The following is a 144179-nucleotide window of genomic DNA, read 5'->3' on the forward strand; positions in this document are numbered from 1 at the left end:
GTAATTTGCCAAATGTTCCCTAGTGATCTGAGAAAAAAATTGCTGAGTTTTTCATGGTATTTAATTTGCTTCCAGGAATTTAGGGAAAAGGAGAATCTGAGCTAATATGAACAAATGGGTAATCTTAGGTGTTACCTGTCCTAAAATCAATACTGTTGCCTAATTGAGTGAGCATGTATAGGAAATGTGCTCAAAGATACAGGCCCAGCTCTCTGAACACTGAAATGCTTACGTTCCTTTCTCAGGAAAATAACTATAGGAGAAATTCTGTTTCTCCCTCATGACTTCTCTCAAAGTTAATTTTTTACCTTATGCACCAAATAATGGTAAAAACATGCATGTATTTTTAAATCTCAGGTTACCAAATATCAGGAATTTCTTGGTTACATTCACCGTTTTAAACTTAGAAAGTGAATATTTAAGAAAATTAAAAAGTGGTCCTTTAATGACTTTATAAATTACCCTTTCCACTCCATTATAATCACCACTAAGTCCCCTAATAGTCTACATCCTCAAGGGAATGCCTGACAATAAATTCCTTTGAAATAATCTGAACAGACTGGAATATTCCACAAATATCTGTGGAGTGTTTACTATGCTCCAGGCACTGGGCCAAACAATGGAGACAAAACAGTGACTAAAAGAGACATCATCTGTACTTTCATGAAATTTACAAACTAGCCGGGGAGATTGCTATAACAAGTCTTCATGTCTAATCAGAACTCTGAGGATTTTGATCCCAATAATATATTGAATTCATCTGGTCAAGATCGCCACTGATCTTCATATGGTGATCTAAATCCAATTGTCCATTCTCAGTCAAACTTACTCAGCTTCTCAAAACATTTGATGCAGTTGATCACACCCTCCGTTCTAAACATTTCTTTAATGGATGTCCAATTTCTTTTTTTTCTTAAAATATTTATTTATTTATTTATTTGGCTGTGCTGGTCACACGGGATCTTCATTGCCACATGTGGGATCTTCGTTGTGGCATGCGGGATCTTTAGTTGCAACATGCGGGATCTTTTAGTTGCGGCATGCAAGCTCTTGTTCACTGACCAGGGATCAAAACAGGGCTCCCTGCATTGGAAGGCAAAGTCTTAATCACTGGACAGCCAGGGAAGACCTGAAGATTTTTTTGATGGACCATTTTTAAAGTTTTTGTTGAATTTGTTACAATATTGCTTCTGTTTTATGTTTTGGTTTTTTGGCCAGGAGGCATCTTAGCTCCCCGACCAGGAATCGAACCCACACCTCCTGCATTGGAAGGCAAAGTCTTAACCACTGTACAGCCAAGGAAGTCCCCAATTTCTTGATATGACTGCTACATTCATATTTTCTAAATTTGACACTTTTATATGTCTATTTGCCTACTCAATGTCCCCTCTCAGAGATCTAATAGCATCTTAAATTAAATCCGTCCTGAACGGAACTCTTAGAGGAAACTTTGTTCCCTTCTCCACTCCACAAAAATCTATTTCTCCCCTCCTGTTCACTATTTTATTAAATGGAAACTGTATTCATTCAGTTCATCAGGTTAAAGATCTTGGAACTGGCCATAATTTTTCTTTCTTTCATACTCCTTATTTAACTGACCAGAAAACACTATTGGATTTATTTTCAATTTATATCACAATATTACTGTCTCCAACCACCTTCATCAGTATTATCTTAGTTCAAGACAACATTTTCGATCATCTGGATTACTCCAGTAGATTCCCTACTCATCTTTTTGATTCCACTCTTTTGTTCTATTCTCAACACAGTGAGAGTGAGACTTTTGAAAGTTTCATCATGTCATTTCCTTGTTTATATCCTTTCCATGGCTCCCCATGACACTTAGAGTAAAATCCTTACCATGACATACAAGACTCTACGATCTGGTCTTTTCCTGCCTCTTCGCTCACCTTCCTTCCTACTCTTCTTGCTATTCCTGGAGTTTGCTCTTTACCTTCCCACTTTGAGGCCTTGGCATTTGTGCCCCTCTGCCTAGAATATCGTTCACCTAGATATTACAAGGCTCTCTTCTTCAGTTCATATGTGTCTCTATTCAAATGTTAACTTTTCAGAGAGGACTTCCCTTACTACTAAACTAAACTACTAAAACAGCACAACCTCTCCATCTCCTTCTCTTGATCCTCTTGACCTGCTTTATTTTCTTTCTAGTTCTTATCACTCCCTGACATTGTGTGTGTGTGTGTGTGTGTGTGTGTGTGTATTTTGTGTCTCTCTAAGAGATTCAAGATTCAAGAGCACAGTAAACTTTGCCTCATTCACTCTTGTATTCCAATGCCTAGAACAATGAGTGTCTGACACATTCTAAGTACTCTACAAATGTAGGTTAAATAAGTGAATGTGATGATAGTAAAAAGGAAAATTACAGGGGATGTCAAGATATCATACATAGTTATGCAACTTAGAGTGAGGTATCAGGGAAGCCAGTAAATGAAGCAATCATGCGTTCTGGTTAACATCTATAAATAGAAAAGGCAGCTCACAAATGTGCATAACAGAGTTCTCTAATACTCTCAAGACAGTTGCACATCCCTCCTTCTGAGCTGACCCATTAGTGGTAGGCATAAAAGCTCTATTGAAGAAAAATGTTTTTCATGTATAGTTTGCTTTTGCTTTTTCCCAGAGAAATGTGACCAGCAATATCTCATTTATCTGTGTAACAGATCTGTTACGTAGTCAGACAAGAGAGATGAAAGGAAAAGGGGAAAGAAAGGAATAATACCAGTTTTGTCTTAATAAAAAGGCAATGAAACAGAGAGAAGTCTTGTGACATACCCAGCATGATAGCGGTAGAGCTAGACATGTAATGAATCCTTCTAGCTTATTATTGATCTCTGCTTCTAGGACCTGAGATGCAGGGTGTGGAGGAGGTGGGGGAGATGGGGGAGTGAAATTTCTACATATCAATCCAGAGTGGATATGTTTTCTGTTATATCTTCTCAACCCAAACCACCACCTGTAATTCCCATTATGACTCCCTTTAGGTTTGCAGTGCAAGAAGTAGAAAAGGTGTAGAAGGAAAGAGTGGGTGTTCTAAAAATAACTGTTGAATTGATAAATTAGCTGGTAAGAGAAAAGGGAACAAGAAAGAAGATTTTGTTGTAAGTGAATACATGTGAATTCACATGTGCATGCACACAGGTATGATTCCTAATGGTTTGAGCCTATGTGAAGAAAAGGAATTTAATTAATAGCATAAAAAGAATTGTAATTTATGGAATTGGAATATGGAATTGAATGGAGAATTTATCTTCATTTCTCTGACTTCTGTATTTATAGTCTCATTGACCTCTCAACCACCAGATAGTTCTTATTTATGACAAAGTATCTTCTTTTCAAAATGACAAAAGAACTATATTTGTCAAGTACAACTTTATTGATATATCAAATTTAATTGTGTAATACGTTTCCTCACTCCAATCCAGGTATATGGTAAGATCAAAACGAGAGTAACAAACAGTATCAACTTGACTTGGCCCTCAGAATCCCTTAATCCCTTCCAACAAGGTATATGCTCTTCAGTGTGCACTCAAGTGTGATGCCTGGTCTGCAGCATCTACATTTCTTCCCTTTCTGCTCGTGACCTGGGCCTTGTGGGTGCTGGGCCTCAGGCTGTCATTTTCTGTGTGCTTCTCTATATCAACGTCTCTGTGCTTCTTTCCCATTTCACTCTTAACTCTTCCAACACTTGGCTGTCCTCTGGCCACTTTTCCCTCATTTCTGATGCACAATATGCTCTGCTCCTCCTTTTCTGTGACCTACTGGAGTACAGTGGCTCTTATCTGCAGTGTCTGGGCATCACATTTATGTAATAAACTGCTATGGTACAAGTGCTAGCATATTGTATTTGAGAAATTGACTGCCTTGTTTCCTACTCAGCAGGAAAGAATGAGGGGTTGTGGAAGATAATGTTAAATGGCTCCTACCAAGCCATTCCCAAACCTCTCACCCATCCATTTATGCCTCCTACTATACAGCCTGAAAAGCAAGATACATTCTTTTCCATCTTTCTTTGCATTTAGACATGGCCCTAGGACCCAGTGCTGGTCCATGGGATGCCCCTGGAGCCTACTGGTCAAGGGAGAGGGGATTCTGAGAAAGATTCTACTTTCCTGCAAAAAGAAAACTGATGAGACCAGTGTTGTTGCCTCTTTCCCTTTACCCTATTCTTCCTCTTTCTCATGCAGAATTGATGGCTGGATCTGCAGTGCCATCTTGTAACCTTGAAAGAAAAAGTCAGGAAAATCATAGGTGTGTCCACTGTGACATCACTGACTTAGAGAACCAAGACCAGCATTTAACTTCTTGATAAGTGAGAAAAATGAATCTCTATCTTTTAAGCAACTGTAGGTGGTTTTCCTGTTATTTGTGGGTGAATGCAAGTTTAAGTGATACACAGAAACTTCCTCACCACCACACCATAGTCCCCTCTAAAGAAAGAACCCAGGCCTTTGTAAATTGAGAATAGGGCTTTTTGGTCACCATGGAAGAGCTCATGGAAGATGTTTTTATTTTTTAATGTGGGCTAATTGGAGGACAGAATTGACTTATTTAAGAGAAGAGGGGGATCTAGTCTGGGGGAAGAGAGAGCGTTGCAAGACTGGGAAGGATGGGAAACAGATTCTACAAATGTCCTTGAATGGCTACTACCCAGTGCCTTAGAAGGGTAGGACCTCAGGTGGGTGTTACCCGTGTCACCAACTACTACAGTTCTGAGAGCAGAGGTAAGATCCTCTGTAGCTGAGTCTGTGGTCAGTAGAGAAGATCATTGTAAAGTGTATCTCTTTACTTTCCCAGTGAAGCAATACTGAGGAGCAATTGAAAATGGCATCATGTGGTACTGAAAGATCAAGTGTAGCCTCCAGCAACTATGTAGATTAAGGACCAGGCCTCCTGTTTACTTACAGGCTCTTATATTTTTGTGCAATATAACTATGAATGGGGAAGGGATGTGCAAAACCTTCTTAGTTTGATGTAGCCCTATTTACTTATTTTTGCTTTTATTTCCCTTGCCTGAGGAGATATATCAAAAAAATATTGCTAAGATTGATGTCAAAAAGTGTACTGCCTATATTTTCTCCTAGAAGTATTATGGTTTCAGGTCTTCAAATTAAGTCTTTAATTCATTTTGAGCTTATTTGTATATAGCATGAGAGAATAGTCCAGGTAGATTGTTTCACATATAGCTGTCCAGTTTTCCCAACACCACTTATTCAAGAGGCTGTCTTTTCCCCATTGTATATTCTTGCCTCCTTTGTCATAAATTAATTGTCCATGTAAGTGTGGGTTCATTTCTAGGCTCTCTATTAGGTTCTATCTATGTGTCTGTTTTTGTGCCAGTAACATACTGTTTTAATTACTTTAGCTTTGTAGTATAGTTTGAAATCAGGGGGCATGATATCTCCTGTTTTGTTCTTCTTAAGATTGTTTTGTCTAATTGGGGTCTTTTGTGTTTCCATACAGAATTATTCGTTACAATTACTTGTTATAGTCCTGTGGGAAATGCCATTGATATTTTAATTTAATGCCATTGGTATTTTAATACCCAGATTGCTTAGGTTATTATGGTCATTTTAACAATATTAATTTTTTCCAATCCATGAGCACAGTATATCTTTCCCTTTTTGCCATTTTCAATTTCTTTCATCAGTGTCTTATAGTTTTCTTAGTACAGGTTTTTTACCTTCTTAGTTAGATTTATTTCTAGGTATTTTATTCTTTTTGATGAGATTGTGAATGGCATTGTTTTCTTAATTTCTCTTTCTGATAGTTTGTTGTTAATGTATGGAAATGCAATAGATTTCTGTATATCAGTTTTGTATCTTGCATATCAATTTTGTATCCTGCAACCTTACCAAATTCATTGATGAGTTCTAGTAGCTTTTGATGGTGTCTAGGATTTTTTATGTATAGTATCATGTCATCTGCAAACAGTGACAGGTTTACTTCTTTTTTTCCAGTTTGGATTCCTTTTATTTCATTTTCTTGTCTGCTGTGGCTAGAACTTCCAACACTATGTTGAAGAAAAGTGACAAGAGTAGGCATCCTGATCTTGTTCCTCATCTTAGAGGAAATGCTTTCAGGTTTTCACCATTGAGTATGATGTTAGCTGTGGGCTTGTCATATACAGCCTCTTTTATTTTGAGATATGTTCCTCTATATCCACTTAGTGAAGAGTTTTTATCATAGTGGATGTTGAATTTTGCCAAAACGTTTTTCTGCATCTATTGAAATGGATCTTTTATTCTTCAATTTGTTGATGTAGTGTATCACACTGATTGACTTGTGGATATGGAGCCATCCTTGCATCCCTGCATAAATCCCACTTGATTATGGTGTATGGTCCTTTTAATGTATTATTGAACTCAGTTTGCTAATATTTTATTGAGAATTTTTGCATCTATGTTTATCAGTGATATTGGCCTATAATTTATTTGTGTGTGTGTGTGTGTGTGAATCCTTGTCTGGTTTTTGTTGCAGGGTGATGTTGGCCTCATAGAATGAGTTTGGGAGTGTTCCTTCCTCTTTGGCCTATATAACATCATTAGTACTACTAATGAATATAAAAATGATTCAAAACATGTATTTTGACTTTATTGTTTAGCTCTTCATTTGAAGCTTATTTACATGTTGGTACCAAATTTTGTAAAAATGGCCTATGTATTAAACTAAACTTCAGTCAAACAGAGCAGAAGCATTTTAAGAGTCCTGAAAGCCTAAGATCTACTATTAGACACTTAACAACTTATATATTCCAACATTATTTCCAAATTTATGGCACTTATTTTTTGAACTGACACTGAAAAGTACAATATGAGGAGAATGCAGCCATGCTTCCAACAGAGTCCCAAAGGTATATCGTAATCAATGTATGTGTTCCTCAATTCTCAGGCAGATGACAGATTCGTTTTTTTGGAATATATTTGAGATAGAAAGTGAATAGGTCTTCACAGACCTTGTTCGAAACGGTACAGTGTTTGCAAATATATAATTCACACATCTTTGCTTGTATTTATTTGTTTGTTTTTTAGTTGCTTTTGTATGTCTCCACATAGGTCATCAGTCATACTTCAAAGGTAATACATATCAAAAAAAGTATTTATATATTTTTAAATATCTGTGTCCTTAATTTATGGCTCTATAAGCCTCCAAGATTTAAGTAAATTTTTGTTTGTTTGTTTATGTCTATTATAGGATTATGTGTCAATGAGACCAAAGTCATAATTCTCATAAGGTAGGTGTTCCAAGTTTTAACTCCTGAGCCCAGTCACCAGGCTTATATAATCACTACTTCTAAAAATGTCTTAGTTAGTTCCGGTTGATATAACAGTACACCATAGACTGTGTGGCTTATAAACAACAAACATTTATTTCTCACGGTTCTGGAGACTTAGAAGACTGAGATCAGGGTACCAGCATGGTTTTGGAGATAGCCCTCTTCTGGGTTGTAGGTGGCTGCCTTCTCACTGTGCCCTCACATGGGAGAGTCAAGAGAGAAAGCAAGCTCTCTTGTGACTCTTATAAGGACACCAATCCCATTCATGAGGGCTGCACAGTCTTGACCTCATCTAATTCTAATTACCTCCCAAAGGACCATCACATCAGGGGGTAGGGTTTCAACATATGAATTTGGGGGCAGGGAGACACAAACATTCAGTCCATAACAAATAAAAACAACTGAAAACCTACAGATAGGAGCTCAAGAAACAATTAACTTGTTTCTGTGTAAAAGATTAGCAGCACCATAACACTGTCCAAAACACAGTTATGACCTACACAAATAACAGGACCCAATATCCACTCTAGCCCAGTGCATAAGGAAATTTCCAATTGGTTCTTTCCATCCTACCTTGGGAAGGAGATACACCACCTCTACCACTATCACAAGGTGTCCAGAGGAGGAGGCTCACTAGTGTATAAGAACGCTACAGGGTAGGCTGAACACAGGCAAGGAGGACTGGGTGGGAGGTTGCAGCACTGGCTGGCGGGGCCACGGGCAGGTTGTTGGTGGCAAGCTTCTCTGTATCCAGTCTGTTTTCACAGGCTGAAAGTGTCCTTTCCTCATCTTTCTACAAAGAGTGTAGTTTCTACACTCTTTCCCCTGCCTTCCCCAACCAGAGTCTCATGTAAGCCCTAGAAAATAAAGCTTCCACAGCTTCCTTCTTTGACCTTTTGTTTCGCCTCACTAAGTGGGTAACTCATAGCTATCATAGTGCTCTGGGGAAGAAAAATAAAGTGTCCTCCAATACCAATGAGAGTATGGAAAGCAAGGGAGGAAAACCAGAAAGCAACAGATTAATTCCTGGAGTTATAATCTTGCCATGTTCAAATATGATCCTCAGGACTATATTTTTTTGACATGTGCTATGATGTATTTATATAACCTCTTGCCTGGATTTTCATTTTCTCTCCCTGTTGTCTCCTCTACCTGCCTCTTTAATGTATTTAAGAATGTTGGTTAAAAAAACAAACAAATAAAATGAACTCTCTTGACTTTGCATCCCTCTAGAGTTACTATTTTAGTTTTTCCCTTTAGAGCCAGTGTCTTGAAATAATCTCTACATCAGGGACTTCAAACTGGGGGACAGGTACCACTGGAAGTGTGCCAAGACTTAGAAGGGACTATAGTTTAATGGTAGGTGTGCTGGTCACACATAATAAATCCACTCCAACCTTCCTATCTCCTTAAACCTTTGGGTTCCCTTCTGTACATCATGCAGGGAAGCTCTGGCATCTCAATCTCATTGTCACCAATCAGTCCAGGTTTCAGTAAATCCATCAGGTAAGTTACTAGAGGCAACTACAGCTGCATGAATTAACATATTAAATCTGAAATCTCCAGTAAGTGCATCCACATTAATTTAATTAGCCTATTTTTATATCTTCCCTCTTTAGTCTAACACCTTTAGAATCCATTTCCACACACATTCCCCAGTTTCTGCTGAAACATATTCATAAAATCTTGCAATTGGTTTGGTGTGCAATCTGTTATCTCCCATAAATGTTTTGGCCCTTCGAAATATGATGAAATTTGACCATAGTTACAGGTATAATGAAAACAGAAAGTGATTGTGGTGGGTATTGAGAAGAAAGAATATCCCCTTGTAAAGCATATGTCTGAAGTAAGACTATCACAGGAAGACTAGTAATCTCAGACATAAGATAGAAAGCTATGACTGGGGTTAAGGGAGGCTTAGATTCTCAGTTTCATATGAGTTTAACTAGATGTTCTCATATCAAGTTTCAGGGTGCCATAATGTCCCAATCAATGCCCTAATTTTCACATGAGTTACTTAGTGAGGCTGTAAATTTAACCAATGTTATAATTCTGCAACCCACATTATTAAGTTTTATGTTTGATTTTCAACATCAGCTCTGTAGCGACAAGAACTGAGCTTCTTTTAAAGATGTCATAGTTCTGTTGTTCTAAGATCATGATTTTAACTAAGTGTTATAGAACCTGAGATTTTCATTTTCATTCTGTAAGCACTACAATGCACTCAGAAGAGTCTATAATAGACAAATACAGCTGCGTGGACTCCCACGACACTTATTTCACTGACACTTAATTAACCATAGGTGATAAGTTAATTGTAATGTTGCTGCATTCCATGGGTTACTAGCATCTTGTTTCCCATTGGCAAGAAGCCCAACACATTACCCAATCCCCAAATTCATCTTTTCGGGTCTGTCTCCTGGGACCACCCCAGATATGAATTCTATAGCAGTCAGAGTTCAGTTAGGAGACAGAAACCATGCCAGTAATTAGAGCAAGGGAAACTTAAAATAAAGAATTGTTAACTAATAAAAGGTAGTTAACTATTAAAAAGGGTAAAGATGACTCAAATATCCATAAGTAGCAAGTACAAAAAAGAAGCTGTAGTCTAAGAAAGAGTGAACAATGTAGAAACAAGAGATTGAGCAGAGACATGAGACCTCTTCAAAGAGAGCATGGCTACCACAGAAAGACACAGCCTGTCCATGGTGTGTAAGCTTGCCAGAGGGTCTGGACCAGAGCTCGTCTGAAGAAGTGGTTCACCATTTCCAGAATAGATAGGTGAATAGCTGGTCTATAGACAGAGGACTAATTATTATTAAGACTTTAATTTGACACCTCCAAAACCTGCCCTTTTCAATATGTTGGTGGCTCACCCCCACTTTCATCTATGCCTCATTTTCCAGAGTTCAAAGCCTCTCTGGTTCAGTTTCTCCAGAGAATGAATTTTGCTCCAGTTTTCTGCACAAGCGAGGGAGGGGTCATAGAATAGAGGAGGAGAACTGGGTGTACTAACTGCTCCTTTCAACCAATCCTTCTGTTTTCAGGCCAACCCTGTACCCTGTCTTCAAAGGTTGCTGAAGACTAGATGCTTGAATCTTTCTGGAACTCAAAGGCTCAAAGGCTGAGACTATTTCACTTACCTTCTTACCTAAGTAGGAACTTAGGTGATTTTAGTGAGTTTTGAAGAGAAAAGTCAGAAGTCCTTTCTTTTGTTCAGTCTATCATATTTAACAAAAATCCCCCTTATCTTTTTTTATATTTCACTTAAAAAATGTCTATCAGATATTTATTTTGGTGTATGAAAGGAGATGAGGATATAAGTTGAATCTTACTCTGTACCAGAGCAAGCCAAAACCCCATCATTTATTGAACATTCTTTCCTTCCCTCTTGTTTGTAACACACAGGGAAGAGTATACTTGGCTTTCAGAAATCAGAAATGGTATCAAAAATTTATAATATTTTCTCTGGGTCTTAAATGATGAGACAAACAGAGACATATGAAGTAATTGAGGCATATGAAATGATGTGTGGGACTACATGGAGAAGTGAAAATGATGGGACATGAAAAATGAGGCTGATAAGAAGACATTGGGCCAGATCTTGAAGGACATTTTATACCACATAAAAAATTAAACTCTATGTATAGGACCCACTAGGTCATAATATGCTAAGCTAAGCCTAACACTTTAAGAGATACACACAAACCATCTCCTTACCAGTTGATTAAGTGACTTCATGGTGGTCCCTTTTCAGTTATATTAACTAGCAATGTTTTCATCTTTTACTCTCCCAAGCATGCTTCTTTATGAGTCCATCAATGCCTTATGCCTTTATGATTTTTACTTCTTTCTGCATCTGCATGTGACACCACTGAAGAATTACTCATCTCATATCTGCTAAATAAATTCTTCACACATCTCTGGATGACTGTGAAACTCTACATACACACAAAGGAGACACAAGAGAGCTCAGTAGAAAGCAAAAGCCAAGGGACACTTGACAATTGGCTAAGCTTTGAATGCCCTACCCAATCACCACACAAATGGATCAGCAGAGTGTGGAAGCCTTATAGGCTTGGGGTATCTGGAAACAACTTTGTCCAAATCACTGGCTGACTACTAAGTCATGAAAATACAAAAGTAAACCTTAGGAGGTTAGGCTGAAAGAAATAAAAATTGCAATGAAAATGTCAGCAGACATATCAACAGCTGCATACTGCGGGGAAGAAGAAATCTGCAGTTCAAGTCCAGGAGAGATACCCACCCCCCAACAAATCTCAAAATCCATAGTTGCTACAACATATTAGCTAAAATGTCTAGTTTTACAAAAAAAAAAAAAAAAAGGGAAATGAGATATGCAAAGAAGGAGGAAAGTAAAAAAGTAATGAGCAGGGCTTCCCTGGTGGTGCAGTGGTTGAGGGTCCGCCTGCCGATGCAGGGGACACGGGTTCGTGACCCGGTCTGGGAAGATCCCACATGCCACGGAGCGGCTAGGCCTGTGAGCCATGGCCGCTGAGCCTGCGCATCCAGAGCCTGTGCTCCGCAACAGGAGAGGCCACAACAGTGAGAGGCCCACGTACCGAAAAAAAAAAACAAAAAAAAAACCCCAGTAATCAGCAGAAACTGACTTTTAGTGAGCTCAGATGTTGGATTTATCATAAAAAGACTTCAAAGATATTATTATAAATAAGTTCAAATAATTTTTTAAAATATTGTGACAATATTATATGTATATATATAAAATATATATCCTCAACAAATTGAGGATACCAATGGAGAAATATAGATTATTTTTAAAAATGAGATTCTAGAGTTGAAAAATGCCACACTAAAATTTTTTTAATTGCTAAATTGGCTCAACAGCAGATCTGAGATGTCAGAAGGAGGCATCAGTGAACTCAAAATAGAGCAATAGAAATTGTTCAGTCTGGGGACTTCCCTGGTAGCACAGTGGTTAAGAATCTGCCTGCCAATGCAGGGGACACAGGTTCAAGCCCTGGTCCAGGAAGACCCCACATACTGCAGAGCAACTAAGCCCGTGTGTCACAACTACTGAGCCTGCGCTCTGGGGCCCTCAAGCCACAACTACCGAAGCCTATGTTCCTAGAGCCCATGCTCCACAACAAGAGAAGCCACTGTAATGAGAAGCCCGCGCACCACAATGAAGAGTAGTCCTTGCTCGCTGCAACAAGAGAAAGCCTACACACACAGCAACGAAGACCCAATGCAGCCAAAAATTAATTAATTAATTTTAAAAAAAGAAATTGTTCAATCTAAACAACAGAGTAAAAAAAAAAAAAAGATGGGAAGAATGAACACAGTCTCAAAGACTTGTGGGATAACATCAAACATATAATAGGAATCCCCCCCCAAAAAGAAAGATCAAATGGTACAGAAAAACATATTTGTAAAAATAATGACCAAAAACTCTAATTTGATGAAAAACGAATATTTATAGATCCAAGAAACACAAATAATCCTAAGTAAGATAAACACAAAGATATCTATATCCGAACAAAGAGAAAAAATGGATAAGATTTTCTCTTTCTTTGTCTAGGTGTGACACACTTTAGATTCAAAGACTCAATGGTAAAATAAAATGTAAAGTATGGAAAAGGGTGATAATGCAAACAGAAACTATATGGTAGCTGGACTGGATATGTCAGTCAAAATATACTTTAGAAAAGTATTTCTCGAGACCAAGAGGGACATTTCATAATGGTAAAGGTTCAATACACCAGGAGTAGTTAACAATTGTAAATAGATAACACCTACAAACAGCCACAAAATACATAAAGCAAAAACTGACAGAATGGAAAGGAGAAATAGACAATTCAACAATTGTAGTTTGAGATTTCAATATTCCTCTCAAAGTAATTGATAGAGCAAATAGACAGAAAATTAGTAAAGATATAGAAGATATGAACAGAACCACCAACCAACTTGGTCTTACTGATATATAGAGGACTCTCTACTCAAACAGCAGAATACATGTTTTTTTCAAAGACATGGAACATTCTCTAGTAGAGATCATATGCTAGGATATAAGACAAATTTCAATCGATTAAAAATTATTGAAATCATACAAACTATGTTCTCTGACCTCAATGGAATCAAATTATAAATCAACAACAGAAAGAAATTTGGAGACTCTCCAATATTTGGAAATTAAGCAACACACTTTTAAGTAATCATGAGTTAAAGAAGAAATCACAAAGGAAATTAGAAAACATATCGAACTGAATAAACATGAAAACACAACATGTCAAAATTTATGGAGTACAACTAAGGCAATACTTAGAGGGAAATTTGTAGCTTTATATGCTGCTATTAGAAAGGAAGAAAGATCTAAAATGTATAATGTAAGTTTTCACCTTAAGAAGCTGGAAAAAGAGCAAATCAAATCTATAGTAAATAGATGGAATTAAAAAAATAAAGAGTCAGAGAAGAAATAAATGAAATAGGGACTTCCCTGGTGGCTCAGTGGCTAAGAATCCGCCTGCCAGTGCAGGGGACACAGGTTCTATCCCTGGTCCGGGAAGATCCCACATGCCACGGAGCAACTAAGCCCATGCACTACAACTACTGAGCCTGTGCTCTAGAGCCTGCAAGCCACAACTACTGAGCCCACACGCCACAACTACAGAAGCCTGCGCACCTAGAGCCCACACTCCATAACAAGAGAAGCCACCGTGGTGAGAATCCCGCACACCGCACTGAAGAGTATGCCCCACTCACCACAACTAGAGAAAGCCTGCATGCAGTAACGAAGACCCAACACAGTAAAAAAAAAAAAAAAGGAAGAAATGAAATAGAAAATAAGGATACAATAGAAAAATAATCAATAAAACCAAAAGTAGACTTTTTAACACAATCAACGAAATTGATAAACTTTCAGTTAGATTGACAAAGTAAAAAAAGAGAAGACACAAATTACCTAAATCAAAAATGAGAAAGACCCAACAGAAATTAAAAAGAATACTACAAACTACTTCATGCCAGCTGAACTGTCTCAAGAAGAAATAGAAAATTTGAAGATCTATATCATGTAAATAAATGGAATTTTAATTAAGAACCTTTCCACAAAGAATATCACAGACCCAGAAGGCTTCCCTGTTGGATTCTATCAAACATTACAGTAGAAATAATATCAGTCTTATAGGAACTCTATCATAAAGTAGAGGAAGAGGGAACATTTCCCCAAACCATATTATGAAGCAGCATTTTCCTGATACTAAAGATACATCACAAGAAAAGAAAACTACAGACTAATATCTCTCATGAACATAGACATAAAAATTCTTAATAGAATATTAGTAAACAGAACTCAGCAAAGTATAGAAAAGATTATGCATCACAACCAAGTAGAGTTTACCTCAAGCAAGTAAAATTGCTTTAACATTCAAAAGTCAATTAATGAAATACATTATATTAGTAGAATAAAGGACAAAATCTATGTAATCATTTCACTAGACACTGAAAAAGCAATTGACAAAATCCAACACCCTTTCATGATAGAAATGCCAACAAACTATGAGTAAAAGGGAACTTCCTTAATTTGATGAACAACATTTATAAAATACCTATGGCTAACATGATACTTAATGGTGAAGGTCTGAATGTTTTCACCTAAAATCCATAGGTTTATTAAAAGGAAGGAAAAAAGAAAAACAGAAAGGTAAAAAAAGAAGTCCTTTTAGACTAATCTAATGACCTTCCTTGAAATAGTGGTGGATAAGGGGGTTTGGGAGGGAAAAAATCTATAATCTTTGTAACCAAAAGTTCTGTGCTGATGCTCCGGGAAAGAGCATCATAGATCTGAAGGGGAAAAGTGAGGAAGGAAGTGATGGGTAAATGATTCAAAGAAATTCTCATATGCATATTCATTCTTTCCCATGTGGAAGAGCGACTCCATATTTGGTTGCATATGTACAGTCGCTGTTTTTTTGTTTTATATATTTTTATATATACATATATTTATTTTTGGTTACATTGGGTCTTCGTTGCTGCACATGGGCTTTCTCTAGTTGCAGGGAGAGGGGCTACTTTTCATTGCGGCGCGCAGGCTCCTCATTGAGGTGGCTTCTCTTGTTGCGGAGCACGGGCTCTAGGCATGTAGGCCTCAGTAGTTGTGGCAGGTGGGCTCTAGAGTTCAGATTCGGTAGTTGTGGTGTGCGTGCTATGCGGCATGTGGGATCTTCCCAGACCAGGGCTCGAACCCGTGTCCCCTGCATTGGCAGGTGGATTCTTAATCACTGCGCCACCAGGGAAGTCGCCAGTCACTGTTATAATGAGAAATTATACCAATCCTGTGCTGATAAGTGTCTGTTTTTCACATTTTGGTTGGTATATTTGTATTGGAACATGCTCAGCCCTGTTATTGATGCTATTACATTAGAATCTATTCATACTAAGGAAGTGAACCTTCTCATCTGAGTTTTGGCTTTGATGAAAGATGTATTTGGATTTGTTTTGGAAGAGGGTAAGACCACTTGATCTATCCCATAAGAAGGATTGTTAGATCTTTTGTAACAGGTTTTCTTGGAATCCCTTGGATATGCATGCCTGTTGACACTAAGCATGGGACTAGGCCAGCCCCATGTTAGATGGAATCTGAGTTTGTAGTGAGCTAGTTGAACTGCAGAACCAGTCATAAACAGAAATAACTTTGGTGGGTACTTTCCTGGACAGGAGAATACTAGCACAAATACAAAATGTGGCAGAAATGTTGGGTGGTTCCTGTACCTACAACTGAAACACAGTTATTCAACATTTCAAGTAAGGATCCTCTCTCACAGTCCATTTTCGTTCATTGGAGTTACCCTTAACTAATCTCTAAATTTTAGTTACAGTCCTACTGCTAAAACCACTATACCAGCCATTACTTTAAAAAAATTTTATCTATTCAAGAGACCTGTACAGTGGTAATAATGGGGGTTAACATTTACCAAGTACTTACGATGTACCAGGCCCTGTTCTATATGCTTTACAGGTATTAAGTAATGGTCGCAATAACCATAGTAGTAGTTGCTATTGTTTCTTTCCATATTCCAGATGGAAAACTAAGGCACAAAGTGGATAAGTAATTTGCCAATAGTTAACTAGCTAGTAAGTAACAAAGCTAATATTCAAATCCAATGGCCTGCTTCCAGAGCCTATGTGCTTGACCCCCATGTAAGCCTCTAGAAGCTCAGTTGTTTGGTGTAAAAACTATAGCCAGGGCTCCCAAACTGTTTGTTCAGGGATTTTAAACCTTTGCAGAAAAAAATCTTGGAGGTGGGAAAACTCCTCTTTCCTCACTGGTGATCAGGACTGTGTGTGTGTGTGTGTGTGTGTGTGTGTGTGTGTGTGTGCTCCCACAAAGTGGTGAGGTCCATGAGTGATGTGTATATTTTCAAACAGAAATAGAGAAGATATCTGCTTCTCATCATTTGAGGAAGACAAAGCTCTAGGGGACTGTGGCCACCTAAGCTACATGAGAGAAGCTCAGATATTGACTTAGTATAAAATGAAGAAATTGTACTATATCACACCCAAAGGTAAACCCAGCCCTAACTACTCACTTGAGACAAGCCAAGCAGAAAGGAAGGGATTAGAGCAAAAGTAGAATTTCCAAGGGCCAGAGCCGTAAACATGAACAGGAATGCTGGAGCTGATTCCAAATGCCTGAAGATTAGGGGCGGAATCCTTGCAAATCAGGGAGGAAGATGTTTTTTCTACTTAGAAAGACAGAGAAACAAAGCTGAGCCAAATATTCTGGGATTTGTGTGAAGGAAAATCAGTTGAGCCCCAAGCTGGAACTGAGAGCCAGAGAGCTGATCCTAGAGAACAGACACAGAGGCAAGCTCCGGAGGAACCAAAAATCCTTCCTGAGATTCCACCAGAGATCGTTTTTTCCAAAGTGACGTTGGGCCAGAAATCCAAGGAGCTCAATCTAGCCTCCACCCTATCTGGCCAGACAGCGTGGAGGCCAGGAAAAAGAATTGAAGCTGGGTAAGCTCCTCAAACAGTGCCAATCTAACCAGGCTATAGCTGAACCTTGGTGAGATTAGGATAAAAAATCTGGGATTTGTAAACCTATCCATTTCTCTGCTCTCATATTTGCTTTCTTTTCCTTCAGTTCTTCCCGCCACCTCCCCCCCCCCAACCAATTCCAACTAAGTCCCAGCTGAACCCAGAGAAAAACTGATCTCCCATATCTAAATCAGGATAAATAATGGAAATGCTCCAGAGGCAGATACAGTGGCGGCAGAGCCAGGGAATCTGAGGCAGAGCAAAAAGTAAGGAAGAAGGATGTGGAAAAGTTCTGAACAGTAGGTTATACTACTACCTCCTTCCTAGGGATTTTTACCTTATCTTTATCCTTTTCCTTGAAGTTTGTGCTTGCATGACGACCTTGGGTAAGAGGTGAATGAGGCTTTGTGACTTCCCATTGTCAGGGCAGGAGGAACAAATAAAGCATTGCCTCTATGGAATTGTGGAATGTTTATTATCCTAAAGAAAAGCATTTATCTTCTCTCACAGGGAAATCCTGTCATCTTATCTCAGAACTTCCTCTGAAATAAGTAGTCTTCAGTGCCCTTACTTATCTTTTTCCGGCTTTATTGAGATATAATTGACATTGTGTCAGCTTAAGGTGTACCACAGGACGATTTGATATAAGTGTGTGTTGTGACCACAATAAAGTTAGTGCCTTTAATATAAGAGAAAACCAAAACAGGAAGGTTTGGTGACCTGTCTGACCTATCTGTGGGCACCCATCTATGGACAGTGGCTAAGTTCAAAAGCAACCCCCCACATCTGCTCAGGTCAAAAATTATCATGAAACTAAACCCTCTCACCTGATCCCAGCACGTTTCTGCCCTGTCCTTTCTTCCTTCTCCCTTCCCAGGGAACAGAATCTGGGAGGCTATGGTCTTGAGCAGAGCATCAGGGCTCAACCCTAGAAATGAGAAATGTAACTCATTGACAAAAATTGCTGTGAAATCTTAGTATGTTTAAGAACTTGAAGGAAGCCAGGAAAAGTGCAGGCAACCCCAGCTTGCCTTCCAGCTCACCCTGTCTTGCTGACAGAGAGTGCCTGATACCCTGTAAGGGACACACAGCTGCTTTCACGATTCCAAAATTGCCCAGAGAGTGAGAGACTTTTAAAAAATCTATTCCTAGTTTAAAAACAAAAACCTTTTCCTCCTTTGTGTTAGAATTTTATACATTTTTTTTCTTAATCTCTTCTGCAGGATCTAAGCAAATAAAATGTGACATTAACAAAAACCCATTAACATTTTCTGTAACTAATACATAAATATCTTACAATCCTACTTCCTTTTTTACTTTTTTTTTTTTTTTTTTTGGCCATGCCATGCAACATGCAGGACCTTAGTTCCCTGACTAGGGATCAAACCCATGCCCCCTGCAGTGGAAGTGCAGAGTGCTAACCACTGGACTGCCAGGGAATTCCCTACTTCTTCTTTTTCACTTTCTATTTCTGATGTTCACTTTTCAAAAATAGCTTTCCAAAGTGAATTTAGGAACTGAATGCAAGACTTATGTCTTTGTCTTCCTATTTTCATTGTCCTCCTTTGCAGTCTAGTCTACAATATACTCACACAACCAAACCAAAAGAAAACACACTTATAAGTTTACATAGGATAATTACTGAGCTGATGTTATCACTGATTTATAAACGCACATTTAGAGATTTGTAAAAATGCAGTTTAGCTCAGAGTCTAATTGACTAAACAGTTCTTATTTCTAAAAAGGGCAGAACTGGAGGATTTTGTGCTTAAAATAGAAAAAAAAATTCAGCAAAATAACTTTATGATCCTGGTAGTATAGAAGTTAAATGGCAGAAAGAAGACCAAAGGACACAGTGAAATCTTCATCTCTAGAAGAACAAAGCTAACATGGAAATTTATTGCTAAATGAAATTAGGTCCCTTTTTGCTTTAAGGTTATATAATTTTGTAACACTGTCACTAACTGTGTGTGCTGGAGTTCGTTACCTTATGTTTTACCAAATAAGACTGCCTTTAAACAATAGAAAGTTCTTACTTTAGTGAAATCTAAAATGATTCATTGTCAAATCAAAGAAAGGAGAAAATGTCTCTACCAAAGATAAATTTGGCCAATTCTATAAGTTTTCCTAAAGCAATATGGTTTTACACATTTTCTCTGTTTACAGTTTACCAGTCACATGTGAACCTTGCAAATTTCATCAAATGCATGTTTGTTAAACAAATGAATTGTTGTTTCAGACAAGTAGAGAAAGACTTCTAAGCCTCAGACTTTTGATAAATGGCAGAAGCCCATGTAACTGCTGAGGACCAGTCTGACAGGAACTGGCAGCGATAACACAGAGAACAATGAAGGTCCATTATCTCAGTGTTCACAGAAGAATGGCTTGGCACCTAGCCAGGTGTATAATAAGTCTATTTTAATGTTTATCATATAAACCAATGGATTTTTCCAAAGAATAGTAAATTAGGTGTGGCTCTTTTCTTTCTTTTTTTAAAAAGAGGATTTCCTGACAATCTGTCTCGAACTTATGATAATATCTTTGCATATTTTCATAAAATGGTACATCATGCACCTATGATAAACAATGGGACTTTGGTATCAGCTTTTTGAGTCTGGGTGTTTGGGGAATTTTATTTTCAATGGTTCTCTTTTGACTGTCGTAGTCTACATCAAGGCTGACTTTACCTGAGTCTAAATCCCTTAAAATATGTGACTTGTGATGCCCCATTGCAATAAATAAGGAGAGTCGCTTTGCCTATACTGCAGCCTGGTCTCCACACAATCAAGAGGAGAGCGAAGCAAAGACAGCACTGCTACCCAGGCATCACCTGTAACGTATAATTCTAGGGTCACACATGTGTTTTTGAAACCAAATATCTGTATTTATTAGCACATTGGAGTAACTGCTGAGTAATTAACTTTCCTCATTGTCACAACATATGGAACTAAAATTTAAATTGTTGACTGTGAAAAGAAAACCTCAACCTCAAATCACTTAATGTTCTATTTATTACTAAAGCTGCCATAAAGAAGTCAAAAATTTGATTTTTAATATTAATGAGAAAATTCTTCATTTTTTAAAATTAGAGATACTATAAATCCATTGCAAATTTTATAAATAATATTAAACATGACTCTTGTGTGTATTTGATGCAAATTTTAAAATTAATATTAAAGTAATTGCTCAAACTTCAAATAATGCTCAAAATGTTTAAAAATTCAATATCATTAACAAAACTCTCAGCAAAATATGAATAGGAAGGAACTTCCTTGGTCTTATAAAGGGCAACTATGAAAAACCGACAGCTAACATCATATTTAATAGTAAATATTGAATGCTTTTCCCCTAATATTGGAAGTGAGGCAAGGATATCTGTTCTTACTACTTCTAGTCAAGATTGTACTGAAGGTCTTTGGCTGTGCAATAAAGCCAAAACAAGAAATAAAAGGCACAGTGATTGGAAAGGAAGAAGTAAAACTGTTTTTATTTGCAGGAAACACGATCACCTATAGGAAATCTACAGAATTACAAAAAAGCCACTAGAACTAATTATTGGATGTAGTAATATTGTAGGATACAAGACCAATATAAAAATCAATTATATTTCTACATTCTAGTGAAGAACAATCTCATCTTGAAATTTATAAAAGTAGGCTTCCCTGGTGGTGCAGTGGTTAAGAATCCGCCTGCCAATGCAGGGGACACAGGTTCGAGCCCTGGTCCGGGAAGATCCCACATGCCTCGGAGCAACTAAGCTTATGCACCACAACTACTGAGCCTGTGCTCTAGAGCCTGTGAGCCACAACTACTGAGTCAGCGTGCCACAACTACTGAAGCCTGTGCACCTAGAGCCCATGCTCTGCAACAAGAGAAGCCACCGCAATGAGAAGCCCACGCACTGCAACGAAGAGTAGCCCCAGCTCACCGCAACTAGAGGAAGCCTGCATGCAGCAACAAAGACCCACTGCAGCAAAAAATAAATAAATTTATTTTGAAAAAAAAAGAAATGTATAAAATCAATACCGTTTATAATAGCACCAAAAAATATTTAGGAATAAATTTGACCAAACATGTTAAGACCTATACATTGAAAACTATAAAACACTTCTGAGACTCAAATTAATGGAGACATGCAGTGTGTTCCTAAATTGGAAGACTCAGTATTGTTAAAATATCAATTCTTCCCAAATTGATCTGTAGATTCAGTGAAATTCCAGTCAAAATATTAGCATTATTTTTTCTATAGTAATTCATAAACTGATTCTAAAATCTGTATGAAAATGCAACATACCTGGAATAGTCAAAACAATTTTAAAAACAAAGAATAAAGTTAATAGATATACACTACCTGGTTTCAAAATTACTATAAATCTACAGCAATCAAAATTGTGAGGAATTGTCATAAAACAGACATTTAGATCAATGTAATGAAAGAGAGAGTCCAGAAATAGATTCAATTTGTTTTCCACAAAGGTACCAAGGCAATTTAATGAGGAAGGGAAAATCTTTTCAATAAATAGTACTAAAAAAATAACCCCTAAAATGAACCTCAAAACCTACTTCACATCATGTGCAAAAATTAACTTGAAATGTGTTACAGACCTAAATATAAATGTTAAAACTATAATAGTTCTAGAAGAAAACATAGGAGAAAAATTTTAATGACATTTAGTTTGTTAAAGAGCTCTTAAATATGACACAAAAAGCATGAACCAGAAAAGAAAAAAATTAGTAAATGGACTTCTTTAAAATAAAAAGCTTTTGCTCTTTAGACACTGGTATGAAAATGAAACAGCAGGTCACAGACTGGGAGAAAATCGTTGCAAAACTTTTACCATTCATGGGACTTCAGAATTTTAAAATACCTCATAAACCAATCAAATGGAAACTTTTGTTAAAAATGGGCAAAATAATTGAACACTTTAGCATAGAAAATATATGAGTGAAAAGAACATGAAAATCTCATCATGAGTCATTAGAGAAATACAAATTAAAATCACAATGCAGTATCACTACACATCCACTAAAATGGCTAAAATTAAAAAGACTGACAATATCAAATGTTGGTGAAAATATAAAGCAACTGGAATTCTCATACACTGCTGGTGGAAATGTGAAGTGGTGCCACCACTTTGAAACCAGTTTGGCAGTTTCTTAAAAAGTTATACATATACCTACAATTTGACCCAATCATCCCACTCCTGGGTATTTACTCAAGAGAAATGAAAATATATTCCATATAAAATTTATATACAAATGTTTATGGCAGCTTTATCTGTAACAGCTCCAAACTGGAAACAACTCAAACGTTCATCAACAATTGAATGGAAAAACAAATTACAATACATCCACACAATGAAATACTATTCAATAATGAAAAGCAACAAACCATTGATACATGCAATGGCATCAATAAATCTCAAAATAATTATTCTAAGGTGAAAGAAACACAACCAAAAAAAATACACACTGAATGATTCCATTTATATAAACTTCTAGGAAATGCAAACTATAGCAACAAAGATCTGATTCAGTGGTTGCCTGGGTCTGGGTTGGGAAAAGAGAGGAATGGATGGAAAAAAGGGCACATGAAACTTTTGGGGATGGTATGTATTCATTATCTGGACTGTGGTGATGGTGATGGATTGTGAGGCTCAATATGTCAAAACTCATCAAATTTTATACATTAAATGTGTGCAATTTATTGTACAGAAAGTATAGCTCAATAAAGCTGGGGGGGAAATGCTTTGTAAACATTGCTCTTTTTACCCCTTTGTTTGTGAATTTTGTAATGTTAGCAACCCAAGCGCATGTGCTTGACCCAACATTTCAAAATTCATACTTAAAGTCTTTATTTATGTAGTTAAGCTAAAGTTATATTTAAGAGTCTAAACATGGTTTAATAACATTTTATTACTAAAAGTTACTTTAGAAAATGTGGAAAATAGAAAAAAATATTAAATATATTTCTGACCACTCAGGAATAACAGCTGTTATTTTGTTTTCAGACTTCTTCATGCATATATGAAAACAATAATTTTTTTAAAATTGGGATTATGTTATACGTAATGTTTTGTATATTGAATTTAATTTAACATTACATTAAAAGCATTTTACATGTAATTATATAATTTCCAAAAATGCAATTTTTCTATTGTATAATAAATGTTACTTTGTATGGATATACCATGATTTATTTAACTTTTCTTGCATAGGGACACTTAGGTTGTTCTCAAATTTGCACTAATTTATATAATGCTGTGTTGAACATCTTTGTATGTGTGTGTGTGTTAAACCGTGTCCTAATTTTTAAGTATAGATTCTTAGAAATGGATTAATGATCAAAGTGCATGAATATTTTTAGGACTCCTGACCCATGGTGCCAAACTGTTTTTCAGGAATATTGTACCAACTCACATCCCACTGGAAGTATGTAAAAGTATGTGAAAGAGCTGATCTTACAATATTCTCCAAAGTATTGAATCTTACAGAGCTTTTAAATTTTTTTTTTTTTTTTTTTTTTTCCGTACGCGGGCCCCTCACTGCCGTGGCCTCTCCCGTCGCGGAGCACAGGCTCCGGATGCGCAGGCCCAGCGGCCATGGCTCACGGGCGCAGCCGCTCCACGGCATGTGGGATCTTCCTGGACCGGGGCACGAACCGGCGTCCCCAGCATCGGCAGGCGGACTCTCAACAACTGCGCCACCAGGGAAGTCTAGAGCTTTTAAATTTTAACAGTATTCGCCCCGTACCCATTGTCTAAGGAAACAAGGAAATTCCTTCAAGGAAATTATTATTTTGATATGACATCCTACTTAAAAGACATGAGTCAGTTTTGCAGAAAAGTAAAAACCAAAGCATTACATTTATGAGACAAGTAGTGTCAAATTCATCAACACTGCATTGCATTGTAACTCATATATCTATAGTTTCTGATTCTGATACAAAAATAAGTAAAAATTTAAGGCATAAGTTGTGAAATGATAAATTTATTTTTCTTTTTCTTAATGTTTTATTATTTTCCAGCAGAGAATTGTCACTTGGCGAAAAGTAACAATTACTTAGCTATAAATATCAAGTATAAATTTTATGGACTATGAATATGAATATAGACTATGAATAGGTAAAGCCATGATGAGTCATTCTAGGATCTGCAATCCAGAAATATTTCCTGTTTTTTTCTTAAACTGTGTTATATCAGGAAGAAAACTGAGACAAAGATCAAGTGCTAGGGCGTTTTCATTTTTGTGCATTCTATAGAATGCTGAGTCTTTGGGGTCTTTAACAGCTCTGACCTTCACCCAAATGATTGTCCTTGCTGGTCCAGCACTCAGCAAATGGTGTAGGCTCAGTCTGTGGTGCTGGTGGGTAAGCACTACAGAGAGAATCCAGGCTGGGCCAAGGTCCATGGGTCCAGTGTCAGTTTTTGGTGGGGTATTCGGAAAGAAAAATGGTAAGGAAGCAGACAAAAAGTTATACTATTTGAGGCCAAAGAATGAATAAATATACTATGAATGAGGTCTACAGAAACATGCTTAGAGAAATTATCTAAAATGTGATTTAAAAGTAAATAATGTGTATATTCATTAGAAATTGCAGTATGTTATAAAAGTGTGTTGAAATGATGAAGGGTAGTATTGAAATGATAGGTGCAAGTAACTTACCCCTGCTGCCTTTCATGGTGCTTGGTGCTTTGCAGGTTCTTTACAAAAGTTTGCTGGATGATTGTTATCTCAGAGTCAAGAAAAATGATTGTTATCTCAGAGTCAAGAAAAAAGGTGGAGAATAAAACAACAATAAAGGAGATTGACACCTTGGGTTTGGATGTTATGCTCAGAATAGCCCTTCTTTCTGTGTGAAGAAAGAAGAGATGAATGTGAAGATGAGCAGTCTGAATTTTCTTTGAAGTTTGAATAAATCACACTTGAGCCTTTGTCAACCTCATCCCTTCCTCAGTATTTCTGTTCTTTTCCATACAGATTTATAGAGGAGATTTGGTTGAGTGGAAAGAATGATGTCTTCCTTAGCCAAGGAAGGAGGCCTCAGAGGCTCCAGTGCTGAGGGTAGATAAGAGATCAAGGAACTGGATTGTCTAGATCCAATTTTTACCAAAATGTTGGGCCAGAAAAGAGAAGAAACCTTAGACAGTCTGACCTAGTTAGGTTTACATTCTAAGGAAAAATGAGTGCTTATAAGTTTGAAATTTCTCTGTGATGCTATTTTAACCACCTCCCCCCCAGATTCTTTTCTTCTTTTGAAAGCTGTAAAACTCCTTAGAAACACTTTTCTGAGTCACTTGCTGGCATATAGACAAGGAAGGGAGGAAATAAACAATTATATTGTTTTCAGAGTCAAAGAGGGAAGAAAATTCAGGCTGGGGAATGAGGGGTGATGCCAGAAGAAAGCTATGGTCAGACTTGGATCATCTGGGAGAAAAGGATGAATAAAGGGCCAGGCCTGGAGAGGAGACATGTCCTCAGGAATTATCACTAGCAGGGAACTTTGCTACCAAAGGCACTGCTAGTTTCTGGGTAGGAATAGATGGATGTACTCTACAGCACAGAAGAAAAAATCATTAGTTTTTTTTTCTATCAGATACTGACATGTGTTTTAAGATCATAAAGTTTCCTTTCCTGAAAATATGTTCTTTTAATCCCTCACTGATTTTGCAACTTTCTCATTATTAATGCTCTGCCTCAGAGAAGCCCTGCCTCAGGAGATCACCCAAATAAGCCTTGGGTGATTACTAGCTATGTTAGTAGCTATGTTACTAGCTACTGGCTATGTAATTATTACTAGCTATGTTAATTACTAGCTATGTTAGTAATTACTAGCTATGTTACTAGCTATGTTAATATGCTATTACTAGCTATGTTAATATGTCCATTCATTTCCTCATATAGAAAATTAAGAGCAAAAAAAAGTAGTAAAAGAAAAAGAATAATACTTTCCATCTGGGTTTGTTGTGAGGATTCAATGAAATAGTACATACGAACCTCTTAGCAGACTACCTGGTCTAGAGCAGGTGGTTGCTAAATGTTATTGTTGTTACAAATTCAGTTGTATAAGTATCTCATTTTGGGGCATGTGTACCAGGGACTTACTGGCTTTGTCAGTGAGAGGTTAACCCCAATTTAAAGTAGTGGGGCAGAGAGACTGTTGGATGTTTGTTGCATCAGATGCCCCTTGAGATCTGTCAGTCTCATTTGTCTCCAGGGTTTCGACTTCTTGTTTGGCCCCAGCTCTTGCTGCAGTACCAGCTCTGCATGCACTCTGACTTTATGCAGATGCCGTGTGATGATGATTCCCCTCATGCCCATGCACACGCCTACTAACTCTCTTGCTGAAGCTCCACTATTGATGCTGAAGCATGAGATGTCTTGGGACCCATACAGCATGCAGGCAAACAGCTGGAATTGCAAGGAGGTTAATACCTGATGGGATGAATCTCAGATGACAGGAGATAGGAACCGGAGGTTGAATTTCTCCTTCTTTCTCACCTCGACACACTGTTCTGAGATGTGGTCATTCACACTCCTCTCTGAGGGCTACCACATAAGATCAAGTGGTTAGTTATGCTTGATACAAAGTGATGGCCAATTCAATAAGGACTCTGACATTGGCTCTCCCTCCTTCCCTGCCTCACTCACCCTCTTTTCACTCCTTATCTCCTGGCTTTGTCCTCCGCGGTAAATGGGAGCCCATTCACTTTGTCTCAGCCTCTGCTTTCTGGGGAACCCATGTTAAGACACTTATCATATCCATTGTTACTTCCTTTATATAAGATAGTATTTTTAATTTGTAGCTAAATACATGGTTGCCCAGAGTAAACCCTGTAGTATGCAACTTCTCTTGCAGCTATACTTGGTCATATGACTAAGTTCTGACCAATGAATATTATTATTTATATATAAATATAATAATAATAACATATATTACATTATAATAATATGTAATGTATATAATAAAATCTAATAAGATGCACACACACATACACTTTGGAAAATCCCTTTAAAAGAATGGGAATGGCTTTCTCCTTTCCTCCTGGCTTTAATGTAAATATGATGGCTGGAGCTGGGGCAGCCATCTTTTGCCATGAGTTGGAAGCCACATGTTGAAGATGGTGGAGCATGAAGATAACAAGGCTGCGGTTGGAGCTCCTGGTGATTGGGAAGACACCACATCAGCTTTAGAATGCCTACCTGGATATCATTTTAAGAGAGAAGTTTCTATCTTTTCAAAACCACTGTTATTTGGGGCTTTTAGTCAGTTTCTGCTGAGCTTAATCCTAACTGGTCCAGTAGAAAATTGACTTTCTTTGGAATAAAAAAAAGAAAAAGGAAGAAAAAATAACATCAAGTGTCATTTTATATTCCTTACATGGCAGCACTGGATTCAAAGGCCAAAATTTTTACCGTTACATTATACTACCTCTCGCAAATTTAGATTATATAAGCCAGATATCCAGTGACCCGATCACCTTTGAGTTACCAGAATGTTGACATTCCAGACTAACATAAAACAAATAGAATGCTACCCATTCAGAAACCTGGCCTGTCAATGCTTCTCATCTGCATGAATACATGACATTAATTAAAATAGAACTTACTGTGGGTCAGGCCCTGTGCTAAGCTCTCTAGTTAGAAAACGTTAAGAAATAGCACTCTATGAAGGATATGTTTGAGAAAGAACCCTAGTCTGGGATTTTAGTTAGGAGGCTTGCCAGTATCCTGGATTCAGACAGTGGTAGGTAGCAGAGTTAGAGAGGAAGAGTGGGCTAGAAGACTCTTTAAGAGATAATGTTAGTAAGACTTGATGACTGATGGAATGTGGGGGTTGAATGAATTCAGGATTATTCTCAGGCTTCTATGATGGATGTCTCATCGGAAGATGGTTTCACAAATTGAGATGAACATATACAGAAGGAGGAAGAGGAAAAGAGGGAGGAGGAGGGGGAAGGGAAAGAGGAAAAGGAAGTTTAATGAAGAAGATGATGGGTTCAGCTCTGGGCATGTTGAGTTTGAGAGATTCCTGAGTACCAAGTAGCGATGTTAAGCGGGAAATGAATATATAAGCCTGGGAAGAGGGCTTAGCTAGAGTAATTTTCAAATTATTTTGTAATTTTCTGCTTTGACATTACCCCTTCCAGTAGACTGACTTTCTTGGGGGCAAAGTAGTCTTGTTAATCTTGGGTTCCCAGCACCTAGAACAGAGCCTGCATCATAGCCAATGCTAAATAAATGTTCAGTGATTGAGTGACAGATTAAATAAATGAATGAATGAATTTCAATCTGTCAAAAAAGGGATATGTTTTTTTCATCTCAAGTTGAAACTCCAATATACATTCCAATGGAAACATGATTACAAACCTCAGTTGGTTGCACATTACTGTGGGTCCAGTTACATTACATTTTAATAAGCTTCTGCAGACTAGCTTCAGAACTGAACCACCCTTCAAAATCATTTCCACGGGGGTGGGGTGGGGGACATTTTTCAAATTCCAAATTAGTTACACCACAATTTTGAACCAAAGGTCCTTCACTAGTTGGGAATGTCATTCTGTTATGTTTCCCATGAAAAACTTACATAATGCCCTGTACCTGCACCCTGGAAGCCATCATGTTTACCCTACAACTGAGAGTCGGTCAGAGTGTCGAGTGGTCACTACCTCAATGCTTCAGTGCCACACTAGGTACCCTTTTTTGGAATCAGGTCACTACAATGCCTATAGAAGGAGTCTTGAGGAAGGGAACAGAGGCACAACCCAGTGACTTGAAAAGCACTCCAGAGACTAATAATTGGACTAGATCAAGGACTTAAGTGGATTTGCAGAGGGCCTAGAGTTTGTCCCTTTTCTTCACACATAGTTATCATAACAGCTAGATATTTATCAGCAATAGCCAACTCTGATTCAGACAGTCTCTCCAACTTTTCTGTAATCATTAAACTTATATTGTATGTTAGCTTCTTGTGTAAAAAAAGTATTCATACATTCAATTACTAACTTAATAAATTTCATATTGTGTAAAGCAATTTATAGTACAAGTTGTGTTTTAGTTATTTTAAGTAATGGTTGTTGTATTGCTCACTCAACGTTCTCAGAGAAACAGAACCAATAGGATATATAGAGATATGTATAAGAGGAGTTTTTTTTTTTTTTTTAATAGGAATTGGCTCACATGTGATTATGGAGATGAAGAATTCCCACGATCTGCCACCTGGAGAGCCAGGAAACCCAGTGTTGTAATATGGTCTGAGTCTGAAAGCCTGGGGACCAGGGGACTGCTGGCAAAAGTCCCAGAATCTAAAAGCCTGAGAACCAGGAGCTCCGACATCCAAGAGCAGAAGATGCACCTCCAGCTAAAAAAAAAAAAGAGAGAGAGAGGTTTCACCCTTCACTCACCTTTTTGTTCTATTTGGACCCCCAATGGATTGGATGATTCACCCACATTGGTGAGGGCAGATCTCTTCACTCAGTCTATCCAATCAAATGTTAACCTCTTCCAGAAACATGCTCAGAGACACACCTAGAAACAATTATTTTACCAGCTATCTAGACTTCAAGTTAACACATAAAATTAACCATCACAGTTGTATTTCAGGAAATAAGTGGCAAAGTCACAAAGTAAATAAGTCTACATGACAGCTTTGTCATTATAATACAGTAACTATGCCTAGATATTGTATATCACTAGTGTTGCCAAAAACAATATTTGAAGAAGGTCAATGATTTTCTTTGCACTTAATAAATGTATTGTATTGGTACTTAGAGTTGAATACATCAAATTGAGAGCAGCAGGTGTTGTAAATAACATTAAACCTTGGAGTCAGGAAACCTGGATTTTAGTCCCACACTAACTTCTTGGGTGATTTCATTCATTCATTCAACAAATATTTCTTGGCCACCTTATAATGTTCTGCACATCATGCTAAGTGCTAGGATACAAGAGTAAAAAGAAATTGACATTGTATCTACATTTTTAGACTGGTAGTTTAAGAGGACAGATGTCAAGTTTGAAAAAAATCTATGTGTTAACAATGTACCTGCTATTAAACACTGTGAAGAAAAGTTACGTGGAGATTGGACCAGGGTAGTAGGGTGGTCAGTACAGGCTTGATTGTGATGGACATCTACAAGATGGTTAGGTGTCAACTAGGTGAATGGGGCAGAAGGAACTGTGTATGCAAAGTCTCGGTACCCTGGGTGGGACATCAGGCATATTCTAGGAATTATAGGCCAGAGTGGCTTGAGCTCAGAGAACAAGTGCAAACCAATGACCGGCAATAGGAATCAACAAATGAGTGTGGGGTCGGGAGGGGCAGGGAGATGGGAAGGAGATAATCATAATTTTTTCAACAAATTAACTCTGGATTCAGTACCGAGAACTAATTGTAGGAGGCACAAGTAGACGTGAGAAGACCAGTTAGGGGGCTACTGCTGGAGTCCAGAAGAGATAACTGTTGTGTGACCCGATTGGGAGTGGGATAGATATAAAAAGGTGGACAGACACAAGAGGAGGTAAAAGCGACAGGATTAAATAGTAACAGGCTGGGTATGAAGGAGGTGAAGGAAAGTGTTAGGATGGCTCCTGCATTTCTAGCTGAGATAGGGAATAATGGAAGCACACCAGACTTGAGCGAGACAAACTCTGCAGATCTTAATTTCTGTTTCTGCAAAATAAGAGGCAAACTTTAAAGTCCTGTCCAGTTCTACTGTAAAATTGTGTGATTGTGTTATGTAATTCAATCATTTTTTGAAAACAAGGAGTGGCCTAATTAGAGTAGAAATTCCTTATAGGTAAATACATTAGTTATCTGTTGTTGATCAAAAAAATTATCCCAAACTTCAGTGACTTAAAACAACAGACATTATCTCACCATTGCTGGGGTCAGAGATTCAGGAGCAGCTTAGCTGGTTGTTCTTGCTCAGGGTCTCTCAGGTGGTGGCATTCAGAATGTCAGTAGTAGCTACAGTCATCTGAAGGCCTGACTGGGGCTCGAAGATTCATCTGCTCCCACAGTGGCTCACTCACAGGGCTGTAAGCAGAAGCCCTTACTTCCTCATGGGATCCTGGCAGGAGGCTCCATTTCTCACCACATGGGCCTCTCCACAAGGCTGCTTGAGTGTCCTCATCACATGGTGTCTGGTTTGCCCCAAAGCAAGTGATCCCACACAGAACCAGCCAGAATGAAGCTGCAGTGCCTTTTATAATGTAGTCTTGGAAGTCACATGCCATCAATTCCACTTTATTCTTTTGTTAGAAGCAAGTCACTAAGTTCAGCCCACATTCCTGGGAAGGGAAATTAGGCCCCATCTCTTGATGGGTATCAAATAATTTGTGGTTATATTTGAAAACTACCACAGAAAAGTTTAAATCTTGACACTTTGCAAAGTGCTGGGTACCTTTCCTTGACAGTAAATAACACTGTTGTATAGGTTTAAATTAAAATAAAACTACTGTGTTATAAACTAGAAAACAGCTACCTAGAATACTCAATGCTAAGTTCAGGGCGAATATTTATCATTTATTTATTTATAGCTCTGTAATGAGGCAAGGAAAGTCTAACAATGTACAAAGCTTAATGGGTCATAAACTAATGGATATTTGAGTCAAAAATTGTGAAATATCATGGTAAGTGATCCTCCATGTAAATGCTTTATGTTGTAAAATACATAATGAATTCTAGAAATTACTCATTGTTATGTATGAGAATCAAATATTTTATATGTGAATCACAGTCAGAAATGAAGGATTTTAGAGCTTGAAGAAAGCTTACAGATTGTCTGTCTAATCCAGCTCCCTTATTTAGTAGATGAGAAAACTGAGTCCATTAAAAAAAAGAAAAAGAAAAAGATGTTCCTAGAATCTCACATAGTCAGTGGCAGGAAACCACTGCTGATGGGATGGATTGGCCATTTCACAGTAATACTGGGGAGGGGATTTAGTGCTTTTTGAGCTCCTTGTCTAGTTCTGAAAATCTACAATGCCTTAAAACAATCTCTGGGACAGGCCCAAAAGGTGTATATAACATTCTCCCTCTTTTAACATTGTTTGCAAGTAAAGTACAGACTAGTCCATTGGCTCTTTCAAGGTCACTTAGCAACTTGTTGGTAGGAATTGGGAATAAAGCCAAGGTTATAGATTTCCTCACTTGGACACTTTCCACTCCATTTATTACTTACCTCTGAAATGTTATTGCTGTTTATCATGAACTAAATTGGCTTTATTACCTAAGCAGAGAGGATTAAGCAATAACTTTTACCTTGTCTTTGTTGAAGACTACATGCTCATATCTGTGATCACATTATGAATTATGTACCTATGTAATTTAATCTTAGATAGGGAGAGAGTAAAGGTAGGAATCCACCTGTGGTTTCTTGACTCTTAGTTTGGGTACATTGGACATGAAACCTCTATTGACTGTACTGAAATTTTATAGCTTATATCAGCAGTTAAATTTGTATGGCTTACTAGGTATACAAAGCAGGTGATAAGATAGTTTTATTTACTTTGCCTGTTTTTACTGAGGTCTGTTATATTGGTGAACACATTGTGAATATGTACTTAAATATGCAAGATAGTGTGAATAGTATGAAATACCACAGTTTACAACAGAAGATTCACATTTGTATTTTTTCTATGTATAGGTTTTAAAAATAGTGATTTTACATTGCTGTAGCTTTTAAAAAATAGTGAATACATTTTTAAATTAATTAATTAATTAATTTGGCTGTGTTGGGTCTTTGTTGCTGCACGTGGGCTTTCTCCAGTTGTGGTGAGCGGGGGCTACTCTTCCTTGCGGTGTGTAGGCTTCTCATTGAGGTGGCTTCTCTTGTTGTGGAGCACGGGCACAGATGCTTCAGTAGTTGTGGCACGTGGGCTCAGTAGTTGTGGCTCGCAGGCTCTACAGAGCAGGCTCAGTAGTTGTGGCACACGGGCTTAGTTGCTCTGCGGCATGTGGGATCTTCCTGGACCAGGGAAACTCATGTCCCCTGCCTTGGCAAGAGGATTCTTAACCACTATACCATCAGGGAATTCCTGTGAATAAAACTTTTTGATGGAAAAATATTTTAGTATGTTATGGTGCTCCAGATTAATTTAATTCTAAACTGTAGTAAAATCCTTGGTTTGAACGAAACTATATTTTCCAAAGAAATAGTTGGAAATGAAAGGCCTATTTTAGCATGTTATCTATGTTCATTTCTTTAACAAGTATTTATTGGATATCTCATTTGCTGTACTTATAGTTCATATATTTCCAGTTACTGAGTCCTAGAGTGCCCGTAGACACTTAAAAGTCAGCATCTTCCTAACCTGCCTAATTATCTTCATCTCTCAGTTCTACTTTTTTTACAATCCGCATTTATCTTAATGGTACCCATCAGAAACCCTGAAAACATTTTCACTTCTCCTTTTCTCTTACTTCTCAAATCTTTTGAAAGATTCTATTTCCTCTTTTTCATCCTCACAAACCTCCCAAGTTCAGACCCTCATCCTCCTGTGCTAGAGGCAAAACTGTCTACATAAGGCATCCCTCAGAATCTCAACATCCACTTTCACTGTCATTGAACCTCTCTCCCAAGCAATCCACACGGCTGCCAGTTACTTTGCTAACATAAATCAGATCACATTATTCCTCTTCTTAATACCTATTATGGAAATTCCCTGGTGGTCTAGTGGTTAGGACTCTGTGTTTTCACTGCCGAGGGCCCAGGTTCGATCCCTAGTCTGGGAACCAAGATCCCACAAGCTGCATGGCATGGCCAACAAACCAACAAACAAACTAAAAACAAACAAACAAAAAAAGAATACCTGTTACGGACTCCTATTTCTTCAAGGAGGAAGGACAAATTCTGAACTCGAACGGACCTCAACTTACCTTTCTGAAGTCTCTGTTTGTAAATATTCTCATGTCTAAACATCAATGCCATCTTTCCACTGTGTCTCCCAAGCTAATTGCCTTTCCCCTCACTTCTTTTAGGGAACTTCTACTCATTCCTTTACTCTCCCCTTCTCTGCTTATCTTTCTCTTCTCTAGGCAGAGTTAATTACCCTCTCTTCTGTCTCCTTGACAATAATGTGTTTATCTTTATTATGGTGCATATTACACAGCATTTTTTGTTTGCCTTTCCCATTACTGAATCTAGAGGGAGACGAACAAGTGTTATTCAAACTAGTAAAGGCCTGGAACTCAATGTTAGTTCTAGATAAAAAAAAAACAAAAAAACTTCCATTTATAAACCGTACTTGCAAAACTGAATTTTCTTCATTTTTAAGAAAGACTTATACGTGCTAGTGAGACAAATGCTTTATAACTAATCATCGGAATCCCAGAATTCAGAATTAGCCAATATATTGTGGTGGAGTAGAGCAGGATTCTAGCATGGAAGACTTAGTAATAGATTGTTCATCAGATTTTTTCTAAAAAAAAGTAGTTTTAGCAAATGTGATTTTACCCCTTAAAATCTGAAGTGTTGGAATTAAACTGAGAAATAAAAATTTCAATTAAGCCTTATATATATATATTTTCCACTGCAAAAGTAATACAGAAAATACTGAAGAATAGAATAAGGGGTGGGGGGGGAGGGGTGCCCATAGAAACATCATCCTGAGACAACTCTGGGTTTCAATTTTTCCTTTTTTCTAACACTTCATAGTTTTGTTTTGTTGTTTTTAAACATAGATGTAATCATACTACATGGTTAGTTTCATAACTTGTGGGGTTTTTCTTCACTTAATACTATACTTTTTAAATTGTTACCTAAAATGCTACAAAGTACTTATGGTTACTTTTAAGACATTTAGTTTCCATAATCTTTATTTTTGCATCTTATAAATAATATTGTGACATACAGCTTATGAACAAAACTTTTGCTCTATTTCAGATTATTTCATTCAGATAAAATCTCAGATACAGAGTATGAATTTTTTTTAGGTTGAATCACAGCACCAAACTGTTTCTAAATAGGTTGTTTCAGTTTACACTCCCACTCACAATGTCTGGAAGCACCCTTTTAATCTCACCAGCACTGAATATTATCCTTTACTTAAATGTTTACTAATATGATAGCTGACTGAAGTATTACAATTTTTGGTCTGCTTGCTGTTGAAGAGTATAGGATAAAATCAAGGCTTTGGAGTCAAATAATACTGGGTTTGGTCACAGCTCTGCAACTTCCTAGCTGTGTTATAATACATCAAGCAGATTACTTAACTCCTTTTTTTAAAATAAATTTATTTATTTATTTATTTTGGCTGTGTTGGGTCTTTGTTGCTGCCCGTGGTCTTTCTCTAGTTGCGGCAAGCAGGGGCTACTCTTTGTTGCGGTTCCCGGGCTTCTCATCGCGGTGGCTTCACCTGTTGCGGAGCATGGGCTCTAGGCACGTGGGCTTCAGTAGTTGTGGCTCGCGGGCTCTAGAGCTCAGGCTCAGTAGTCGTGGCACACTTCCCAGACCAGGGCTCAAACCTGTGTCCCCTGCACTGGCAGGCAGATTCTTAACCAGTGTGCCAACAGGGATGTCCCTACTTAACTCCTTTGAGGCTCTCTTTATTCATCGGTTTTTTAAAAAGGTCAATAATAATATTTACCCCAAACTCAGGGTTGTTGTAATTATTAAAAGAAATAGTCACGTAAAGCATTTCACACCAGTGCCTGGCATGTGACAAACGATAATGAATGCTTCATTTTCTGTTGCAAAAGTATATTTGATTAGTGTACTATCTAGGAATTCACACAATACTGTGACTATCTTTATCCACGCAGCTTGTTGTGGAAGGCTGGACAATCACCTGGATAATTCTTGCACCCCAGGGAGAAGGTCAGGGAGTAATCTTATAGTTAAAAAAAAAGTACACACCTGGTTCCCATTCTTGAGGAATCTAAAGGCCTTTGAGTTAACTCTTGGGGCTTTTAATTGTTCAGAGAGGTCTCAAAGGGCAATGGTGGAAACTCACTAAAGAGTAAATTTAGTGAAAGTAATCAGGGGAGAGAGTTCCTGGAAAAGCTATTGTCTCAGGGAAGGCAAATGCTAAGGCAGGAAGTATATGAATTATTTGTTCTATAGAAGTTAAACACACTCGTGAGGTTTTATTTGAATCTAAAGTTTATTAATAAAAAGTATATAAAGCACTGCAAACAGAGCAAGCTCGGCGAATCTGATTTTGTGCACTTTCTGTTTCTATACTCAGAGCAAGTTTTGCTCTTTGAATCCCAGCAGAAAATAACAGGGGCTTGGAAGTAGATGACAGAACCAGAAGTCTATCTAGTCCCGACCACTAAAGTCAGTGGGCTAGAGTCACACCATGATCAAATGCCTAACTTTCACAAAGTCTAGGATAATTTAGGTTTGGCTGCTCTTTGGGGTCCCACTTCCAACATTTTCCTTTTAACCGACTTCTTCCAACTGCAGAAGAATGCCAGAGATAATAAAAATTTATCAAATATCCTTGCCTGGATAAAAATGTGCACTCTTGATTGGGGCCATATCCATTGAGGTTTCGGTGGCGGTTTAAAAATTGCCCCTGAAAAAGCAAGTTTTTCTAGTTGGGTAAATTCTGCAAAAATAATGTAAAGTTCTTTATTGCATGCATAAATTCCTCTAAGGCAGGTCTTTTTCTCTCTCCAGGTCCAGGATTTTCAAGCTGAACAGCCAAGTAACACGCTCGACTCGGTTCTGGATTCCCTCGGGGAAGAACTCCTCCTTGGGGGCGATAGAAACGCCCTCGGTGAGTTTTCTCGCACCAGCGGGAGTTTCAAGTTTCCGCCCATCGAGGGGAGGCGGCGGGCCCACTCCTAGCTCCGGGTTGGGCGGCTCTTCTTCCCTGAGCATCGGGCTTAGCTCAAGCCCAGTCCTCCCCGGAAGGAGTCCCCCACCCCCGCGCTCTCCCTCTTTCCCTCGGGGCTCTGGAGCCGCAGCCCCGCCCTCGCGCGTCCCCGCCCGGGACGGGGACCCCAGGCGACGCTCTGCGCGGCTGGCGGCCGCGAGCCCGCGGGGCTGGGAGGGGCGGGGGCGGGGCGTGGGAGGGCTGGCGGCGGCGGCGGCGGCGGCGGCGACTGCGGTGTTGCTGCTCGGGACGCGGCGCGAGGCTGGCCGGCCGGCAGGGGGAGGCGGGGGGCGTGGGGCAGCCCCGCCTTTCCCCCGAGGAGCCGCCAGGCAGCCATATTGCGGAGCTGTCTGCGGTGGCGGCGGCGCCTCTCGTCTCTCGCGGCCCATCGCTCCCTCCACCGCCTCTACCTTCTTGCCGCAGCCGCGACACCCGGCGCCGCCGCGCAGCGCCCCGGCCACACGCAGGGCGGGAAGGAGCCGCCCACTCTCGGGGTAAGCCGCCGGCGCCCTACCTTCCCCCACTCCCGTTCCCGGGCTTCGCCGGAGACGCTGAGGTGGCGGCGAGAAGTTTCGGGGCCCAGTGCTGTCCGGCGGCCGCGCCGCGAGGGCCGCGGTGTCGCTGCCCTAACAGCCCGGCTGGCCAGGCCGCATCCGGGGCCGCGGGAGCCGCGAGGCTCTGCCCGAGTCGTGGCTGCGGCCTGAACACGCCGGTGCGCGCTTCTCCTCCCTTCGGGCGTGGGTCCGCCTTCAGCGTCCGCCCCGGACCCCCTCCGCCTCGAGCTCGGTCGGGTTCCCGCCGATCTGGTGCGGCCCCGGGCTCGGCCTGGCTCGTCCCTTCTAGGCAGTTTGAGAATACAGATTTAAGCCTAGGAAAAATTACGTTTTGCCATGTAGGGAAGGAATTTTTTACAACTTCTTCTCCCCGGCCTCCAGTTTGAAAGTAAGGGTGTTGAATTACTAGAGAACGTGTGTTCCGCCCTGGTGGCAAAGGGATGTTGCATTACGGGGTTTGGGGCGCGAACCGCCCTCAGCCACCCGCACCCGCGCGGCGAGGGCCGCAGTTCTGGCCCCGGCTCTACCTGCTGCTTCTACTGCTGAAGGCGGCCTCCGAGCCCCATAACTTTCTTCGGCCTTTGAGGCAGCCCAGTTTAGTATCTTAGACCCCAGTAGACTAGTTGAAGACATTACAGTCCCCCCTTCCTTTAAAGGGTTGTAAACTTAATTCCTGGGCTAACTTTGAAAGCGGGGGTGAGGGGCACTGCATTATTGCAGTTTAAATAGAGCACTTCACTTTTTGTACAGATGTGGCATGGTTCTTTAACCATTCACAACATGTATTTAGCGTTCTTTACCATTAAGGAGTGGTTATTAATGAGGCTGGAAATAGGTTAAAAGTCAACTTCATCAAAGATACATTTTAAAATACAGTTGAGCTTTGTGTAGAAGACATTTTAATGAGTTCTGTGGCACTAAGACGGGCATGATGTAAATGTAAAAACCCAAGATAATAAGAATTTATTTGATAAACGAGCACTTGGACTTAGACATTGCAGTCTATTGTTTATGGAGCATACATTTTTTAGAACACTAAATACTCTTTTATATTTCGGACGGAGCTCTGAATGAACAATTGCCCTGTTCATTTTGCTGGATAAATAATGGCTTAATCCATTTGCCATAACAGCATTATTATCGATGGATTTAAGAAGAGAGACTAATATTCAGGATTGCATTTAAAAAAAAAAAATTTCAGTATTACATTACTTTAACCAGTGGGCTTTATCTTCCAGAGACTAATTACCTCAAATGTGGTAAAATGTATTGAATAAAACATTTTGAAGTTAATGGTATCCTGTAAAGTTGATTGCACTGACTTTGTTTATTTTGCTAAACCACTTTTTTAAATATATGATGGGATTTAATAAACAGTACATTATTAGTGAGGAATGAATAGACATACATTGGAATTCTTTACAGTTTTATTTAAATGAGACAAAATTTGTGGCATTTAGGAATGTTAAATTCTTGCCCTAGTGGATTATACATTGTTTTGTTCACTCCTGTATTCCCAAGCATGGCAGAGCATGTAGGAGAGGCTCAGAAGTTAAATGTAATTAATTTCAGCGTGGGGAAAGTATGTTTAGTCTGTCCTTTGTTTTGGACATTTGTATTAACTGGAAATTAAACTGATACCCTTTTTTCTGTGGCGGTGAGAAATGACAGATTCTGCTGTTCTTTCTCTCTTTTGTTAAAACTCAGTCTCAGGGAGAGAACAAGGCTTATTTCTTCTTTTTTTGCTTCACTATTCCCAAGAGCAGAATTGGATTTTATTATTCATTTTTATCTTTGGCAGGCAGTTGAAATGAAAGTCTTTATGTACTTTTATCTTAATTTCAGTTCTCAATCTTCTAATGTAATCTGTGTACAGTCTAATACAATGGAGCCTAAAATCTTGAATGATGATGGGAGTCTTGTTTTTTCTTCCATTTTTAACTTGATTCAGTTCAACTTGTACAATTTAAAAATGGCAAATTTTAACCAATATTTCCCAAAGACCAAAGCCTAAAAAAATGTGTTCTATTAAGATTGTGAAGGTAGCCATGTTGGTGAACATACTTGATAGGGTAGAGTTAATATCATATCGTGCTATTGCTGTGAATCTGGGAAGTTGAGGAAGTCGCCCTTTCTTGGATGGCTTGGACCTCCTGCAGACCAGGAGCTAGTGGGCACTTCTCACGACCCTGATATTATCCTTGGGGTACTGGATTTAGTGGAACTGGATTGGGTTGCTATAGACTCCAGCTTTACAAGGTTATTTTAAACCTCATGGTGTTAAAAGGCCTTCAGGGAACTTCCCTAACTTATGCAGCAAGTATATCCTCACCTGTTGCGTGATAGAAATGGTCAGTCTGACCCCAGAGAGTTCCAGAACTTCTAGCCTCTTTCAGAAGAATCCTGCCTTTACTGTTCATATTAGTTCTTGGTATATTTTTCAATATTAATTTATAATGAACATATTTTAAACCATTTTTAAAGACTATAAAACTAATAAATTTTATGACAAAGTTAAAAAAACCCAGAAAGATGTTAAGGAAAAAGTAAAAGTTCTCCCCAGCTTCCCAGAACCCTCCCCCCACCACCTCTCCCAGTCTGGGTCTCTGTTTTTCAGAGGTAATTGCTATTAGCTATTCCTTGTAGTATATAGAAAATGCCAATATTTATGCAAGGGTAAACATATACTTTATATATATCCCTTATTTGCAATTTTAAAGTCTTTAAAAATAAGATTATTTTGTAACAAACATTGAAAGGGTGTTTATTACTGTGTTGAGCATTAAGTAATTAGTATTTCTCGGATTTTCATCATTTGAATGAAATAAAAATGGAATTTCTGGTAATCTCAAGTGTTCATGTACATGTGCAAATTTTCTTGATTAATGATTGAAGATGATTCACTTTTTTTTTTTTTCTTCTAGGGTATGGTATATAACTGACACTGAAAAGTGGTGTCCTTTAAAAAAGGGTTTATGATTTTGGGTAGTGAAATGTCCCTATTATATATGTAGCTTTTTACCTGGGAACTGTTTGGAAAGGAAATATGGTCCATATGATTCAGTTCTTTGTTTCTTTGTTCCATTTAATGGTGAATCCTAGCTTTAACTTCCTGGAAGAGAGGGGTTCTTTCAGGTTAGTAGTTGTATAGGTTTTTTTTTTTTTTCTTTGAATAACCAGTATGTATAGAAACTCTTGCAAATTCACAAAGTTATTTTTTTCCTATTTCAGTATCAGTTACCTTTTAGAAGAATTCTAAAGTACATTTTATAGAGGCTAGTTATATATGTAAATACGCTATGCATATGAATAGGATGCTCTAGTAACACTGGTTCCTTTTCTGCTTTTCTACATAATTTACATACATTTGAAATAAGAAACTTTTGGGTTCTAGTAAAGTTGATTTATTTGAAAATGATATTCTCTTTACTGTTAACCATTTGGAGAAGAGTTCAGCAAACTGGTTTGAAGGCCACATTCAGCCTACTACCTTTTTTGTAAACAAAGTTTTATGTGAACACATGATGGCTCATTGGTTTACATATTATCTATGATTGCTGTTGTGCTACAACAACAGAGTAGTTGAAACAGAGGCTGTATGGGCCACAAAACCTAAAACGTTTACTTAACCTGGCCCTTTACAGAAAATATTTGCTGACCCCTGCTTTAAGGTATTATTCAGACATTCAGACATTTATAATCATATGCCAGATATTCTTTGCATTTGTTCAGTAAGATAATGAGAACGTCACACTCTAATGGGAATATACTTGTGCCATTTTGTATACCATAAACTGTTTTTGCTTAAGTGCTCTTTGTGTGTATAAACTGGAGTTCATATTCAGTGTAACAGTGTTGTAAGCATAGTCTTCTGTGATGTGAATTCTGGGTGTTTCTTGTTTTGTACTTCAAAAAAAACCCAAAACTTCTTGTTGTTTCTGTAAATTAACTAATAACCTTTTGATAAATTAAATTGTAACTGAAAATCCTGTTAGTACTCAGAATGATGTGGGTACGAGTATAATAGAGGGACCATTAATAAAAGGGAGAATGGGGACATAGGAAATCTCAGCCATGGTTAATTGAATCTAATCACCCTTTGACTTTTATTGAGTGTGTGGGATGGACTAAACTTTGTTAGACATCATGAGCGCTCTTGATATTTAAGCTGTCTCTAGAATCTAGACTTAAGGAAACTATAAAAACCTAGTTTGGTTATTAAGCAAAGTTGGTATATACAGTTGACACGCCACATCTGTGGGTTCTGCCAACCTTGGATTGAAAATATTTGGAAAAAAATTCCAGAAAGTTCTGAAAAGTAAAACTTGAATTTGCCACATGCTGGCAAGTATTTACATAGCATTTACATTGTATTTACGATTGTTTACATAGCATTTATATTGTATTAGGTATTGTAAGTACCCTAGAGATAATTTAAAGTATATGAGAGGATGTGTGTAGGTTATATGCAAATATATTTTATATTTATATATATGTATGTATGTATATAAATGTACATATATTTTGTGTAAGGGATTTGAGCATCCCTAGATTTTGGTATCTGCAGAGGGGTCCTGGAACCAATCCCCTGTGGATACCAAGGGATGACTGTATACCTAAAGTGCTTACTATTTACATCTAATCATCAAGCAGCATGATAATTATAGATATTATTAAATGTGTCAAATTAGGTGGCCTTTAAATTTAATTTGATTGTCAAATTATTATTTTTAATTTTTTAATTTTTTACGGTACGCGGGCCTCTCACTGCTGTGGCCTCTCCCGTTGCGGAGCACAGGCTCCGGACGCGCAGGCTCAGCGGCCATGGCCCACGGGCCCAGCCGCTCCGCGGCATGTGAGATCCTCCAGGACGGACGGGGCCCCGAACCCGTGTCCGCTGCATTGGCAGGCGGACTCTCAACCACCGCGCCACCAGGGGAGCCCTGCTTGTCAAATTAAATGAGATTATTGAAAGAGACTTAGGTAGAGGCGATAAAGGCCTGTATTTGGGAGACCTCATTGGGAGTTTTTTTTTTTTTTTTTCCCTACCACGTTCACGGTTGCTGTCTCTTATAGCCTATTGCTTTCTAGTTTGCTCACTTTACAATGTAAAAGATGAGAGGAAAGTATTACCCTTGATAATAATCAAGTGAGTATTATATATGAACTTAATTTACCAAAAAAATCAACAAACATCTGAGGCCTTACTGTGAGCCAGACACCATTCCAATTTCTCAAAAGGGGGATTGAATATCTCGAAAGTTAGAAACTTAATGATAGAACTGCCATATAGCCTTATTGACTGCATGAGCGAATACTGTCTAATTTTAAAGATATCTAGTTTTAAAGATATTTAAGAAATATCTTTAAATATCTAATTTTAAAGATATTTAAGAAACATATCTAATTTTAAAGATATTTAAGAAATATCGTTAAATATCTAATTTTAAAGATATTTAAGAAACATATTAACTTTATTCTGTTTTGAAAATAAGCTACTGTAGTATCTAGTGTTTCAAAACATATATAGAATTGTGAGAATTCCTCAGGTCAGTTTGAGACTTTTCTTCTTTCCTTCTACCTAGGTGACTTACATGAACCTATCTTTGTTTTTCCATTTTTAATCATTTCTTATATGAATTTTTGATGTTTCCTTAACTGTAAGATGAAGAAATTGGACTGGATTTAGTTTTCTTACCTTTTAGCATTTAAACTTAATTTTTGCAAATGGTAATGTATTGTTTTTATATCCTCCTAGGAAGCAATACAGGTATGGTGTTTCTTTTAAATTTACAAAATTCATTTAGAAAAGAATTTAAATTCAGTGTAAAACTTTGCTTTGTGCCTTATATTTGTTTTAAGTGCTGGAAATTTGCTTTGCATTTCCAGTAACGTGTGTATTGCTTTTAAATGTTGAATATGGGCTTCCCTGGTGGCGCAGTGGTTGAGAGTCCCCCTGCGGATGCAGGGGACACAGGTTCGTGCCCCGGTCCGGGAAGATCCCACATGCTGCGGAGAGGCTGGACCCGTGAGCCATGGCCGCTGAGCCTGTGCGTCCAGAGCCTGTGCTCCGCAACGGGAGAGGCCACAACAGTGAGAGGCCCGTGTGCTGCAAAAAAAAAAAAAAAAAAAGTTGAATATTTTATTTCCTTGAACAAAAGTCAGTTCTTACAAAAGCAAGCACTTAATACCTTATTTAGAACTGCATGTCACCCTTACAGGATATTAATTTACAGAGGTGACTATACCAGTATTAATGTGCACTTACAACAAGTCTTTAGAGGTAGCCTTTTTGACCTGAAAACAACAGAGGATAGAGCTTTAACTTCTTGAAAAGCTCTGGTAATTGGAATGAGCTTGTCTGAAATGATGTCAGAGGAAGGCAGAGTAGGATAGCCAAAAGAGCACAGGACTTGAATTTAGAAGGACCTCTGACTTTGTTGACTAGCCTTATTTGGGCAAGTGACTTATCTGAATCTTAATTTCCTTAATTAGAAGAACAAGGGATTGTGATACTTATCTTGGGCAGAGGGAGGAATGGCAGTTATTAGGAAGATTAGATAATGTAGGTAGAGTGGCTGAAGAGTGAGCATTCTACAAATAATTCCATTTACTACCCTTATCCTTGCTTTTGGCCTTATTTCTTTTTTGCAAAATGGAACTAAAAATTCTTGTCCTCTGCTTCACTTGTGGAGTCACATGGCATTATATAGGTAAAAGTACATTATTATTGCTATTAAATTCAGTACTTAACAGAGCTAAAAAATTTAATAAGCATAGTTCTTTGTATATTCGAGGTTTTAAAACTGTGGGTCTGTGAACTTGAATAGTGAAAAAATTGCATCTTTATTTACACGTTTTCTTCCATTACGAATGTGGGCAGCAGTAGCAGATACTGTTTCTAATAGAAATTGCAGGTATTTTCATGATGAATAACTGTTATTGCAGATCTCAAATTGACATTTAATACTCATTATTACTTAAAGTTTAATTATTAGATACACTGGTAGATATTGTGGTTTAAAGGTTAACAAAGAAGCATATATATTACTGTATTATAAATTTGTGCTTTTTATATTTTTGATATTATAATTCAGTATGATTGATTTTTTTTTTAATGTAATATTGTGTATTTTATTTTGTGCATTTAAAAATACTTTTCTAGGAGGGGGTTCATAGGCTTTACCAGAGGGGCCCATGTTGGGGAAAATAATGATTAAGAACTTTTTTTTGTAGATGCCATTATTTTGTTAATTTGACCGCCAGAATTACCTTATTAATTCAGTTTATACTTCTCTTTGTTACCCTGCTTCCCAAACCCACAGGAAGTTGGCAGAGGACTGCAGAGAGACCACAATTATGTTCAGAGAAGGTGTCTCAAAAGACAGAAAAATAAGTACAGTTAGGCTTGGGGAAAAGAAATTCTTAAGAGTAAAATTAGGCAGCCTGGTATAAATTATTGAAGCATCACTGTAGGCCCAGTATGGACAGACTTAACACCTGTTTTACCACCTGACAGGTGGGGAGAGTCTGTTGTTGTGTCACTGACTAATAGAGCTCAAGGTGTTAAGCGTGAGGCTGTTTTTTCCATTGTACTGCAGAAAAGAGGCTGTTTTAAGGGTCACCCTCAGAGTTAAAGGACAAAGAGAATGTTTTATGTGAATATTTCGTCTGAGAAATGTGGCACTGTGTTTAAGTACGTATTCATACGTTTTCTGGAAATGGGATATATATATGCTGGTGGCATCTCTTAATACTGCTTGCCGTGACTGTGCTTCATTGGTTCTGTGGGAGTCAGTGTGGAAAAGAGGTAGGGTAAGACCACTTTAAGAAAATTAGGAAGAGTGGGGAGGAAGGAGTAAATTGTGTTTCAATAATTATTTATTATGAGGGTAGAGGGGAGAAGAGTTGATATTTATTATACATCTTTGATATACAGCGATTTAGGTGATTATATGGTGTCATTTCTCTAGAGAAGAAAAGAAGGCACCGAAACACAGTTTTCAAGATGAACCAGTTAGAGGTACAAACTCAGGACATATATCTAGGTACCTTGGCTTTTCATGTGACATTTTATTAAATTGTCCATTCTACTACTAACAGATGCCATTTTTAAGGAAAAAAATATGCTAATACAATCAAAGGAGGACTAGAAATGTACTATTGAGGTTAAATAATATTATCGTGATATAAATATTTTTTAATGATCACTAAATTGGCTAAAAACTTAGGTTTTAACTACATTTATACACAGCTTCATCCTAAAAAATTTAAGGTAGAATTCTTATGTATGTCATGAGATCTTATGCATAAACTGATATATAGACAATTTAGTGAAATATATTTTTAAAATTCTTACCTGATTTTTAAAATTAGTAACTTAACAAAAATAAGACCCTGATTAGTATTAAGTGCTCAGTTCTGTATATCCAAATATCCTTTGTAAGGGTACCTGTTTTTTTACTTTTCACTTATCCTTATGTAAATGTTGACACAGTTTGTCCCCCTTGTTATCACATAATTTCAGCATTAATTGTGATTTTGATTTTAATCATTGGCTGTTATAATATCTTTGTACTGCTGAGAACATCTTGGTACAGATTACTTTGTTTTATATTTATTTATTTGTGGTATATTTAGGAGAGAACACTGGTCTGAAAATACACATTTTTAGAAGCTTCTTTTAGAAGTCAACCGTATCCTTATTTGCAAAGGCTTTTTGTTAGGCCCCTCACTTCCCCACAGTTCATATAGATCATTTAGTCTTGTTGGAGATTTTAAAAGCTTAATGTGTATAAACTTGGTTTTGTATATGTTGGCCTGGGATATATTTGTACTTTTCACCAGAGCACTCATATTAAACCTAAAACTTTAATGTGGATTATTTTGCTTGAAAGGTCCTTTTCTATAGAGTATAACTTGAAGTAACTCTAATATAGAAAACTAGGATAAATATTTCTTAAAGGAAAAGGAAAAAACTCTACCTTTATTTAGTTCCAGTATTTGAGTAATACAAAACTTAAGAAATTCTGCAAAACCTGACGTACATGATGCTTATTTACCTGCCTAGCTGGTCCTATGTTTGATGAGTACTCTTTCTGTAATTTGAGTGCTGTAACTTAGTTTATAGTCTGGCATCCAGTTAGTGTTCACTTTTTCCCTTTGTTCTTCCTTACCAGTGAGAGATGGCACAGGAAGGGCAGAGCAGCCAAATGGTTTAGCAAACAAGAATGATCAGTACATGAGCAAGCTCTCTTGAGTATCTGCTAACTTCTCTAGGGTGTGGCCATGGGGCCTGATATGGTAATGGAATGCTAAATCAAGAAGGTAATGTAAAAATTGATCTAGGACAATTAAAATTCCTGGTACTGTACGCTTATAGGAGCAAACCTGAAATACCTCTATAGGGAGACATAGACAGCTCAGGGCTTGCAGGAATCCCACACTGGGGAGTGAGTGGGTTAGAGACATGAGATTTCTGTCCAAAATTACCAACTCCATAAAGAAATAAGTCATAATGAACTGGAAATAGAAAATTTTATAGTGACATAAACATTATAGGGGTAAAAGGAGGATTCAATACAAATTATAAAATAGGAGTAAAAGTAGGATTCAGTACAAATTATAAAATAGTATAGCATTAAAGTTTTTTTTGAAAGACCAAAAGCGAATTTCTAGAAATTAAAATATATAATCACTGAAAATTTAAACTAGTGCACAGGTAAACCATTAAGAACACCTGCAGAGAATTAGTGAGTGGAGGAATGTTGAAGAGAGGTAAATAGAGGGAAAATGTGAAAGAGTAGGCATGGATTGGAGAATAAGATATCCAGTATGTATCTAATAAGAATTGCTGAATGGGAGAGACAATGGCTAAAAATTTTCCAGAATTTAAGAAAAGCATGAGTCTTCAGAATAAGGACGCTTACCAAATCTTGAACAAGATAAATAAAAGCAAATCTGAAGGACACACACACACATACACACACACAAAATCTTAAACGAAAGCAGAGAGAAAAGGCATATTACCTCAGAGAAATTAGTTAAATTGCCAGCAGACTTCTCCTCATCAGTAACAGATGCCAGAAGAAAACTAATACCTTCCAAATGCTGAAGGAGTAACAGTTACTTTAGAATTCTATATGCAATTAAATTACTACTTAATGAGAAAAGGAAATATTCATTAGATATAATAATTCTAAACCTTTTCTCAATAACATAGCCTAAAAGCATATAAATTAAAAACTGGCAATTTATAAGAAGAAATTAACATCCACAATCTGAGTTGGGAAAATTCAATACATTTTTTCTCTATTTGATTAACTAGACTAAACTTTGAGAGTAGAGAGGCTATAAACAAAACATTAAATACTTACTCTGGCTTGATCTAACTTATCAGACGCAAAACATACATTATTTTCATTTATAGCTGGGAAAATCAAAAAGAAATGAGGGCTTCCCTGGTGGCTCAGTGGTTGAGAGTCCACCTGCCGATGCAGGGGACACGTGTTCGTGCCCTGGTCCGGGAAGATCCCACATGCCGCGGAGCAGCTGGGCCCGTGAGCCATGGCCGCTGAGTCTGCACGTCCGGAGCCTGTGCTCCACAATGGGAGAGGCCACAACAGTGAGAGGCCCGTGTACCGCAAAAAAAAAAAAGAAATGAAACTGACCAAGCACAAAGCATAAAGGAAATCTTAATGAATTCTTTGACTAGAGTATATAGTAAACTTAGAAATAAATAATAAAAAGACAGCATTCTGCCCCCAGGCCTCTGACCATTCTATTTGAAAATTTAAAACTTATTAGCAGTGAGTAGAAATCATAATTGGAAACTGAAACACCTAGAGCTAAACAGTAATGAAAATATATATAAAAACTTATGTGGGAAGCCACTGAAGTGATACTTAGAAAAATAGTGGAGTTTTTTTTTTTTTGGAGTTTTAAATATAAGGTATTTTTTCCCAAAATTATTCCCTCCAAAAGGAGATTTATATTTGTTTCATAGGAACTGTCTCATTGCAAGATGTTCTCTTTCTCTTGAGCATGGAAGTACTATTTAAGAAAGGCACATTGACCTGAAATGCCTTTACTACATGTCAGTTTGGAAAGCTCATGGAGCTCATCTGATAAGTGATTTAAGTGAAAAAAAGAGGCTAAGAAGTCTAGAGGAGATCTGGTTTTAAGTCACTTAAAAATAACACATCTAGTTATACTGTGGATATTAAAATATATTCCAACAATACAAATAGGAAAAAATAACGTCCTACTAATGTTTTCTATAAATGGGTAATTGTGGCTTGGGATAAAAATGTTAATTTTAGTGATAGATTCAAAAAGTACTTTATGTAATCTGGAAAATTTACTGTGATTCAGAAGTTTGATATAGATGCTCATGTCTGGTGTGTGAGGAATTTAGATTATTTTACATAATCAGATGATAATTACTTGAAAATAGTCTCACTGGCAAAATAGGGAGATCATTTCATGTTTGGAATTACCTTATGGTGGGACATTTTTAGTTTGTGACCTTAATGCATGTTATTAGAAAAAAAGATTGGAAATTACTTAGGTAAACTTTCAATTTCAGGGATTAGAATATGAGCCTCAGAGTAAAAGCCAATTAATGAGAAGAAAAATGATGAGAAAAAGGACAGAAATTAACAAAACAAAAATAAAAGAAACAAGAAGTTCAACAAAACTGAAAGCTGGTTTTTAGACCAATAAATGAAGCAAACTTCTGGCAAGATTAATCAAGCAAAAGCTAAGGCAAATATTAACAGTATTAGGAATGGAAAGGGGATCATAACTGTAGATGTAGTAGAGATATAAAAAAAATCATGAGAGAATACTATGAATAACTTTATAGAAATATGTCACCAAAACTTGCGGAAAAAGCAGATTTGACTGTGGGGTGTAGGGATTTAAGCCATGTTTTAGCCATGTTGTATTTGAGGTATCATTTAGGTATTGAGCAAGCCAAGTTAGCCAAGCAAGTCTGGAGATACAGATTTGGGAGTTACTAGTTTATAAATGATGTAAAAGGTTGGTTTTTGAGGCTGTTTTAAGACCTGAGATGAATTTGATAGTAGGGGTGAAAAGAGGATTTAGAAGTGGAAGATAGGACTAAAGTACAGGTAGGTTCATGAAGGTAGGTGATTGTAGGTAGGGAATATTTATCTATCATTTCCTAGCTAAGAGTTAGGAAATGAGGAATTTAATACTTCTAACTGAATTTCATAGCCCATTGTATTAGATGAGAAATTTCTCTTGATGCAGTTCCCTGTATGGGGAGAGGTTCATTGACATGTGATTGGCTAAAATTTAGAGAAACGACCTTACATTGATCCTTTGTTTTTATTTCAATTTGGAGAATTTTCAGTTTTATTAATAATAGTATCTTAAAAAGCAATTGATAATATATTTTTAAAATACAAAAGTAATTCTATATTAATTTAGTTGATAGTGTAATGAATAAAATTTCTTGGCAAAGATATTACTTATATAAGCTGATTTTCAGGTAATTAATATATTTCTTACTATAGGTTTTCAAATTGGAATGATAATCATTTTTTTCTGGACAACTAAATGGTTAAAAATGTTACATCTTTTGGTAGGTTTGTAGGGGGAAAATCCAATTTTGTTAGATGTTTGTGAGAACATTTACCCTGAAATAGTCCATTGTTTTTCCTGGATTAAGATTTACTTCTTTTGCCTGAGCGTGAGAATATATAATTTAACATTGGTCTTCAGGACAATTCTGTATTTCCGTGAAGACCATTAGCTTGCTGATGCGTAGCATGCAGATTACTAGTGTGCAGACTATGGCTGTTTTATCTACCTTAGGTGAAAAAGTTACTCTTAATGTTATTTGTCTCTACTTGGACTTTTAAATTTTCAAGGAGGAAAAATAATTTTCTTTAAAAAGTTATCTTTTTGTAGTTTACATTAATCAGTATTTACTTTTTTGTCTTTGGCAGTACAGAAGAAAGGTTGAGAAGTGTTCCTGAATTCATTTCTTTAGAATCTGAATCTATCTGTTCTCTTCTTTGCTGTCCCTCTTCTCTACCAGTCTGGGTATAGGGGCAAACTTGACTCAGAAAGAGAAAGCATTTGGCCCTTAGTAATCTTTCCTTTGCTATGTGTTGTCTGTAATTAAATTAAAACTTTTAGTTGATGATTGAGATGCTTTATACTATGTTATTTGAGATGTGTGCTGTTTTAAATCACAGATATAAGTATTTTAAAAGAATGTGAATAATAGAAGACATTGAAAATTAGAATAAAATGAGCTCCATGTTAATTGTAACATTTTAAAATGTTAGTTTAAAGTTTTCTTTATACAAATTATATTGTTAAGCAAAAATATTACTATATAAAAAGATAATAGATCAATTATGCTTTCTTTTCTTTAACAGAAGAACAGAATTCATAAAAGTGAAGAATTTTTAAAGAGGGTGACAAAAAGAGAAGGAAAATGCCGAAACCAGTAAGTGTATTTTATTACTTCTGACACTGCTTACTTAATAAAATATCAGTGGCATTAAGGTCCTTTCGAAACAAGGCAAAGTATTATGGTAGAGTTTTGGGGGGAAAAGAAGCACTGATATTACTGTTGTTTGCTTTAGATTAATGTGGCTAGAGTATGGTGTTATGTGGGCCAGTGATGAAGAGGTTTAGGTGACACTGTAATTAAGATTACTACAGGTTGTGGGGTCAAACTTAGTTCTTATCCTTGCCCTGCCACTTATCCTGACTGACCTTTGTTAGATTAGTTCAATCTCTCCAATTCTTAATTTCTTCACATATAAAATGGAGATATAATTAGTTACTTACTGGAGAGTCTGGTGAGGATTAGAAGATCCTGGTACATATACATTCAGTGCTTAGTAAAAAGTAACTTAGTGTTAAACAGGAGAAAATAATGAGAGGTCAGAAGGATCCATGCAGTATTAATTTTCTCATAATTCTAGCTTTGATGCTAGTGATACCAGTGCTGATATTATATATAGTCCTAGATTTTTGATTTAATGGTATATATGTGATCATTTTATTAAGTTTTATAATTATATAATTTGTGACTAAGGTTTATTCTTTTATCTTATGATAAATGTACTTTTCTTCATCTAACAAAATCGGGGATTTTTTTTCAAGAATTTTTCGGCCAGTTATCTTTTTAAGAAAATCATTGGTTGTGGTTATTTGAATTTTCTGGCATGAATGTCACTTTCGAATTACTTTTAAACATTTAGCAGGTAAAAAAGTGCATTGTTGGAGGGAGAGAAGAATAAAAGGAAGTGAAAGGCATAATCAATACAAAGCAAGAATTAAATTTTTCTATTTGCAGATGACATAATTATGTAAATAACCTGGAATTTACAAAACAACTATTAGAACTAATAACAGAATTTAGCAAGACTGTTGGACATAAGGTTATATTTTTAAAAAATCAGTTTTCTGTTTTATATACTAGCAGCAAAATTCAAAAAATGAAATAATTCCATTTGTAATAGCATCGAAAACATAAAGTATTTAGGAATAACTTTACAGAGGCTGTACAAGATCTCTATGCCGAAAACTTATAAGTACTTAAAAAGACCAAAATATATACAAAAATAAACGTTGGTCATAGATATGTCTAGAAAATATTACTACAATGTCTGTTGTCCCCAAATATATTGATAGATTGAATGTAATTCTAATCAGTTGAATCCCTTTGGTTAAAATTGACTAGCTGATTATAAAATGTTTATGGAAGAGCCAAAACTTATGTGGAATAGCTAAAGCAATAGCTAGTGGGAAGCAGCCGCATAGCACAGGGAGATCCGCTCGGTGCTTTGTGACCACCTAGAGGCGTGGGATAGGGAGGGTGGGAGGGAGACGCAAGAGGGAGGGGATATGGGGATATATTTATACATATACCTGATTCACTTTGTTGTACAGCAGAAACTAAGAAAGCATTGTAAAGCAATTATACTCCAATAAAGATGTTAAAAAAAAAAAGAAAAGGGTGGGGCTTCCCTGATGGCACAGTGGTTAGAAGTCCGCCTGCCAGTGCGGGGACACAGGTTTGAGCCCTAGTCTGGGAAGATCCCCCATGCCGCGGAGGAACCAAGCCGATGCGTGACAACTACTGAGCCTGAGCTCTAGAGCCTGTGAGCCACAACTACTGAAGCCCGCGTGCCTAGAGCCCGTGCTCCACAACAAGAGAGACCACCACAGTGAGAGGCCCTCACACTGCAACGAAGAGTAGCCCCCACTCACTGCAGCCAGAGAAAAGACCTCACGCAGCAACAAAGACCCAGCACAGCCAAAAATAAATAAATAAATTTATTTAAAAAATAAATAAAAAAAAAAAACAAGGGTGGAGCACTTATACTCCTGGATTTCAACACTTATTTTCAGGCAACAAAAATAAGACAGTTGGCATTAAAATATTAGATAATAGGATCAGTGGAACAAATATACATCTCCACACACAAGGTTGTCACACAATTCAATGGGGAAATTAAATTCTTTTCAAGAAATGATGTTGGAACAAAGAGTTATCCATACAGAAAAATACGAATCTTGACTCTTATATCACAGTTTACACAAACAACTAACTCTGAATGGATCACAGGCCTAAATTAACAGGCCCAAACTATAAAACTTCTAGAAGAAAATAGAAAACATTTTTGCAGTCATGGTGTAGGCAAAGATTTCTTTGATGGTACACAGAAAGTTTGAAGCATGAAAAAAAAAATTGAACATCAAAATTAAAAAGTTTGCTATTTGGAGAAAGGAGCCCACGTTTCCGTAGAGCAGGAACTCCTGGCTCGGGGTCTCGTCCCTCTGCCGTCACGGAACTGCCCCGGAGCCTGAGGGGAGGCGGCCTCCCTGAGGCTGCCAGCTCTGGAGGGGCCCCGGTGGCCGAAGCCACGACAGTCGTGGGGACCGCGGGCAGGCCATGTGTATGAAAGTCTCTTGGTGCTGCAGCCAGGAGTCAGTGCTGTGCCTCTGAGGTGGGAGAGCCAACGTTAGGACACTGGTCCACAGGAGACCTCCCAGCTCCACGTAATTTCACACAGCGAAAATCTCCCAGAGATCTCCATCTCAACACCAACACCCAGCTTCACTCAATGACCAGCAAGCTACAGTTCTGGACACCCTATGCCAAACAATTAGCAAGACAGGAACACAAACCCACCCATTAGCAGAGAGGCTGCCTAAAATCATAATAAGTCCACAGACACCCCAAGTCACACCACCAGACGTGGAGCTGCCCACCAGAAAGACAAGATCCAGCCTCATCCACGAGAACACAGGCACTAGTCCCCTCCACCAGGAAGGCTACACAACCCACTGAACCAACTTTAGCCACTGGGGACAGACACCAAAAACAACGGGAACTACGAACCTACAGCCTGCAAAAAGGAGACCCCAAACACAGTAAGATAAGCAAAATGAGAAGACAGAAAAACACAGCAGATGAAGGAGCAAGATAAAAACCCACCAGACCTAACAAATGAAGAGGAAATAGACAATCTACCTGAAAACGAATTCAGAATAATTATAGTAAAGATGATCCAAAATCTTGGAAATACAATAGACAAAATGCAAGAAACATTTAACAAGGACCTAGAAGAAGTAACGATGAAACAAGCAACGACGAACAACACAATAAATAAAATTAAAAATACTCTAGAAGGGATCAATAGCAGAATAACTGAGGCAGAAGAGCGGATAAGTGACCTGGAAGATAAAATAGTGGAAATAACGACTGCAGAGCAGAATAAAGAAAAAAGAATGAAAAGAACTGAGGACAGTCTCAGAGACCTCTGGGACAACATTAGACGTACCAACATTCGAATTATAAGGGTTACAGAAGAAGAAGAGAAAAAGAAAGGGACTGAGAAAATATTTGAAGAGATTATAGTTGAAAACTTCGCTAATATGGGAAAGGAAATAGTTAAGTCCAGGAAGCACAGAGAGTCCCATACAGGATAACTCCAAGGAGAAACACGGTAAGACACATATTAATCAAACTGTCAAAAATTAAATACAAAGAAAACGTATTAAAAGCAGCAAGGGAAAACCAACAAATAACACACAAGGGAATCTCCATAAGGTTAACAGCTGATCTTTCAGCAGAAACTCTGCAAGCCAGAAGGGACTGGCAAGACATATTTAAAGTGATGAAGGAGAAAAACCTACGACCAAGATTACTCTACCCAGCAAGGATCTCATTCAGATTTGATGGAGAAATTAAAACCTTTACAGACAAGCAAAAGCTGAGAGAGTTCAGCACCACCAAACCAGCATTACAACAAATGCTAAAGGATCTTCTCTAGGCAAGAAACACAAGAGAAGGAAAACACCTACAATAACAAACCCAAAACAATTAAGAAAATGGGAATAGGAACATACATATCGATAATTACCTTAAATGTAAATGGATTAAAGGCTCCCACCAAAAGACACAGACTGGCTGAATGGATACAAAAATAAGACGCATATATATGTTGTCTACAAGAGACCCACTTCAGACCTAGAGACACATACAGATTGAAATTAAGGGGATGGAAAAAGATATTCCATGCAAATGGAAACCAAAAGAAAGCTGGAGTAGCAATTCTCATATCAGACAAAATAGACTTTAAAATAAAGACTTATTAGAAGAGACAAAGAAGGACACTACATAATGATCAAGGGGTCGACCCAAGAAGAAGATATAAAAATTGTAAATATTTATGCACCCAACATAGGAGCACCTCAATACATAAGACAAATACTAACAGCCATAAAAGGGGAAATCGACAGTAACACATTCATAGTAGGGGACTTTAACACCCCACTTTCACCAATGGACAGATCATCCAAAATGAAAGTAAATAAGGAAACACAAACTTTAAGTGATACATTAAACAAGATGGACTTAATTGATATTTATAGGATATTCCATCAAAAAAACAACAGAATACACATTTTTCTCAAGTGCTCATAGAACATTCTCCAGGATAGATCATATCTTGGGTCACAAATCAAGCCTTGTTAAACTTAAGAAAATTGAAATCGTATCAAGTATCTTTTCTGACCACAACGCTTTGAGACTAGATATCAATTACAGGAAAAGATCTGTAAAAAATACAAACACATGGAGGCTAAACAACACACTACTTAATAATGAAGTGATCACTGAAGAAATCAAAGAGGAAATCAAAAAATAACTAGAAACAAATGACAATGGAGACATGACGACCCAAAACCTATGGGATGCAGCAAAAGCAGTTCTAAGAGGGAAGTTTATAACAATACAATCCTACCTTAAGAAACAGGAAACATCTCAAATAAACAACCTAACCTTGCACCTAAAGCCGTTAGAGAAAGAAGAACCAAGGAACCCCAAAGGTAGCAGAAGGAAGGAAATCATAAAGATTACATCAGAAATAAATGAAGGAAACGATAGCAAAGATCAGTAAAACTAAAAGCTGGTTCTTTGAGAAGATAAACAAATTGATAAACCATTAGCCAGACTCATCAAGAAAAAAAGAGAGAAGACTCAAATCAATAGAATTAGAAATGAAAAAGGAGAAGTAACAACTGACACTGCAGAAATACAAAAGATTGTGAGAGATTACTACAACCAACTCTATGCCAATAAAATGGACAACCTGGAAGAAATGGACAAATTCTTAGAAATGCACAACCTGCCAAGACTGAATCAGGAAGAAATAGAAAATATGAACAGACCAATCACAAGCAGTGAAATTGAAACTGTGATTAAAAATCTTCCAAGAAACAGAAGCCCAGGACCAGATGGCTTCACAGGCGAATTCTATCAAACATTTAGAGAAGAGTTAACACCTATCCTTCTCAAACTCTTCCAAAATATAGCAGAGGGAGGAACACTCCCAAACTCATTCTACGAGGCCACCATCAATCACCCTGATACCAAAACCAGGCAAGGATGTCACAAAGAAAGAAAACTACAGGCCAATATCACTGATGAACATAGATGCAAAAATCCTTAACAAAATACTAGCAAACAGAATCCAACAGCACATTTAGAGGATCATACATCATGATCAAGTGGTGTTTATTTAAGGAATGCGAGGATTCTTCAATATACGCAAATCAATCAATGTGATACACCATATTAACAAATTGAAGGAGAAAAACCATATGGTCATCTCAGTAGATGGAGAGAAAGCTTTCGACAAAATTCAGCACCAATTTATGATAAAAACTCTCCAGAAATTAGGCATAGAGGGAACTTCCCTCAACATAATAAAGGCCATATATGACAAACCGACAGCCAACATCATCCTCAGTGGTGAAAAACTGAAAGCATTTCCACTAAGATGAGGAATAGACAAGGTTGCCCACTCTTATTCAACATAGTTTTGGAAGTTTTAGCCACAGCAATCAGAGAAGAAAAGGAAATAAAAGGAATCCAAATTGGAAAAGAAGAAGTAAAGCTGTCACTGTTTGCAGATGACATGATACTATACATAGAGAATCCTAAAGATGCTACCAGAAAACTACTAGAGCTAATCAGTGAATTTGGTAAAGTAGCAGGATACAAAATTAATGCACAGAAATCTCTGGCATTCCTATACACTAATGATGAAAAACCTGAAAGTGAAATCAAGAAAACACTCCCATTTACCATTGCAACAAAAAGCATAAAATACCTAGGAATAAACCTACCTAAGTAGACAAAAGACCTGTATGCAGAAAATTATGACACTGATGAAAGAAATTAAAGATGATACAAATAGATGGAGAGATATACCATGTTCTTGGATTGGAAGAATCAACATTGTGAAAATGACTCTACTACCCAAAGCAATCTAAAGATTCAATGCAGTCCCTATCAAACTACCACTGGCGTTTTTCGCAGAACTAGAACAGAAAATTTCACAATTCGTATGGAAACCCAAAGACCCCGAATAGCCAAAGCAATCTTGAGAACGAAAAACGGAGCTGGAGAAATCAGGCTCCCTGACTTCAGACTATAGTACAAAGCTATAGTAATCAAGACAGTATGGTACTGGCACAGAAACAGAAATATAGATCAGTGGAACAGGATAGAAAGCCCAGAGATAAACCCACGCACATATGGTCACCTTGTCTTTGATAAAGGAGGCAGGAATGTACAGTGTACAAAGGACAGCCTCTTCAATAAGTGGTGCTGGGAAAACTGGATAGCTACATGTAAAAGAATGAGATTAGAACACTCCTTAACACCATACACAAAAATCAGCTCAAAATGGATTAAAGACCTAAATGTAAGGCCAGAAACTATCAAACTCTTAGAGGAAAACATAGGCAGAACACTCTATGACATAGATCACAGCAAGATCCTTTTTGACCCACCTCCTCCTAGAGAAATGGAAATAAAAACAAAAGGGACCTAATGAAACTTCAAAGCTTTTGCACAGCAAAGGAAACCATAAACAAGACAAAAAGACAACCCTCAGAATGGGAGAAAATATTTGCAAATGAAGCAACTGACAAAAGATTAATCTCCGAAATTTACAAGCAGCTCATTCAGCTCAATAACAAAAAAACAAACAACCCAATCCAAAAATGGACAGAAGACCTAAGTAGACATTTCTTCAAAGAAGATATACAGACTGCCAACAAACACATGAAAGAATGCTCAACATCATTAATCATTAGAGAAATGCAAATCAAAACTACAATGAGATATCATCTCCCACCAGTCAGAATGGCCATCATCAAAAAATCTACAAACAATAAATGCTGGAGAGGGTGTGGAGAAAAGGGAACACTCTTGCACTGCTGGTGGGAATATGAATTGGTACAGCCACTATGGGGAACAGTATGGAGCTTCCTTAAAAAACTACAAATAGAACTACCGTATGACCCAGCAATCCCACTACTGGGCATATACCCTGAGAAAACCATAATTCAGAAAGAGTCATGTACCAAAATGTTCATTGCAGCTCTATTTACAATAGCCAGGAGATGGAAACAACCTAAGTGTCCATCATCGGATGAATGGATAAAGTAGATGTGTCACATATATACAATGGAATATTACTCAGCCATAAAAAGAAATGAAATTGAGTTTTTTGTAGTGAGGTGGATGGACCTAGAGTCTGTCATACAGAGTGAAGTAAGTCAGAAAGAGAAAGACAAATACTGTATGCCAACACACACATATATATATGGAATCTAAGAAAAAGAAAATGTCATGAAGAACCTAGGGGTAAGACAGGAATAAAGACAGACCTACTAGAGAATGGACTTGAGGATATGGGGAGGGCGATGGATAAGCTATGACAAAGTGAGAGAGTGGCATGGACATTCATACACTACGAAACGTAAAATGGATAGCTAGTGGGAAGCAGCCGCATAGCACAGGGAGATCAGCTCGGTGCTTTGTTACCACCTAGAGGGGTGGGATAGGGAGGGTGGGAGGGAGGGAGACGCAAGAGGGAAGAGAGATGGGAACATATGTATATGTATAACTGATTCACTTTGTTATAAAGCAGAAACTAACACACCATTGTAAAGCAATTATACTCCAATAAAGATGTTAAAAAAAATTATACCTCATTTAAGCCATTGAACCTAAAAAAAATAAAAAAATAAAATGGGTTAATCAAAAAAAATTTGCCATTTGAAAGACAACAATAAGAAAGTAAAAAGGCAAGGCAGATTGGGGGAAAATAATTGCAGTATGGCATTCTTTTAGAACTCAATAAGACAACCCAATTTTGAAAAAGTGGACAAAAACTTTGAACATCTACTTCACAAAAGAAAATATATTAATAGCGAATAAGTAGTTGAAAATATCCTCAATATCTTTGGTTATCAGGGAAACATAAATTAAAAATACAGTGAGATTCCACTTTATATTTACCAGAGGAGCTATAATTAGACTGATAATACCTTGGCTGTAAGGATGTGGATCAACTAGAACTCTTATTTCTGATAGGAATGTGAAAGTTAAAAGTAGTTTGGAAAACTGTCTGAATAATTGAGTGGAGAACACTTATTTTTCCTAAGAGTAAGGATTAAAAATTATATATAAGGCTTCCCTGGTGGCGCAGTGGTTAGGAATCCGCCTGCCAACGCAGGGGACACAGGTTCGAGCCCTGGTCCAGGAAGATCCCACGTGCCGCGGAGTAGCTAAGCCCTTAGCCACAACTGCTGAGCCTTTGCTCTAGAGCCCGTAACTACTGAAGCATGCTCACTATTTATGACTAGGCTGAAAAGTGGCCTTATATCTGTCTCTTCTGTTCATGTTCTGTTGGTGAGACCTTAGTCACATAGCCATACCTAATTGCAAGAGACATTGAGAAATGTTCTTGTAGCTCAGTAGCCATGTCAAACGGTAATTCTGTTAGATTTTGGTGGTCAAACAGCAAGTAGTCTCTGCTACAATCATGGTTAGTTTTAAGGAGAAAAATCATATAATAAATTCAGAGCAGTTGCTAAAATTGAACAACTATTCATGATTTAAAAGTAAAAACCAATACTTCTTAAGCTAAGTATCGAAGAAAACCTATAACAAAAGTAATTCTTAATTTGCTTAACAGTGGAAGCTTTTCTTTTAAGATCGGGGACAAGACAAAATGTACACACTCTCACTGCTGCTGTTCAACATTGAACAGAAAGCCTGTGCAGAAAAATTAAAAACTCTAGTACTGGAAAGGAAGAAACACTTTGAAGATGTTAAGGTATTTATTTATATCGGGTTGGCAAATTATGGCCCATAGGCCAAAGCCTGCCCACCACTTGTTTTTGTACAACCTTCAAGCTAAGAATGATTCTTACATTTTCAATGGTTGAAAAAAAAATCAAAAGAATAGTAATATTTCATGACTTGAAAATTATATGAAATTCAAATTTCAATGTCTATAAAGTTTTGTTGGAACACAGTATGCTCATTGTTAATTATCTATAACTGCTTTTCTGCTATAGCAGGAGAATTGAGTAGATGCAGCAGACAGTATGGTCTGCAAAGCCTGAAATATTCACTATTTGTACCTTTACAGAAAAAGTTTTCTGACACCTGGTTTATATAAATACAAGAATTTACATTTTAACAGTTGGCAAGGGAGCTGATAAAAGGATCAATATAAAAAATCAATTGCATTTCTACAGAAGTAAAACCAGAAAAAATTTTGGAAAGATACTTCATCATATTTATGACCCTGTGTTTGAAACGCTTTAAGCTAGATGAGTTTCAGTAGTTGGAATTCTTTGGATTTTAGAAAGGTGAATATACAATGTATTATGTGCATAAGTAGTGTTATGAAATTTCCATCAAGGTCTGTTGCATCACATCAGTATTTCTATAGATTGGTGTGTGAATATCCATTTGAAGTGGGATAAATTAATTCACCAGGTGGACTTATTTCAATTGCTTTTGCTAGAAATTAGCTAATAAACTAGAGTTTTCAATGCATTTAGGATATCTTGGGATTATGAACCTATAATTATAATAGCTATAAAACCATAGGAGAAAGATATCTTAAATGATTAATATGATTTTTCTGGAGGAAATTATAAACATTTTTTAAAAAGATCTTAAAGAAGACCTAAATCAATGCATAGAAAGAACCATACACTTGGATAGTAAGAGTCAATATTGAAAAGATGTCATTTTTTACCCCAAGAGGCTGATGAATTTAGTGTAGTTCCAATTTAAATCATAATGTGGTGTTTTGAAAAATTTATAATTATATGTGGAGTCAAGAGCAAGAACAAAGAGACAAGAATAGCCAAAACAGTTCTGAAAATAATAAGGGATGACTTGCCATACCAGATATCAAGACTTATTTAAAGATACAGTAATTCAGACAATATGGTATTGGCAGAATAGTTCAATTGAACAGTACAACAGAATAGCACAAAATAAGACCCATACCTATGGACATTAGATTTGTGACAGTGCAGTCTTTGGAGAGTGAATGAAGTAATCAATATACATCATGTTTGGATGTTTAAAATCACTGTATTATTATCCCTCTGGGGATTAGGAAATGAAATTGGATTTCTACCTTAAATCATAAGCAAAAATCATTGAAGACAGACTATGAAAAACAAAACTTTGATAGGAAATATAAGAATATCTTTATGACTCCAGACTAGGGAAGGATTTCTTTGCTTTTTTTAAAAAAATTTTTATTTTATATTGGGGTATAGTTGATTTACAGTGTTGTGTTAAAAATTTTCTTAAATATGGCAAAAAATTGATATCTACATGTAAAACATTGATAAATTCAACATTAAAATTTTAAAAATGTTTATCATAGAGAGGGACTCTTCATAAAATAGAAGGGCAAGCTACAAACTAGTAGATTTCTTTGTAATGCAAGTAACTGACAAAGGATTAATATCTAGAATATATAAAGATCTCCCACATATGAGTAAGAAAAAGACAACCCAATAGAAAATAAGCAATACATGTGAACAGACATTGTGAAAGATGGGGAGACAGAGTGGTCAATAAGCATATTATATTACTTTTCTATTGCTCTATAACAAATTATCACAAATTTGGTAGCTTGAAACAACACACATCTATTATCTCACAGTTTTATACGCTAGAAATATGGGATGGTATGAATGGGTTCTCTGCTCAGGGTCTCACTACCCTGAAGTCAAGGTGTAGCTCAGCTGCATTCTCATCTGAAGTTTGGGGTTCTCTTTCAAGCTCATTCCTATCATTGGCACAATCCATTGCCTTGCAGAATGATCTATCCTTCTTTACTGGTGAATGAAGTCCCCATTTTCTTGCTAGCTGTTGGCCAGGGGTCTCTCTTAGTCCTAGAGTGTGGTGTGTGTGACAAGTCCTTTGCTCATGCCCCCTCCAATTCAGCAGTGGAGAACCTCTTTAATGTCAAAGTCCTCTCACACTTTAAATCTCTCTGACTTCTGCACCCAGTCAGAGAAAACTCTTTGCTTTTAAAGGAATCATGTGATTATCTCAGGCCCACCCACAATGATTTTCCTATCTTAAGGTCAACTGATTAGTAACCTTAAGTACATCTGCAAAATCCCTTTTGTCTTGTAATGTTAACATAATCATGGGAGTAAGGTGGGGGTGGGGGCGAGGAGATCATGGGGGCTGTCTTAAAATTCTGCATATCACACATAAGAAAAAGTTCCCAACTTCATTAGGGATCAAGAACCTGCATATTAACACCATATTGAGATACCATTTTGTACCCACTAGATTGTTAAACATTAAAAAATCCGATTATATCCACTATTAGTGAAAATATAGAGCAGCAGGAATTATTTATGGGAGTGTAAATTGATACAATCATGTTGGAAGACAATTCAGCATTACATTGTAAAGTTGAAGCTATGCATACTTTATCACCCAGGAATTCTGAGTTATACTTCTAGAGAAACTCAGACACATGCACTAGGAGACATGTAGAAGAATGTTCATAGCAGTATTGTTCTTAACAACCAAAAAATTGGAAACAATTTAATGTCAATCGATAGGAAAATGGTAAATGAATTACTGTCTAGTCACATAAAGATGAATGAATTGCAACTACTCACAAAAACATCAGTGAATCTTAGAAATATAATTGTGAAAAGGCAAACTATCGTGTAGAAAAATTTTTGTTTAAACCTTTTATTGAAATAGAATATACATATGCAAAAGAATATATGTGTGTAGTTGATGAATTTTCATAAAATATACATATGTAATCATTGCCCACATCAAGAAGGACTTTATTAGCAAGTATTATACAATTTTAGTACAGCTATGCAGCTAAAAATCAAAAACTAAACAATATTTTACATATAGATACCTACATTTGTGACAGAACTATTGTTTTTTAAAAAGCTAAGGGGATGACAAACACAAAATTTAGGTTAGTACTTACCTGTGGGCATTGGGGTCAGGGAATTCACAAAGAAGAAATACACTGGTGACATTTTTTGTCATTTCTAGTTTTTAAGTTGAATGGTAGATTTATGGGTAAAGGAGAACCTTTTCTTTGTTCAAAATGTTCTGACACCAAAAATGAAAACATTTTCTTTATTCAGAATGTTCTGATACCAAATGTGTGGGTTTTCCATACCCAGCAGTTCTCCAATTCTATGTGGATACCAGTTGTGTGTCCTGCAATTTAATTTGTTCTGACACAACTACCCAGAATTAGCGCAGACCCACTGGACTGCTCTGGACTTCTGAAGCAAATCACAGGTAGTGCAAGTGACTCACACTTCTGTCTAACTTGGCTAACTTTTGGGGATTCCCACGATCCCCTCTTCAGATTCTATAATTTGCTATATATAACAGCTCACAGAACTCAGGGAAACACTTTACTTACTATTACTAGTTAATATGAAGGGTACTATAAAGGATACAAATGAAACAGATGAAGAAGGTGAGGTCCAGAAGGGTCCCGAGTGAAGGAGTTTCTGTCTTTGTGGAGTTTGCAGTGCACCACCCTCTCAGCAGGAAGAAGCAGGGAAGCTCTCTGAACCCTTTCGTTTAGGGTTTTATGGAGGTTCCATTTCATAGGTGTGATTGATTAAATCATTGGACATTGATGATCAGCTCATTCCCCAGCCTTTCCCCTCCTGGGCAGTCAGGGTGGGTGTCTAAAAGGTTCAATCCTCTAATCATGTGATTGGTTTCTCTGGCTACCAGCCTCCATTCTGAAGCTATTAGGGCCTGTCTGGAGTCACCTCATTAACATAAACTCTATTATGGTTGAAAGGAGCTTATTATGAATAACAAAAGATCCTCCTCTCACATCTATCACTCAGGAAATTCCAGCGATTTTAGGAGCTCTGCCAGGAACCAGGATGAAGACCAAATATATATTTATTGTTATGTTACAGTGGGTTTTATTTTGTTATGCTTCATTGTCTATATATGTTACAAGTATTTTATGTGTATTAATATTTCCTAAAGGATTATTTTAAAGAAGGAGCTCTATAAGATTTTTTTGATTAGAGAAGGTATTTCAGATAAAAGTACATGTGTGGAGGTACATGTGGTTGTTAGCATGAGTAAAATGTAAGGGGAAATAAGTCTGATTTAGAGTTCTAATAGTGTGAGTTAAAAAGATAGGTTTTTACCATATCATGGTGAATTCTAGGTGAAGACGCTATTCTGGAGTAAAAATTATTTTGGTTAAGGCATGTTACGTTTTTGGTGAGATATCCAACTAGAAAGGTATTTACACCCAAAAATTGGAATTTAAAAAAGTTTAGCAAATAAAAGGCAATAGATGTATGGTTTTTATAAAGTGAAGAATAATACATTTGCAGTATAAATAAAACTAAATATTTGATTTTTATATTGAAAGAAATAGGGAATAGTGAATGACATTCAAAGAATTTGGAGTTATATCTCTGCCCTGCCATTTGATATCCATGTGTCCTTGGGCAAATGATGGAAACTTTTCTGTAGAAATGAACTTTTCTATAGAAATGCACATATCTCCTAGTATTGTTGCAGAGGCTAAATAAGAAAATGAAAAGCGCAGGTCCTCGTGCCTACTGTATGTTTTCAATAAATCAAAAACAAATATAAATAAATCAAACTATCACTTTAATAAAGAAAATATTAGGTACATTATAGAGTTGCTTTTTACTGCCTACATATGATACCACTTTATTTTATAAATCAGATAAAAGTATTTTCTCTTTTCTACTGATTTTCCCTTTGTTTTTTATTGCAGATCAATGTAAGAGTAACAACAATGGATGCTGAGCTGGAATTTGCCATTCAGCCCAACACAACTGGCAAACAGCTTTTTGACCAGGTATCATTTACCAAATAAAGTATGTAATTTTGACACCATAGTGTGGATGCTACTGCATACTTCTTTCTGTGTTTTTTTACCTTAACTTATAATGCAACAATGTAGCACGTGGAATATTTCACAGTACCTGTTCAAATGTCTTGAACAACTGTAGGGGATAGTTTTTCTCATTCCTAGATTTTGAGAGATAGGACTTTTTAAAAATAATTATTAGCAGGTATTTATTTAACATCTGTTATGCAAATCATTGTAACGAGGACTAAAAGGAATTCAGAGATATTCTCCAGGGCTTCCCTGGTGGCACAGTGGTTGAGAGTCTGCCTGCCGATGCAGGGGACACGGGTTCGTGCCCCGGTCCGGGAAGATCCCACATGCTGCGGAGCGGCTGGGCCCGTGAGCCATGGCCGCTGAGCCTGCACGTCCGAAGCCTGTGCTCCGCAACGGGAGAGGCCACAACAGTGAGAGACCCGCGTACCGCAAATAAAAGAAGAAAAAAAAAAAAAAGATTCTCCATAGTCCGTGAGTGGAATAGGTGGAGATCCTAGACAGCGGGTGTAACCAAGCAGTGGGCTTGTGTTCCCGCAGCACAGAAAGCCAAACTCTTGAAAGTGAGAGTTTGCAGCAAAGTAAGGGTTTATTTCAGGGCACCAAGCAAGGGAGTGGGAGACAAGTCTCAGATCCACTCCAACCTGGTCTTTGAGTTAGAGGGTTTTTTAAAAAGGGAAAGAACAAAGAAGCTGGGGTTAATCATCATCTTGTGACATTTTCTGTGACATTTCTTAATCGTAGAAGAAAGGATGTCTCTGGTTTATGATTTGCTAGCCAGGTGGTCCATGACTTGGTAGTCTGTTAGCTTATCTTGCCCTGGAGAAGTAAGCTGTACATTAATGATGATATCTGATGATACAACAGCAATTTTAGTACATTAATGATATCAACAACAGCAGTTTTGGTCATCTGACTCTGATTATTAGTGTTCATTTAGCACAGGATTAAGGTCAGAAGGGACAAGAAAGGGAATAAAGTTGGATAGAGAGGTTAATCCTAAACTCGGTTTTAGGGGAACTTGGTTTCAAGGGGATGGCAGGAGCAAAGGCACAGGCTATAAACAGGCACCTGACAGCAGTTTGATGTTGTCGGCTCATAATACGCTAGCCTGGAGTTAGAACGTGTTAAAGAACTTGGACTACTGATATTGTCTTTTTTTTTCTCACTCTTGAGAGCACATTTGAGCCACCTTGGGGAGCTTTCAAGAGGAAAAAAGAAAAGCAATGCTTGGAAACCACCTCTAGAGATTCTGTTAGTCTGGGACCTGCTCTAAACTATTAGTAGTTTTATTTAGGCTCCCTAGGTAATGCTGTATATAATGTTGTAAGTAATCAAGTTTCATTGAGAAAAGGAGGAAAGAGATTGGTGACCAGAGGTCAAGTGGTTAAGAAGTGAATTGATTGCAAAAAGGAGGAAGGTAACTTTTACATAAACTTTTATTGATACATATGAGCAGGAGAGCAATAGTCTGTGATCAGGCTTACTATTGACCTTAGAATATGGGAGAGAGAGTTTCTGGCATTACAGCAATAAATAACATATTAGATAGCTACTGATCCAAAATATGATGAAATAGAATTTAAAAACTCCTGGGAAGTTGTTTCTTCTCTTGACAAAGTAGTAAACTTAATCTCTTGATTAGATAATTAATGAACTTGAACGCCCTGATAAAGTCTGTTTGGAAGATGAAAGGCTTTTTTTTGGTGTGAGTGAGCAAATTTTTAAGACAACAACATAGGAAGCTGCATGCACCATACGATATAGATATTTTACTTTTGTGAACTAATATTCACTTCTGTTGATTCTTCTAGGTCTCCTGTTTTGTAAATACATAGTCTGTCTTATTTGAATAAAAATGTAGATGCAGTTAGCATTTACTACTTCATAGCATATTGAAATGTTATTTATAGTGAGCAAAATGTTTTGTGTTAGTCAAAAATGAACCAGCAAGTGGGCCTTTTTGGTATTGGATAGTGAGAAATAAAATATTTGTTTTTTTACTAAGCAGAATTGCTTTAGTTTGGACACGAGGGAAAATTAAATTACATTTATTATAATGCAGTAATATGTAGTAGTTGAAAAGTGTGGGCTCTGGAACCACACTGCCTGTAGTAGAATCCCAGCTGTAGCTCTTTGACTTCACACAAACAAATACTTTCTTTGCCTCATTTTTCTCATTTGCACAATTAGGATGATAATAACATTACTCCTTCAGAAGGTTTTTGTGAGAACTAATTGAGACTCTGTTTAAAGTACTAGAACAGTATTTGCTATACACATTTCATATTGTAATTGAAGAGGTCTAAATTAAAGAGTATTGTTATCTCGTATGGGCTCTCTCAGCAATTAATTCTTGTAGTCCCTGTTCTATTTCCTGATAATGAGAGCCAGAATGCTAGGATCTAAAAGCAGGCGTTTACCTTGGGTGTAGTGAGTATATGGGTGGGCTTTCAGGTCAGTAGGTTCAGGGTCAGGCCAGGAGCAGACCTAGGGGTAGGAGTTCTCTCAAATGAATCCACCTGTAACAAAACCTCACTTCTGATTAGGATGTCAGCTTGAGGCCATCTGCCCTGTGGAGGACTCTAGTTGAGTGCTTGAGGTCCTTTGGTTTGCTCCCTGCTGACTCTTTCTTCACTGGCCTCCTCTTCCAGCTTCTGCTTGTGGGATTAGAATAGTAATATCCCCAAGGAGTACTCAACATGATCTGTTAGGATGCAAGAAAAAATATTAAAATGTTTGTCTATATTTTTGTCTTTCCTCTTCCAAATTATTTTTAAAAAATATGCTAATATATTAGTGTGAGAGCATTGTATAACTTCTAAATAAATATACATATAATGTAGTTATGTGCCCAAGTATGTTTTTACTTGTAAGTTCATGATCTAAAGTTTCCTAGAACACTTTTAGAGGTAGGGAAAGATGGGGCCTCTTAAGGAATTTCACAACTGTGCTCTCATTTTTCCTGGTTTGTGTGTGATAGTCTGAAGTTTGCTAAGAGACTGTCCCTTGTGCCCCACTGTGGCAAATCCCCCTTTTACTTAGCATTGTGAATCACAAAAAGCCTAGAAACAGAAGCTGAAGCCTGCGCTTTGGTACACTTCTCTCTGCTGCTCTTGACATTTCCTACTCCTGCCACTCTGAGCTGGAATGTTTTCTGTGGAGCTGTTGGGACAACCTATCTTTTGCCAAAGTTGAATTATCTGGGGTCTCTTTTGTCCACATTAAAGTTTTGGTTGTGACTTCCCTGGTGGTGCTGTGGTTAAGAATCCACCTGCCAATGCAGGGGACACAGGTTTGATCCCTGGTCTGGGAAGATCCCACATGCCACGGAGCAACTAAGCCTGTGCACAGCTGCTGAGCCTGAGCGCCACAACTACTGGAGCCCACACTCTCTAGGATCCACGTGCTGCAACTACTGAGCTTGCGTGCTGCAAATACTGAAGCCCACGCGCCTAGAGCCTGTGCTCCGCAACAAGAGAAGCCACGGCAATGAGAAGCCTGCGTACTGCAACGAAAAGTAGCCCCGGCTCGCAGCACCTAGAGAAAGCCCACATGAAGCAATGAAAACCAGATGCGGCCAAAAAAATAAATAAAAATTAAAAAAAAAAGTTTTGGTTGTTTGGCATTGATTGGCATTTGCCATCAGTGTGGGTCTTTGTATCCTATATCATTCAGAAATTTCTCAGTTTTTTTTTTTTTTTTAACGTGGTAACCTTTCCTAGCACAGCTAAATTTTTTTTTCTTGTTTTTAATTTTTTGCATGTGTCATGCCAGTGAAATTTTTAAACAGGGAAAGTAAACTGAAGGGTTCAGTTTGCTCTCTTGAAACCAAAAGCCTGATATGTTTTTAGATTTTTGACATATATACACTAATATGTATAAATTAGATAACTAATAAGAACCTGCTACATAAAAAATGAAATTAAAAAAATATATATATTTTGAGCCTAGACCCCGCCCCATGCTCAAACGTCACCCCCCACCCCAACTAGGCCCCTGCTCCACCCTAAACCCCACCCCTGCCTAAGTTCCACCCCCCGACTAAACTCTGCTCCCCATAACCAAGGCTTTTTTTCCTTCTTTTTTTTTTTTTCTTTTAGACTGGGGTTCTGTTTTACCTTGGTGCTGACTCATTTATATTTATATTTTTTCTAATAAATCTTTTATTTTTCTAATTTTATCTTATTCTTTATACTTTGTTATTGTTCTGCTCCTTTTGGCTTGTTCCCCCCACCTCTTTTTTTGTTTTTTTTTTTGCTGTTGTGGTTTAGTTTTACCTTGTTGCAGTTTGTTTCAATTATATTATTATTTTTCCTAATATATTTTTATCTTTATTCTTTGTTATTGTACTGCTCCTTTTTCTCTCTCTCTTTTTTTTTTTTTTTTTGGCCATGCCACCCAGCTTGTGGGATCTTGGTTCCCAGGCCAGAGATTGGGCCCGAGTTCTTGCGGTGGGAGCGCCGAGTTCAAACCACTGGACTAACAGAGAACCTCAGACCCCAGGGAATATTAATTGGAGTGAGGCCTCCTGGAGGTCCTCATCTTGGCACCAAGACCCAGCTCTACGCAACTGCCTGCAAACGCCAGTGCTGGACGCCTCAGGCCAAACAACCAGTAAGATAGGAATACAGCCCTACCCATCAAAAAAAAAAAGAAATGACAAAAAATATGTTACAGATGAAGGAGCAGGGTAAAAACCTACAAGACCAAATAAATGAAGACAAAATAGGCAACCTGCCTGAAAAAGAATTCAGAGTAATGATAGTAAAGATGATCCAAAATCTTGGAAACAGAATGGAGAAAATACAAGAAGTGTTTAACAAGGATCTAGAAGAACTAAAGAGCAAACAGACAGTGATGAACAACACAATAACTGAAATTAAAAATACTGTAGAAGGAATCAATAGAATAACTGAGGCAGAAGAACGGATAAGTGAGCTGGAAGATAAAATGGTGGAAATAACTGCCAGGGAGCAGAATAAAGAAAAAAGAATGAAAAGAATAGAGGACAGTCTCAGAGACCACTGGGACAACATGAAATGCACCCACCAACATTGGAATTATAGGGGTCCCAAAAGAAGAAGAGAAAAAGAAAGGGTCTGAGAAAATATTTGAAGAGATTATAGTCAAAAACTTCCCTAACATGGGAAAGGAAATAGTCAAGTCCCATGCAGAGTCCCATACAGGATAAACCCAAAAGAAAAATGCTGAGACACATACTACTCAAACTATCAAAAATTAAATAAAAAGAAAAAAATGTTAAAAGCAGCAAAAGCAACAAATAACATACAATGGAATCCCCATAAGGTTAACAGCTGATCTTTCAGCAGAAACTCTGCAAGCCAGAAGGGAGTGGCAGGACATATTTAAAGTGATGAAAGGGAAAAACCTACACCCCAGATTACTCTACCTGGCAAGGATCTCATTCAGATTTGATGGAGAAATCAAAAGCTTTACAGACAAGCAAAAGCTATGAGAATTCAGCACCAGCAAAGCAACTTTACAACAAATGCTAAAGGAATTTCTCTAAGTGGAAAACACAAGAGAAGAAAAAGACCCACAAAAACAACCCCAAATCAATTAAGAAAATGGTAATAGGAACATACATATCGATAATTGCCTTGAATGTAAATGGATCAAATACTCCAAACAAAAGACACAGACTGGCTGAATGGATACAAAAACAAGATCCTTATATATGTTGTCTACAAGAAACCCACTTCAGACCTCGGGACACATACAGACTGAAAGTAAGGGGATGGAAATGATATTCCATGCAAATGGATATCACAAGAAAGCTGGATTAGCAATGCTCATATCAGATAAAATAGACTTTAAGGTGAAGACTATTACAAGAGATAAGAAAGGACACTACATAATCAAGGGATCAATCCAAGAGGAAAACTTAACAATTATAAATATTTATGCACCCAACATAGGAGCACGTCAATACATAAGGCAAATGCTAACAGCCATAAAAGGAGAGATCGGCAGTAACACAACAATAGTGGGGGACTTTAACACCCTACTTACACCAGTAGATCATCTAGACAGAAAATAAATAAGGAAACACAAGCTTTAAATGACACAATAGACCAGATAGATTTAATTGATATTTTTAGGAAATTCCACTGGAAAACGGAAGAATATACTTTATTCTCAAGTGCACATGGAATGTGCTCCAGAATAGATCACATCTTGGGTCACAAATCAAGCCTTGGAAAATTTAAGAAAGTTGAAATTGTATTAAGCATCTTTTCCAACCACAATGCTATGAGATTAGAAATCAATTACAGGAAAAAAAAAACAGTAAAAAACACAAATACATGGAGGCTAAACAGTGTGCTGCTAAAGAATGAGATCACTGAAGAAATCAAAGAAGAAATTAAAAAAATACCTAGAAACAAATGACAAGGAAAACACGATGAGCCAAAACCTATGGGACGCAGCAAAAGCAGTTCTAAGAGAGAAGTTCATAGCAATTCAAACTCACCTCAAGTAACAAGAAAAATCTCAAATAAACAATCTAACCTTACACCTAAAGCAGCTAGAAAAAGAAGAAAAAGTAAAACCCAAAGTTACTAGAAGGAAAGAAATCATAAAGATCAGAGCAGAGATAAATAGAAATGAAGAAAACAATAGCAAAGATTAATAAAACTAAAAGTTGTTTCTTTGAGAAGATAACCAAAATTGATAAACCATTAGCCAGACTCATCAAGAAATAAAGGGAGAGGACTCAAATCAATAAAATTAGAAATGACAAAGGAGAGATTACACCTGACACCGCAGAAATACAAAAGATCATAAGAGAGTACTGCAAGCAACTATATGCCAATAAAATGGACAACCTGGAAGAAAGGAACAAATTCTTGGAAAAAGTACAAGCTTCCAAGATTGAACCAGGAAGAATTAGAAAATATAAACAGACCAGTCACAGGTAATGAAGTTGAAGCTGTAATTAAAAATCTTCCAACAAACAAAAGTCCAGGACCAGATGGCTTCACAGGTGAATTCTATCAGACATTTAGAGAAGAGTTAACACCTATCCTTTTCAAACTCTTCCAAAAAATTGCAGAGGGAGGAACACTCCCAAACTCGCTCTATGAGGCCACCATCGCCCTGATACCAAAACCAGACAAATATATCACAGAAGAGAAAATTATAGACCAATATCACTGATGAACATAGACACAAGAATCCTCAACAAAATACTAGCAAACAGAATCCAACAACACATTAAAAGGATCATACATCATGATCAAGTGGGATTTATCCCAGGGATGCAAGGATTCTTCAGTATAGGCAAAAAAATCAATGTGATACACTATATTAACAAATTAAAGAATAAAAACCATATGATCGTATCACTAGAGGCAGAAAAAGCTTTTGACAAAATTCAACACCCATTTAATGATAAAAACTCTCCAGAAAGTGGGCATAGAGGGAACCTACCTCAGCATAATAAAAGCCATATATGACAAACCCACAGCAAACATCATTCTCAGTGGTGAAAAACAAAGCATTTCCTCTAAGGTCAGGAACAAGACAAGGATGTCCACTCTCAACACTGTTATTCAACATAGTATTGGAATTCCTAGCCATGGCAGTCAGAGAAGAAAAAGAAATAAGAGGAATCCAAATTGGAAAAGAAGAAGTAAAACTGTCGCTGTTTGCCAATGACATGATACTATACATAGAAAACCCTAAAGGTGCCACCAGAAAACTGCTAGAACTAATCAGTGAATTTGGTAAAGTTGCAGGGTACAAAATTAATGCACAGAAATCTCTTGCTTTCCTATGCACCAACAACGAAAGATCAGAAAGAGAAATTAAGGAAACAATCCCATTTACCATCGCAACAAAAAGAATAAAATACCTAGGAATAAACCTACCTAAGGAGGCAAAAGACCTGTACTCAGAAAACTGTTAAAACACTGATGAAAGAAAACAAAGATAACGTAAACAGATGGAGAGATATACCATGCTTCTGGATTGAAAATGACTATAGTACCCAAAGCAGTCTACAGATTCAGTGCAATCCCTACCAAATTACCAATGGCATTTTTCACAGAATTAGAACAAAAATTTTACATTTCGTGTGGAAACACAAACGACCCCAAATAGCCAAAGCGATGTCGATAAAGAAAAAAGGAGCTGGAGGAATCAGGCTCCCTGACTTCAGGCTATACTACAAAGCTACAGTAATCAAGACAGTATGGTACCAGCACAAAAACAGAAATATAGATTAATGGAACAGGATAGATAGCCCAGAGATAAACCCACACACATATGGTCACCTTATCTTTGATAAAGGGGGCAAGAATATACAATGGAGAAAAGACAGCCTCTTCAATAAGTGGTGCTGGGAAAAATGGACAGCTGCATGTAAAAGAATGAAGTTAGAACACACTAAATTAACTCAAAATGGATTAAAGACCTAAATGTAAGGCCAAACACCGTAAAACTCTTAGAGGAAAATATAGGCAGAACACTGTATGACGTAAATCACAGCAAGATTCTTTTTTACCCACCTCCTAGAGTAAGCGAAATAAAAACAAAAATAAAAATGGGACCTAATGAAACTTAAAAGCTTCTGCACAGCAAAGTAAACCATCAACAAGACTCAAAGACAACCCTCAGAATGGGAAAAAATATTTGCAAATGAAGCAACTGACAAAGGATTGATCTCTAAAATATAGAAGCTGCTCATGCAGCTCAATGTCATGAAAACAAACAACACAATCAAAAAATGGGCAAAAGACCTTAATAGACATTTCTCCATAGAAGACATGCAAATGGCCAACAAATACATGAAAAGATGCTCAACATCACTTATCACTAGAGAAATGCAAATCAAAACCACAATGATGTATCACCTCACACCAGTCAGAATGGCCATCATCAAAAAATGTAGAAACAGTAAATGCTGGAGAGGGTGTGGAGAAAAGGGAACCCTCCTGCCCTGTTGGTGGGAAAGTAAATTGATACAGCCACTATGGAGAACAGTATGGACATTCCTTAAAATACTAAAAATAGAGCTACTCTATGACTCAGCAATCCCACTACTGGTCATATACCCTGAGAAAACCAAAATTCAAAAAGAGTCGTGTACCACAATGTTCATTGCAGCACTGTTTACAATAGCCAGGACATGAAGCAACCTAAATGTCCATCAACAGATGGATGGATAAAGAAGATGTGGCACATAAAAAAATGGAATATTACTCAGCCATAAAAAGAACGAAATTGAGTTCTTTGTCGTGAGGTGGATGGACCTCGAGTCTGTCTTACAAAGTGAAGTAAGTCAGAAAGAGAAAAACAAATACCGTATGCTAACACATATATATGGAATTTTAAAAAGCGGTACTGATGAACCTCGTAGCAGGTCAGGAATAAAGACGCAGACGTAGAAAATGGACTTCAGAGCACGGCGGGGGTTGGTGGGGGGAAGCTGGGATGAGATGAGAGAGTAGCACTGACATATATATGCTACATGATGTAAAATGGATGGCTAGTGGGAAGCTGCCGCATAGCACAAGATCAACTCGATGCCTTGTGACGACCTAGAGGGGTGGGATAGGGAGTGTGTGAGGGAGGCTCAAGAGGGAGAGGATATGGGGATATATGTATACATGTAGCTGATTCACTTTGTTGTACAACAGAAACTAAGACAACATTGTAAAGCATTTATACTCCAATAAAGATGTGAAAAAATAAATACAGAAATAAGATAGAAAGGGAAAAAACTAAAGAGAAAACTGTAAGAAAGAGTTAACATTAAGAGAGATATACCGTGGCTTCCCTGGTGGCGCAGTGGTTGAGAGTCCGCCTGCCGATGCAGGGGACACGGGTTCGTGCCACGGTCTGAGAAGATCCCACATGCCACGGAGTGGCTGGGCCTGTGAGCCATGGCCGCTGAGCCTGCGCGTCCGGAGCCTATGCTCCGCAACGGGAGAGGCCACAACAGTGAGAGGCCTGCCTACCGAAAAAAAAAAAAAGATACACCAATCAAATAAAAAGTGTGGAGTTTGGATTGTGGCTCAAGAAGCCAACTATTAAGAAAAATTCACAAGAAAAACTTGTCTAGATATTTGATAGCAAGAAATAACTGCTAATTTTTTTAGGTGTGAATAATGGTATTTTAACTATGGTTTAAAAAATGAAAGATTCTACAACTCTCTGAGGGTATGAATGAACAAAACATGGTTTTAAATTGTTACAATACAAATTTACTACAACATAAAACAATTCTAAAAAATGACTTAAAATGATAAACAAATGCAATTTGTAAATCTCATTCAGATCCTAAGTGGAATAAATTAACTGTAAAAATATATATATATTTTAAAAATAGCCACAGAAATTTCAGCATATTAGGAAACTGTTAAGTCTTTCTGGTGTGATAATGGTATTGTAATGTTTTACTTTTGTTTTTATAAGACTCCTTATGTTTAAGAATTTTAAAGTAAAGTATTTACAAATAAAATGGTGTATCTGAGATATGCTTCAAAACAATCTGAGAGGGGAGAGGTGCTGTAGATGAAGCAAAACTGGCCATGAGTTTCTATCTATTAAAGCTGACTGATGAGTACATTTACACTATTGTACTATTCTAACTGTTTATTTGTATATGTTTGAAGTTTTCAATAATAAAAAGGTTTTTAAAGCCAAAAAAAGTAAAAAGAAATATTTATTGTTTATTTTAAACCAAGAATGTTTATTACTTAAGAACTAATGTTGAATCTTTTTGTAAAGCTTTTAAAATCTTAAACTCTCACCTCCCTCATTTTATTTTAAATATAGAATTAAAAATATATTTTTGTTGGCTTCATCCTAGGTGTAGATTAATAATCCTAGTTTACCACTTTATTTACCCTAATACTGCTGAGTACCTACCACAGGCTAATCATTCTTGGAGATGACATGGATATTAAGATGAATAAGGCAGTAATCTCTGCTCTTAGTTTTAAACAGTCAAGGAGGGTAAATAGACACTCTACTAAGAATAGTTAATTATGATAAAATAAATGTTCAAATAGCAGTATAGGTAAAGTACTATGGGATTATCAATGATCAAGTGATTAATTTTATCTAGATGATAGGAAAGCTTCATTCACGGAAGCATGTTAGTTGAGCTGGGCCTTGAGGAATACATTATTTAACAGGTGGTAAAAGTACAGAAGAAACATTCTAGACAGGGGAAGAAACACGACCAAAGGTGTAGAAATGTAAAATTTATGGCATGTTCCAAGGATGGTTTTTTGCTCAGTGAGGGTAGAACATAGAATATATGATGGTGAATGAAGGGAAGTAGGAATGGGGGTGAAATCAGCAGCTGGATACCCTGAGGCGTGGCATTTACATGTCCTCAGAGACTCTTATCACCAAAATGATACTATTGTCTGGGCTACCTAATAGTATAGTTTTGGGGGTGGGGTGCTAAACTGAAATAGGAAAAGTGGGATTATGACAGCTCTGTGTCTGTTCCCCAGATTCTTCTTTTTATGTTTGGGTCATGATGGGAGATGAGAAGGAAAAGGACATACAAAAAAGTGGATCAAATAAGATTGAAATGACACTACAAAATTTAATAAACAAAACCTGAATTTAAATTTTCAGAAACGTTCCTTTAATCACTATGTTAAGTTTAGGAAAGATCTTTTCTGTAGCAAAAGAATAAACCTATAATTTCTGTGTAGTTTTGTTCTTCTTTTGAAGTATAGTGCCATCCAGTTATAATGTGAGTGTTGAACTGAAATTGGCTTTTTTTTTTTTTTTTAAGGTGGTGAAAACGGTTGGTTTGCGTGAAGTCTGGTTTTTTGGGCTGCAGTATGTGGACAGCAAGGGCTATTCTACATGGCTTAAACTAAATAAAAAGGTAAAGCATGTATGATAACATCCAGCTAATAATTAAGGTTCTTTGAAGTTATCATGGTCATGAATTTGTGCCAGAAAAGCTCAGAGTCTGACGGAGTTCAAGCTTCTTTTTACAGTTATCTCTGTGAATCATTAGAGGTATCATGTCTTTTAATTTAGTAAGGTACCTTCAACTTACCATCTTCGAAAACAGAAATGTTCATTTTTGCTATTTGAAAACTCAGAAGTAAAAAATACTATGAGGTGTTACTTAGTACTTTGACCTTAATTTAAACATCTTAAGGGTAAGCTTCTCAAGAGAAATTTCAATTTAGTTATTAGTTAGGATCTGTGAACTACCGGTCGCATTCATGAGCATAGAATCTTTTTCACACATACATTTTTTACGGGTTTAGAATCTTAATAGATTTAGAATCATACTTAGTTTTACATCCTACTTTGTTCCAAAGAGAAGTTTATGTGACTGTGGTCAGTTATTGTGAACTTAATATTTTTGACAGTACTTGAAATTACTGTTTCAGGTGACACAGCAAGATGTTAAAAAAGAGAATCCTTTGCAGTTCAAATTTAGAGCTAAATTCTTTCCTGAAGATGTTTCTGAAGAATTAATTCAAGAAATAACCCAGAGACTTTTCTTCTTGCAAGTTAAAGAAGCTATCTTAAATGATGAGATATATTGTCCACCAGAAACTGCAGTTCTTTTGGCTTCCTATGCTGTCCAAGCCAAGTATGGAGATTTTAATAAAGAGATTCATAAGCCAGGCTACCTGGCTAATGATAGACTCCTACCCCAGCGGTAAGTGAAACGTGCATTTATGTTATAGTCTCTGAAAAATCATATTTTAGAAGTTTGTAAATGGTTGTGTTTTTTGTTGTTGTTGTTTGTTTTAGATTTTTAAGTTGCCAGCTGGATCAGAGTGTATAGTTTTAAAAGTTATGACCCAGAAGCTACATAGATTTATATACTCTGTAATTACTTAAAGTTTCTGCCTCTTCTCATTCCCACAAGATAAGCAATAAATGGAGGCAGTGATAATTTGGGCTTGAGGAAGACATGACTATTGTTGCTCATTAGTAAAAATTCTCACACAGGTAGATAGTTGCTTAATAAATGCTTTTGAAAATAATAAGTGCCAGGCTATATTTCCTCTGCAGAATTAAAGTTAAGTTTCTAACTTTTCAAAAGACTTTTAAAACTCGGTTTTCAGACTCCTAGTCTAGGGCTCTGTTCTCATCTACAGCATACTGCTGTCTCTGCTGAACTCGGGTCTGCTCACCAGACCAGGCAGGAAAGCCCGTCTACTGACACCTGGTTGTGGTGAAGGGAAGTGTAACATTTATTGCAGGGTACCAAGCAAGGGAGTGGGAGACAAGCCTCAGATCCACTGCCACTTGGTCTTTGAGTTAGGGGCTTTTTAAAGGGGAAGAACAAAGAGGCTAGAATTAATCATTGTCTTGTGACAGTTTGGGAGTCAGAAGTCTGTGGTTTAAGATTCTCTGACTAGTGGTCTGTGGCTTGAGGGTCTGTTAGCTCATCTTGCCCTGGAGAAACAACCTGAGTTTGTACACTAATGATGATATCTATAATAGCAACTTTAGTACATTAACAATGTTAGCGACAGTAGGACATTAGCAACTTTAGTCATCTGACTTGATTGATTAGTGTTTACTTAGCACAGGATTGAGGTCAGAGGGGACAAGGAAAGGGAATAAAGTTTTGGATAGAGAGATTAATGAAAAACGCAGTAAGAGAACTTGGTTTAGGGGGACTCGGTTTCAATATAACAGTTATTTTAAAGTAGCATGGCATGGAAAACATGGAAAACATCATTAGCAGAAGACCTAGATTTTGAATGCTAATTCTACCCTTTGCTAATTTTGTGGCCTTAGTACATAACTTAAACTCTCTAAGCCTCAGTGTCTGAATCTGCAAACTGGGGATAACAGTTGTGCTCTGTCAACCTTACTGTTTTTGATTACAGTTCATGAACTGTATGCTTTACAATTTTAATTGTGAATACAAGTGTTAGTTGGTAGTATTATTTATAAAATCTAGAAAGTACATCAAATGTTACTTTTAAATATCTCAGTTCTGAATTATAGTAGTGTACATGACCCTGATATTAGAATGTACTTGGGGATTTTTCTTTAGAATCCAGAGAAGTTATTACAATTCTTAGCTCAGATTCCTGAATTTCAAAATTTCTATTTAAAGGCAAAACTGTATATTAACCTAAAATTTCAGTTCTCTATCACTTCCTCATAGTATTTAAGCCCTTAGGTATAATTTCTTTTTCATAGGTACTAAATATGAAGGAAGACAAAACTACTTTGTCTACTTTTAATTAATTTCCTTTGGTTGTAAGCATTAACGATTATCTTTGGCTAATAAATTATATTCTGTTGTTATATGCTTTATAGGTACCCTTAAGTACAATAGCTTTAATAATTGATTATTAAATGTTATACTGTTCTGCTCTTTAATATTACAACAATAATAGTTATCTTAGAAGGTAAAATAATGCATGTTGTTCACTGAAAGAATCAGGAATATGAGATACTTACTAGTCTCTGTTTGTTTTTGATGATTATTCCAGCCCAAAATTCCTTTTCTCAGATTTTTTAAGCACTAAATTGAGTAACTGATTACTGGTACAGTAGAATTTCATTTCAGTTGAAAGTTTTTATTTTAATTGAGGTATAATTTATATATAGTAAAATGCCAGCAGATTAGCTTTTAAATCGGAACATAAGGTAACTGTTATATAATCAAAATTACCCTTAAAATTGTTAATTGTTCATAAAATAGTCATGTTTTATCTGAACAAGTATAACATAGTTGTTCTTTCAGTGTTAGATCAGATTGCTGTTTGGGTGAGTACCAGATGAAGTAATTGGCTTACATTTAATAGTCATGTGATTAAAAAAATATTTTTTGATACTGGAATCACGTAAACACAATTAATTTAACTTCTTTTACATGCATATGTGCTGTAACCCATTCTATTTAGAAGAAGGAAGATAGCACATGCTGTTCAAGATTTGGTCTTTAGGGCTTCCCTGGTGGCGCAGTGGTTGAGAGTCTGCCTGCCGATGCAGGGTACATGGGTTCGTGCCCCGGTCCAGGAAGATCCCACATGCTGCGGAGCAGCTGGGCCCGTGAGCCATGGCCGCTGGGCCTGCTCGTCCGGAGCCTGTGCTCCACAACAGGAGAGGCCACAACAGTGAGAGGCCCGCGTACAGCAAAAAAAAAAAAAAAAGATTTGGTCTTTAACTTTGAGGGTCCAGTCAGGTGTCCTTCAAGTTGTTCGTCTAAGGAGGACTAATTCAAGCTATCTAAGTTTAAAAGAGACTTATAAAGTTAGAATACTAAGTTTTTGGTTTAGAATGGAGAAGATACCTTCAGTCATTGATTTATTCCATGCATAGTATATAACAAACTTTTATCACTAAGTATCTGGGGGAAAATTAGTAATCAGCTTATTTGGTGAACCTAAATCAAACACAATAATTTGATGATTTTGTTGGATGTTTATAATTCTTGTATTGAAAAACCCAGATAAGCAATCTGTTCTCCCACAGTAGAGTTTAGTAGTCTGCTGATAGGAATAATCAGCTCCACCAGATAGTATCCCTCTCGTTTAGAAAGAGCTAGATATACATAAGTTTTTGTGTACCAGGTTTCTGACTTGGGCATTTGGGTGGTTTGTAATACCTTTTCAAGGTAAGAGGAGAAGGAACACATTTCAGAGGAGGAAGATTTCAGTTTTGAACCTATTGAGTTTGAAATATCCCTAGTATAAGAGCAGTTTCAGCAGATTGTTGGGAGTTGAAGCCAGATTGTGGTGGACTGGGGGTGGTGATGTGAGGTATGGAAATGAAGGATGGTGAATATGAACAGTTTATGAAAGAAATTTGACTGTGACAAAGAAAAATACTAAGAGGAGGGAAGCATGAGTTTATAGACATGTTCTTTAAAAGATGGAAAAGAATTAATTCCTTTATTCACTCTACAGATTTTTGCCTCTTTTGTTCTGGCACTGGGCATAAGTGGTGAGCAACATGGATGTGATCTTTGCCCTCTTAACACAAATAAGTATATAGGCATACCTCCTTTTTTCGTACTTTGCTTTATTGTGCGCTTTAGGTATTGTGTTTTTTACAAATTGAAGGTTCATGGCAACCCCGCATCAAGCAAGTCTTTTAGCACTATTTTTTCCAGCAGCTTTAGCTCACTTCATGTCTCTGTGTCACATTTGGTAGCTCTCGCAATATTTCAAACCCTCCACTAGCAAAACGATTATGACTCCCTGAAGCCTCAGATGGTGGTTAGCATTTTTTAGCAATAAAGTATTTTTAAATTAAGGTATGTACATTGTCTCTATGGATGTAATGCTATTGCACACTTAATAGACTACAGTATAGTATAACCATAATCTCTATATGCACTGGGAAACCAAAAAATTTGTGTGACTTGCTTTCTTGTGGTGGTCTGGAAATGAACCGAAAATATCTCTGTGGTATGCCTGTATCTGGTAATATATGTAGGCAGGGGACAATAAATGATGGAGTGAAGATCCTGAGAAAATAGAGGAATAAGTCTTTTAAAGTCCCAAATAGACAGATTTAAAGCCAGGTGGGACAGATTAGCCTTACCGTGAAGATCTCCTCCTTTTTCCTGGACAGAAGGAAAAAAAAATGGGATTTCTTTCCTTTTTTTTTTAGTTTTTATCTCTTTTTTAAAAGTTAATTTTTATTTTGTATTGGGGTATAGTTGATTTATAATGTTGTGTTAGTTTCAGGTGTACTGCATAGTGGTTCAGTTATACATATATATATATCCATTCTTTTTCAGATCCTTTTCCAAAGTGGGAATTTTTGGATACCTGCAAACCAGTCATGCAGATTAATAATACAAGCACATTACACAAAATGCAAACGAATGAGATTTGAAATGCAGAATATAAAAAGCTAGAACATAAATCTTAGTGACATTTAATTTAATTAATCCATACCTTCAAATTTAGTTAACATTGTAATATCTGCAATTGGCTGCACTGATTATGCCCTCAAGGCTTGCCTCTTGGTGAGCACAGAGGCCAGATGGCAAGAGAGAGTATAAAGACAAGAAAAATGTGGAAACTTAAATGCTGTAAAGAGGAAGACAAAAATCTCCTCAAAAGCAAGAGCTTAAAAATGGTGTGTAGTAAAAACATCATGGTCTGTCTGAGGCCCCATTAAGGAATTCACTCTAAATAGTGAGCAACTTGTCCAAGGGAAGATTATATCCCAAGATTCCTTTATGCTGCTAAGAAATCTGTGGGTTTACCTTAAAATTTTTACATAGTAAAAAAAAAATTTAATACCACAGCTTTTGCTATCAGTATAATAGGATCTGAGTATTCATCAATAAAGGTGGATAATTATCATCATAATTCCCAAGGAGAATAGAAATACATAGTGGGATAGTGAACACAGCAGGTAAATTATATGCATGCTGAATTTGCTCATTTGGTGTTAAAATATTAGTCGTTGAAAATGAGAATGTTTGTGTTTGCTTACATTTGCAGAAGAAACACTGGAAGGATACAAAAGAAACTAATAAATTATTTGAAGTGTTGAGGGGGTGGTGAAAAAAATGCCTTTTCACTTGTATACTTCTTATATAAAAGTATTACTGATAGAAAATAACAAAATTAAATTTAGCAGCAAAGAAAGTAAATACATAGAGTCATAGAAGAATTAAGACCCAAGAATTCTGATTTTCAGTCTGTTCTTGTCTAATTTTTTTTTATTAATCATGAGGAAGTCATTTTCCCTTTTTTTGGCCCAATATTTTACTCATTTCAAACATTTGAATTCCCATAAACTAGCCACATAACTATCTTAAAAGCATATATTGTGTAAAATAGTTTCAGGATCATAGAATCTTTTTATTTTGAGATAGTTGTAGATTCACACACAGTGGTAAAAAACGGTAGTGAGGTCTGGGTCTTGAGTATCCTTCTCCCAGCCTTCCGTAATGGTAACATCTTGCATGACTTTAGTACAGTATCACAACTAGGATGTTGACATTGATGCAATCCACTGACCCCATTCAGGTTTCATCAGTGTTACTGCAGTCATTTGTGTGTATGTATATATTTGTTAATTCTGTGCAGTTTTATCACGTGTATAGCTTTGTGTGACCACCACAGTTAAGGTACTGAATGATTCTAGACTTTTAAAAAGAATATTTGAATCTTAGAGGCATTTTCATAGATTTTTTTTTTTCCTTGCAGTGTTTTGGAACAACACAAACTGACAAAAGAACAGTGGGAAGAAAGAATACAGAACTGGCATGAAGAACATAGAGGAATGCTAAGGTATTTGGTGGTTATTTTCTTAGTATTTTTTCTCAAATTAAAGTTTTTTTTCCATAACATTTATTATCACATCAGATTATCCCCAACAGATTATTTGGCTTATATAAATAAATATAAAGCACTAAATTTTAATCCAGAGTGTTTTTGTAATTTGTTTGGTATTACTTTTACTTATATATATATTAAAATTAGCTTTATTTCAATAGGGAAGATTCTATGATGGAATACCTGAAGATTGCACAGGATCTAGAAATGTATGGAGTCAACTATTTTGAAATAAAAAATAAAAAGGGAACTGAATTGTGGCTAGGTGTTGATGCTTTGGGTCTGAATATTTATGAACATGATGACAAGTAAGTAAATTAGTTGCATAGTGAACTAGTCATTATTCATTGCTCTATATGGCTTTGCTCTTATGTTTGTAAAGTTCTTTTTAGGCTAAATTACTCTTAACTGCTTTTTTCCCTCCCAAATTAAAAGATTCATTAGTGCCACATAGGCTCTCAGATAACATATATCTGTTTTCTCAACATCTTGCAGTTTCAGAGTTCTCAAGTGTATTTTTTTTAAACAGAATGATTGACTTTTATTTGAAGTGTACTTCTTGATGTCTTGTGAGTTATGTCTAGTAACTTAATTAAAATTTGTTCTTGCATAGATAAAGAGTGATTCCTTAAATGTTATGCCTGGCATGTAGGTTGAAATTGATATTAACATGTATACATCAGGAGCAGTGAGACAATGAATAGGTGTATAATTTATTGTATTTTGTAACACTTTTCTTTGAACATTTATCTTATAGGAATTGTTTTGAATATTTTTAGACATCAGTGAAGTAGAATATTCTTCCTGTATCATGCATAATGAACAGTGTAATTTTACCTTGAAATTGACCAGGAATATATATGTCAGGCTCTTAGAGCACTTTTCAGTAATGATAGCTACAATTGCTTTATTCCTTTCTTTAATTTACCATATCACATAAGCGTCCAAGTCTGTGGCAGTAATGCCTTCTCCTAAGACGTTTCTTTTTATTCTGAGTTGGCTCCAGAATTTTATTTTCATTATTTACAAGTATCTAATAAAATACACATTCCTAAGCAAATAGAATAACTCTGAAAGAGAGGATTTTACTAATTTTACTCTGGTATATTTTTTCATATATTACAAAGCAAGTTAAAATGCTATATCATTCAGAAGAGAAAATTTTGAAATTTTTGATTGAAAAGCAAAAATGACTTCAAGAGTAACTTTTGTGGATGAAATCTTTTCTTCTTTTTCTTCCTTTGGAAAATTTTTGAATGAGTTTCTGTAAGAGTACCTATTATAGTTATGACTACAGATAAGATGGGGAATGTGAAAGAGGGGTTAGCTCTGGATGGGAGGGATTGGGATTGGGGATTATGGACAAAGGGGGCTTTGGACTTAACTGGAATTGTTCAGTTTCTTTTTATAATGAGAATACATTCATCTTAAGGGATGCTTTCATTTTTTAAGGTTAACACCTAAAATTGGTTTTCCCTGGAGTGAAATCAGAAATATTTCATTTAATGACAAAAAATTTGTTATAAAGCCGATTGACAAAAAGGCACCTGTAAGTAAAATTCTTTTATGTATTAACTCTAAATTTCTGCCACTTTGCTATGATACCACTTGAAGAATGGCATTGTTCATTTATTGAATTGCTTCTGAGGAATATTCTCTTTTCATAGTTTAACTTTCCCAATGATGAACTAACATTAAGAATACAAGGTTTTAATCTTTTTACAACATGTAAATTACTAGAGTTTTATTTTAACCGAGATTTAACTATAAGGTAGGTAATATTTATTAGGAGTTTGTTGAAAACAATCAGCATTCCTATTTTACAAAAACATGTTGGTGGCTAGAATTAGTAGAGGTTGCCCTACTCTAAATTAACTTGTTTATAGAGCTTTGCATTATGAACTTTGTATTTTCATAACTTGAAACCTTGAACTTAAGAAATATTTATATTTAAATAGATTTTTTGATTCTTCTAGTGTCAAGTATACTCCAGTATTTTAACTCAGTTATTGGAAAGACAAAGATATGGAGAACATTTCTAGGTTAAAAAGCTTAACAGCCTTGAACAAAGGTCCAGTTTTGAGATTAATGGCAAAAGGCAAAACAAACAAAAAATCCTCCTCTGTGAAGGAACTGATGCTCATAGTTTCTTTGGAGAAGAAAAAAGAATAAATGACATTTAATGCACTGAGATGGTAAGAACATTAGCTTCTCCACAAAACTGGTAGGGAATGAAAAGGTGAGAAACCAGTTATGTGAAAGTATGGCATATACATGAGGAGTGAAGAAATTTTATGATTTCTAAACTATATGGAATATGACATTAGAAGTCATAGCACAGGTTGAAATTTAGTACAGATTATTGTGAGAGTGACTGTCCTTCATGAAGATTTTAAATTTGGGCTCCTTTATGTTTAGGATTTTGTTTTTTATGCACCTCGTCTGAGAATCAATAAGCGGATTTTGGCCTTATGCATGGGAAACCATGAACTATACATGCGAAGAAGGAAACCTGATACTATTGAGGTACAACAGATGAAGGCTCAGGCTAGGGAGGAGAAACATCAGAAGCAGTTGGAAAGGTATGGAATTTATAGCCTTTCATTTTTAATTGATAGGAATAGGTTATCTAAAATTTAAGAATCCTCATCAGTTTCTTTGACATACTCTAAATTGACATTTTTACATTAGATTCATTGTTATTAAAATTGAATGACAGGGACTTCCCTGGTGGTCCAGTGGTTGGGACTCCCTGCTCCCAATGCAGGGGGCCAGGGTTCGATCCTTGGTTGGGGAACTAGATCCCGCATACTTCAAGGAAATACCCTGTGTGCTGCAACTACCACCCAGCACAGCCAAATAAATAAAATTTAAAAAAAAAATTGAATGGCAGGATGTATTATCACTATCCTCTTTTAAAATGAGTATGTATAATTTTCAAGTTAGAAATCTGTGACAAATATTTCTGAGAAAATGGCTTTTCATGACTCCATAGATGTGCTTGTCTTTTATCGTGCTTGCTTTTTACTGACAGACTTTGGTATGGATGTAGTAGTTTGAAATTTTCAAGTTTGTTTTGCTTGTGATTTGTGTGTCTTAATTTTTCAGGGTAAGAATGTGCTGAGTATTTGCTTTGAAACAGTGTCAGTGACATTGTAGAACTGAAGTGAACAGTTACTATACAGAGCTGAATAACAATAGCACTCCCTACCAATGACACTGATATTTTTAACCATGGTTCACTTAGACTTTTGAAAAAGGTGTTAAATATATTAAATTGAGATTTTTGAAATGTAAAAATACTGAATAAGCTCCTTGTCGACCCTGGAACCACATTACTGGGTCCAGCAACATAATTCCTAAATCTGATTCTATATTAATTTAGACTTTATGCTTTATTTGAAAAAATTTAGAGACCAAATTAAAGTTAACCTCTATTGAGGAAATCTTTGGAGAATAACACAATAATCTAAGAATAGAGTAGGTCCTAAAGAAAAAAAACTGATGACCCCTAACCATATATATATTAAAACATATGTCATGTTGACAATAACATGATTTGAATCCAGCAATTAAATTGGCCTTCTGCCAGATATAATTTTGCTATCTATATTTTTAGTGTTTGTATTAGATATATTTTTTTCTTAAATGTTCTGTGTATTTCAGATATTTTAGTAATTCACATTGCTCCCCTCAATTTGTCTGCCTTAGAGAAGTTTACTGCTTCACAAAACATTTTTTGTACAGGCATGAAACTTTCCAGTAATTCCTGACCCCACCATTAAAGATGCTAAGTTGGAATGTTACTTTGGGCTCTATCATTTTTCACTGCTCTCATGTAGCTTAGAATCACATTGTAGTTCTAGTCTTACCTACTTTTTAAAATAGTTCTGTATTGGGCTTTACATTCTCTCTTTTCTTATGCAGCATAGCCTTTCCCTCTCTCTCAAAGGCAAAACTTTTTCTTTCTCTCGTTCTCTCTCTCCCTCTCCCCCTCCCCCTCCCCCTCCCCCTCTCTTTCTTCCTTGCTTCCCTTCCGGTCCCTCTAAGGTCTCCTATCTGAGTTAAATGAGATATTATGTCTCATACTCATCAAGCCGTAATATGTCCTGACCAATCTGCTTGTCTATGATGTTGATGTATTATTTACATTCTTAACGTAAATATATTTGTCTATTTGTCTTTTGTTTCTCACACATAGAGAGGAGTGTAGTGTAATTAATAAACACCATTTGGTGATGGTGCTATATTTTAGTTACTCTAAGGTCTAGATGAAAGTGGAAGATTTTAAGTTTCTTTCTTTTTTTTTTTTTTTTTTAAACAGTAACAACCCCATGGTTCCTTTCTTGGATTCCATGAAAGGTTCCAGCATTTCATTAGCAAGCATTTATTGACTGCTTTGTACACAGTAGGAATTCAGTAATTGTTTAATTCATTTGAATGCCTAGAGGATGTTTTTTATTAGTCTAGCCACATAGGGATTGGCAGTGTTTCAGAAATGGCGTTCCAAGTCTTCATTTATTCCCTGCTTTACAGGTCAGAGAGAAATGACAGCTGTGTTTGTGGAAACAATTTTGGTCAAGCCCAATGACAAAGTAGCCAGCAGACATACTTGGGGGAATGCTCAGAGGTATGCTGCCTGTGCTGCTGGAATCTCTTGGGCAAGAACAGTAGCTGGGAAGGGGCAGCAAGAGGCCTCTTTCCCTACAGTACGTTGGCATATGTGGCCATATTCTCTCCCCATAACTCTGATAACTTTTTTTCTTATAGTGAAAATGATCTTATTTTCCATGGGTTATTGGTCCCTGTAGTCTGTGTTCTTAAGTTATTTACATCCAAATTGAATTGAGTTTACAGTTTAGAGCCAGATACCTACATGTCAGTTGTAGGTTAGCTATGGGATATTCTGTGCCATGGCTGGCTGCCTGTATCACTAGGACTCAGCTGGTGTCATGCAAAGAATACAGGCTTTGGAATTAAATAAATCTGGGTGTGAATTCTCTTCTGACACTTGTTGAAAAAGTAACTTCTGACCCACTGTTCTCTTGCCCTTACTATGAAAATAATAGTCCTACTTTCAGGAGTTTTTGTGAGAAATACTAGTGTCAGTATAGAAACATTTAGCAAAGTACCTGATGTTTTTAATAAATAGTAGCAGTAAATAATTCTTAATATTATTAATACATAGTCTGAATAGAAGTTAGTTTGAGAAGTTAGTCTGAATATGTTTTAATCTTCACTTTAAGAAAAATGTAATTGAGGCCATCTGATAGTCTTTAAAAAGTAATATATTTTAAAATACTTTTGGCATATTAGTACAGAGAATTGATAGTTTATTAGTGTGTTATTTATTTCTTAAAATAGAACAGCTTGGTCAAATGAGTGTTTCCAAATCCAAACTCTAAGTAAAAATATTTACATCTGTGGTTTAGAGTAATCACAAGAGGCTTGCTTCATGGGGAAAGTGGGACTTCATTTTGAGAGTTAGAGACAGGGGTAAGATTTTCAGAAGATGAAGCTAACCTAAGCAAATGTGTAAAGATAAGGATATGCACGGCATGCCTAGTGGCCTGTGAATGGACCAGTTTGTTCCTCCAACAAGGTTTATGGGAGAAGCAAGCTTTTTCAATTTCATAAAGGAGACAAGACAGGCCTGCAAAAACTAGGTATCACTAAGAAATGTGGAGAGCCAAAGGCATTTGTATTAATTGAATGGGATGTTAGTTGGTGATGGCTGTAGTCAGGTGAGAATTCTTATTAAGATATGAGACACGGGCTTCCCTGGTGGCGCAGTGGTTGAGAGTCCGCCTGCCGATGCAGGGGACGTGGGTTCATGTCCTGGTCCAGGAAGATCCCACATGCCGCGGAGCGGCTGGGCCCGTGAGCCATGGCCACTGAGCCTGCACGTCCAGAGCTTGTGCTCCACAACAGGAGAGGCCACAACAGTGAGAGGCCTGTGTACCGCAAAAAAAAAAAAAAAAGATACGAGACACAAGCCTCATAAGAGCGCAGCAGAGTAAACTTTGCAAAATGCTTTAAATATTATAGTCAAGTTAAATATCGGCTATACATTTATTCCCTTTTTCAGTACAAAGACTAAATTTTCCCCCCAACTTGCTTGTTACCTTCTGTCTTATTTCCTGCTTCCATATCTCCTTTACCTCTGTCCTTGAGGATGAACAAATGAAACATCAATAGGGAAAAGCTAAATAACACCAGTGCCTATCTCCAGAATGGGCCATCTGTGTGCCAGAGCTGTACCTGAAAGGTTCTGAGTTCATGGAATATTATTACAGCCTTTGGTCTTGAGATCTGTTTTGTGGTGTAAGTCCTCATAAAGTGTCTCAGGGCCTCAGGGAGGGAGGGAGGAAGGTAACTAACTGTCTTGGAGAACAGTGGCAACACTGGATTTGATTGAGCAGAGGCTGGGGAATGTTGGGGGTAGGCTATTCAACATCTTAGAGTAGCAGCCTGGCACGGAAAAAAGTAGCTCTTGGCTATACTTAGCAATTCCTTGAAAAGTACTGTGCTCTTGCTTTCACAGACAAGCCTGCCTTTTCAGCTTTCTAAAGAATTCAGAAAGGTCAGCAGCCTCTGCGGAGGCCACCAGGCCTTTGCTTTGCTCAAGGAAGTTGGGAAACTCAAACATTTCCTTAAACCTCAAGCTCCCCTGTCTTCTAGAGGGGTGGGGGCTCCCAACTCTTTACCTGTGTATACTCTTACAGGTTGAATAGGATAGGAAGAAAGAGGTGAATGTGCTGCAGAGTGAGTCCAAGTCTTGGCGGCAGAGGGGTGCTTAGTTACTGACTCCTGGCTGTTGAGAAAGTACCTTGTAGGGAATTCTAGAACAGAGGTGGAGCTCCTCTCACATGAATGAACTCCAAGCCCTAGATTATTAAATGCTGTGAGGATTTATTAAAACCAGCTGGAGAGGTATGGTCACCCTTACACTTAAGGGTCTATCTCTTGCCAGCTTGCCACAACTGTACCTGTTTATCCCAAAACTGGGTTGATTCTCTTTTCATGTTGGAGGCGTATAGGTACTAGGAGCTGTAGGAACTTTTAAGTTTAGGTTTATTGAGTAAGGAATTGATAATAAAACTTTGCTGGTAAGCTTATCAGAGACTGCAGGTTGAGAAACTACATGGTTTGGGCCTGAAATTCAGAATTGACATCAAATGGCAGCAATGTCTTTTAGAAATATTTAGGTATATTCACATAAGTGTCAGATGAAGTCATAATCAATTTTTTTTTTTAACGAGAGAAAATTATTCCCATTAAAGTAGACAGTATTATCTGATAATTAACATAGGGTCTCTTATTCATCATTATACTTCTGGCCCTCAACATAGAGTCCGACCCACAGTAGGCCCTTGGTAGATGTTTGATGAGTGAATTTGGCTATATTTAGGTATGTACTGTCATTCTAAGGAATTTGTCAAAGGAGATTAAACTGGTTTGTCATCTTGTATCTAAGCATAAGTTGGTACTACCTTAGAAATTAAACTTCTATTAATTAATTGTTAATGGTTGAAAATTGTTGCCCTCCCAGGTTATTTTGCTGTTTAAAGTGCCTTGTTAAACAGCCTTGTTTACTCCCTTCAAGCCTTTGTTACTTCCCCCAGTGGAGGGCTCCTGCTAATCTAAAGAAGGCATGTCCTTGGGTATAGCAGCTGTGCAGTTAACTCCTTTTGTGCTGACATGTAATTTACTGTCAAGAGTTCATTTTAAACAGTCATTGACTAAACTTTTTGCAACCTCACAATTGTGTATGTAACAGTGTAGTCCTATATTCTTAACTATATGAGTTTTGAACAAATCTGAGTATAATGAGGACTGTTAAAATATTTATGCTGTAGTTTCTTAGTTGATTCACAGCTAGTACTTAGGCTTCATATGAATATTTGCATATATTAATTTGTAAAAGCACAATTGTAATTCTTTTTAAGGGCGCAATTAGAGAATGAAAAGAAGAAAAGAGAAATAGCAGAAAAGGAAAAGGAAAGAATAGAACGTGAAAAGGAAGAGCTAATGGAACGTCTGAGGCAAATTGAAGAACAGACATTGAAAGCCCAGAAAGGTAAAAGTTTCTTTTTGACACTGGATTCAAAATTGTTGCTCTGTCATCAGCTAATAGTATTTCTTACTACTGTTAAATCTTATTTGTCTTATCTAGAATAATTACATTTAATTGCCAATTTAATACTTGGTGGAATTACATCATAAACACGTTTAAGGCACATTCAACTATACAAGACTCATATATTCTTTGTCTTTCATTTACTTAAGCACTCAAATATTTTTATGTGTACCCTTATATATTATGAATGCCTGTATGTAGTAATTTATTCCTATCACTATTCAGGGTTCCATAAACAAAAACACGTTTTCAATACTCTCTGGTACTTAAACAAAAGCATTTTATGGATATGTAAGAACTTCAAGGCATCTAGGTAATTAAAGGCATTTTAAGCTATTCTGACTATTTAAACTCTTCTGGAACTGTCTCTGAATTTAATTTCAGTATATTAAAAATAATGCACAACACATAGTAGAAGTGTTTTGTTTGTTTGTTTTCGGTAACATGTTTGGAAGAACCTATGACCTAGGCAGTAGGTAACCAAAATGCTACAGTGTATATATAGAAAGGATACATTGGATTTAGAGAGTGTGGTTTATATAAAGGAACTCTAGAATATACTAATTTCAAACAAGAAATAGTGGGGAGAACAAAAGAAAAAAGATATTGAGTAAAATAGGATGTTATGTTCCTTCCTAAGCAGTAAGATCTAGGGGATAACATGAAAATCTACATTATTTATAAAATTAAATTAATACCTGCTTTTCTGACAGCTAGTAGGACCAGCCATTCACTTCTGTTGGAAATAGCTAATGATCTTAGTTAAGGTTTATTTTCATTCCTTACATTAGCCTACCGTGGTGGGGAGATGCTGTTGAGCAGTGGGTAGAATAACTTGCAGATGGGTGGCTAGCGGAGGAAGTCACAAAGACTGTTATAAGTCCACAAACTGATCATTCCAGTTGCAAGATGATTGGAAATAATATTTCTAAGAGAAGAAATAGAAAAAAAAAAACCCTGGATTTTATTCTGACTCATTAGAAGCCTTATTTCTCAGAGCTAGAAAAGACCTAGAAAGTATTTAGCTTAAAGCCCAGAGGTAGTAGAGACTTATTTGCAGACCATAACACAAGGGTAGAACTTGTTTCCTGAATTCCAACTTGATGCTGTTTCTCCCACTCTAGGTGCTTTTTCATCAGTTAAAAAAGCAGACATTTGTGATGCGCCTACTTTGTGCTGTGTTTTCGAAAGACAGATACATAGCATGCGTGGGAGTGAAGCCTGTGTGGTTGACAGAAATGGATGTATACATTAAAAATATTAATAAAGTGAGGTAACATGTGCTAAGCACCATGTGAAGAGTACGAGCAATACTCTTAGAGGAAGAATAGTGTAAAAAAAAAAAATCTGGAGTATACTAAAGTGTGTTTTTTAAAAAAGGAAAGTTTAGGGCTTCCCTGGTGGCACAGTGGTTAAGAATCCGCCTGCCAATGCAGGGGACACGGGTTCGAGCCCTGGTCCAGGAAGATCCCGCATGCCACGGAGCAACTAAGCCCGTGCACCACAACTACTGAGCCCGTGCTCTAGAGCCCGTGAGCCACAACTACTGAGCCTGCGTGCCGCAGCTACTGAAGCCCACGTACCTAGAGCCCGTGCTCTGCAACAAGAGAAGCCACCGCAGTGAGAAGCCCGCACACTGCAACGAAGAGTAGCCCCCCGCTCAACGCAGCTAGAGAAAGCCCGTGAGTAGCAACGAAGACCCAATGCGGCCAAAAATAAATAAATAAAATAATTTTTTTTAAAAAAAGGAAAGTTTAAAGAAATGTATGATAGTGCTCTGATTTTAAAGAGAAGATTGAAGGATAGTACTTTTTCATTTACATAATACATTTTCTTAGAGAATAGCTATTTACTAAATCTTTCAATCTTATTTATTTAGGATGTATAATAAAAATATTAATGATTTACATACAGAAAAGTACTCAAGTAAAGAAGCACCAAAAAATATAAGGAAGATAAAACATAAGAAAGAATATAGAGCATGCCTGTCAAGACAGTTTCAAATCAGTCATCCTAAGGCAAAGGACATCCAGTTTGTTTTGTTTTGTTTTTCTAATAATACAGCTTTTCCAGGCTGTCCTAAACTCTGCATGGTTGTCTTGTAATTTATGCTAAATTCTCATTCAAATGCAGTAACTCTGGTCATATCTAAATCATGATATTTAGTAGATAAACCCATAAGTTTTTGTGAAAAGAAACTTCCATACTTCATTATTGTCATTTTCTTGAAAAAAATTTTATTGAAGTCATTATTTGAAATGTCATAAATCATTAAATACAACCATTCTGACATTTTGCATTGCCATAATTCATCATTGTTAAATTATTTAGCTTCCTTTATCATTCTTTTAACCATCTTTAAGATATATTGGTGACTATATTTGAGATACAATACAGCCAAACTTGCATTTAGTCACTATTGCAACAAATATCAAAGTGAATTTCCACCTTCACAAAGACAAACCACAGGAAAGAGTTGGGGGTATAGTGATTTCATTCATTCTGGATACTTGTTAAACACCTAGTACTTAATAAGTACACCCAGTACTGCTCTAGGCATTGTTCTAGGTATTGGGGATATAGTATTGAACAGATAAGTTTCCTACTCTCATGTAGCTTACAGTTTATTGAGGAAAGACAGAGTAATAAAATTAACAGATAATAAAAATCATCTTATGTAGTTCGAAGTGCTGTGAAGGAGATAAACAGGATAATGCGATAAAAGTAGTAATAGTAAGTAGGAGGGGTTTACGTATGCATTGTTTACAAATAGGAGCCAAGCTTTAATTCTGTCATTAACTTATGACCATAAGCAAGTCATTTTAGCCTCTAGATTTCCTTATGTTCCTAATTTCTAAAATGGAGGTAAATAATCCCTAATTTAGCTTTTTGAGATTTTTTGATATTTAAAGTTATATTAAAGTTTTTTGTTGTTGAAATTTTTTCATAGGTATAATAATGTGCATACCTCTTAGGTGTAAGGCTCAATGAATTTTTACAAAGTGAATTTATTTTTGTAACTACCCAGAACAGGATAGAGAACATTACCTGCCCTCAGGGAACCCCACCTTGTGTCCCTTTGCAGTCATTTTTTCACCCCAGATGTATATCATTCTGATTTATATCATCATGAGGTTTAGTCTTACCTTTTTTTCTAATAGCTCTGTTGAGATATAACTTACATACCACACAGCCATTTGAAGTGTACAATTTAATAGCTTTTAGTATGTTTGCATAGTTGTGCAGCCTCCATCACAGTTTTAGAACAATTTCATCACCCCAGAAAGAAGTCCCATACCTGTTAGCAGTCGCTCCCAGTTATTCCCAATTCTCCCTCCCTCAGCCTTAGGCAGCTACTAATTTACTTTTTATCTCTATAGACTTGCCTTCTGGACATTTCATGTAAATGCAGTCATGCAAAATGTGATCTGTTGTGACTTGCGCTGAGCATAATGTTTTCAGGGTCCATCACGTTTTAGCATGTATCAAGGACTTTATGCGTATAATGCTACATTTTACTTTTTCATCAGTTGTTTCCACTGTTTGGCCATTGTGAATATGCTGCTATGAACATTTGTGTACAAGTTATTGTGTATCTGTACGTTTTCATTTCTTTTGGGTATAAGCCTGGGAGTGGAATTGCTGGGTCATATGTTTAACTTTTTGAGGACATATGCATCTGATTTCTAAAACAATTATATGTCATTTAACATTCATACCAGCAAGGCATGTTTTCTCCATATCCTCACCAACACTTGTTAATCTTTATCTTTTGGATTATAGTCATGATAATGGGTGCGAAGTGGTATCTCATTGTGGTTTTGATTTGCATTTTCCTAATGGCTAATGATGTTGAGTATCTTTCCATATCCTTATTGGCCATTTACATATCTTCTTTGGAAAAATGTATTTTCAAATTTTCTGCCTATTTTTCAATCATGTTTTTTGTTGTTGTTGATGTATAAGAGTTTTTTTTAATATTTGTGTGTAAATCCCTTATCATATATCAGATATATGATATGCAAGTATTTTCCCCTGTTCCATGGGTAATCTTTTCACTTTGTTGATGGTGTTAAATTTGGTTTTAAATTTGGATGAAGTCCAATTTATTTATTTATTTATTTTGGCTTTTATTGCTTGTGCTTTCAGTGTAATGCCTTAGAATCATCTTGCCTATGTTTGAACTACATAGAAATGAATTCATGTGTACTTTTGGCTTCTTTTTGCTCAAACTTATGCAGGTAGCTGTAGTTTGTTTTTTCACATTGTTGTGTAATATTCTATTGCATGTATTTACCTCAGTTTATGCATTCTACTGGTGATGGACATTTGTAATATTTCAAGTTTGGGGCTGTTATAAAATAAGGCTGCTATGAGCATTCTTGAACATAGCACTTGGTGTACATACCTACTAGTTTGTGGGATGTACACATCTAGGAGTGGAATTTAGGGATCACAGCTGTATAGAGCTATAGTAGATACAGCCACCAGTTTCCCAAAGTGGTTGTATCAAATTTCATTCCTACCACTGCTCTACATCTTCATCATTATATTCACCACTCATTATCAGGGTTTCTTTTTTGTTTTGTTTGTTTAGCCATTCTGGTGAATACAATGAGTACAGTGCATTTTCTTGATGACTGATGATTTTGAGCACCTTAGCAAATGCTTATAGCTGTCTGTGAAGTGCCTTTTCACTTATTTTGCCCATTCAAAAAAAAAATTGGATTTTCTTCTTTTTCTTATTGATCTGTAGTAGTTCTTTACATGTATTGTAAAAACATCTCTCCGTGGTTTACCTTTTTACTCTCTTAATGGTGTCATTTAATGAAAAGACAGTCTTAACTTTAATCTTCATTTATCACTCTTTTTCCTTATGGTTGTGAATGTATTATTGTTTACTACCTCCTAGAAACTTTGTTTTACCTTTCACATTTAGGTCCACAGTCCATATGTAAGTGATTTTTATAAGAGTCAAGGTTTGTTTTTTCCCGTACGTATTTCTAACTGACCCAGACCCATTTATTGCAAAGACTTTGTACCATACATAGCATCACCTTTGTCACAAATCCAGAAGTCTATATGTATGCATCTGTTTCTAGACTCTTTTCTGTTCCACTTATCTATTTGTCTATCCTATTGCCAATGCCACAGTGTTCAGTTACTAGTTGTACCTAAAAAGATTTTTAACTGATGTGTCATAAATAAGTCATAGGTATATAATAAAATGGTAGGAAGCATGTTTCAAAGACAAGGCAACTCTTGGGCTCCCATGTTACTTAACTTTATCTTTTATCTTTTATGGTATTAGTTGTTAATTGTTACACATTATATATTTTCATAAATTATAATCCTGAAATTGAGAAAAGGAAAATAATTACTTGAAAAAGTTAATACAGAGAGCCATTTAGTTTATAACAGGACAAACTAAGTCTCCAGAAGAGTTTAATACCTGCCAAGACTGGACTTCTCCATTTAAGTCAACGAACTGAATATTCTGCATATTTCACAGAATAAACCCTCTCCTCCCATGGTATTGCTAGGTGATACACCTCCTGGATCATCCCTGGGTTGGTAGTTTTCTCTTTGTTTGCTGTATTAACTATACTTTTCCTTTCTTCCCATCTCTGGTAGCTTCCTTTTCTACTTATTCACAATCCTTTTCTTAATAGAGAGCTCCTGGAGAGGAAGTTCTGGGGATGGAAAATCCAGGAGAGGAAGATCAGCTGTTGAAATGTCTTTGCTGCAAACCTCTATGGATTGAGGATGTGATAACAGTTTCTCAATGTGATGACAAGCTCTGTAACTCTGATTTATCTTCTAAGTTGGCATTTATAATACAGCTTTTCTGTTGGGTTTCCCACTGCTGCCTAAGTCTGGTCTTTTCAGATTTTCTTCCTTTAAGCTTTCATTCTCAGCCACAGGAGGAGCTTCACATGCTCTTCACATTTGCAGTATTGCTGTTTATTTGGTGGTTAGAAATGTTTTATCTTTTTTGAGGTGGGGAGGGGGCTTTTTTTTTTTTTTCCTTCAATGCATGATTCTAGTGCACTGGCTTACTGTTTTGCTAAAATAAAATTAGTAGTGTATTTGGGTCCCTGTCAAAGAGCTCCTGAATTTTTAGCTGGTTTTTCTTTATAGAGGGCCTGTGGATTGTGAACCTAAATGTTAAAGGTAGAATGAAGTTTCTAGAAGGTAGTAACGGAGAGAATGTGTTCATAACCATAAGGAAAAGATGGATAAATTGAACTTTTATAATTATAAAGGGGACTCTGGCCCTTGGCATCTCTGCAGAGGGTTTGAAGGACCCCTGAACATCTGTTTCTACGTTATTGTAAGTGTTCCTCTGGCCGTTGATTCTTTCCCTATGCTTTGCTTTTTTTCCACCTCTCCTAGATGAGCAGTGTCAATCATAGTTATTTTAATGACCTTGCTTGCAAACTCCAATGTCTGGATAATCTATGGGCCTATTCTATAGTCTGTTTTCCCTTTTTGGGGTGGGGGGAGGGGGTCAGGGGCTCATTTGGTCCTGTCTGGTATACCTGGTAATTTTGATTGAATGCCCAACATTGTATATGAAAAGTTATAGAGACTTTGGATGGTGTTATTTTCCTTTAGAGAGGATTTAATTTGCTTTTGATGGTCAGAATATGTGCAGATCACCTGGATAGAGTTGAGCTGGGTTTCAGGCTTTGTTAACGATGGTCTCTTTCTGGTTTTCCCATTGCTAGTCTAGCCCTTTGGGGGTGTCATCTGGAAGACTGCATATTTACTGGGGCCCTTCTGTCTTAGAGGGCCTTGAACTGCAACCTTTGACTCCCAAGCTGCAAGAGAGTGTTAATCTCTCTGGTCACCTCTTTACCCTCTTACAGCTGCTTTTGCTTGTTTCCGTATGTGTGCATTTTAGGAGTTGGCAAATGTCTTGAGGGGAAATACACATAGATTTTGAGACTTTTCTGTTTACTCCTTTTCAGGATCTTGTCCTTTCAAGCCTTGGATGCTTTGGCAGCCCCAAAGTCTAAATCTCTGTCTTCTTAGCCTGATAGAATACTACAGGCTCTGCCTCTATTCCACTCTTCTGGGAATATTATATACCTGTTTTTTTTGCATATAAAATAAGCAAATACATGATATACACACAAAGATATGTTTTTCTTTCCACTTCTTTCTCTTTTTTTTGTTGGCAATAATCTCAGATTTTATTCAAAAGCAAGACCACCCACCCCAATTACTCTGGTTATTCCTTCATAATGAACGTATCCTACATTTACAAAATTTTTCCTTGTGTCTACTTCAGTGAATTTAAAAATTAATTTATTGTCTCAATTATTTTCTAATTGTTTGGCTGTGGAGAATTGGCATATTAGATTGTACTGCCTGGAACAGCAACCAGAAGATCTCCTATAAACTTGTTAGAAAAGTAAATTCTCTGGTTCCATCCCACATCTATTGAATCAGAACCTGTAGGGGTGGTACCCAACAATCTAGTTTAACAAGTCATCCAGGAGATTCTGATAGAAACCATTTGAGAAACACTGGCATATGAGAAACATGTGCTATTTACTTAATGGACAGGCAGACATGGAAGTGAGGGAATATATCAAATAAGAAAATAAGCAGTGGCCCAAGTGCTTTGACTCTAAATGGGTACAGAACAAGAATAGCCATGAATGAAACTCATAAACTGGTTCTATTCAGATACGTATGAACTGCCCCTCTCTTGTGCTTGATTTCCATGGGCTTACATTAGTGTAAAACCCCAAGAACATTTGTCTTGGGCAGATCTGTAAATTCTTCAGCATATGGACACTGTAGAGAAAGAAGTAGGATTGACCATTTCCTAATCATCTCCCAGGCTGCATTACCCAATACGCAGTCTGTCTACGCACATGTTTCTGTCATCTGCCAAGCAGGGGCAGAAAAAAAAAGTAATATATAAATATATTTATGTAAATAAGTACATTTATATAAATATAGATTTTTATATAAATAAATATGTATAATACATATTTTTAAAATCTTCATTTTGAGTAATGTTTTTTAAAAGTACCAAAATGGTCATTAGAAAAAGCAAAACATTTTTGGCCTTCCTTATATCTTTTTATGACTTTGTATTGTTTTTAGTTTGATTGCTGGGACTAAGGCACTAGATATAATTTTTCAATGCCTGAGGCCTTACAGGGTTTTAATCTGGCTCAGAATTCTCCACTTCCACTTCTTTCTTAAACAAAAGGTACATATATCCTTTTGCACCTTGCTGTTTTCAGTTACCATTGCTTAGATGTAGTACAGGTATTCTAAAATTGCTTTTTCAGTAAGTAATTTGTAATCATATTCTTAATTCTATGATTTCTAAGAATTTTGATAATAGAACTTTTATTTGCTTTTTTTTTTTTTTTTTGTAATAGTATTAGTTCTTTTCCCAGGGTAAAAATAAACTATTGCCCTAGACTGGAAAGAGGAAGAAAAAAATCTATAATCTTCTGAGATATTTTTTTATTATTATTATTTTTTACTAATACTGTTACAATTTTTATAGCTTCCAATCTTTGCCCTTGGGGGTGACGTAAGAGTTGATTTGGCTTGCCAAGTCTTAGACCTGTCAAAATCAAGTGATGCTTGTGTTCAAACCTGATTGAGAAAGGGAAGCTTTCACAAATTTTATTAGCTTGAACTTAGAATAACTTCCCTGGTCTACACTTAATTAACTTCCATAACCATCTACATCAATATACTGTGTACTGTTAATGAGAGAAACAATTTATTCTTGTAACCTTTCACCTTTGTCCTGAAAGAGCTGAGATTCTAAAAGAAGCCAGATTTCCTTCGTACTCTCTTCTCACATGCCAGACCTCAAAAATTGTAGGTTCTTGCTTTTTTTGACCCAGATAGGCAAAACATTGATACTATTCACATTTCTCATCTAATCCTTCTCCTCAAGGGCTTCTAACTGGATCCAAGGTCTGGAGGGATGTTTGTTTCATAGAAATATATATATATTTTTTGGCCATGCCACGGACCTTGAGGGGTCTTAGTTCCGTCTCAGTTCCCCTGACCAGGGATTCAACCCAAGGCCACAGCAGTGAAAGTCCTGAGTTCTAACCACGGGACCTCCAGGGAACTCCTGAAATATTCTAATTTGTGGGTTCACAAACTTTTTCTTAAAAGGCTGGATAGTAAATATTTCAGGCTTTGCAGGCTACATGGTCTGTTACAGCTATCAACTCTCCCATTGCAGCATGAAAGCAGTCATGTGCAATACCTAAACAAATGAGATTGTGTTCCAGTAAAACTTTATTTACAAAAATACGGCATTGGGTTGGGTTTGGTCACTGAGCCATAGTTTGCCAATCATAGTTAACTGGAGAGGAAAGAAAGAGATCATTGTGGGATATATGGCACTTCAAAACCTTCCTTTCTAGACTAGAGACTAGAGTAGATTTGAAGCTTTCAGTACATTTTCAACATTAAAAAAAATTAGAGTTTTGTGTAATTCTTAATATACCACAAAACAACCATTGCTCCGTCTACTATTCCTCAAATTAATACTTAGTACCAAAAAACTGTTAGAAAATAAAGAGTATTTTGAAATTTAACTTTGTAACCCAGGCTTATTTTTCTTTATTGACTCATAGTACAGAAAGAATTTTTATTATGAGAGAAAATAAGGCGTTTTCATTTGTAAACTTTTCTTATTATTTGCTTGCTTGTTTAGAAGGAGGATACAGCTGTGAACTCTGTGAGCTTTATTTTATGTATTAGTCAGCCAGATGGAAAGAATGATCATTAAAAAAGTTAGATGGGCTAGCTCTGATGTCCAAGTTTTAGAAGACATATACTAAAATGAATAATCCTAGAATTTAGCTTCAGTAACATCCTTCATTATACACTTTTCATCTTTATAGCCAAATAGTCGCGTAGAAGTTTACATTTTATCTAGAGTTTAAAGTCATTTTTCTTCCCAGTCTTCTCAAAACCTCCCAAGTCTTAACTGCAGTTACTTAAATTAGTTCTGACCAAGAACAACAAAATGAAGAACAGTAAGGTGACTTGTACGTTACAGTTAGCTTTCAAATCTTTTGACATACAGATTTTCAGTTTTTCCTTTTTTCTAAAGTATACAGAAAGGGAGAGTCATTCTTTGTAGGACATTGCACCCATCTTAATAGATGATATTCTCTTGTCTTCTGTCACAAATGTCCTTGCTATTGAACAAAGATTGTCAGAATAATACTTAAAATTAGTACTTTCAAATTGATTTCAAATCTTTTGGCTTTGTGCTAGTAATATTTTCCTTTCTCAACTCATTAGAATAAGAAAAGAGAATTAACTTTATGATCTGTACATTTATGGATTAAAATTCACCTCATTTATCTCCAAATATTACTTACTTGTCTTCATGCTTGAGGAATGGATATGTACTAATAACTCAAAATTTTCAGTAATTCATATAATTCACATCAAAATTCCTATTTGAGTCAGTAAGTATTAAGTCTTAATGTCTTGGGTTTACTTATCTAATACTTAGTTTAGGTAAGTAAAAACTTATTTAAGTTTTAAAGTGTGTTATTTTATAGACTTTTGAAACAGATGGCAGTTTGTTTATGTCAAAACTTCAGAGAGGTTTTTTAAAAAATTTTCATTGGTATATAGTTGATTTACAATGTTGTACTAGTTTCAGGTGTTCAGCAAAGCAAATCAGTTATACATATACATATATCCCCTTTTTTTTTAAGATTCTTTTCCCATATAGGCCATTACAGAGTATTGAGTAGAGGTCCCTGTGCTATACAGCAGGTTCTTATTAGTTATCGATTTAATATATAGTATTGTGTATGTGTCAGCCCCAATCTCCCAGTTTATCCCTTCTCCTCGCCCCCCCCAAATACCCTGGTAAACATAAGTTTGTTTTCTACATCTGTGACTCTGCTTCTGTTTTGTAAATAAGTTCATTTGTACCTTTTTTTAGATTCCACATATAAGCAATATCATATGATATTTGTCTTTCTCTGTCTGACTTACTTCACTCAGTTGCTGCAAATGGCGTTATTTTGTTCTCTTTTATGGCTGAGTATATAGGTACCATTGTATATTCCATTGTATATAGGTATCACATCTTTACCATTCATCTGTCAGTGGACACTTAGGTTGCTTCCATGTCCTGGCTGTTGTAAATAGTGCTGCAGTGAACATTAGGGTAATGTATCTTTTTGAATTATGGTTTTCTTTGGGTATATCCCCAGGAGTGGGATTGCTGGGTCATATAGTAGTTCTATTTTTAGTTTTTTAAGGAACCTCCATACTGTTCCCCTTAGTGGCTGTACCAACTTACAGTCCCACCAGCAGTGTAGCAGGGTTCCCTTTTGGAGAGTTTTGGGGGTTTTTTGGCGATACGCGGGCTTCTCACTGTTGTAGCCTCTCCCGTTGCGGAGCACAGGCTCCGGACGCGCAGGCTCAGCGGCCATGGCTCACGGGCCCAGCCGCTCCGCGGCATGTGGGATCTTCCTGGATCGGGGCACAAACCTGTGTCCCCTGAATCGGCAGGCGGACTCTCAACCACTGCACCACCAGGGAAGCCCATGGAGGGTATTTTTTTAAAAATAAAATAAAGGATGTGCTTCTAGCTTTATGACATAACTTGAATTACAGAGAATTTTCATTTCTTTGCATTTTTGAATTGTGTAATAGAGTTTTAAAAGTTATTAGGTTTTTGCCAAGTTAAAAACGAGGTAATGTTCATTTGCATATGTGCTAATTTTAAGAAACTGTACAGATTAAATTCCTTGCTACTATTTTGACTTCTTTTGATAATGAGAAAATTAGAATTAATCATTGTTTTGGGGGGATACATATATTTGACAGAACTAGAAGAACAGACTCGAAAAGCTCTAGAACTGGACCAGGAACGAAAACGAGCAAAAGAAGAAGCAGAAAGGCTTGAAAAGGAGCGTCAAGCTGCTGAAGAGGCCAAATCTGCTATAGCAAAACAGGCTGCCGACCAGATGAAGAATCAGGAGCAGCTGGTAGGGAACCTGGGTTCTGTTAGGGGAAAAGAAAAATTCAGACAAAAGCATGGACGAAATCGGTTCTGCAATTTCAGAGTGTTTATTCTCTGAGCACAAAGGTGTTGGTTAATTACGTTTTCAAATCCCCGCACTGTGGTATGTGTGCACTCACTGCAAGGAACCTGTATCTTTTTATTCGAATGTATTTTAAAGCAGTTAAGTAGAATAACAAAGAATTATGAAAACCATAGACCACATGGACCATTTTCTGTATTCAGAGGAATACCCATCATGACAAATGAAATACCAGTGTAAAAATAGACAATTTGGAGGTTGCAGTATTTAGTACAGTAAATAAATGATCAGTATTGTGCAGCCACTACCAAAAGTGTGTTGTAATAGATCCAAAATCAACAGTAAAATTTTGTTTGCTAATGAGTGCCAATAAAATAAGTTCAAATAATGGAAACTTAAAAAAACACCTTTGTAAAATTAAGTATATTATACCTTCTGGAAAGCAAACCAAAGAGACAAGTGTGGAAATAACGAAGTGTGGAAATAAGCCTAAAATGATTATTTCTTCTTTTAAAAGGAAACCTAAAAATAAAACCATAAAAGATACATGGAGCCTGTTGCTAACAAAAGATTCTGATTTGCTTAGATTTTGTTTAAGCCACTGGCATGTTTTGCTTTAGATAAGTTGACAATTACGTATATTCTAAACCCTATAAGATAACCGTAGGCTAACTATAAGATAGATCATAATTGATTGGGGTTTTTTGTGTATTTAATGGACTTGCAAATAATGAGGAGTAGGCATGACACCTAGAAGATTTGGGATTTAAATATTGGTTTAGGCATTTACTTGCTATGTGTCTTTGGGTCTTTCTGAGCCTCAGATCGCTCCCTTTGAAAAAAGGAATAATACCACCTAATAGTATTGTTGGGGAATTAAGAAAGTGCTGTTTAAATTATAAAGTGTTATGTAAATAGAATTCTTTTTCCTTCTGTAGGCTTTAACAGATAGTTTATTTTATTTTATTTTATTTTTTGCGTGGTACGCGGGCCTCTCACTGTTGTGGCCTCTCCCGTTGCGGAGCACAGACTCCGGACGTGCAGGCTCAGCGGCCATGGCTCACAGGCCCAGCTGCTCCGCGGCATGTGGGATCTTCCCGGACTGGGGTACGAACCCGTGTCCCCTGCATCGGCAGGCGGACTCTCAACCACTGCGCCACCAGGGAAGCCCCTAAGAGATAGTTTATTGATGAAAGTTTAAAAATAGCTCCTAGGTTCCTGCTATGAAAACAGGAATAACTACGTGTATATAGAATAATAAAATTTTTTTCACTTTGTCTCATTAGCTCATTATACCTAGTACAAGTAAGATATTTATGCTCTTAAAGAAATAGTTCCTTTTTTTAAACAGAAGACTGTCTATGAAAAACATATAACACAGTCCGTGTGGGAATTCCCTGGCGGTCCAGTGGTTAGGACTCTGAGCTTCCACTGCAGGGGGCACAGGTTTGATCCCTGGTCGGGGAAGTAAGATCTCAGAAGCTGCACGGCATGACCAAAGAAACCAGTCCATGTACATTAAAGCTTTTTTGACTTAATATAAATGACTGAAAATATATTACTTTTTAGTATTTGTAATTGTTTTGTTTATTTTAGGCAGCAGAACTTGCCGAATTCACTGCCAAGATTGCGCTTCTAGAAGAAGCCAAGAAAAAAAAGGAGGAGGAAGCTACTGAGTGGCAACACAAAGTAATCATTTGTTCATCACTATAAATTATTGAACATCTATTTTGTACCCAGCCATATGTGGAAATTATAGAGATAAATATAAGTTGCTGTCATGATTTAGAGGGGGAGAGGTACCTCTGTATGAATGTGTATGTACTGTAGTAAATACTAATCTAGTGATAATAAGCTAAGTACTTCGGGAACACAGAAGAAATATTTAATTTCTGAGGGAATGAGGCAGGTGTTGGGGAAACCCTTATAAATTTAAGCCGGCTCTTGAATAATACATTCAATTTGGGGGTAGAAAAGATGGAGACTGAAGAGGAAGTCATTCCAGATCGAGGGAATTGAATGAGCATAAGAAGTATAAAAGCACATGACAGATTTGAGGTCAACTAGTAAGTGAGCAAAACTTAGGGTCTGTTTTCAGAAATTTTGAGAGTTGTGGCTAGAAAGTTAGAGAGGGAATTAAGTTGTGAAAGGCTTTAAATAAATGCCCTGCTAAGGCAAGATGCTGAGAAATATCTGTAGACGTTGGGCTCTGAAGATTTCAAAACAGGATTGTAATATGATCAAGCATGGTTTTATAAAAACAGCTTAGTAATCAGCATGAAGGATGGATTGGGATAGTGGGCAGGATTACTTAAGAGCTAATGACTCACACTAAGGATGTGGCATTGAGAAAAAAGAGGAACAGGAATTATTGAAGGACATTTTGTGGTAGACTCAAAGGGGCATGGCAACCAAATGATTGGATGTAAAGTTGAATTAGAAGAATGCAATGAAGATGATACTGAGATTTCTGAGTTCCTAAGTAGATGAAACCACTGTTGTCTGAAATGGCATAAAAGTGAAAAATTAGGCTTTATTTGGAGGGGTAGGGAATATAAGATAATGAGAATTTAATTCAAACTTTAATGTTAACTCTTAAATGGAACTATAATAATAACAATTTTTTACACTCAAAGGTATATAGTTCTCTGATTTTTCTCCGACAAAATGTACTTATTACAGAAAGCAGTTTTGTTTCCCTCTTAAATTTTCTTTGTAGCACTTCGGATTTCATAGGGAAGTTTTTGGTATTGAGAGTTATGTATATATGTATATGTCAATGGAACTCTACAAAAAGAAAAACACTTAACTTTTTTGTTAACACTACTTTCTTTATTAGAATTGTATAGCTCCCTTTTAGGGATGATTTATGAACGTCAGGGACACATAAACTTATAAAAATAACATATCACAGAGGCACATCCTGTGAATTGTAGAAATTAGAAAATGCATGCAAAAGAAAAATCACATTCTTGCTAACTGGGATCACTATTTTAACACTGTAGTGCATATCCTTCCAGTATCTTTTCCTATTTGCATATGTGTATACATACACATTTATATGTCCAGAGTGAGATCATACTGTACATATTGTTCTGTTTTAGTCAGTTTTCATCTCATCTAATATTAGACTATATTCAAAATTTTTTCATTTAGATATAATTGACATATAATGTATTTTTAGGTGTACAGCATGATGATTCAATATTTGTATCTATTGTGAAGCGATCATCACAGTAAGTGTAGTTAACATCCATCTCCATATATAGCTACAGAAATTTTTTTCTTGTTATGTAAACTTTTCAGATTTACTTTCTTAGCAACTTTGAAATATAGAATATAGTATTATTAACTGTAGTCCGTATGCTGTACATTATGTCCCCATGACTCATTTATTTTATAGCTGGGAGTTTGTACTTTTTAACTCCCTTCTCCAATTCCTCTTCCATTTATGCCTCTGGTAACCATCAGTCTGTTCTCTGTATCCGTAAGCTCGTTTTTTTTGTTTGTTTGGTTGGTTGATTGGTTGATTTTTAGATTCTATATATAAGCAAGATCATATGGTAATTTGTCTTTCTCTGTCTGACTTATTTCACTTGGCATGATACCCTCAAGGTCCATCCATGTTGTTGCAAATGGCAAGATTTCCTGGGACTTCTCTGGTGGTCCAGTGGTTAAGACTTCGCCTTCCAATGCAGGAGGTGCAGATTCAATCCCTGGTTGGGGAGCTAAGGTCCTGCATGCCTTGGGGCCAGAAAACTAAAACATAAAAAAGCAGAAGCAATATTGTAGTAACATATTCAATAAAGACTTTAAAAATGGTCCACATCAAAAAAAAAATCTTTAAAAAAATTCCTTTTTTATAGTGGAATAGTATTTTACTATATATTAATATTTATACCACTTTTTTTAATCTGTTCATCTATTGATGGACACTTAGGGTGCTTCCATATATATCTTGGCTATTTCATTCTTTTGCATGTGGCTCTCTAGTTTTCCTAGCACCACTTATTGCAGAGACTGTCCTTTCCCCAACCTATATTCTTGGCTGCTTTGTTGTAAGTTAATTAACCATATATGTGTGGGTTTATTTCTGGGCAGACTATATTCAGAATTGAACCAAAAAGTCTTTTATAGCTAATTTGCCAGGCCAGTGTCCAGAGTAGGACTTTGCATTGCATCTGTTTGCTCTAAGTCTCTTTTAAAGTAGGACAGTTCTTTTTTTTATGATATTGGTTTATTAAAAGGACCCACAGATTGTCCCTCCTCCTGTATTTGTCTAATTCCTTTCTTATGGTGTCATTCAGCTTGTCTTTTTATCATCAATATTTCTTGTAAGCTGGAAGATAAACCTAAAAGTTTGAAGGATTCAAGTTAAAAATTTCTGGCTATGATGCCTCATAGGTGAGACTTTCAGATAATTTATCATCCAAACTAGAACACTTTTGAGAGTGAAAGGGGGTGTTGTTAATAATTACACCAGGACAACAGTGTAAAGCAGTACTTTTCCAGACAAACCAGCACAATAGAATTACTCAGATAATTGGTGACGTTGGATACTTTCTGTTATATTATATCAGAAGACATTTAATATCTGATTAACCCACCATTAGTTGTTTTAATTGATCGTTGGACTAGAGTAATAACAGTCTGTTTCCTCCATTGTCTGGTTATATTTTATCGTTGCTAAAACGTAATCTATTCGATGTGGAATTCTTTGGCATTATACTTATATCCGTTTTCTCATCAACTATTTGTATAACAATTTTAGCAACAGTTGATAATCCTTGCCAGAATTAATAATTTTATTAGGGTTTTGCACAGTGGTGTCTTTAATTCTGTCATGTAATAAGCTTTTATCAATAGGGCCTGTTTTCATTACCCTGAAATATAGTTTATATTAGAAAGAAAGGATAATAACTTGATTTTTTTTTTTTTGATGTGGACCATTTTTAAAGTCTTTATAGAATTTGTTACAATATTGCTTCTGTTTTGGCTTTTTGGCCACGAGGCATGTGGGATCTTAGCTCCCTGACCAGGGATCGAACCCGCACCCCCTGTATTGGAAGGCGAAGTCTTAACCACTGGACCGCCAGGGAAGTCCCAGGATAACTTGATTCTTTTAATTACCAATTTTCAAAGTAACTTGCTGATAAACTTATTTTTTATGTTCAGGCTTTTGCAGCCCAGGAAGACTTGGAAAAGACCAAAGAAGAGTTAAAGACTGTGATGTCTGCCCCTCCTCCACCTCCACCACCACCAGTCATTCCTCCAACAGAAAATGAACATGATGAACATGATGAGAATAATGCTGAGGCTAGTGCTGAATTATCAAATGATGGGGTAATGAACCATAGAAGTGAGGAGGAACGTATAACAGAAATGCAAAAAAATGAGCGTGTTAAAAAACAACTCCAGGTATTTAAAATTTGCAGTTGTATGCACATTTAAATATAATTTGCATTTTCCCCATTTGTTAAGACAAACTTATTAAAAAAGAAACATTTGATTTTTGGAAGCCTTTACCTCTAGCTGGCCTTGTGATTGGTTTGTAAGTACTTGGCCTACAGTCACGTTATTTCATATTTTCTGTTGTATGTCCCTGTCACCAGATGTTTGTTAGCCTTGTGTAATGAAGCCTTAATTAGTAAGCTATTATTTAATTATAACTTGAGCCATGTTAAAAGTAGAACATAAAATACTGTTTAAAAAACAAATTTCTTTTTTAAACAGTATACATTAAAAAGAAATGATAATTTAATAGACTACCTGTATGACATTACATAATCTGATTTTTTTTGTTGAGATTTTGTAATGGCAAAAGGTCAGTATATTAAATGTAAATAATTAGATTAAAATAGTAAATTTTAATGTTACACCTATTAGAGAACTTAATAGAATCAGTTCTCTAATTTTTAAATTCATGAAATCTTTAAATATTAATAAAATGGGGTGATAGTTGTAATAAATGTATTAAGACTTTTGGAGAAAACTTCTCTCATGGTATAGAATTTATAACTTACAGTAACATTCAATAACAGCTATATTGAACCTTTTGTAAGTCATTTCAAGTATTAGATGAGAAAGTTCAAGGAAATTTAGAATAATACACAAACTCATCATGGTTGCGGAGTGTAGAAATGAAAGGCCATGGGTATTCCTCTCTAACCACTACCCCCCACCACTACTAAAAGTACAACAAACGTAAACACTTTAAAGAAAAAGATTTCGCAGTGGAAATTTTAATATACTAAAAAGTCAGAGATCTGTTATATTTGTATTTTGTGTCTTTAAACCTCTTTCATAGGTTTTTAAAATCTAAAAAAAAAAGTTAATAATGGTCATACTTTTTATTTTTTAAACATAGGCATTAAGTTCAGAATTAGCCCAAGCCAGAGATGAAACCAAGAAAACACAAAATGATGTTCTTCATGCTGAGAATGTTAAAGCAGGCCGTGATAAGTACAAGACTCTGCGACAGATTCGGCAAGGCAATACAAAGCAACGTATTGATGAGTTTGAAGCAATGTGAGAGCTGTTATTTTGCATACATGTTCTTCATAAGCTGAACCACCAACAGAGAAAAGCAGGCCTTTGCAGATGTGATGGAATGCATCTCACCTTGCCAAAGCACTTAAACCAGTTTGACTGTGGTAGCTAAAAGACATTTAAGGGGAGCTTTTCAACATTAAGGCAGTGTGATATCATGCTTGGTTTTCTTTTTCTTTTGGGCCAAGGAATGGAGAACAGTGTTCCATCACCTCCTTTTTCACATTTTTCATTTTCCATTTTTTTTTTTCTGTTGAAGATTAACACTAATTATCATGTCTGACAAATGTGTATGTATGATTTAAGCACTTTGTACATTTTAAAGGATGGTGGTGACTTAATGAGTGTTTAGGTAGGGCACTCTGTTTTTTCTTCTTCCATATTTTAGCTGCATGTATTTCCACATTCTCTCTCATTCATGTTTCCTCAGTGTGTACTTCTCATACCTTGATGTGCCCTGTAACCATAGCGCTGCCACTATACAGATCATTGGCAGTGATTAAAATGAGCATAGGTGGCAGGGTGGACAGTCTTTCATCATTGTGTAGAAGATGGCTATGAATCATGAAAAGGATTAGAATGTTTAACAGTATAGTGTACAGCTAGTGGTTAATTTTTTAAATCCCAATTTAATAACATTATTGGATATTTGTTATTTGCTTACTTAATTACGGTCATCTTTGACAGCTGAATTGATTGGTGTTTCATCTCCTGTCATCATTTGGTTTTCTTTGCCCACTGATCTTACAAAGGTATAGACAGCAGGTAGTAAGTAGTTCCCTAGGAAAGTTTACTGATGAAACACTACTGCAAATAACAGTTGTCTCTGAAAGATTCTTTCATAGATTGATTTAGAAAAACAGATGTTTAATAAAAGAAAAAGCACATTTGTTGGTAATTGATTATCATCATTAATAAAACCCTGGACCTTGCTAGAAGGGCAGCATATGAAAACAGCAGTCCCGAGGAGGGGACAGTAATACTACCTCACTACTATACCTGTGATGACTGGTCGTTCAAACACAGTGAAGTGTGTAAGCTATATGTTTTATAATACATAGTGATACTGTCAATCATGAAGGAATATTTTTGAGATCTCCTTTTCCTTCAGAATATCTTAGAGTGCTAAATTTTAACTGCCTTTTTGTTGAACTGAACTGTGGGACTCTGATTTGTATTAAAATTGTTAGCGCTCACTGATATACTATCTTCCTGGAGGAGTGTTGTATGTCTAAGGAAGTGTGTGTGTGTGTGTGTGTGTGTGTGTGTGTGTGTGTGTGTGTGTGTGTGTGTTTGAGAGAGAGAGAGAGATTGCCCTTGTAGCATATGACGACGAATGTTTGTACCTTCATTTCTTGATGTAATTATTACATAATCATTTTAGCATATTTGGTTTCTAAATCATTGTGCTTATTTTTTTCAATCTAACTAAAAATACTTAAATTTGGTTAGTTAATTCTATTTTAGAAATTATAATTTTATAGGTTATATTAATTTCAGTTATGTTTTACAAAGAAATCTTTCTAGTTTGAAAGATGTTCAATATTCACAGGTTCTAACATTTTCTTTATTATAAAACATTTAGATTTGGAGATAAGGAAAGCCTTGTTTTCTCTGTGTGGTTCAGCTACTTTCCATTTGGTATTATGCATTCAAATTTACATTTATCTATTAAAATTGCCATTTTGTTAGACATTTTTCATGCACAATAGATTCAAGTTGTGTCTGAAAATATCTCTGTGCTTTTTTGATTTTGCTGACTTTAAAAGGATTAATCTGGGCAGACATTATGAAAAGGAAAGGTTGCATTTAATATATTTTTTTGGATTTAGTAGGACAAAAGATAACTGGTTAACCTTGAAGTGACTGTTGTATGGTGGTTGTGCACATGCTTCAAAACACTGTGGAAGAGGACATTTCTCCTTGCAGCACATTAGAGGAACAGATGATAAGCCTTACTATTCATGGTTTAAAGCATGTGTTCACTCTTCCAGAGCATTAAAGTAATTGCCATAATAGGTGAAAACTTGGATTTTTATTGGATTTTTGTTAATTTGCTTCATTTTGAATTGTGTGCACTACCATTCCTACATCAGTTTGATATCAGTGTTGAAAAATTACCAGTTATATTTGCTGTTTATAATCTATTTGTAGATTAGAATTAAAATGGATTTAATCCATTTTTAAAGCTGTGTGAATTTTTCTAAACAGGAACAACTATTTGCAATATGGGTTTTCATTAAACCAATTATAACTTTTATTATTAGCATTTGAGAAGCACATGTTCATATAGCAATGTAAAAATAATGAGTATTTGGTAAATTCCAGCAGGCTTATACTATTAGCATAATTTTGTGTTGTACAATTAAGTTACATCTATAATTTTGGATAACATTCATTGGTTAACAATAAAGTGACAAAAGCTCATGTTTCATGCTTCACTGTTGTTATTTAACATGGATTTCTTGTATATTTCCTGAATATTATAATCTCTATTAGATCCATAAATCATTACATCTTAAAAACAAGTGGATAGGAAAAAATTCAGAATTCTCATACATTTACTCGTTCCCCCAAATTATATATCTCTTTTGGTATGGAAGTAATAGTGATAATTCTCCAGAAAAGTTAAATCATTAAATTAAATTGACTCTTTTCATAATAGAAAATCATTTAAGATTTCTAGTCATTGCTTTTCTTGTATAGTGTTTAGTTTTCCTAAGGAAGAAGCAGTTTCATTGTCCTTGATTAATCTCACTATTAAAATGCTAATGTTCTTTAAAGAACTGTATACTAAGTGCTTCTTACTAAATTTTATTATAAAGATTATTCTTCTTAAATAACAAGTGATAAATCTGTTTTAAGCATAGTAAAAGCCAGTTGTCTTCTCAGTTTACAGTAATATTGAACTGTCACTTTATTATTTCTATTCTCAAAGACAGGTGGTGATCTCTTTATTCTGGTCCTGTTAGAAAAGAAAAGGGAATTCCGTAGTATAATATTTTGCTTTATGTCTAATTAGAGTTCTTTTTTTAAGAACTAGAATTAGCACTTAGAAAGTTATATCTTACACTGTATTGGAACTCGCTCCTGGTTATCATTGGAAAGAGTTCCAATGTTAGTGCTGTGATTAAAAAAAATGCACATAACTTTCTGTCTCAGTTCTTATTACCTGTTGATTGGTGATATTTTTAGAATTGAAGATAAAAGATTTTTTAGATCCCACAGTATCCCATTTTATGTATGCATAATGAAAATAGTCTTTTAAAATCTAAAACTTAAAACTGAAGTATAGGAATTACTGCCTTTAGAATTAATTTAGTGAACTGATTAGTAAACCCAAGCTTAGATGTATTTAATAAGAATAAGGGGACACGTTTAAATATGGAACTACACTGGTAGACAGTCCTCTTTTCTTTAAGTTTGTTCTAAATGAACAGAACTTTAGCTTTTCTTATTCTGTACTTCATTCTTTTTTTAACTAGGAGATAATCTATTAAATATTCTAATGTGGTTTATCATGTAGAATGACAATATTCTAGTACATTTCAAAAGCACAGTGATTCAGCAGATATGATAACTTCATAAAATGTCAAGGCAGTATGACTCCTCACATTCTACACTGTTCGCAAGGAAAACTTGGCTCACGATCGTGTTTCATATATTAAAGCTTATCACCCTCCCTTCCGTGGCTTTTCCAATTAAATAATCTTAATTCCCACTTTTTCCTACTGGACCTATCTTTTTTTAAATTTAATTTTATTTTTTTATACAGCAGGTTCTTATTAGTCATCAATTTTATACACATCTGTGTATACATGTCAATCCCAATAGCCCAATTCATCACACCACCATCCCCACCCCCCTGCGGCTTTCCCCCGTTGGTGTCCATAGAATTGTTCTCTATATCTGTGTCTCAGCTTCTGCCCCGAAAACTGGTTCATCTGTACCATTTTTCTAGGTTCCACATACATGCGGTAATATACAGTATTTGTTTTTCTCTTTCTAACTTACTTCACTCTCTTTATTACAGTCGCTAGATCCATCCACGTCTCAACAAATGACCCAATTTCGTTCCTTTTTATGGCTGAGTAATATTCCATTGTATATATGTGCCACATCTTCTTTATCCATTTATCTGTCGCTGGGCATTTAGGTTGCTTCCATGACCTGGCTATTGTAAATAGTGCTGCAGTGAACATTGGGGTGCATGTGTCTTTTTGAATTATGGTTTTCTCTGGGTATATGCCCAGTAGTGGGATTGCTGGATCATATAGTAATCCTATTTTTAGTTTTTTAAGGAACCTCCATACTGTTCTCCGTAGTGGCTATATCAATTTACATTCCCACCAACAGTGCAAGAGGGTTCCCATTTCTCCACACCCTCTCCAGCATTTGTTGTTTGTAGATTTTCTGATGATGCCCATTCTAACTGGTATGAGGTGATACCTCATTGTAGTTTTGACTTGCATTTCTCTAATAAGTAGTGATGTTGAGCAGCTTTTCATGTGCTTCTTGGCCATCTCTTTCTTTTCTTTGGAGAAATGTCTATTTAGGTCTTCTGCCCATTTTTTGATTGGGTTGCTTGTTTTTTTAATATTGAGCTGCATGAGCTGTTTATATATCTTGGAGGATAATCTTTTGTCTGTTGATTCATTTGCAAATATTTTCTCCCATTCTGAGGGTTGTCTTTTCGTCTTGTTAATGGTTTCCTTTGCTGTGCGAGAGCTTTGAAGTTTTATTAGGTCCCATTTGCTTTCTTTTGAATTTCCATTACTCTAGGAGGTGGATCAAAAAAGATCTTGCTGTGATTTATGTCAAAGAGTGTTCTTCCTATGTTTTCCTCTAAGAGTTGTATAGTGTCCGGTCTTAATTTAGGTCTCTAATCCATTTTGAGTTTATTTTTGTGTATGGTGTTAGGGCGTGTTCTAATTTCATTCTTTTACATGTAGCTGTCCAGTTTTCCCAGCACCACTTATTGAAGGGACTGTCTGTTCTCCACTGTATATCCTTGCCTCCGTTGTCATAGACTAGTTGACCATAGGTGTGTGGGTTTATCTCTGGGCTTTCCATCTTGTTCCATTGATCTGTGTTTCTGTTTTTGTGCCAGTACCATATTGTCTTGATTACTGTAGCTTTGTAGTATAGTCTGTAGTCAGAGAGTCTGATTCTTCCAGCTCCGCTTTTTTCCCTGAAGACTGCTTTGGCTATTCGGGGTCTTTTGTGTCTCCGTACAAATTTTAAGATTTTTGGTTCTAGTTCCGTAAAAAATGCCATTGGTAATATTATAGGGATTGCATTGAATCTGGGGATTGCTTTGGGTGGTATAGTCATTTTCACAATATTGATTCTTCCAGTCCAAGAACATGGTATATCTCTCCATCTGTTGGTATTGTCTTTAATTTCTTTCATCAGTGTCTTATAGTTTTCTGCATACAGGTCTTTTGTCTCCCTAGGTAGGTTTATTCCTAGGTATTTTATTCTTTTTGTTGCAGTGGTAAATGGGAGTATCTCCTTAATTTCTCTTTCAGATTTTTCATCATTAGTGTATAGGAGTGCAAGAGATTTCTGAGCATTAATTTTGTATCCTGCAACTTTACCAAATTCATTGATTAGCTCTAGTAGTTTTCTGGTGGCATCTTTAGGATTCTCTAAGTATAGTATCATGTCATCTGCAAACAGAGACAGCTTTACTTCTGTTTTTCCAATTTGTATTCCTTTTATTTCTTTTTCTTCTCTGATTTCTGTGGCTAGGACTTCCAAAACTATGTTGAATAAGAGTGGTGAGAGTGGACATCCTTGTCGTGTTCCTGATCTTAGAGGAAATGCTTTCTGTTTTTCACCATTGAGAATGTTTGCTGTGGGTTTGTCGTATTGGCCTTTATTATGTTGAGGTAGGTTCCCTCTATGCCCACTTTCTGGAGAGTTTTTATCATAAATGGGTGTTGAATTTTGTCAAAAGCTTTTTCTGCATCTATTGAGATGATCATATGTTTTTTCTTCTTCAGTTTGTTAATATGGTGTATCACATTGATTGATTTGCATATATTGAAGACTCCTTGTATACCTGGGATAAATCCCACTTGATCATGGTGTATGATCCTTTTAGTGTGTTGTTGGATTCTGCTTGCTAGTATTTTGTTGAGTATTTTTGCAACTATATTCATCAGTGATATTGGTCTGTAGTTTTCTTTTTTTGTAGTATCTTTGTCTGGTTTTGGGATCAGGGTGATGGTGGCCTCATAGAACGAGTTTGGGAGTGTTCCCTCCTCTGCAATTTTTTGGAAGAGTTTGAGAAGGATGGGTGTTAGCTCTTCTCTAAATGTTTGATAGAATTCACCTGTGAAGCCATCTGGTCCTGGACTTTTGTTTGTTGGAAGATTTTTAATCACAGTTTCAATTTCATTACTTGTGATTGGTCTGTTCATATTTTCTGTTTCTTCCTGGTTCAGTCTTGTAAGGTTATACGTTTCTACGAATTTGTCCATTTCTTCCAGGTTGTCCATTTTATTGGCATAGAGTTGCTTGTGGTAGTCTCTTAGGATGCTTTGTATTTCTGCAGTGTCTGTTGTAACTTCTTTTTCATTTCTAATTTTATTGATTTGAGTCCTCTCCCTCTTTCTTGATGAGTCTGGCTAAGGGTTTATCAATTTTGTTTATCTTCTCAAAGAACCAGCTTTTAGTTTTATTGATCTTTGCTGTTGTTTTCTTTGTTTCTATTTGATTTATTTCTGCTCTGATCTTTATGACTTCTTTCTTTCTGCTAACTTTGGGTTTTGTTTGTTCTTTCTCTAGTTCCTTTAGGTGTAATGTTAGATTGTTCATTTGAGATTTTCCTTATTTCTTGAGGTAGGCTTGTATAGCTATAAACTTCCCTCTTTTGCTGCATTCTATAGGTTTTGGATCGTCGTGTTTTCATTGTCATTTGTCTCTAGGTATTTTTTGATTTCCTCTTTGATTTCTTCTGTGATCTCTTGGTTATTTAGTAACATATTGTTTAGCCTCCATGTGTTTGAGTTTTTTACGTTTTTTACGGTTTTTTTCCGTGTAATTGATTTCTAATCTCATAGAGTTGTAGTTAGTAACATGCTTGATAAGATTTCAAAATTCTTAAATTTACTGAGGCTTGATTTGTGACGCAAGATGTGATCGATCTTGGAGAATGTTCCTTGCGCACTTGAGAAAAAGTGTAATCTGTTTTGGGATGGAATGTCCTATAAATATCAGTTAAATCTGTCTTGTCTATTGTGTCATTTAAAGCTTCTGTTTCCTTATTTATTTTCATTTTGGATGATCTGTCCATTGTTGTAAGTGAGGTGTTAAAGTCCCCCACTATTACTATGTTACTGTCGATTTCCTCTTTTAGAGCTGTTAGCAGTTGCCTTTGTATTGAGGTGCTCCTGTGTTGGGTGCATATATATTTGTAATTGTTATGTCTTCTTGGATTGATCCCTTGATCATCCCTTGTAGTGTCCTTCCTTGTCTCTTGTAACATTCTTTATTTTAAAGTCTATTTTATCTGATATGAGTATTGCTACTCCAGCTTTCTTTTGCTTTCCATTTGCATGGAATATCTTTTTCCATCCCCTCACTTTCAGTCTGTTTTGGGTCTCTTGTAGACAGTATATATATGGGTCTTGTTTTTGTATCCATTCAGTAAGGCTGTGTCTTTTGGTTGGAGCATTTAATCCATTCACGTTTAAGGTAATTATCGATATGTATGTTCCTATGACCATTTTCTTAATTGTTTTGGGTTTTTGTGTTTTTTTTTTTTTTTTGCAGTATGCGGGCCTCTCACTGCTGTGGCCTCTCCCGTCGCGGGGCACAGGCTCCGGATGCACAGGCCCAGCGGCCATGGCCCACGGGCCCAGCCGCTCCGCGGCATGTGGGATCTTCCCGGACCAGGGCACGAACCCGTGTCCCCTGCATCGGCAGGCGGACTCTCAACCACTGCGCCACCAGGGAAGCCCTTGGGTTTGTTTTTGTAAGTCCTTTTCTTCTCTTGTGTTTCCCACTTAGAGAAGTTCCTTTAGCATTTGTTGTAGAGCTGGTTTGGCGGTGCTGAATTCTCTTAGCTTTTGCTTGTCTGTAAAGCTTTAGATTTCTCCATCGAATCTGAATGAGATCCTTCCTGGGTAGAGTAATCTTGGTTGTAGATTCTTCCCTTTCATCACTTTAAGTATATCATGCCACTCCCTTCTGGCTTGTAGAGTTTCTGGTGAGACATCAGCTGTTAACCTTATGGGAGTTCCTTTGTATGTTATTTGTCGTTTTTCCCTTGCTGCTTTCAATAATTTTTCTTTGTCTTTAATTTTTGACAGTTTGATTACTGTGTGTCTCAGCGTGTTTCTCCTTGGGTTTATCCTGTATGGGACTCACTGCTTCCTGAACTTGGGTGGTTATTTCATTTCCCATGTTAGGGAAGTTTTCAACTGTAATCTCTTCAAATATTTTCTCAGGTCATTTCTCTCTCTCTTCTTCTGGGACCCCTATAATGCGAATGTTGTTGTGTTTAATGTTGTCCCAGAGGTCTCTTAGACTGTCTTCATTTTTTTTTTTTTCATTCTTTTTTCTTTATTCTGTTCCACAGCAGTGAATTCCACCATTCTGTCTTCCAGGTCACTTATCTGTTCTTCTGCCTCAGTTATTCTGCTATTGATTCCTTCTAGTGTAGTTTTCATTTCAGTTTTTGTGTTGTTCACCTCTGTTTGTTCTTTAATTCTTCTAGGTCTTTGTTAAATATTTCTTGCATCTTCTCAATCTTTGCCTCCATTCTTCTTCCTGGATCATCTTCACTATTATTATTTTGAATTATTTTTCTGGAAGGTTGCCTATCTCCGCTTCATTTAGTTGTTTTTCTGGGGTTTTATCTTGTTCCTTCATCTGGTACATAGCCCTCTGCCTTTTCATCTTGTCTATCTTTCTGTGAATATGGTTTTTGTTCCACAGGCTGCAGGATTGTAGTTCTTCTTGCTTCTGCTGTCTGCCCTCCTGGACCTATTTCTTAATATCTCTATCTTTAGTGATTTTAAGAGCTGCCGTTTTCCCTCTGGAAAGATGATGACTTTTTGCTTTGTTGCCTCAATACTTCAACCTCTCTTAAACTGTGATAACAAGAGTTTTCTGATTTGAGGTTACATGTGCTGCTTTAGGAGTTGAAGTATCTATCCATCATTATTCCTCACAGAATTTTAAGGTTAATGATTGTGACTAAGATAATTAATTACCCCATGGCACATCTTTTAAATTCAGGTTTATATTTGGCTTGAGTTCCCTAGCTACTAATGGTTCCAGGTTCTTATTTAATGACCGTCATTTAGCCAATACACTTTTATTAAGTATGTTCTATATTCTAGGATATAGAAGCAAGATTAGAATGACAGTGACCCTTTGTTTTGGACTATCTTAAAAAGTGAAACTTCAAATATTTATCTTATTTCTTGGATCATTTGCAATAATCTGTTACAATACTAGATTTCTTTTAAGATGGCAACACATTTTGTTGACTCATGTTATTTGTATGCCCAGATTCCTCTGTGCTTATATCTAGTCAGTTGCTTCCATCCTTGTAATTTATTACTCTGTTTTAATTATTCACTTATATTTAATGAACATTTTTAAAATTTAGGTTCACTTTGGTAATTATGCATGTCAGTTAGTTTGCTCCTAAAAGTAGTTTACTGGTTTTAGTTTATCTTTAATAAGTCTATATAGCTAAATGTACATCTTGGTAACATGGGATCAGAATTTCTGAGATTTATGTAATAATCCTTGGAAAAATTCCTTTTGATAAAATGTGGATTTGTTATATCAAATTCTTCTTGTGCTGTGTTACAATGTATGCGTGATAGTTCTTAACTTTTTGCAAGTTAAATTAAAATGTTTTCCCTTTGTTTTAGACCTAGAAATGCAAGTATGTCTTAGACTCTTAAAGCAGTACTACCTTCTCCCTCCCTTTCCTTTTGTTTATACTGAAAAGTCTTTGTTATTCAGATCTAGCATTTGAGTCTTATATGCCATCATTCCATTTATGTAATTATTTGCTTTTAAATTTTAGCTGATTTGGATAAAATGATACACTGTGTCATGAAGGAGACTACTACAACATAAAGAGCAATAGAGGAAAATAAGCAACTGATAGAGAATAAGAATACACAGCAGTTTCTCAAGTATGCTTGTTCTCTGATAAATTGCTTAATTTTCATTTTATAGGTCAAATTTTAAACACTGATCAGTATTTAAAGATATCCCAAAAAATAAAGTGCCTAATTTAGAAGTTTTTCTAACTTTATAGAAAGACTCATTTTATACCCAATTGACAAACCAGTCAGTATATAGTAATTAGTAATCTGTATCAAGTACTGTGAAGTTCAGTGGAGTTGGGAGATTTCAGTTGAATCTTCATTACTGTATTGTGTTAAAATATATGTAAGATTTACCATTTTAGCCATTTTCAAGTGTTCAGTGACATTAAGTATATTCACATTGTTGTGCAACCATCACCACTATCCATCTCCAGAACATTTCATCATCCCAAACAGATTCTCTGTACCCATTAAATACTAATTCCCCATTCCTCCCTCTTCCCAGTCTCTCGTGACCACTATCCTAATTTCTGTGCCTTTGAATTTGACAATTCTAGGTACCTCACATAAGTGGACTGACTCCTATATTTGTCCTTTTGTGTCAAACTTATTTCACGTAACAATGTTTTTCAGGTTCAGCCACATTATAGGACGTATCAGAGTTGTTTTTTTTTTTTTTTTAAGGCTAAATAATATTCAGTTGTATGTATATACCGTATTTTCTTTATCCATTCATTGGTTAATGGCCATTTGGATTATTTCCACATTTTGACTATTGTGAACAATGCTGCTATTATGTACATTGGTGTACAAGTATCTGTTCGAGTTACTGCTTTCAGTTCTTCAGTATATACCCAGAAATGGAATTGCTGAATCATATGGTAATTCTGTGTTTAATTTTCTGAGGAACTGTCAATACTGTCTTTCTCAGCAACTGCATTATTCCCACCAGCAATGCATAAGGGTGCCAATTTCTCCACATCCTCACCAACAATTTTTATTTTTTGTTTGCTTGTTTGTTTGTTTGTTTTTTGGCTGTGCCACTTGTGGGATCTTAGTTCCCCGACCAGTGATTGAACCCAGGCCACAGCAGTGGCTGAGTCGTAACCACTGGACCACCAGGGAAGTCCCTTTATTGTTTGTTTTTGATAATAGCCATCCAAGTGGGTGAACTGGTATCTCATTTTGGTTTTGATTTGCATTTCCCTATGATGCATTTCTCTCTGATGTTGAACATCTTTTCATATGCTTATTCACCATTTGTATCTTATTTGCTGAAGTGTATATTCATGTTTTGACCATTTTTAAATTGTTTTTTGTTGAATTGTAGGAGTTCTTTGTATGTTATGGATGTTAGTCCCTTATCAGATACGTGAGTTGCAAACATTCTTCCATTCTGTGAGTTGCCTTTTTATTCTATTGATAGTATCTTTTGATGCACAAGTTTTTAATTTTGATGAAGTTTAATTTTTCTGTTTTTCTTTTGATGCCTGTGCTTTTAGTCTTGTGTTTTTTAAAGAGACAGAAGAGAGATTATGTACAATGGTCGAAGTCTAGAGAGATGAAAAGTACACTGTCTTGACTACAATAGAAAATGTAATTTCCTGTGTATTGACTGCAGGATGATAAAGCTAGAGTAGATTGGGTCAGGAATTTATGGAGTCTTTAATCCTCTGCTGAGGTGGTTTAGTTTGATTTGAAGACATCTGGTGCCTTTGGGAATGCAGTTACAAAAGGGAACAATAACTAAACTTTGCTCCAAAGGAAAATTCATGCTGCTATGTAAAGTATACTAGAAAGTGCTATAATGTAATTAGCCTGAAGAAAATCTGTGGTCATGGGAATGATATTACTACCTTCTGAGTAAAGGAAATATGTAGATGTATTTTGCTCTCATGTTCACTATATGTAGTAATGTTTTTCCTTCTGCTTATTTTCCAAATGACCTCTTTTGAGGACAGTTAAGACCTCTGTTTTATCCGTGACCTTTTAAGGATGCGTTCTTTAGTGGCACAAAAAGAGAACTAGAAATTAAAGACACCCAAGAACAAATGGATTTGATTCTGAGTTCTAATTGCAGGTCGTTGTACTCTATTGTGCTCTAGTTTTATAAGCAGTTTCATAGTTCTGAATTAGATTGTCTGTTTCAGAGCATTTCTCTGGAATCAGATACAGACATTTAGATTCCAGATTCATTGTGTCACTAAAATGTAATGACCAAATGTTAATATCCATGTACTTTTGAATTATTAATACTTGTTTATAGTCGAAAAACTATTACTGCAGAGTGTGCTTACAACAGTTCTATCAACATCCTTTTGCTCTCAGATGATTCTAATAATGTAGTGACTGGAAGAAACTTGAAGGGTTTTTTGAAATAGGTTTTAAGGGCTTAGGGAAAAAAAGTTCTTTCAGATCATTATGAAGGGGTGTTATATTCATCAGAACACAACTCAATGAAGATTATCTCAGAATATATACACACAATTAACTATTCACTGGCTGTGACAGCTTTGAACAAATTACTTTGGAAATTTCTGTAGGTTTTTTAAAGTTGAGAATCATTTGATTATGCTCATCAACTTAACTTTCTTGCTAGATTTGATTCATGTGCTTATGCCCAAATGATATGTTAGGGGTTTTTTTCCCCTTATTTTTGCTTATTTTGCCTGTTTTCCTCAAGCAATTTGGTCATCTAAGTTACAGGTGAATGGTTTTCCTCCCCACTAACTTTAAAATATGGTGGTTTATCATTGGTATGTAGATTAAATGTAGAATTTTGCAACTTCTTAATTTGTGTGTTTTAAAAGTACTTTCTATTAAAAGACAAAATCAGTGTATGCAAAAGGAAATCATAATCAAACATGTTTACTTTCTTTTAAATTCTTTAATTAATGTTTGCAAATGTACTGCATGATAGCACATTTTAGTTTCTTAGAACTTTTACATTGATTAAACTATCATTTTTTTCAAGAAATATTAAAATCTTTAAAAGGTAGTTGATTATAACTATGAAAAATGTTTTTGTTGGTAGGATCAAAATCAAATTACATCACTACTATTTAGCAGTTTATATGTATTCTTAAAATACCTTAAGAGAATACCTCCATTTTGTAAAAATTAGAGTATCAAACAGTATAAAACATGAAATTAGAACCCAGAACCTAACCATCTGAATAATTTATAATCTAGTTTAATGTGCTGGGCCACATTACATTTCAGTATAAGCTGATGTTTTAAGAATGTTTATAATGAATTGGGGGGACATAGGCTATATCAAAGGCTTTGAATCAAAATGTATAGAAAATATATCAATTGGAGAAATAGTTTTATCTTTAGAGGAGATTATTGGCATTAATGTTTTAGGAATATTCTCAAGCATTAGGAAGACTGGAAACCAATATGTCTTCTAGATTACTGATGTGATGTATACAGGTAGGAAAGTGTTCTCCACTACCTTATTTTTGAGCAATTATGCCTTAGTTCTTAGGCATTACAAGAATTTATGGATTTTTTCCCATAAAGTAATAAGATTAATACCTACATACATATGCATTCATAGATGCAGTCCTTCTTCCAGTGATTTACAGAGCAGTTGCTATTTATGCAAAGCACTGGTAGAGTTATGGGAGATAGATGTGACCCTGTGACTGTGTCAAGGAAATTGTAGTTAGGGACTTGGGACGTGGACTCAAATTAAGGTACAGAAAGTAAAAGTAGTAAAAACCAAAAGAAAAATTGAGATAAAATGTTCAGGAGTTAAAATGAGAGGTTATTAATAGGTGCTAATTAGCATACAAAGAAGCATGATATTGACTTGATTAATGAGGCTGGGAAATATATTCTTCATTTATAAAATTACAGCTGCTGGGGAGCATCAAAGTTATAAATTAATCACTAGGTAGGCTAGCTAATGTTAACTTGGTTCTCTGCCACTAAAGAATTGCATTTTCTTTAATATCAACGTGTCTGGTTTTCTTATAATAGAATTTATTGAATGTAAGCAACCTTAACAATAATGGTTTATATTAGAATAGCCAGTATTGAAATGTAATTTAATATTAAAGTTTTCTTATAACCCTTTTGTTAATTACTTATTTAACTTGCCACTAAGTTTACCATGTTTTTACTATAAATTATTTTTTTACTTTAAGTAAATATCAGGATACCCATTACCTCAAACAGTACAGGTAGAATTTCCTTCTCAGACGCTGGTTAATTGTCTGTGTTGATTTTTGTAAATGTATATAGCAATAGTTTGTATCATAGCAGAGCTTCAGAAAACTGGGATATTTAAGGATTGTTCTTTTCCCCTTTGGTTATTTTCTTTCTTTCTTTTTTAAATATTTATTTATTTATTTATTTCGTTGCACCGGGTCTTAGTTGTGGCAGACGGACTCCTTAGTTGTGGCTCCATGGCTCCTTAGTTGCAGCTTGCCAGCTCCTTAGTTGTGGCATGCAAACTCTTAGCTGCAGCATGCATGCGGTATCTAGTTCCCTGACCAGGGATCAAACCCGGGCCCCCTGCATGGGGAGCGTGGAGTCTTATCCAACTGCGCCACCAGGGAAGTACCTGGTTATTTTCTTTGGAGATTATTTTAAGCATTAAAATAACTATTATTGCCAGAGTCCCTCCTTTTTTATTAAAAAAACAACTTTCAGCTATGCATAAAGAAAATTGTTTTTAAAAAACTAGAAATTAGGTATTATAGCTATTTTAAGAAAAGCATATTTTTCATTGGCTTCCAGTATTATCATGTTATGTGTTGAAGTTGCCAAATACTAAAGGTGCTTTAGGTCATACTTAGCTACTTTATGACTGAAGTGTAATTTTTTTAAAAACTTGGTTAAGTCATTAAAATTAACAAATATATAAGTGAACATGAAACGAAATTCAATAGATAAAAATAGGGTAACACAAAAAAGTAAGCCTCCTTGCTTTGTCCTCTAGCCCTGCAGCTCTCCCCAATGGTAACTATTTTTTTCACCTTGTGCCTCCTGGAAATTACCTGTACATGTAGAAGCATGCATATGTTGTATACTTATTGTTGTTTACATAAGGTATAGCATTCTGTATACACAGTGTTGTGCTTCTTGCACTGAATGGTGTATTTTGGAAATCGTTATATATAAGTACAAAAATACCACAGTATTTAATTATGTGGATGCCCCTTAACTTCTGATGAACATTTATATTTTTACTTTGCTTTATATACAATACTGCCATGTATTGTTGAACAAACACTGCTTTTGTTTTATCCTGTTTAAGATATTGTGTTAGGAAGTTTTTACTTAAATGATGTAGGTGCACTTTTTACATTTTAAAAATTTAAATAGTAGTATGTGCTTAGTGAAACACTTTTATAAGAAAAGTGGGCACTTTTCCTTTTCATAAATTGGATTTCTGTATTTCAGGTTTAAAAGGTGACATAGCTATAATGGCTTTAATGTTTCACTTTTGAGGGCTCAAGTGTAAAAGATCTGCCAGTATATAAAAATTCTCTGACTTCTTCAAATTTTATAATCAGAAAATGCTATTTTTAAAAAAGAAGAAAGTCAGTACCTTTCTAAAGGTACTTTGGTAGCTTTTTGGTTTTTAATTTCCTTTGAGTACCACCATTTCCTCAGTGTGGAGTTTTCATTTGCTTACCTTTATTAAAATGGAAAATGACAAGCTCAGATCATTGCAAAACACTCGACCATGACACCAAGCAACAGGAAAATTATTTCAAAGAATATCAAAGTTTTCTTTGATTTTTAAGGAGGTAGGTCAACTTAATTCATCCTATTATGTGATCTTTCTTTCTGACTTTAAGAAAATGTCCTTTGATTTCACACCTCACTTTTCAGATCAGATATTGCTCTTGTACCTATAAACTTTTGGTTCTTAAGTGATTTTCTTGGGCACCAAATATTTTGGGGGGAATAGCCTAATTAGTTTCAAAGTGCTAATGATATTTCATGTTAATCAGATAGAAGAAACACTGATATTAGTGGTTTGCAGTCTCCCTCTCTTCCCCTGTTCCCTGAGATTCACAGTAAATTCTAAGCTGATGTACCAGAGAGGCTCATAAAGTCTAGGTCCTCAGTCTGTAGTGTTCACCATCCCTCTGTTGCTCTTTCAGCTGCTTGGTGCTACTGAGTTCTGATCCCTGCTGTTTCTGCATAGGTTTTCAGGCACACTCAGAAATTGTCAAGTGAAATTACAGACTTCATAGCCCATGGTTATCCGCATTCTAAGGGTTCAGGGATCCTTTCCCAGATTCTCTTGCTTTTTCAGCCATTGTTTTTGTTTTTTACAGTAGATACTTAGATCCAGGTTTTATTGGTCCAGAGCACATTAGATACACAGGCAGTCTGACTGGCATTTAGAGTGTTTGGAATAGATGTGAAGCAGCACGATGTAGAGTTAATTGCATCTGGGTTTGAATTGTGGCCTGGCCACTTTCTTAGATGTGTGACATTAGGAAGCCACTCAGCCATTTTGAACATCAGTTTCCTCATCTGATAAATGGGAGTAACACTATAAATTTTATGAGCATTGACTAATAATATACATGGAGTACTTTGTTTACAGCTTGGCATATTAAAGGTGTTTATTAACTTCTGTCATTTTGTTTTTCATAATATTTTTGTTCATCTGTCAGTAGTGTGGGTATTAGTATTTATACTCCAGTCCTTTGGATTCCAGTTTTTATGTCTTCTTGCCTTTTAAGAATTTTATTTGTGATTCTCTTTAGATGGTATTGCTCAGCATATGTTTATTGAGTGTGTGCCAGGCCCTCTGCTAAGTATGTAGAGATAAAATAGACATGGTTTGTTCTGAGCAGTAAAGAGTTCATGGTCTACTCCCAGTAGACGAAGTAAATAATGTGTGTGTATGAGTAAGTAATGTTCTCTCCTCAACCTGTTAATGTTGGAGTGTGCCAAGGCCCAGGTCTGCCCCGTCTACACTTGGTTCCCTTAGTGTTCTCCTCCAGTGTTGTTGCTTGAGATACCATCTGTATGCTAAAAACTCAAATCTCCAGCCAAAACCCTCTACCTTGAACTCCAGATGTGTATATCCAACTATCTACCTAACATGTCCACTTTGATATCGAATAAGCATCTCAAACTTGCTATGTCAGACCAAACTTGAGGTCTTCTCCCACCCCCTGCCCACTTGCTCCTGTCTCAGTCTTCCCCTTCGTCTTCCCTCCTTTCAGTGGATCTGGCCCAAACCTTGACTGTAATGTGATTCTTCTTTTTCTCTCATAACCCACACCCGCTCCAACCACAAACCTGTTGGCCCAACATTCAAAATATATAATATATTCAAAAAATGACCATTTCATACATCCTCCACAGCTGTCACCCTGTTCCACACACCAGGATTGCTTGTATTATTGCTAGAGCCTTCTGATGGATTTTCTGGATTCCTCTCTTGATATTCTACAGTCTATGAAGACAGTAGCCTTAAAAAGGTAAGTCAGATCCTGTCATGCTCAAAAATTCTCCAGACCTTTTCCATCTCAGTAAAAGCTATATCCTTCTCAGTGGTCATTCAGAGCCCAAGATCATCTGATTCCTTGTCACTCTCAGACCTCATCTGCTGATTTCCGCTTTTCTCACTGAATTGAGGTCAGCTGGCTTCCTTGTTATTCTCTAAACTAGCCAGTGTTCCTGTTACGTCATCCTGGAATGCCTTTTCTCCCCAGGTATTTTTATGATGCACTTCCTTGCCACTTCCAGGATTTTGCTTAAATGTCACCTCAATGTGGCCTTCCCTTACTACCCTATTTAAAATTACACTTTCCCCAGTATTCCCTACCCATGTCTCTTAATTATTTTTCTTTATAGCACTTACTATCCAACACACTATATATATTTTTAATATTTTAATATTTTTTTACCTATTTGTATTGTTTATTATCTGTCTTTTCCCACTGGAGTGTAAGCTTCATGAGGGCAGGAATTTTGCTGTTTTGTGCAATGAAATGTGCTCAGTGCCTCGAGCAATGCCTGGTGCATGATAGAGCTCAAAATTTTTTGTTAAATGAATAAGTGGGTGAATTCTGGGAGCTCAGAGGAAGGCATCTAGTCTTGGTGGAAGGCTTCCTGGAGGAGATGACTCCTAAGCCAAGCCTTTAAGAATGAGTTATTCTTAATGGTGGGAGGGCGTGAGGGGCAAAGATAGGAGGGCTATCCAGATAGTGGGAGCTATGTATGTAAATACCTGCAGGCACAAAAAGACTTGGAGCGTGCTGGAACTGCCTGTTTGTACTGAGAAAGTATAAACTCTGAGATTCAAAAGGTGGTGCTGTGAAACACTGGGGAATCATGAGGGGAAGCAGGTGTGGATGTGCCTGTGATGCTTTTTTGGACAAGTTTGGAATGCTGATGGAACGTCATAAGAGTTCCCAAGGAGAAAGTGTAAGGAAAGAACAGCTAGTACAGAGCCCTGGTGAGCACCAACATTTAAGGGCTGGCCAAAGCAAGAAGAGTACGTTCAGGAGAGAGCTGCAGAAACACAACAGGGCAGAGTTAAACGTCCTGGGTGACCACCAAAGCCATAGGAAACAGGTCTGTTACAATGTTTCAATGTACACTGGCTTTGGCAGTAAGAAAATCATTGAAGAGAGCAATTGCTTTGGAGTTAACACTAGTTTTTTGCTTAGCTTAACTGTATAGTATCTTCTGGGAAGTGTTTTCCACAAACACAGAACAGGAAAGTGCTCTTTCTTGTAGTGTCCTCCGTCAGCTCCAGATGTCTGAAGCTGACACTGGCATGAACCCCACCCCACAGCCCTGCTCCAGTCCATGAAATTGTACCTAGTAAGTGAAAATCTGTATGCATGTTTACCTTTTAGGGGTGCACCATGTAGCATTTGAATGATTTAATCCATTCAAATAATTTCATTCACTAAGCATTTGTTAAGTACTTGAAGTTAGGTCCTGAGGATTCATAAATAATTTTTAAAAACTTTCATAGTCTAGAGGAAGAAACGAAGAGTTAAGATATAGTGTGACAGACAAGTAGACAAGAGATACATACAAAGATCTGGGGAACAGCAGACCCCTTGCTAACATCTCCAAGGATGTAGAGGTTATTGCAATTGTCAGCATTTATCTCAGGAACATGTACAATTTTCCCCCAGCTTCCCTTTAGGGCTGAGGGAACATCTCAGTGGATGTCCAATGGTGGTCTCAATGCTGGTTTGCACAGGGGTTCCAGGAAAAAATCATACCTTAGGAGTCATTTCCAGTGCTAGAACCAGGGGTGTCAGCTATGTAAGCAGAGGCTGATGGAAGTCTGGGCCTAAAGCCAGCTCTAGAGTTGAGCAGGGTATAGTAGGACTGCCTTGGGCTGTGGGTTAGGAAAGTCCACTTATAACTTGGGCTACTTCTAGGTACCTCAGGATAGGTAAAAATGGGTTTTGTGTATGTTCTGGAGCTACTAAGGAAATTTTGGTAGGAGGAGTCCTTGCATTTATTCATCCAAATATTTTAGTGCCTAGTACCTTCCAGGTACTGTGTACCTACTAATCATTAAGAATATAATAGTGAAGAAGACTAGATCCTTATTAATGGACTTACTTTCTATGGTAAGTCATGAAACACATGCAGAATAATTTAAAAGTTGTGAATCGTATTAGATTGAATCATGTAAAATTGCTAATATTCAACCATCTTTGACCTATAAAAGCAGCAAATTTGTATCAATGCTGTGAAAGAAACAAGGGACTGAGTTGGGGAAAATAGGATGATAATCGGCGATAGGAAGGTCGGAAAAAGTCTCTGTGAGGAACTGGCATATAAGTTGCCACCTGAAAAAAGAGAAGCCTAGCTTTTTAAATTTAAATCAAGATGGCAAATGCAAATGCCCAGAAGGATCAAATGAGCACACTGGGCCTGGTGGGGGAATCTTCCCGCCGGGTCTAAAGAGGGCGGCAGCTCCTCAAAGCAGTGCTATTTTGATTTTCCAAGATAAGCCAGCAAACAGCTTTTTTAAAAAAGCATCCAAAGAATAATGCTTTAAATATTTAAGTAGAAATGTAATTTTATGTGAAATCTCTCAAATTTTACACGTCAGCTATTTAAAAAATTTTAGATAATGTTTTGCAAGCCAAACAATATATCTGCTCTCTTGGAAGTGGCCCACTAGACACCAGTTTACAAGATTTGCTTTAAAGCATTCCAGGTAGAGAGAACAGCATATGCAAAGACCTTGAGGCAAGAAAGGGCTTACTGGTTCAAGGAACTGGAAGGAGGGCAGTATGTCCAGAGCTAAGTGAGCCCAGGGGAGAGTTGTTTGTGAGATGAAGTTGGAAAGGAGCCAAATCTCAAGGAGCTCACACAAGCATAGTGGCAGAAGTGGAGGGACAGACATAAAAATTTAGTGTGTACCAGATAAGCGTGCACCTTGGGACCTCACCTGTGCCTGGAGGAAGGGACACACTTTCCTAATCTGTACAAAGATGTCATAAATGCTGCAGGTGTCCTTGGAGGTAGGTGCACTATCCCATTTTAGAGTTCAGTAACCTGCCCAAAGGCCACCAGAGTGGCAGAGTCTGCATTTGGGTTTGGGTTTCTTTGAATTGAAATCTTCCCCCCACACTTTTTTAGAAACTACAAAACGCCAACTTTGCGATTGAGACATGTTTACATGACGGTGCCCTTCAGAGGATTTTCTTGTCTGCATAACTTAAAGTGAATGTATTCATTAGTTTAGAGGCCAAAGAAGAATGCTCTAAATATTATGTTGAATACAGAGTAACAGTGACCTGGAGATCAAACCCCATCAAATTGGGGACCAGACTTATTCCACTGTTTGGTGTGGGCTAGTAACGCCAACCTGTGAAGAGTTTAGTGCTCTCATTTTCAAGAAAAGGTGGGTATAGCTTAAAGATTTGAAGTTGAAATATACAATTTATACCTGTGGGGGTGAGAAAGCATCCTTTTCTTTTTACTGAGTGTTAAAGCCCTCGAAATCAAATGAAGGGTCTGTGCTCAAGGGATCTTAGAAATCTAGAAAAAAATGCAATTTGAGAAGTGAAGATGGATATGTATAGAAATAGGCTGTTTGAGCTAGTTAATAGATGTTAAATAAAATATTTCAGAAATTTGGTGAGCAGGACTTCAGTGATAAGAACTGAACTTGGTCTAGAAAAAATTCAAGAGGTTGAGGATCAGATTGCCTGGAGAGTTTCAGCCTGGGACAGAGCCAGGGAGGAAGGTGGCCACAGCTTGAGGCCTGAGAAATAAGTCACAGTGCAGCCTTGAGACAGGCTCACAGTTTAAGTGAAACACCTGAGGAAATGCCTGTGGAGGAGATTGCTAAACTAGTTTACAGAACTAAACGTGATGGAGTATTTCATTAAAATTCACCAGTCATTTTTTTTGTCACATTACAATATTGAAGACAGAGAGAAAGTAGCATAATTAACAACTTTCTCCAGATGCTCTGTGTGGGTTATTTGATTTACCTTGTAGATAAAAATGGTTCTGCTTTGACTTTCCTAAGAATTCTTTTAAACTATTAGATTTTTGCCTGTGGAATTAAAAGGAAAATTGTACATTTAAGAGGAAATCACTATGATTATATTTTGCTTCAAGGTTAGTAGATTGTAATTACTGAATAAAGTAGGAGTTGGCAAACTTTTTCTCTAAAGGTAGGTCCAGATATTAAATATTTTAAGCTTTGCATGCCAAATAGTTTCTGTCACAAGTACACAGCCCTGCTGTTTTGGCACAAGAGCAGCCATGGGCGTATGTAAGTGAAGGAGCCTGGCCGCCTGCCTTCCAGTAAAACTTCATTCATGGACACTGAAATCCGACTTTCATACAATTTTATTTTATTTTTTATTTTTTCATACAGTTTTATATGTCATAAAATTATCTTCTTTTAATTTTTAAATCATGGTCTTTACAAAAACAGATGGGGAGCTGGATTTGGTCCATGAGCCATAGTTTGCTGACCTCTGAATTAAAGGATTTTAAAAACAGTTACGTTCTTCCAAGGGCCAGCAGTGTGGCTTTCTCAGCTGTCTAGATTGTTTATTTCATGGTACAGGGGTCTTATTTTGTAGTAATGAAGAGATTTCCCTACACATTTGAGAAACTTCTAGCAGTGGTTCTCAAACTAGCATATATCATTATCACGTGCAGACTTTGTTAAAATGCAGATTGCAGGGCTCCTCCTGAAGTTTCTGATTCAGTAAGTCTACATGGTGCCTAGGAACTTGGATTTTTAACAGGTGAGGCTAATGCTGCTGTTCTGGGACCACACTTTGAGAATCACTTATTTAGAGATGAGGGTGTCAGACACGGTGGGAATAATACAGTTGCTTCTTTTACTCAGTGTCCTTGGAGTAGCTATTGACTTCTCTACCTAGACGATTTGAGACCTTCAAAATTCTAATGGTTCAAAGACCAAAGATAATTGGAACAAAATTTATAACTTCCCTGTCTATTGTAGTATTTTTCCTCCATCAATTTCTGAAAGTTTTAAACATTTACAAACTAGAGATTGTTTTACAACAGTGTCTAGGAGAAATATAAAGAAATCTGTTATTATATATAGTATATATTCTTACGTAGTATTATACATGTAAATATATATATAAGTACTCATGCATCCGTTTTAAAATAGTACATTGCTGGTAACTTAGGCATTCTGTATTCCTTCTCTATCATGTCTCCCTCTTCTTTGATTTTAACTGTTTGTATCCACAATATAATGTCTCCTTTTGCATGCCTGTGAACTTTACCTACTTTACATACATGCGCACACACACATCCATTTTGATGAATATAGCTGTGGTTCATTCATTTTCGCTGCTGTGAGGGTGTCTGTTTTATGAATGCACTATAATTTATCCACTCCCCTGATAATGGACACTTGGATTGTTTCTAGTATTTTTTATTTTACAAACAATATAGCCTGAAATCTTCTTGAACCTATTTCCTAGTAGTGTGAGCAACAGTATCTCTACCTAGAGAGGGGAATTGTTCAGTTACAGGGGCATTTCAACTTTTCTGTGTAACCAGCAACTTGTTTTCCAAAGGAAGGTTATACCCACACTGACTTCAACACACTTGAATATCACTAACTTTTTTAACTTTCTGCCAATTTGATAGGTTTAAAATGTGCTTTTAGTTTGCATTGTCTTGATTACTAATATAGTTCAGAATTTTTCTTAAATTTATGGGCCTTTCATGTCTCCTCTTTGAAGTGACTTCTTTTTTCCTGTTTTCTTTAAAAGTTTCTCCACCTTGTTTTGATAGAAATGTATTAATAGATTAATTTGGAAAAAAATTATATCTGTACAATATTTAAGTATTCCTAGTCATGAATATGTAATATCTCTCCATTTAGTTATGTCTTCCTTAATACTTCTCAGTAAAGTTTAAATTTTTCCATTTAGATCATCTATTTCTTTTGTTAGATTTATTATTAAGCATCTTAGTTTTACTATCTTTTTAGTACTTAATTTTAAAACTATTGGTGGCTGGTATATAAAAATGAAGTTGATTTTTGTTTGCTGACCTTATATTCAAGAACCTTGCTCAATTCTTATTTTTTCTCATAATTTGTGAAGCCTTTTGGGCTTTCTACATAAATAGTCATCTACACTTAATACAGTTCTTTGTCTTCTCAATCCATATAACTTCTTTTCCTTATCTTACTGAGTTGATTTGACTAAAGCTTTCAGTACAATGTTGAACATAAGTGCACCTCATTTCTGATTTAACAAGAATGCTTCTAACGTGTGCCATGACATGTTTGCTGTTTTGACAGATGACCTTTATCGGGTTAATGAAACTTCCTTTTATATATATACACCTGTTTTTCTAAGAGTTTTTTTTAAGAATCAAAAGGGTGTTTAAAATGTATCAAATGCAAATTCTGTGTATATTGTGATAATATGTGTATGCTTTTTTGTCTGTTAACATATTGAATTAATAGATATTTCTAATATTAAACCAAGTTTCGTTCCTGGGATAACTTGATATGATGTATGTCCTAACCTGTGGTTTGGCACTCCACGAACACTGAGTCACCTGTATTGTGAATATCCTGCCCCTCTGATTTGTATGTATCTTCCACTCACCGCCCCTCCAACAAGGGTTGCTGTTTTCTAGAGGTATTTTAATTTCATGGCGCCACCTGGTGGCAAACTTTCAACATTTCTGATGATGTCTCTTTGCTACCTTTCTCTTAGGCAACTGCATGTAGTTTCCTCTGTTATCACTGTAACCCCTCATTTAACTTTATTTTCTCTCTTATACCTTAATATTTATTCACTTTACTCCCCCATCCTCCTTTCTCTTGCTCCTCCAAATATTTTTCAGTATACTCATGCCAATCATTCTCTTTTCCGTCCTTTTTCTTCTCTCTCCCCTTTTGTTCCTTTATGGGTACTGCAAATCTACCTCAATTATGGTTAAGAATGATGAGAATAGTGCTGGTTACTAGGGTAAAAGATACAGCAATACATTTTAAAATGACAATTGGTACAATAAAGTGCCAGCTCTGCTAACCTTCAAAGGCCTTGAAAATACTTAAAATTCTTTTTAAAGTGTTCTTAAATTCAAGTACTACTTAATCACCTCCTAATTAATTCTGCCCATTTAACATCAAAGTTCACTATTAAGGAAAAATTATAAAACTGCTTTGTTTCAGTGTTCCTTTATCAAAATGTGAGGGTTCTGCTGTATTTTGCTGCAAGACTCAGTTTTTCATTATGCATTAAACTGCTTGGAAACCAAACTGATCATCTATAACATGGTTTCCATAGGAAACAGCCCACCACAGATGCCCTTTTGATGTGTAACACATTTATAAGATAGAGATTACCATTTCCAATTGCTTAACTCTCAAGCATAGAAAATACTGTAAACAATATTCTCCCCAGTCAGAAAACTAACACATGTATAAGCTTCATTGGTTTAGCAATTTCTTTTTGGAGTTAATTGTGACTTTTGTCTTTGGTGTCTCTAAGGGCTGTGTCTGAGAATGGCAGGTGAGTCAGCTGAAGAAGACAGAACAGAGAAAGTAGGGCTGAAATTGATCTCTTTAGCCGCTGCAGTGCTAACATGGCTGCAGGGGAGGTGGTTTTGATTGTGTGTTTGTCTTACTCACCCTAGTCTTAGTAGGCAGGTACAGTATATTGAGCCATTGCTTATTCATAGATAGCAAGTGTTGATTTTAAAGTAGGCACCAGGAAGTATTTTGGTACCTAAGTCTGGTTGGTGCCTGAAAGATATTTTAATCAAGAGAGAACCTCAAAATATAAAATCTGATCTTCAGCATTACTCTAATACTTAAAAAGATTTTGATGGCTTTGAGATCTGGTAGTCTTATGAAAATGACTAGTTTGTGCAGAGCTGCTGCAACTATTAGAATTCTAGCATCTTTTCAAAAGGGAGATTTAAAGTTATTCTTATTTCCACATTGTAATAGTAGAGATTCAAAAGTGATTGAAAAAGAAAAGTTAGAGGTTAAAGATTAGGAAGGAGATTACTTTGGCAATTTGGTTACGTAGAAGGCTCTACATAATGCAAGGTGACAAGGGTGCTTCTGGCTTCTGTACTACAGTATTTGGCTTCCTTCTGTGTTCTAAACGCTTTCTAACCTTTTGATGTCTTTTTTAAAAGGTGGGGACCCAAACTGTATGCATTGTTCCAGATGCGTTCTTGCCAAAGCAGTATAAAGCAAATGTAACAGTTAGGAAGAAGGCTCCCTCCCTCACTGGGTAAGTACAGCTGGCAGCCTTGACCAGGGCTAGCCCACCTTCCCATTAGACCTGCCATACCCTCTCCACTGCAAAAATGCTGGCGGGACCCCGTAAAACCTGAATCTGTTAATCCACAGCCCAGAGCCTTTCATCTAGTGAAATGCCAGTCAAAAGAGCTGACCCAGAGCCAGCCCTACCATTACAGCACCTAATCCCACCCCCTCCAGATTTTTTTTCAGTTGTTTGCATCTCTTTGGCTCTTTGCCAATCAAGAACACTGAGGTCAGATAGAGTTTATTAAAATGAAATTTTACCTATAATCTTGGTGAGCTGATTAGACACACTGCTTTAGACTGTTTGCTTACCTTTGTGAAAGAACCCCCTTGATGTAGAGTATTATAGTGCAAGCTCACACATATGACACTTGTGTGCTGCTAGAAGGTTTTTTTTTTCTTATTTAAAAAAATGTTCAGATCTACTTAAAAATGAAGTGCCATACCTATATATTAAGTAGAAAAAATCCAGAATTGGTTCGTTAGCCAGGTTAGTATTATGCATTGATCTCAATTTGGAAATATTTAAAAATCGTTGATCAACGTGATTATCATGATAAGAGGTTGTTTCAAAGTTCTTTAATTGATTTTTTGACCCATCCCATTTCTAAATAAAACTACAGCCATGTGGTTTATCTTGTAGATCTTGAATGGTACATTTGAGTTCCCCCAACTTGCTGATTAAACCTCCCACAATTCTATAAACCAATCTCTAGCTATATGGGAATATATTTTAGATAACACTTTAAAATGTGGAATAACTCTGTTATAACAATATTATTTTTTAGGTTCTTTTCATGTGACATAGAAAAATGGTGATATATGTTCACTTAGGCTGGGGAACTTTTAGAAATGATTTGCTTCTTTGGCCTTGACTTTATTTCTGTATTTCTTTATTTTCTAATCCCAAACTTCCAATACTTCCCTGCCCACCCCCCCTCGCCCTTGGCAACCACAAGTCTGTTCTCTATGTCTGTGAGTCTGTTTCTGTTTTGTAGATAGGTTCATTCGTATCATATTTTAGATTCCACATATAAATGATGTCATATGGTATTTGTCTTTCTCTGTCTGACTTGACTTCACTTAGTATGATAATCTCTAGGTCCATCCATGTTGCTGCAAATGGCATTATTGCATTCTTTTTAATGACCTTGACTTTTGGATTGCTGTGAAACGAGTTTAAGGTCATGCAAGAATCTCTGACATTCCATGACATCACCAAAATATTTTCATTGTTTCAAAATCCACTTGAAGTCCTTGTGACACATCCATCATTGTTTGCTTTCACTGGTTTTGAAAGGGGTGTTTGTGACTCCATAGAATCCAGTTAATCTTATTCTTGATATTTGAGCTAAAATCCTTGGTTAAAACATGTTCTTAATGATCCATAGATTGCCACAAACAATACTGTTCTTAGCTATTCATCTTTAAATCATTTCTTCCAGTGCAGGCATTTATGTAACTCTTTCTATTTTGTTTGCTGATTGGTAAGATCCTTCCAACTGAAATTTGCCTGATGTTTTGCAATTTTTCCTCATTGATTTTCACCCTTTAGTGTTTTTGCTTTTTAGAGCAAATCCTTTGAGTGAGTTTGACTCTGTTGTTGCCATCAGAAGTAGGAAAAGAAAGTTTCTGCATGACTTACCAGAAAAGTCAAGATCAAATGACAGAGGTTTTGAATTGTCCAAAGATGAATTTATTAAAGGATCAAGGGAGTTGGCAATCGCTGCATCCTTCAGCTTGAAAAGTCACATAGTTGACAGCCTCAGAAGAACAGCTGGGCCCCCCCCTCCTTAGTTGATTGTAGTGTTATTGACCCAAGAAAAAAGACAGGAACTTTTGACAGTTTTCCGGTCCTACTCCCACTGTCCTGAGGGTTTCTCCATCAGAATCCTCACCCTCTTGCTTGTGATTGGGCAGGCCCGTGGGATTATGGTGGCGAGGAATTACAAGGATAGCCATGGACGAACTGCAGCTGGCTGGTTTCTTCAGGGATAGAATACCCTACAGCCTTGGGTGTCAGGCTGTATCCAAATCATGAATCAACCCAAAGGCCTCTGGTTGTCTGGTGCATCCAGACCCACAGGCTTCTTGCTCTCAACCTTCAGGCCTTGTCATTTCTCTGAGGTGCTAGGCTGATTTTAGCTTAGGAGGCTGAGTTAGACCTGATCTGATGACCTTCTTTCCTACACCCTGGGGTCGGGGGGTTGAGGGGGAAGTAGCCTGAGGTGGGTAAGACAGAGCTGGTGTAAATAAGGTGACCAATCCCTTGGGGACACCTGCCTCACAGGCTGCTTACTTCTCTTGTGATTCACGTCACAAAGGCTTATAAGACTGTGACATGAAGGGGAGTATGTTTATACCATGATCTCATATCCACATCATGATTCTGGATCTGAACATTGCAATATCTACCATGTTAGATTCCTTTTGAGACCAAAAATAGTTTTAGCAAGGCTGAGGTCAGAGTGTAGAGCCTGTGGAACCACCTTTGTTTTGGTGCAATTTGTACGTCATCGTGTTTCCTTGGTGACATTCCATCCCCCTTCATAATTCAGTAGTAAACTCTTGTCTTGGCTACCTGTTACTGGAAAGGTGATCAGGGTCGTGCCCTTTTCAACCCTATCATGGTAATATTTAAAAGTTCAGTTTTCTTCTTTCTTGCCTAACTTTCCTGTTCACTTTCTGTGTCTTCACGCAGGTCCCTGGCATCTGACGCACATGGCGAGCTTTAGGATAAGGTCGTACTAAGACATGCCTGATGTTCTGAATGTCTGTATCCCCCAAAGTCCATAATCTCAGCTGAAACCCGATGGATGAATGTTCCCTCAATCAGGGCTCTTGTTGGTGGTTCTTTCCACACCTCGGTCGACTGTTGGTTTTCCCTTTCTTGCTATTCTGTCTCTCTCCTCACCTCTCTCGATTGCCTTTCCTAGGGACAGACCTTAGAGAGACGGGCCAGGACGTGGGAACTCGGCACTGCACCTGGCAGTCCTCAGCCAGCATCCTCTGCATCCTGTCTTCAAGGTACCATCCCCGCAACAGATGCCTGAAGGCCCAGGCTTCTGAGAACCCACTTGTTTTCTGCATGACTAGCTTGTAAAGAGGGATATGCGGAGAGAATTTCCAAGAACTTTCCACTTAAAAAAAATGTATGTGACTTATTTTGGGCTTCGAACTGAGAGCAAAATCAGTGGTATGCAGCTCTGTTTCCTGGAACACATCTGTGGCATCTGGAGAAATTGTTGCAATACTCCCTTTCCTGTCTGGGCTGTTTGTATAACTGTATATATAAATGTAGCAATAAATATATTCTAACATCAGCCTGGGGCATTTAGTTTCCGCTTGATTCTGCACACCGATGGTAGGCAGTGAATATCACATTCTCGAGGAATTGCCCTACTGACCAGCGGGCTTGCCTGCCCCTTCTCAGTTTCTCATCTTCTCTGATTTCACAAAGTGGTAGCTTGGAATTGGCCAGTGTTTGGAGAAAGAAGGTTGAGGGGTGCGGTGGCAGAGCTGGGACATGAAGCCACATTATTAATTCACTAGGTTGCACTATTCCTGACGCTCCGAGGTGGCTTGAATGTCTGAGGACTGAAGCTTAGAGGATTGGGTGACAATTTGCAACAGGAGTCAGCTATTTTATAGTCACTCTTAAATCCTTCAGGAATGTATTGTGCTTGGATTATATGACAGGTACTCACCTGCCAGTCACAAAGTTACCCCTTAAAGATTTTCGGAAAAACCACACAAAATATGCCAACATGATATTGAATTTTCCATCTGTCCCTGATGTCTTTCGAGGGCACTAAGTAAGTCTGGTTGTTTTAGAAACAGTGCCCTTCTAAAGTGGACACATAAGCAAATAAACTTTTTAAATGCTGTTTGTCTACTATCAAGAAATATTTGTTCCCAAACTGCTCTCATAATTTATTTGAAATCTTTGCTTATCAGGCATTTTTATAACTTAAAAGATAACCACACAACTTCGTGTGATTCTTATCAAATTGCTGTTTGCCAGGCCTCTCCTCGATTATAAGCGGCAGGTGGTGTAGAACCATTCAGCCCTAAGGCCTGGGGATGCAGTGGAGCCAGAAGCTGGTGTCCTGTGGCCAAGGTTCACAGGCAGCACCCGAAAGACTGCGTGTTATGTATTACTACAGACTGGAAGTGCTTGAGGAAATCATCTGGTTGGGGTCCTTGAACCACTGGTCAGGTAACTGTCTGAACAATCATGCCAGGTGTGTTCTTTCACCTTTTAGCAGATCCATCAGAGAACCTGAGGCTCAAGATCAACAGGTAAAGAAGGCACAGCGTGGGCTGCTGCCGCCACAGCAAATTCCCATGTGCTACCACCGTATAGACCTCTTCCACACACAGACTGGTCTGGCCCGGACTGGTAATACAGGGGGAAACTATTAAAAAAGAGACAGGACATGGGCTTCCCTGGTGGCGCAGTGGTTGAGAGTCCGCCTGCCGATGCAGGGGATGCGGGTTCGTGCCCCGGTCCGGGAAGATCCCACATGCCATGGAGCGGCTGGGCCCGTGAGCCATGGCCGCTGAGCCTGCGCGTCCGGAGCCTGTGCTCCGCAACGGGAGAGGCCACAGCAGTGAGAAGACCGCGTCCCACACACACACACAAAAAGGACAGATTATCAGTTGCTTCTGGTTATAGTGCGATTATATAAACATAATTATAGATAATGCCGTATAACCAGCAGTTCATAAGCTTGTTCCTGGAGCTGTGGAGGGTTGAGGGTTTTCAGCCAGTGGGTGTCAAGCCTGGGCATGGGTCGTGACTGAGACCCTGGATAGGTCACTTCAGTGCCCTGGGCCTTTGACGCGTCTGCCGGAAAATGAGGTGTTTGGACTAAATGATTTCTAAGATCCTTTCTGTTCTTTGAGTTTCCTCCTTTGGAAAGGGAAGGGAGTTAGCCTACTTTCAATGCTAAAGAGAAAGGTCATGGGATGGCATAGATGGGCAGCTGAGAGGCAGAGGGGAGTTATGAAGATCGCTTATTTTCAGGTAACAAGAAATGCATGAAGATAACGACAAGTTAAAGCACCATTTTCGTCGCACCCCTTCTGAGGAAACGTGTTTAGCTATCACTTCCCATGGGAGAGGAAACTGGTTGGATTTCTTCCTGGGCTTTCTTTTGCGCTGGGCAGAAAGGCTGCTGTCTACACTGCGTGCTGGGACGGACAGGTGGGGACTTGAAGCCTCAGAACCAGAAGCCACTTTTCTTCAGGAGCTGCTCACACCCACCAGGCCCTTGTGAACTGCTGGACTTCAGTCCTGGTCAAGCGAAGCTGACAGGGGTGTAGCCACCCAAAGGGAGAAAAGCTGATCTCTTCCAGTCATGAATAATCCACATCCACTCTTAGGAGCGCATTGGTGGGCAGACACTACTCTTTAGCACAACACTCCCGTCCTCTTGGCCCCCTCGGCCCCCTCCTTCCTTTCCAGGCAGGTGGGACGGATTGCTTGAGCAGTGAGTTTGGAGAGGAGCCGTGTACCCAGTCCTGTTCTCTGTCCACAGGAAGCACACATGACTGTCAGCTCCTCCATGCCCTAGTTCTGCTGAGGCAGGCCCGGGCTCCCACAGGAGAGGGGTGGCTGTCTCATTTGGGATTTGATATTAGGGAGTCCAGTTGCCTTAGGCATAAGCCTAGATTCCCAGCATTAGCTTCATCAATGATAAAGGTGATCTTGTGGGCTTCACCTGCTCATTCTTTTGCTTTAATTCTGAATTGATTTCACCCAGTGCTTTTTACTTTAAACTTTATGAGCGTGATTATCGTCCGGAGGGTTTGTGAAACCACAGATGCTGGCCCCACCCCCAGAGTGTCTGATTCTCAGGTCAGGGGTGGCGCCCAAAGACGTGCACCTCTCCCAAGTACACAGGTGAGGCTGCTGGACCGGGGACCACACTTACAGACCTAGGGGGCGCCAGAATGGGAGAAGGAGTTCTGTTTACTGGTCCTGTTAAACCCTAGAACTGAATGTTCTCAAGGCTGTCTGGGTCAGCCGGGCGCCCTTCACTCAACTGGGGCCAGCAAACACTCTTAGGTCTGTATAAGTAATTCTCGCAAATCAGTGTCGTCTTCTAGCCCACAGCCTTGGGCAGGAACAAATGGTTATGGATTATACTCATTTCTGTTCTAAGTAAAACACAAGATGATTCAATGCCAGCCATAAATCAGCCCTGAAATGCGGATTTAAAAACAGAATCCAAGATGTGTGTGTGGTTCTCCTTTGATAAAACCTTGCAGAGTGCCGTGCACAAATCAGCATTTAACTGGGACTTCTTGTTAATGCTGAAGCTACTGCATTGAAAAAACTTTTCATTGAAATATAAAGTAAAAACATTTGCAGTTTAGTGGACAGTGTGAAGAATCTTCACAAAGTGAATGCATTAGTGGAATCAGCACAAGACCAGAAAGAGAACATTTCTTCCCTCCAGAGACCCTTGTGCTTCTCTGTTACTAGATGCTCCTCCAAGGGTAAGTGCTGTCTTGAATTCTAACAGGAGAGCTAGGTTTTACTACTATGTTCTTTATATAAACGCAGTCATTCTGCTCATACTCTTCAGTGAATGGTTTCTTTTACTCAACAGACTCATGGATTCTTAAAAATCACATGCGTCCAGTGTGCCTTGTTGCTTACCTCTCGGCACTTCACTCTGGTCCCTCCGGCCACTGTTATGGGGCTGTGCCCTGCTCACCACCATGCATTCCTGGCCCGCCCTCACCTGTCACAGCTGGGCTTCTCACCCCCAGGTCTTCCCGCAGGCTCTTGTCCCCGTTTCCATTAGTCAGAATGGACGGGGCTCAAGCCTGGTCCCCTACAACGCCCAGGCCTCTGAGGCTCGTCCCTTGCTCTGTGTGCATCTGGGGCCACGTTGCTCCCCGCGTCTCTGCAGGCACCTGGTTTTCCCTGCACCGTGCAGAACACATGGTTTCTTAGGCACTGTCGCAGGCGGGTAGAGACTGGGGACCCCCATGTGGGCTTCCCACCACCTGCCCCGGTGTGACACGTGTCTCTTCTGTTCGTATTTCACTGGTCAGAAATAGTCACATGGCCCCTCTTAGCTCCAGGGGGCCTGGGAGAAGTAGGGGAGCCCAGGGAATATTTGGTGAGCGTCACTATCTCTGCTACGCTGTTCGGTTGGACTTTTCCAGGCCAGAGTCTGTCCTCCTTTGCCCTCGGGCACTCACCACGCTCCCTCTCCTCTGCATTATCCTACAATATTTATATTCTCTACACCACTGGTTCTCAACCAGGGCGATTTGCCTCTCAGGGGACATTTGATAATGCTTGGAGACTTTTTTGTTAGGATCTGCGGATGTGTATGAGATACTGGCATCTAGCAGGGAGGGACCAGGGATGCTGGTAAACATCCTACAGTGTGGTCCCTCAAAGAATCACCCAGCCCCAGGAGTGCCAGACCCCCCCTGCTGAGAACCCCACTGTCCCTGCTGCTGCTTCCCTTGTGCACGGATCTTGCGTTACTCCCAGCAGATCACGACGGCGTGGGAAGACAGCCAGGCTGGACTGTGGCCTGTGGCCTGTCCCTTCGAGGGGGCCACTAAAAGAAATGAAGTAGGTGACCAGGGTATGGAGTGGTGGTGGAGAAAGAAGGGGACAGGAACAGTTTACCCAACCTCCTCCTCAAGGACAGCAGGTCTGGGTGGAGCCCCTCACCTGCAGACCCTCACTGCACACAGGGCAACACTGACCTCAGGGGCCCCTGAGAGG

The 144179-nt window shown here is 37.0% G+C and overlaps 1 protein-coding gene across 1 annotated transcript; it reads left to right on the top strand.

Moving 5' to 3' along the window:
- Positions 1 to 37459: 37459 nt before the first annotated feature.
- Positions 37460 to 112987, top strand: RDX (radixin). Its single transcript, XM_082659772.1, has 14 exons — positions 37460 to 37632; positions 51108 to 51178; positions 65373 to 65456; positions 77287 to 77382; positions 77903 to 78177; positions 83663 to 83746; positions 83953 to 84099; positions 85244 to 85340; positions 86210 to 86373; positions 91741 to 91871; positions 103794 to 103954; positions 105608 to 105700; positions 109187 to 109429; positions 110379 to 112987. The coding sequence occupies exons 2-14, from the start codon at positions 51167 to 51169 to the stop codon at positions 110541 to 110543; spliced, it is 1752 nt and encodes a 583-aa protein (XP_082515898.1). The 5' UTR covers positions 37460 to 37632; positions 51108 to 51166; the 3' UTR covers positions 110544 to 112987.
- Positions 112988 to 144179: the final 31192 nt, after the last annotated feature.

The sequence above is a fragment of the Grampus griseus genome (genome assembly GCF_964374135.1).
Source record: "Grampus griseus genome assembly, chromosome: 8".
NCBI classification, from domain to species: Eukaryota; Metazoa; Chordata; class Mammalia; order Artiodactyla; family Delphinidae; genus Grampus; species Grampus griseus.

Coding starts and splice junctions, on each gene's coding strand:
- RDX (XM_082659772.1), top strand. Junction 86,374..91,740: donor CATCAGAAGCAGTTGGAAAG/GTATGGAATTTA, acceptor ATTCTTTTTAAG/GGCGCAATTAGAGAATGAAA. Junction 109,430..110,378: donor GTGTTAAAAAACAACTCCAG/GTATTTAAAATT, acceptor TTTTAAACATAG/GCATTAAGTTCAGAATTAGC.